This window comes from Vicia villosa, linkage group LG3 (genome assembly GCF_029867415.1).
Source record: "Vicia villosa cultivar HV-30 ecotype Madison, WI linkage group LG3, Vvil1.0, whole genome shotgun sequence".
NCBI lineage: Eukaryota > Viridiplantae > Streptophyta > Magnoliopsida > Fabales > Fabaceae > Vicia > Vicia villosa.
This window is the reverse complement of record NC_081182.1, coordinates 201,971,491-202,115,669: the sequence shown is the minus strand read 5'-3', so window position 1 is coordinate 202,115,669 and position 144,179 is coordinate 201,971,491. Positions and strand designations below refer to the sequence as shown.

The window sequence follows — 144,179 nt, the reverse complement described above, 5'->3', positions numbered from 1 at the left end:
AGTAGCTGAATTAGATCTTGGAAAGTTGAAGATTTCGTTCATTTGTCGGTACCTGTATTCTGAAAAAGGTAAGGTTAATCTTTATGCAATGTCATGATGCATGGGTTATGTAATGAATCCCTCAAAATAAATGAGAGCTTTTGCATGTTATGTATGAGTTCATTATGAAGTAATGTATGCAAAGTATGAATATGTTTATGACATATGATATGTGAATATGATTTATGTAGATCTTTTTGTCCTTGTAATTGTACTGTCTGATCTTGTCTTGAAGATGCTCAGCTGGGAATTTATGATTTCTGCTTGGAGATGATCAGTGACTTGATGTTCCCTGATTGGTGATAAAGATATTGATAAATCGTGTTGGAGGAGAGCGACAGTGTTGAAGATGTAAACTCTGTTGGGCAGCCATGTCTTTATCGGGAGCGTTTGAAGATATCTTCTTAATGATTACTCTTGTGGGGATATGATCTTGTGAACCCGGATTTGTGGGGAGACATGGGTGAAAGTTGCCCCCAGTATTATAGTAACTACTACTTGATTTAGGACACGTCACTTAAAATGTCAAACGGGACTTGTATAGATTTGCCCCAGTTAGCAGGAACTTTAGAAAGATTCGCCTCGCGAGGACTTTGTGAGATGTACACTATGGGCGATATGCCCCTAGTAATCATAGGCTCAAGACAATGCCCCATGTTGGTTGGAAATAGATTCAGATTTACTTGGATGCATGCCCCTGATTACTTTTGGCATCCTTGAGAGATTCTCGGAATCTTGACTGGATTGCCCCAGATTGATAGGGAAATAGTTTGAAACCCATTTGAGATGCCTGCCTTTGATTTTTTTTTTCTTTTTTTTTGAGAGATTCTTTGAATCTTGACTGGATTGCCCCAGATTGATTGAGCAAAACGTGTCATGCCCCTTGGATTCTTGGAGTAATATTGTCTGTCGGGATAACTTTCAGTCATTAGTTGTACCCTGTGCAAGTTCTTTATGATGCTAACATTTGAAATTATGTAGCAGAATATGTTTAATAATGAATTCATGAGATGCAATGCATACGTCTGTCTTGAGTTTTTGAAAAAACATTAAAGCAAGAGATGTAAAAGTGTGTTATTTGTAAAACATGATATTTGTAACAACGTGATGTTTGTAAAAATGAAATATCGACTCAGCATTTGTGATAAACCTTAAGGAGTCAGGATACCTTTGTTGTGACAGTATGCTTTCGAACTAACCATGCTTCAGTTAGGACTTTCAAGGGTTGTAACGTGGCTTGGTTCACGGTTTAAGAAACAAAGGATAAAGGCTCAAAATTTTATTATACCCACCCCTCTTCGTGATGTTCTTCAATCCTAAGCTCAGTTAATTCAACTCATGCATTCGGGTTCCAAGAGACTTTTGCACCTTTTGATAATGATGATGGTTCACAAGCAAAGAGCACTTTTTGAGACAGCAGTCACTTCTTCCTTTTGGTAGTTACAACATTGTGTTGTTCAGGAATTTACTGACTTCTCTTTTTCATCTTTTTGATATCCCTAACTTTTGCCTGAACTGTCTATCTTGAGCTTACAGTCAGCGGGATGCCTTGATTTTTGCCTAAGTCACCTTTTTGATTTTTGACTTAGCAGGCTTTTCTTTGTATATGTTTTTTCCATCATTTTTTTTTGAAAGATATTGACTGCCTTGCTTAATGTTTGATGAACCATTATTGGTTTTGATTAACATCTCCAACACTTCTTTGATGTGTGCGGATGAACGCTTGTGATTAAAATCTTTGTTGAAAGGTGTATTGAGTGATTCTCTTGAAATAGAATGCACCGCCAAATTAACTGAGGACTACCCTGCCCCAGGTTATGATCAAGGGTTTTAATTTAGTACAAGAAAGAAACTTCTACTTCTTAGGCTCAAAAGGGTTAACGAGGGATTAACATCCTTATATCTCCACTGTTTAGGAATTGAAACAATGCCTGTACATCGTCAGCATAGTCCGCTCAAAAGCATACTGTATGAGGTTGCGGTATCGTTTTCGTCATCCTCCCTCAAAAGGTTTACAGCTTAGCGGGAGTTGAATATCACAAAACATATGCAAAGTAAAGATGCAGTTTAGAATGAGTGATAGCGAAATAATTTGTTCAAGACAAACATATGCAATGCACTGATGATGATTATTAAAACAGATAATGTCTATCATGATTTGAATGTTTAAACAAACAGGAAAGAAACATGCAAACGCAAGTAGATCTAATGATCCAGAAGTTCGTCCGTCTAGACCTCAACTAGTCTTGTCATGACTAGGCATAGGAGCGGTGATCACCACAGGAGTTTCAGGAGAGTTGGATTTGATTTCTCCATCATTGATCAGCTCTTGGATCTTATTCTTCAACGTCCAGCAGTTGTCAGTGTCATGTCCAGGAATGTTGGAATGGTACGCGCACCTTGCATTGAGTTTAAAGCCAGAGGTGTTAGAATTCTTAAGAGCATCTCTCAGAGTAATCAATCTGATCTTCAACAGATGTTGTAATGCTTGGGCCAACGTCTCATTAATCTTGGTGAATTGACGCTTGGGTGCGTCTGGCTTTCTTCGTTGTTGTGGAACTGGTGTAGAGATTCATAGTATCCGGGGTTCGAGCTTCCGGAATGTATCAGCGTAGGACATCAGAACGAGTTATTCATTAAACCATATCTGAAAAGGAAGGCCAGAACGAGTCGTACATTAGACCATATCTGTTGGAATGTCAGAACGAGCCATCTATTAGACCATATCTGAAAAGGAAGGCCAGAACGAGTCGTACATTAGACCATATCTGGAAGTAGAACATCAGAACGAGTTATTCATTAAACCATATCTGAAAAGGAAGGCCAGAACGGGTCGTACTTTAGACCATATCTGGAAGTAGAACATCAGAACGAGTTATTCATTAAACCATATCTGAAAAGGAAGGCCAGAACGAGTCGTACATTAGACCATATCTGACTGAAGATACCGGAACGGGTCATACATTAGACCATATCTGATAGAAGATACCGGAACGGGTCATACATTAGACCATATCTGATAGAGAATGCTTATTTGACGAAGTTTTGGAATGTAAAAGGGCTTGTCAGAATGAATCTCCAGCTCGATTATATCTGAGAGGAATGATTGTCGAGGCGGAACCTGAAAAAAAGTTAGAAATATGCGATGTCGTGGATGCAAATGAAATGTTTTCAAGGATCTATAGGAAATTTAGTTAGCAACATTTAGAAGATGATTTGGTTGCGTCTTTGTCTGAAGAATTATGAGCTTCGTCTTTGAACGTCCTTCTTTGAGAATCAAGCTCACCATATCTAGTGGGTCATCGCCTCCGATTCGGGATACTTCTGAATTTGAAGATACATGGTCAGAGGAAAATAAATCCTCTTGCCCCTTGTTAGGTGCTAAACCTTTGAATCGGAAGGTATGTGGCTAGAGGAAAATAAATCCTCTTGCCCTTTGATAGGAATTTAGTCCTTGATAAGAGTACCTGAAATTATGCGCCCTAAATCCCTAAGATCCTTGGAAGGGTTAGTTAAATCATGTTATGCTTATGATGCCATGATATCATGATGTTATGCGAATGAAGTTCATTTGGCATAGTATGAGATAGTAAGGACAAACGAGTCCTTTTAGCAAAACCTGCAAGGGAGCGAAGGTTAGTAGCAAACACAAGCAAGTCACGCAAGTCACACAATTTTTGGCTTAAGGCTTGCATGGGGTCTGATCAGGTGTCCTTCCCAAGGGTAATTCTATGGATAAGGAGATTTCAGCAGGGGGTTCTACCAAGTGACTCAGAATTGTCAGCCCTCCTAAAGCACCCTCGAACATGATACATACATACCATGCAATTATACTTTGAGGAAGAACCTATCTGAGTTGTAGTATCGGGTAGCGACTATGCTCTCAACATACATCAAGAGTAGTCCCCCCACTACGTTCCTAAAAGTCAGGATGGGTTAAAGGTAACTAAAGGTCCTTAAGCTCCGACTCACCCACAGGTATCCACACGAACCTCCCTCATACAAGAGAAGCATGTAAACACCTATAGAGGCCTAACTCAAGCGTGAACTCTCATATTGACCAATCCTCCACATACATGAAGGAGGTCGCCATGACTATGCCACTTCCTATCTTAGATGTACTTGAATCCGGGAATAGGATTCGTCCTTCAGTTAATTCCCAAAACGCCCCTGAAAAATAAAACAAACAAAGCAAACAATAGAAAACATTTAAAGTGAATCCTAAACTTTTAAGGTAACCCCTCTTTTATTCGAAAAGTCCCCAGCAGAGTCGCCAGTTCTGTAACACGGTGAACTGACTTTTTATCGATCGAAATGTCGCGGTTGAGCATGAGTCGCCACAGACTTTTATTTTATCCAAACTAAATCAGAAAGGCAAAAAGAAACAGAAAAAAACCTTTTTAAAGAAATCTAAGTTCGGGGGGTAATTTATGCAAAGGGAAGGTGTAAGGCACCCTTTGCATCCATGGTTTTCCATGGGCTCTTAATTGCTTTGCTTGCTCGTTTGTTTAGAAAATGTAGATGAAAGAGATAGGGACTTTAGCTCGTAAATGAGCGTAGCCCTTTTGAAAAATTATGAGAAAGAATATAATGAAAGTTTGAGCATTGCAAGGCAATTAGGGGCAATTACCTTAAACTCAGATGATAGGTCTCTTTTTAGCCTTTCAGAATGAAAAGGTCTATCCTTGCCATAAGAGGGCAGGAAGCCTTTCGTTTGGAGGTAGAAGGGTCGTCGAGTTATCGTTCACCCAAAGACTGACCCATGCCATAGAGAGGCAGGTAGTCTAGGAGGAAAGATCAGAATAGCCTTTGTTTGTAGGCAACCAGAAGATACCTCAGCCTTATTCGTGGGCAACTTCCGAGGGTCGAGGTCATGTTAGTGTATCGAAGGCAGCATCATTTTAGGGTCTCATGACCTTTTATCGAGGCAACATGGCTGAGGTATCTCGTATTCGAGGGACTGGCTATTCTGCACAAAATACAAGGCAACAAGGCAACAGGCAACAGGCAACAGGCAACAGAGAGGGTTACCCAAAAGCGTGCGTGTGTGCACCAATCATGTGATTCAATTCGAAATATATTATCTTGTAATTAAATGACTCTAATTCAGTTCAAGATTGCACTCCCTAAATTACTAACCACGCAATTTGAACAATATAATCAACAAATACGGGGGAGGGAAATTGTAACCAGCGGATCCCTTAATAGGGTTTGACATAAGTAATAATAAAGCATAAAATATTAAGGTTAAGGTTTAGGGTTACCAACACTCGTAGCCTTGGCGGTCAACAAACCCTGAAAATTGAAAAGGAAAGAATAAACAGAAGAGAGTGAGGTGTATCATTTGTTCAGAGGCAACTAGGGTTAACCCTAAAAATAAACATAACAATACAGAAAAAGGGTAAAAGAAACTTAGCTTCGATTGATGAAGGTTGAGAATCGGAGGTAACTTGAAGCATTGACTCTGACCATCTGATAATTGAATAGAGAAATAAGAGGAAGTGAGTGTAGAGGGATTTCATTGACGAGAAAATTAAACCCTAATCACATAAAAAACTAATAACAATAATAATAAAGGAAGGGTTTAGAACTTAGCTTCGTTCTTTTGATGTGGCGCGTAGTCGGAAGATATCTGATAATTAATAACCCTGAAAAGAAAATATAAAGAAATATTTTTCAGTGTAGGGAATGATTTTCGTAAACCCTGATCAGGGCACAAGTTAACCCCGGTTAATAGAATAAATAAAAAAAACAAATTAATTGTTGGTTTTCAACCCAATTAATTAAATCGGCGAAAATCAGGTTTCGATTGAATTACTTAATCCCAATATGTATTTTTAATCAGTTAACAAAATATCTATAATTAAATAAATGATTAAACAATTAATTTAACTATTTTAAATCAAATAAAATCATTAATAAATATTTTTATTTATTACTATCTTTTTATGAAAAAAAAAAAGTTAAGAATAATTTTTGTTAAAAAAAGGATATATTAAAAAAGAATTTTAAAAAAGAAGGGATAAACGAAATAAAACAAAAAAACTAAATTATATATAAAAAAAAAGAAATCTTAGCTTTTTTGGTTCAGTGTGGTATGGTCCCTGGAGTGTATGGTGGATCCTCAATCCTGGTGCGTTGGATTTGCTGGATGATGGATCCGATGGTGGCTGCGTGAGGATGTACTCTAATCCTTTGCTGCGAGCGCATATGGGATCTGCAATGTCATAAGTAAAAAAAAAACAAATAACACGCATGACCTGGATATCGAACACAGGTCTATTTGATTACCAACAGCGTGTTCAGCCATCTCTGCCAATGTTCTACACTGATAATCTAATGCACAAAACCTTACAAGTACAAAACATAGCTTTATTTAAGATTCGAATTGGAAGCGCGCGCTAAGCCTATCGTCTTCCCCAATTGCATTTGTTATCAGACTTTTACCAACGGAGCCAATAGTGACGGTTCAGCCTGTCACTATAACACCTGCAAATTTCCAAAATCAAGAATATGCGGTATAAATTCCAAGGAAGTTCATGGTTCGATTGGAATTCGTGTTCCGGTTTCAATGGTTCTGTCCATTAAGTCCAATTTTGCCTATATCCATGGTTCCTAATTTGAAGATTTTGAAAACCTAGCAATGGCAAATCTTTGTACCGTGATGTGTATGCGGCGGTTCTGAGCTTATTGGACGTTTGGGAAGAATGAATCAGGTTCCAGAAACACCAAGGATACGTGTTAGACCTTCAGAAAGCTTGAACTCTTGCTGCCAATCAAAAAACGATTTCGCCTTCTATGAGGATTTTAAGAACCTGACTCGGTTTTTTAGCTTCAAATTCCGTCCCCTCAAATTCTCCCTTTTGCTTCAGCATCCTCTGGTCTTATATGGCAACAAATTAGGTTAAGAATTCTGGATCCAATCTTTTCAAATTGTGAAGATTGAGATGTGATATATTCTTGATTAGAGTTTGATTGAAAATTTGCTGGATTAGTATCAAATCTTTCCAACCACACCTTAAACGAAATCCAGAATATTTGCCTTGATTTATGATGAGATATTGGACCAAGTTTTTAGAATAAAATAATCTTTGATTATTTCTAGTATTTTATTTAATTTAATTTGAATTTAAATGATTAGCTCCAAATTAAAAATAAATAATAAACACTAAAAATAAATGAAATGGCCTATGGATCATGGATGGTCCATTAATCAAGTTTGGGATCAATTATTTGGGCCCATTTAGTCAAAAGAATTTAAATTCACCACTTTGGTCTTCATGCATTTTCTCGAAATTTGTTCGACTTTGACAAGTCGTAACTCCTTCAATATTTACTGTATGGAGGTGTTCTAGGACTTTTTGGAAACCTCAACATGTCCTCTATAAGCCACTTTAGAAGCTTTTCCCCATTTGAGGATTTTATCTTGACGATATAGCTCCTAACACAAAACAACTTTTTTACGAGCTTCTAGAAGGACATGTAATGTTTTGATCCATATCTCTCAAATGAAGCGTTTTTAGACTTGGCATGTGAGAGACAAAGTTGTAGAGAATTCAATTTCCTTCAAAATGAGATTTGGATAAGAAATTTCTGATGTCCCATGTGAAAGTTATGGCTGGTCAAAGTTGGGTTGACTTTCTCCTAGAAAACCCTAATTTGGAAACTTTTGAAATTGTTGATTTCTAATATTTCCTTGATGAACCATGATCAATTCTTGATCAAATGGTGAATGATACTTCACTATGAGGATCTTGACAAAAAAATCAGGGGTTTTGACTTTACTTTGACCACAGTTGACTTTTAGGTTAACCTAATCGACTGTTGACTTTCTGAACAATTGAGTGACCAATTCTTTGAGATGAGACTTGATACTTGTCATGGAGATGATGTGAGATATATTGAGCCATATGAGATGCCTTGGAGCCATTGATTTACTGATTTTCCTTTGAATAAGCCAAACCCTAATTCTCTGATCTTTGCTTAGGAGAATGTTTCTTGAAGCTTTGTGTTTTGATTTGAATTTGAATAGGAGAAAATGTGTGGGCAAATTTTAGGGTATGACAAGTGCCAAAGGAAAAGCTTCTTCAAAAGGTTATATTCACCTGGATGGAAGGGCGGAGTAGTGTTAACACGGTTGAAAGTTGTGTAGATCATTCTCAGATTCAATATAGTTCTTGTCATTTAGCCCATCAGACTGAAAAAATAAAACAATGAATCTCAAGCCAAAGAAATTCTTGTTGTCTAGTAAAGCTGAAAGTGCTCTTCTTAAAGCAACTGATTTTGGTCTGTCTGTTTTTATTGAAGAAGTTATTCGACGCAAATGCGGAAAGGAAATAGATATATGGAGTGTTGGAGTAATATTATATCTCTTACTTAGTGGTGTTTCCCCATTTTGGGTTGAGACTGTAAAGGGAATATGTGATACAATATTGAAGCAATTCAGAGGTATGAATAAACTAGAGAAACTTGCATTGAAGGATTTCTTTCCAATTCTGAAGTTTGTGTTGCAAATAATAAGTGACAATTTGTTATTCAAGCATTGGGATCCAGGAACAATATCTCTATTCTCATATTGATTTTAGAACCTTGAGGACAAGGTTCAAAGTGAACCCCGCGGCAATGATAGAAGGGTATTATAGGACTTATATTATTAGTATTGTTATTTGGGCTTTTGTGTATTTGGGCTTTTAATAGAAAATCCATTATGGAAACTATATATGTAGTGTCTTTGACACAACTAAGGGTATCAATCAATGAAATCAAGTTTAATTTTATATTTTATTTTAAGTCCCTTTTATTGTTCTTCCCCTTTCCTAGTTTAAACCCTAGTTTAGAACCTTGGTAGGAATTGCTCCCTATCACACAGTAAATTAAAATACACACTGAACTTTTTTGAAAGGCCTAAAGAAGTAAGTATATTAATCAAGTGGCATAAGGGATGCCAAAATAACAAAAAGTTCCTGCTAAATTACAGCAGTCCAACACACCAATATCAGAGAAAGCATAGTTTCTTATATCTATAGAAAATCAATACTGAAAGAGTTTATTATAAATAAATTAGATAGATTAAATAGCAAAATAAATACAGATCTGCTTCCTGCTGCAACGAATACAGATCCTACTACAAATCTAAAGAGAGTCATGATATAAATTATTAGATCAATGCCACTACAACACATATATTTCATACATTAATATTGCATAAGATATTGAATCAAATAGTTTCACTCATCATTTTCCTTGTAGATAGCCCTGTTCCATTCGACTCCACCTACAAACAAAATTGAAATAAATAATAAAACTTATGACATAACAGCTAGGATCAATCAAATATAGAAAATTAAAAGGTGTCTTTTATGGGAGTAAAGCACAACCCACATCCTCCCATTTGCTTGCTTAACATACATCATAAAACAAAGTTATAACAGACTGCAGAACATACATAAACACAGCATTAACGTCAAACTTAAACAAATCACCAACACGAGACACCAACGGTATATACGTCATACTATCATAAAAAAATGCAGCGATAGCAGATCACAAAAAATAGCAATTTATAAAAATTCCACTACGCCATAACACCGTTATTGCTGCAAAAAATAGTTGTTTAGTGAAGGTGTTATAAAAATGTAGGAAACTTACAAGTTACAACTGTCTCGACCATCAGCCTGACAACACCAATATACCAACATCTCCAACACCTGCATAAAACCATAAAACAAAAACAAAAATTCATTTGGAGAAGTTTGATCTTATTGACATAACTATCGTCATTTGTATTTCAGCTCTGACCACCATCACCCCACGAAAATACAGATATGCCATCGCCGCTAAGAAAGTTCAAAGGAAAACCCAGATCTACTTATACGATATGCGAAAATCATCTACTTGGTTCTCAATAGCTCTAGTTACGTGGCCAACTCTTATAGAAAAAAATAGTAGGATATATTTGTTGGAACTAATCAAAACTACATTATTATATTGACACAACAACCATCACAAATATTCAACAACCATCACGAACGTGCTCCAAGAATCCAAACTGTAACCGTAATTATGCACCTGCAATCGATGTTCGAACACATAGTCATTTAATATTTGACATGATTCAAGCTATTTGAAACAACAGTAGGACAACACACAACTTCCATCAGCTCGTAACAACAAACAACTCCCCCTTCTTCAATCCTTCAAAGGAGTGTGAAAATTCACGAAAGCTAAAACCAAAAAGTAAGGAGCATAAAACAGATACCTTTCATGTTCATATTTTTCCATTTTTAGTGTTGGTGGCGGCGGTAGCTCCACCTATAGATTAAGACTGTTGAGAAGATCTGATACATAAATTATATCCAAATTAGGTTTTTCATAACAATATTGCATATACAAAAATGAAAATCTAATTTCAAATCTCATTAAAATTAATCACACCCTATTTACATATACACCCAAATATCCCAAATTTAAATCCTTTACATCATACCCACATTGCAAAACCTACCCAATAATGTATAAACATGTACAAATCTTTGTCTGTCATAACTCTTCAACGGCGTTGACGCAAATTTGCAAGAAAGAGTTTAGAGAGAGATAAATTTACTTCTGAATCTGGGGAGAGAGAGAGAGAGAGAAGAAAAAAGATAGAAAAATTGAGGGATGAACATGAGACAGAGAATTTCAAATGTTTACAAAGTAGAAAGAGATGAGTTTTAGAGGGAAGCGAGAAGAGGGATGGGACTGTTTCTTTTTGGCACAATAACGTACTCGTAGGCAAGGAGTCAGTCATTGCAGTAACATAGGGAAGAGGGATGGGGAAAGCATAAGTCTGGTTGCAGTGTAAAGGCAATAGGTTGGGAAAATTTGGCATTTGAAGAAGATTTGAGGAAACTGTATAGTTGGGAAGTAGAGAAAAAGTTAGATAGTTAAGGAAGGTAGGAAAAAGACCACCTTTTGTGTAAAAGTGGGTACGTGGAGGAAGCAGGGGAAGGGGTAGGAAAGCAATATCCAGATACCCAAATCTTCTTATATATATATATATATATATATATATATATATATGGGAACATGTGCGTCCGCACGGGTTCTGGTGTGGACTGCGGATATGTCACCAATTTATCATGAGAATTCAAACAAATTAGAAAATATCAAAATATTATTGAAAAAAATAGACTGCAAGATAATTGTATAAGTTTTTAAAAACTTCTATTGTTAAGAAAAACTATTAAACACATAATTTGTAAAAGAAAAACAATTGTGAAAAATAAAAAAAAATGTTTTTTTATGATTGATAGAGTTGTAATAATAAAATTTATTAAATGAGACAAATAAATATCCAAAATTAAAATTACTTGAAAATCAGTAGAAACATAATTTTACATAATAGTCCAAAAAGAAAATGATATAAAAGAATTAAGTTAATGTTATATTTATTAAATTTTGGACCATGGTTTAAAATATTAAAAAATTGAAAAGTCAGTAGTATAACTCATAAGTTTTACTTTCATTTTTCTTTAATTGTACAAAAAATATTAAAACTCGTGCGCTCACACAAATATTGGTATAATAACCCGTGCGTTGACATGTACTATTGTGGTACGCACACTCTTGTTTTTAAAATATAATTAAAATATTAATAAGAAAGACAAAATATTTTGACCAAAGAAATTTATTATTTTTAAGAGAAAGACATGTCCTTTAAAATAAATAAAAATGATATTAATTTTTTAGTTTTTAAAAGAAAGACATCAATAAGATATATTTAAATCATTCATACAAAATATTAAAAAAAAATTGTAATTTAAATAATAAATAATTTTAAAATAAAAATATTAGATACATAAATAATTAAAAAATAATACATTTTTCTCGTGTTTGAATCCATATTTTAAATATATTTACTTTTAATTTCTTTAATTGTACACAAAATGTAATAACCCGTAAGTTCACACGAATTTTGTCATAGTTATTCGTACGTACACACGGTACTAGTGTGTTATCCGTGCGTTCACACGAATTTTGCCCCGGTTACATGTGCACTCACATAGATTTTAGTCTGATTATCCGTCGTTCACACGGTACTGGTGTGTTACCCATGTGTTCGCACTGATTTAGACTCCATTCACACGGTACTGGTGTGTTATCCATGTGTTTGCACTGATTTAGGCTTGGTTACATGTGCGTTGACACGTTAGGGAAAAAAAAAGAGATTAAAAATATACTTTAGAGGAAAGTCTTATAGATAAATTTGGTGAATGAGATATTTTCAGTAGGAATAAAAAAAGGCATATATTAGAAAAAGTTTTGCTTCCTCCATTTTATTAAAATTAGTTGAATAAAGAATGAAACATAAGTAACATATTTTTTCACATAGTTCACCTGTGTTTTGTTTCTAGTTAAAGTACTAATGTTGTCTCTATAATTTCTATAACCCAATATTCCAATGCCAAGATCTAGGACTTTTTCTTTTACTGAAATTCAACTAAATATTTAGTAAAACTGGAACAGCAAGGATGCAACTTCTAATCAGACTTTGTCATAGAAAGTTTAAATTTGGACAATATGTCTAAAATCTTCTACATTCTTAAAAGCTTAAGTTATAATGTAAACGCTATAACTCCCTACATCTCCAAAATAAAAGATGGAAAGAAGATATCTCCTTTGTCATTGTTGAGAGAACATCACACCAGAGGGAGCAATATGATCACATGAGTTTCCTGTTTGGGTGAGTCACAAACATACTTCTTTTTTTGTTTCTTTCTTCAATAAATAGAATATTATAACACAAACACTAACTCATTTTTATCTTTTGCTTCTCTGCCAGTTAAATACTTAGGTGTTGTTCGAATCTCTTTCCAAATTCAAGATAAACATCACTTCCCACTTATTCCATTTCCCTAACCTAATTCTAATAAAATAATGCTAATCTACAAAAATCATTTGGAGTTTGATTAACCAGTCTCAGTTAAGCGACCGAACTTTAACGGATCAACTTGAGATTATATATTATAAATAGATAAATAGATGTTACAGTGGCAGATTCAGAAAAAAGAGGTTTAAATATGTCTTCTCTTTTTTTTTATTTTAAATATGTGTGATTTTGGCATGTCTTATATGGTTGTTGTTTTTAACTTGTTTTCTTACAGCTCTGAAGTAGATAAAGTGATAGATTCATGCCCTGCTTGTGGTTATACGTGAAAACTCTTTTCAACTTGATATAAGAGATGACTCCACAGCATTTCAAAAAGTAGTTTCTTCCTTGGTATTTTCTCTTTATGCTCTCTCCATAGCATCACCAAAAGGAATTTGCAGAGGTTAGTTGTATCAAGCAACGTGGTTAAGATTGAGCTGTTAATCAGGAAATAATCAAACACATTTATTGTGAATAAATTTACATTCATAGAATAGGAAATTAGCGATTATAAGTTGTAATTAGTTATTATGAGTTGTAATTAGTCATTATGAGTTGTAATTACCGACACTATTATATATAGTATCAAATGCAATGAGAAAGGCATTAAGCCAGAATTCATGACATGGTATCAGAAGGGTTCGATCTAACCTGTAACTCCTTGCTCTCTTGGCTGAATAGCGACACCCCACTGGGTCGCTCTTGAAATCGTGTTTCTTGTTTGTATTTCTCGAAATCGCGTTTCTCAATTGAAATCTTTCGATTGCCGTTTCGTGATTTCTTCATTGTTGTTGCTTCGTGATCTTGATTCCGTGTTTACCGCATCAGTGATAGTTAATCATTTGGTGCTGCTAACATATTGTGCTTTGCGATTCCGTTTCGTATTCTCGGCGATTCCGTTCGGTGATTGTGGTTTCATTGTCGAATTGTTGGCGATTACTAGATCGTGGGTGTTTCTTCACCGTTCGTTAGCTACTGCGTGGTTTCCTGGTTTAGCTACTGCGTGGTTTTCTGGTTTTCTTACCATTGTTTTACTATTTATTTAATTGTTATTATTAAATAAATTGGTTGCACGTGCACAGGATTTGGATTTATCCTGTTTATTTATCAATACAAAGGGGTTATATCTAATGGCAATGGAAAATGAAAAGAATTTTTGTGTCCGTTTTACCGGCAAGAATTATTCTTCATGGGAATTTCAGTTCAAGATGTATGTTAAAGGAAAGGGATTATGGAGTCATTTAGATGATGTTTCTAAGGCACTGACGGAGAAAACTGATTTAGATGCGTGGGAAACTAAAGATGCTCAAATAATCACTTGGATTCTCAACAGTATTGATCCTCACATGATCAATAACTTACGCTCTTTTTCAAATGCTCAAGAAATGTGGAATTATCTAAAGCGCATTTACAACCAGGACAATTCGGCAAAACGTTTTCAGTTGGAGTTAGAAATAGCCAACTACAAACAAGGTGATTTGTCTATTCAAGAATACTATTCTGGTTTTTTAAATCTCTGGGCAGAACACTATGCTATTATACATGCTAGTGTTCCCAAGACCTCTCTTGCGGCTGTTCAAGAGGCTTACAACACAAGTGGTCGAGATCAATTTCTCATGAAATTACGTCCAGAATTTGAGGTTGTCAGAGGTGCCTTGCTGAATAGGAATCCTGTTCCTTCTTTAGATACATGTGTTGGAGAACTTCTAAGGGAGGAACAACATCTTATTACTCAAGGAGCCATGTCTCATGATGCTACCATTTCCGAGCCCGTGACGGTTGCATATGCTGCTCACAATAAAGGTAAAAATCGTGATATGAAACAGGTTCAGTGCTCCTCTTGCAAACAATTTGGTCATATTGCTCGTAGCTGTAATAAGAAGTTTTGTAATTACTGCAAGCAACAGGGTCATATTATCTCTGAGTGTCCCACACGTCCTCCACGACCAACACAACGTTCAGTACAGGCATTCCATGCAACTACAAATCATGCGGTTGGTCCTTCCACTAATGGGGCATCAAACAATGGTGCTATACAACCTGAATTGATTCAACAAATGGTACTTTCCGCTCTCTCGACCTTGGGAATTCAGGGTACGTCTTCTAATGTTTCTCGCCCATGGTTTCTTGATTCGGGTGCATCCAATCACATGACAGGTTCTTCAGAGTATTTGAACAATTTACACTCTTATCATGGTAATTAGAAAATTCAAATAGCTGATGGTAATACTTTATCTATTACGGATATTGGCAACATAAACTCTGATTTTCGGGACGTGCTTGTATCACCTGGACTTGCGTCTAATTTATTATCTGTTGGTCAATTGGTAGATAAAAATTATGATGTTAACTTTTCTCGTGATGGTTGTCTTGTGCAGGAACAGGTGTCTGGGAAAGTGATCGCGAAGGGGCCTAAAGTGGGAAGATTGTTTCCACTTCAGTTTATTTCTAATCATATATCTCTTACTTGTAATAATGTTTTGAACTCTTATGAGGATTGGCATAGAAAATTAGGTCATCCAAACTCTGTTGTTTTGTCCCATTTATTTAAAAATGGTTTGTTGGAAATAAAAATGTTTCTAATGCCTCTATTTCATGTTCTATTTGCAAATTGGCTAAGAGTAAAACACTTCCTTTTCTGTCTGGTGCTTATCGTGCTTCCACTTGTCTTGAAATGATTCATAGTGATGTATGGGGTATGTCTCCTGTAGTTTCTCATTCTCACTATAAATATTTTGTCACATTTATTGATGATTATAGTCGTTTTGTTTGGTTATATTTCCTTCGGTATAAATCTGAAGTGTTTTCTGTGTTTAAGAAATTTTTAACATATGTTGAAACTCAATTTCAAGCAAGTGTTAAAATTTTTCGCTCTGACTCTGATGGTGAGTACATGTCTCATAAGTTTCAGGAATACCTTCAACAAAAAGGCATTTTGTCGCAACGATCTTGTCCCAATACCCCTCAACAAAATGGTATTGCAGAACGTAAGAATCGTCATTTGCTTGATGTTACACGCACATTGCTTCTCCAAGCTTCAGTACCATCCCGATTTTGGGTAGAAGCTCTTTCCACAGCTGTCTTCTTGATCAATCGTCTTCCTTCTACGGTTATTGAACTTGATTCTCCTTTCTTTCGTCTTTTTAAAATTCATCCTGATTATAGTTCTTTACATACTTTTGGGTGTGTGTGTTTTGTTCACTTACCTGCTTTTGAAAGGCATAAGCTTGGAGCACAATCAGTTCAATGTGCATTTATGGGATATAGTCACTCTCATAAGGGATTTGTGTGTTATGATGTCACTAACCATCGTTTTCGCATTTCTAGAAATGTGACATTTTTTGATAATCAGTTTATGTTTCCCTGTGTTTCTCCTGCCATTAATGATATTGTTGAAGGATAGAAAAACACTTAGAAAGGGGGGGATTGAATAAGTGTGACTTTAAATCTTGGACGATAAAAATAAATTGCACAATTATTTTTATCCTGGTTCGCTGTTAACGAAGCTACTCCAGTCCACCCCCGCAGAGATGATTTACCTCAACTGAGGATTTAATCCACTAATCGCACGGATTACAATGGTTTTCCACTTAGTCCGCAACTAAGTCTTCCAGAGTCTTCTGATCACACACTGATCACTCCAGGAACAACTGCTTAGATACCCTCTAAGACTTTTCTAGAGTCTACTGATCAACACGATCACTCTAGGCTTAGTTCACTCCTAAGACTTCCTCTAGAGTATACTGATCAACCTGATCACTCTAGTTACAAACTGCTCAGCCAACTGCCAAGACTTCCTAGAGTATACTGATCACACGATCACTCTAGTTCCTTACAACTTAATGTAATCTATTCAAGAGTTTACAAATGCTTCTTAAAAGCTATAATCACAACTGTGATATTTCTCTTACAGTTTAAGCTTAATCTCACTAAGATATTACAACAGCAATGTAGTGAGCTTTGATGAAGATGAAGATTCTGAGTTGTGATTTGAACAGAGTTTCAGCAAGTTAATTTGAATTGTATTGGTGCGAAATCATTAACCTTGCTTCTCATCAGAACTTCATATTTATAGGCGTTGAGAAGATGACCGTTGAGTGCATTTAATGCTTTGCGTGTTCCGTACAGCATTGCATTTAATGTTATACGCTTTTGTCAACTACCTCGAGCCTTGTTCACGCTGTGTCTACTGACGTTGCCTTTAGTAGCTTTAACGTTCCTTTTGTCAGTCAGCGTAGTCTGCCACGTGTACTTCCTTCTGATCTGATGTTTGTGAATACGACGTTTGAATATCATCAGAGTCAAACAGCTTGGTGCATAGCATCTTCTGATCTTCTGATCTTGAAGTGCTTCTGAGCGTGATACCATCTTCTGATCTTCAGTGCTTCTGATCTCATGTTCTTCTGATGCTTCCATAGACCCATGTTCTGATTCTGCTTCGACCATCTTCTGATGTCTTGCCAGACCATGTTCTGATGTTGCATGCTGAACCATTTGAGACACATCTTCTGAGCGCTGAATTATGCGTACTCTTTATATATTTCCTGAAAGGGAAATTGCATTGGATTAGAGTACCATATTATCTTAAGCAAAATTCATATTATTGTTATCATCAAAACTAAGATAATTGATAAGAACAAATCTTGTTCTAACAATCTCCCCCTTTTTGATGATGACAAAAACATATATAAATGATATGAATTTGCGATCAGAAAGAGTAGACGGCAAAAGACAAATTACACAGCTATAGCATAAGCATATGAATATGTCTCCCCCTGAGATTAACAATCTCCCCCTGAGATAAATAATCTCCCCCTGAAATAAATACTCGAAGAACTTTGATAAAAGACTTCCCTGATTATTTCGGTAGAGACGATCATATAAGCTTCTGCCTTTAGAGAATTCATAGCTTCTGACTTCTGCTTCCATTGGACAGCTTCAGAACTTGAATTCCTTTAGATCCTTAGAACACTCACAGCTTCTGATTCCTGCTTCCATCGTGGACAGCTTCAGAACTTGAATTTCTTTGATCTTCAGAACATTCACAGCTTCTGACTTCTGCTTCCATTCAGGACAGCTTCAGAACTTGAATTTCTTTGATCTTCAGAACATTCACAGCTTCTGATTTCTGCTTCCATTCAGGACAGCTTCAGAACTTGAGTTTTCTGGATCTTTTAGAACATTCACATCTTCTGATTTCTGCTTCCCTCGGATAGCTTCAGAACTTTGAATGTCTACCAACATCACTTCATGCTAGATTTGTATCAGAACATTGTTGAATGTACCAGAGCATCATCAGAGCATCTCTACATCCTGAAATGTTACAGAACAAAAACTAAACGACAAAAGTCAGCATGAGCGAGTTAGAACATAAAATGTATGTTTGATCACATTATATGTATCAGAGCCATATAGGCTGAAATAATGTATCAGAGCAAATAATGTATCAGAGCCATAACATTATATGTATCAGAGCAAATAGAATTTTGTCAGAACAGGATAGACAATGATATTCAAATTCTATTATCAGTGCTTCTGATTCATTCTTCTTTCTTGCTTCTGATCTCTGAAGCTTGACAGCACTCAGCTTGCTTCAGTTTCCAAGAGCTTATTCCTTTTACAGAATAACGCTTCTTATGGTTTTGCTTCTGGTGTTTGCTTCTGAAGATTCACTTCACTTCTGTACCTGCAAAACACTTAAACCATGTAGAACTTGCAGTTCTTGTTAGTGAATGTGTGGGAGCCTTTACCCAGCAACTGATAGATTTAATCAAATCATTTATCATTTATCTTCTCCCCCTTTTTGTCATAACATCAAAAAGATTATTAAAAAAAAAAAAACAAATTCAGATGCATAAGACAAATAGAGACACTGGAATGTAGAACAAAGAAAGTTTTTCATTGATAAGCAAAAGAGGATTACAAGAAGATGTGCAACAAAGAAAAATAAAACTACTAAGACCAAATCCTAGGACCCTAGCTAAGACAACGTCTGTGCCAGCATGCCATGAAGGAGTGAAATGCCTCATTGACTGCTTCTAGGGCTTTCAGGCGAGAAGATAATAAAGACAAATGAGGTGACTAGCACAGTTACCTATGGTCGGCGTCCCTTCAACTGCACGCGCGCTTATCTATGAATAGTAACGACAGGTTTACCATCCCGAGATAAAACGTAACAGCTGTTTTGCTTTAAAAGAGGTTCTGAATCAACTTAGACAATGAAACGTTAGTAATAACCGAATCATAATTTCTAAAAGAATTCAGTCAGAACTTCTGATTAAAAGAAATGTTCCACATTCATTTCAGAAGATACTCATACATGAGAACTTCTCATCTTCTCATTCTGGGCATAAATCCATACTGATGTTCTTCAGAATGAACTTAAACCTATCTTCAGCTAGGGGTTTTGTAAAGATATCAGCCCATTGATGGTCTGTATCAACAAAGTTTAAAGATATAACACCCTTCTGAACATAGTCCCTTATGAAATGATGTTTTATCTCAATATGTTTAGCTTTTGAATGAAGCATAGGATTCTTAGATAAACATATAGCAGAAGTATTATCACAGAATATAGGAATGTTACTCTCAAATATCTGATAATCTTCTAACTGACTCTTCATCCAGAGCATCTGTGTACTACAACCAGCAGCTGCGACATATTCTGCTTCTGTGGTTGATAGAGCAATGGTTGCTTGCTTCTTGCTGTACCAGGAGATTAAGTGACTTCCAAGAAATTGGCAACTTCCTGAAGTACTTTTTCTTTCAATTCTGTCTCCAGCATAATCAGCATCGCAGAATCCTACTAAGTTGTATTCTTTAGATTTTCTGTAAACTAAGCCAACATTAGTAGTACCTTTCAGATACCTTAGAATTCTCTTAACAGCAGTTAAATGAGATTCTCTAGGATCAGATTGGAATCTAGCACACAAACAAACACTGAACAGAATGTCAGGTCTAGAAGCAGTCAGATATAGAAGAGATCCAATCATACCTCTGTATAACTTCTGATCTACCTTCTTACTTACCTCATCCTTACCTAGGATGCATGTTGGATGCATAGGAGTTTTGGCTTCCTTGCAGTCTAGAAGATTAAACTTCTTCAGAAGTTCCTTCACATACTTGGTTTGGTGAACGTACGTTCCTTCTGATGTTTGATTTATTTGTATTCCAAGGAAGTACTTGAGTTCTCCCATCATGCTCATTTCAAACTCAGCCTGCATAGACTTAGCAAACTCCTTTCCAAGTGTAGCATTAGATGTTCCAAAAATAATATCATCTACATATATTTGACAAATTAAAATATCCTTTTTAAAGGTTTTACAAAAGAGAGTAGTGTCCACTTTTCCTCTAGTGAAACCATTATCCAGAAGGAAAGAACTTAAGCGTTCATACCAAGCTCTGGGAGCCTGTTTCAATCCATACAATGATTTCTTAAGTTTAAAAACATGATTAGGAGACATAGAGTCTTCAAAACCAGGAGGTTGATGGACATAAACTTCTTCATCTATATAACCATTTAAGAAGGCACTCTTAACATCCATCTGATAGAGAGTGATGTTATGTTGAGTGGCAAAAGAAATTAATAGACGAATAGATTCTAACCTGGCCACTGGTGCAAAGGTTTCTGTATAATCAATCCCTTCTTGCTGACTATAACCCTGAGCCACCAGTCTGGCTTTGTTCCTTACCACTTCACCTTTCTCACTGAGCTTGTTTCTGAAGACCCATTTTGTACCAATTATATTGAATCCATCTGGTCTAGGAACAAGATCCCAAACATCATTCCTTGTAAACTGATTCAGTTCTTCTTGCATAGCAATTATCCAGTCTGGATCTTCTAGAGCATGATCAACAGAAGTTGGCTCGATCAAAGATACAAGACCTAATTGACAGTCTGCATTGTTCTTAAGGAATGCTCTTGTTCTGATTAGATCATCCTTCTTTCCAAGAATGACATCTTCTGAGTGACCAGAGATGAGTCTGGATGATCTTCTGACAGATGGTTCTTCAGATATGCTTAGATCCTCCAGAGAAGCTGATACTTGATCTTCAGATTCTTTGCTTCTGAGAAGCTCTGCTTCTGATGCGTTGCTTCTTGGCTCAACAACTTCTGATATGTCAATATCACAATCTGCAAAATTATCAAACTGCTTTGGTTTTTCAGAACCAAGCTTATCATCAAACCTGATATTGATTGATTCTTCTACAACCAATGTTTCAGTATTGTATACTCTGTAGCCTTTTGAGCGTTCAGAATATCCAAGAAGGAAACATTTTTGTGCTTTGGAATCAAACTTACCAAGATGATCTTTAGTATTCAGAATAAAGCATACACATCCAAAAGGATGGAAATATGAAATGTTGGGCTTTCTGTTCTTCCACAATTCATAGGGAGTCTTATTTAGAATAGGTCTGATAGAGATTCTATTCTGAATATAGCATGCAGTGTTTATTGCTTCTGCCCAGAAATGCTTAGCCATATTGGTTTCATTGATCATGGTTCTGGCCATTTCTTGCAGAGTCCTATTCTTTCGTTCTACAACCCCATTTTGCTGTGGAGTTCTAGGACAAGAGAAATCATGGGCAATACCATTTTCTTTGAAGAATTCTTCAAAGGATTTGTTCTCAAATTCACCACCATGATCACTTCTGACCTTTATGATTTTACACTCCTTTTCAGATTGAATCTGAATGCAGAAATCAAAGAACACTGAATGAGTCTCATCCTTGTGTTTCAAGAATTTTACCCATGTCCAGCGGCTATAATCATCTACGATGACTAATCCATATTTCTTTCCTCTGACAGATGCTGTTTTGACTGGTCCAAACAGATCAATGTGCAAGAGTTCTAATGGCCTTGAGGTAGAAACAACATTCTTAGACTTGAATGCAGGTTTGGAGAACTTGCCCTTCTGACATGCTTCACAAAGAGCATCTGATTGAAATTTCAGATTAGGGAGTCCTCTGACAAGATTCAGTTTGTTAATCTGAGAGATCTTTCTCAAACTAGCATGACCTAATCTCCTGTGCCAGACCCACTGCTCTTCAGAAACAGACATAAGACAAGTCACCTTCTGACTCATAAGATCTTGCAGATCTGTCTTATAAATGTTGTTCTTCCTCTTGCCTGTAAATAGGATTGAGCCATCCTTCTGATTTACAGCCTTGCAAGACTCTTGATTAAAGATTATATCATAACCGTTGTCACTTAATTGACTGATAGATAAGAGGTTATGAGTTAAATCTTCTACAAGAAGTACATTAGAAATGGAAGGAGAGTTACCAGACTTTATAGTTCCAGAGCCAATTATCTTGCCCTTCTGATCTCCTCCAAACTTGACTTCTCCTCCAGACTTAAGCACCAGGTCTTGGAACATAGACCTTCTTCCTGTCATGTGTCGCGAGCATCCAGAGTCCAGGTACCATGACATGTTGTGCTTTGTCCTTCTTGCAGCCAAGGATATCTGCAATAGGAATAATCTTATCCTTAGGTACCCACATTTTCTTGGGTCCTTTCTTGTTAGATTTTCTCAAGTTCTGATTGAACTTGGATTTAACATTGTAAGCAATAGGAGGAACAGCATGATAATTCTTAATGTGAGTTTCATGATATTTCCTAGGTTGTGTCACATGCTTCTTAGTGTGTGTAATGTGAAAACTTTGTGCATGTGAAGTGTGCCTAATATCATGAGAGTGGCCATACTTGAACTGATCATACAATGGCTTGTATGTGAGTTTCATTTCATCAACAGGTTCAAGTTTGTATGGGGTTTCACCCTCATAACCAATGCCAACTCTTTTGTTTCCAGATACCGCATATATCATAGAAGCTAGCTGACTTCTGCCAATACTTCTAGATAAGAACTTCCTGAAACTTAAATCATATTCTTTCAGAATATGGTTTAGACTGGGAGTGGATTTTTCTGAATCAGAAGGAGATCCAACATTATTGGATAATTTTAAAAGTTTTTCTTTTAATTCAGAATTCTCCAACTCAAGCTTCTTTGTTTCAAATTCAAATTGCTTTTTCAGCTTTTTGTATTTGAGACTAATCTGAGACTTGAGTTCCAGAAGTTCAGTTAGACCGGAAACTAACTCATCTCTAGTAAGTTCAGAAAAAACCTCTTCAGAATCTGATTCTGATGTAGATTCTGATCCGTCATCTTCTGTCGCCATCAGCGCACAGTTGGCCTGCTCATCTTCTGAATCATCTTCTGACTCATCCCAGGTTGCCATAAGACCTTTCTTCTTATGAAACTTTTTCTTGGGACTTTCCTTCTGAAGATTTGGACATTCATTCTTGTAGTGTCCAGGCTCATTGCATTCATAGCACATGACCTTCTTCTTGTCAAATCTTCTTTCATCAGAAGATTCTCCACGTTCAAATTTCCTTGAACTTCTGAGGCCTCTGAACTTTCTTTGCTTGGTCTTCCAGAGTTGATTTAGCCTTCTGGAAATCATGGACAGTTCATCTTCTTCTTCAGATTCTGATTCTTCAGGATCTTCTTCTTTAGCCTGAAAAGCGTTAGTGCATTTCTTGATATTTGATTTTAATGCAATAGACTTACCTTTCTTTTGAGGCTCATTTGCATCCAGCTCAATCTCATGGCTTCTCAAGGCACTGATCAGCTCTTCCAGAGAAACTTCATTCAGATTCTTTGCAATCTTGAATGCAGTCACCATCGGACCCCATCTTCTGGGTAAGCTTCTGATGATTTTCTTTACATGATCAGCCTTGGTGTATCCTTTGTCAAGAACTCTCAATCCAGCAGTCAGAGTTTGAAATCTCGAAAACATCTTTTCAATGTCTTCATCATCCTCCATCTTGAAGGCTTCATACTTCTGGATTAAGGCTAGAGCTTTGGTCTCCTTGACTTGAGCGTTTCCTTCATGAGTCATTTTCAAGGACTCATATATATCATAGGCCGTTTCCCTGTTAGATATCTTCTCATACTCAGCATGAGAGATAGCATTCAGCAAAACAGTTCTGCATTTATGATGATTCCTGAAAAGCTTCTTTTGATCATCATTCATTTCTTGCCTTGACAGCTTTGCGCCACTGGCATTTACTGGATGTTTGTAACCATCCATCAGAAGATCCCATAGATCACCATCTAGACCCAGAAAGTAACTTTCCAGTTTATCTTTCCAGTATTCAAAGTTTTCACCATCAAATACCGGCGGTCTAGTATAACCATTGTTACCGTTGTATTGCTCAGCAGAGCCAGATGTAGATGCAGGTGTAGGTGTAGTCTTTTCACTTTCATCAACCATCTTTTAAATGAAGCGTTTTTCTCTTCCTGAATCTTTTCTAAACACGGTTAAGTGCTTGCACCTTAGAACCGGCGTTCTGATACCAATTGAAGGATAGAAAAACACTTAGAAAAGGGGGGATTGAATAAGTGTGACTTTAAATCTTGGACGATAAAAATAAATTGCACAATTATTTTTATCCTAGTTCGCTGTTAACGAAGCTACTCCAGTCCACCCCCGCAGAGATGATTTACCTCAACTGAGGATTTAATCCACTAATCGCACGGATTACAATGGTTTTCCACTTAGTCTGCAACTAAGTCTTCCAGAGTCTTCTGATCACACACTGATCACTCCAGGAACAACTGCTTAGATACCCTCTAAGACTTTTCTAGAGTCTACTGATCAACACGATCACTCTAGGCTTAGTTCACTCCTAAGACTTCCTCTAGAGTATACTGATCAACCTGATCACTCTAGTTACAAACTGCTCAGCCAACTGCCAAGACTTCCTAGAGTATACTGATCACACGATCACTCTAGTTCCTTACAACTTAATGTAATCTATTCAAGAGTTTACAAATGCTTCTTAAAAGCTATAATCACAACTGTGATATTTCTCTTACAGTTTAAGCTTAATCTCACTAAGATATTACAACAGCAATGTAGTGAGCTTTGATGAAGATGAAGATTCTGAGTTGTGATTTGAACAGAGTTTCAGCAAGTTAATTTGAATTGTATTGGTGCGAAATCATTAACCTTGCTTCTCATCAGAACTTCATATTTATAGGCGTTGAGAAGATGACCGTTGAGTGCATTTAATGCTTTGCGTGTTCCGTACAGCATTGCATTTAATGTTATACGCTTTTGTCAACTACCTCGAGCCTTGTTCACGCTGTGTCTACTGACGTTGCCTTTAGTAGCATTAACGTTCCTTTTGTCAGTCAGCGTAGTCTGCCACGTGTACTTCCTTCTGATCTGATGTTTGTGAATACGACGTTTGAATATCATCAGAGTCAAACAGCTTGGTGCATAGCATCTTCTGATCTTCTGATCTTGAAGTGCTTCTGAGCGTGATACCATCTTCTGATCTTCAGTGCTTCTGATCTCATGTTCTTCTGATGCTTCCATAGACCCATGTTCTGATTCTGCTTCGACCATCTTCTGATGTCTTGCCAGACCATGTTCTGATGTTGCATGCTGAACCATTTGAGACACATCTTCTGAGCGCTGAATTATGCGTACTCTTTATATATTTCCTGAAAGGGAAATTGCATTGGATTAGAGTACCATATTATCTTAAGCAAAATTCATATTATTGTTATCATCAAAACTAAGATAATTGATAAGAACAAATCTTGTTCTAACAATTGTTACTCTTCCTAAGTTTTCTATTATGCCTCAATCTATAGAACGTTATAAACTAGGTCATGTATATGTCAGAAAACACAGACAGCAGGTTCCCACGGCCCTTCCCGATGCTGAACCGCCACCTGATCCTGTACCGGTTGAACCACGACGTTCTGGTCGAATATCTCGTGCACCAGATAGATATTCACCAGACAGGTATGATTCCTCACATACTTCTCTGACTGCCACACTCTCTAGCATATCTATTCCTACTTGTTACTCACAGGCTGTTAAGGATGTGCGATGGATAAAAGCAATGAATGAAGAGCTTCAAGCTCTTCAAGAGAATTTCACATGGGATATTGTCTCTTGCCCTCCCGATGTAAAACCTATAGGTTGCAAATGGGTGTATTCTGTGAAATTAAATTCTGATGGTTCCCTCAATCGTTACAAGGCTCGTTTGGTTGCATTAGGAAACAAGCAGGAATATGGAATTGATTATGATGAGACATTTGCACCGGTTACCAAAATGACAACTGTCCGCACGATCATCTCTATAGCTGCTTCTAGTGGTTGGACTCTTCATCAAATGGATGTGAAGAATGCTTTTCTTCATGGTGACCTGAGAGAAGATATTTATATGACTCCACCTCAAGGCTTATTCTCGTCATCTAAAGGCGTGTGTAAGCTCAAACGCTCCTTATATGGTTTGAAACAGGCACCTAGAGCATGGTACGAGAAATTCCGCTCCACTCTACTTGGATTCTCCTTTATTCAGAGTCAGTATGATTCATCTTTATTGATTCATAGCACATCTACGGGTATTGTTCTGCTTCTTTTGTATGTTGATGATATGATTATTACTGGTTCGGATCATGCTTCCATTCAGCGACTTAAGCAATAGTTACAAGCCTCATTTCACATGAAAGACTTGGGTAATCTACATTATTTTCTTGGTCTTGAGGTTCATTCTACATCCAAGGGCATCTTTCTCCATCAACACAAGTATGCTACAGATTTGATTTCTATGGCCGGTCTCGAATCGGCTAATCCGGTAGATACTCCTCTTGAGGTTAATGTTAAATATCATCGTGATGATGGTGATCTTTTGCCTGATCCCTTATTGTATCGACAACTTGTGGGCAGCCTCAACTACTTGACTATTACTCGCCCTGACATATCTTTTGTTGTTCAACAAGTAAGTCAATTCATGCATTCTCCTTGTCATATTCACTTGGCTGCGGTTCGTCGTATAATTCGCTACTTAAAGGGAACCTCTCACCGCGGATTATTCTTTTCCATTGGAATTTCTCTTCAGTTGAGTGCTTATAGTGATGCTGATTGGGCAGGGTGTCCCGATACTCGTCGATCTGTTACTGGTTGGTGCATGTTTCTTGGTTCTTCATTGATCTCTTGGAAAAGTAAGAAGCAAGCAAGAGTTTCTAAGTCTTCTACTGAATCCGAGTATCGTGCCATGTCTGCTGCTTGTTCAGAAATACTTTGGCTTCGTGGTCTTTTGGCTGAACTTGGATTTCCCTAAACAGAGGCAACTTCACTTTATGCTGACAATACAAGTGCCATTCAAATTGTTGCAAATCCTGTTTTTCATGAGCGCACCAAACATATCGAAGTTGATTGTCATTCAATACGTGACGCCTACGATAATCAAATAATATCACTTCCTCATGTCAGTACTCAGTTGCAACTTGCAGATATTCTTACCAAGGCTGTTCCACGCCCACGACATCAGTTTCTTGTTAGCAAATTGATGCTCCTTGACCAGCCGCATCAATTTGAGGGGGGATGTTAATCAGGAAATAATCAAACACATTTATTGTGAATAATTTACATTCATAGAATAGGTAATTAGCGATTATAAGTTGTAATTAGTTATTATGAGTTGTAATTAGTCATTATGAGTTGTAATTACCGACACTATTATATATAGTATCAAATGCAATGAGAAAGGCATTAAGCCAGAATTCATGACACGAGCGCTTGGTTGTATGATCATACGGTCCTATGTGTGTCGGCTGCCAAGCATGCTACGATCGAAGTAAGACCATTTTCTGTTGACGGCGTGGTCAGGATTAAGATCTCTTAGCAGGGTCATAACTTAGCAGGATACTATCAAGTGTATGTATATTTTCTTTTTTACTTACATCTTACATGTATGGTCTTAACTCTCATTTTCACTCACCATTAAGTGTATGTACGATTTCATTTTTACGCCTATATTTGCATCATGTTATTTGGTTGTATCATGTAATTTTTGCTCACATTTCTTTTTGGTCTTTATCATGTTACTTTTTGCAGCTAGGCATTGGTGTCGATCAGGATACGTTCAATGCAACTGACCAGGCTTGACATGTAGTTTTTCTTGTTGGAAGTTAGTTAGGCTTTACCATGTACTATATTTGTGCACCTTTATAAATACCGGAATAGTAATTTTTGTAATTTAGAATGTTTGTTTTATTTTCCTAGAATCCTATATATGTTGTTAATTGATTGTAATCTCTTAACAAACAGTGCCCAACTCCATCATCATTAGTGCCTAATATACTGTCCATGCCTAATATTGTTTATTTCTAGTTATGGCTGTGTTCGATTATAAATTGAACACCATCAAACATGACATGTTATTTTTATGTCAGGTTTGTATTTGTTAACCTGGAGGTAGAATCGTCAAATGGTTTTCTCCACAAATCCGAATGATGTCGGGGGAATATGCAGACTTTCGTTGAGAGGTCCTCGACAAAAGCCATGGCACATTCATCCTATATTCCACACATTCAGAAATGGAGCATCCAGACCATGAGGAGTAGAGAGCCATGTAGGAAAGAGTTTAGCTGAGCATATCAACAATATATCCAGTTCTGTTACAGATATTGCAGAACCATTTTCTTGACCTCTAAAGAAAACATTTCCACATATGAATTAAATTTCTATTTTTCCACCTAAATTTGATTTTGAAATAATAGTAAATCTAAAAAAAATTTTGCTCCATCTTGAACCCATGTCAACAATTCATCTGGCGAAGTAAATTTTTTATCGTTCTTGACTGTAGCCGAGAACCAATGCTGTACATGATTGGAGGTGTACGGTCAACTTTCACATTGAAAACTTGAGGTACATTGTCAAGTTTCACTTCGATAACTTTCTCATTAGTGAGAGTCATGAAGAGCATCCGTATTTAGAGCGATGCAATGATTTTTGTTACTAATTAAACTCATGTCACCTTTACAAATCAAGAAAAGGGGTTAAACTTCAAAACTCGGTAGAAACTAAATGACAAATTATTTGAACAGTAACCCTTAAGAGTCAAGACCTATAAACATTGTCATTTAGGCCACTGCTTATATTACCTTGCTGAGCTTAATGGTATTATAGTGAAAATAAACAAATGAAGTAAGCTAATAAAGTGGCAGAAAATAAACTGGTTCATTTATAAAAGAGATGCCACTGCTATGCAAAGCTTGCTAAAACATGTCCAATATCAAAGTTGTCATGATGATCACTATGATATACAAAGTCACATCAATGTTATTTACAACTAACTTATAAGTCATGTCTCTCAAATCCAAATATGCACATACAATACAACTCATGAGTCATGAACAAGAAGTTGTAAAAATTAAAACATGATTATTCAAACGAATCCTCCTCATAAGCTTGAAAAAGTGTTTTAGGCACAAAAGTCACCCAAAGCTGCTTAGTTTAAATGAATAGGAATAGTATTAGAAATCACCAACAAAATGCAGCCTATAAGAAAACATTGCTCCTCTTTTTATTCTCATGAGTATGGATCCTCTCTACTGCATCCAGAATTCTATGGCAAAGCAGTCGCTGCAAAATCAAATCTGACAGATCATTGCTGCTCGCCGTAGTTACTCCAGCTGTCATCTCCTTTCTGTATCAAAGAGGAAATTCAAACCTGAGATGCCATTACTTCCATCTTGGTTCCAATCACACAATAGGCCCCTGGTTGATCTGCAATAAAAATATCTCAAAAAATGTTCCACAAAACACAAAGACTAAGCCAACAAATTTGATGAATGTAGTAGTAAACATATAGGCCCAAAACACAATTAATTGATGATGTAAATAATAAAAAACATCAACTTGATGTGGTGTTGTTGTATGCCGATGCAAATATTGAAATCAACAAAGTTTATTGATGACATAATGCGAAAATTGAAATAACAAAAGAGTATTCCTGTGAGTCACCCAGAGACAGGAAATTTTATGATCAATCTTATGCAAACTAGCTTACAATAATGGTCAGTATTTAAACTTCTAGGAAAACCATCTTTGGCAATAGATTGCAGATTTGGAAGATTTTAAATTTCATTTCTTGAAGGCAAAAGTTTATCAGTTCTGCTAGTGCAAAAGTTTCTTACTTTTTTGCACTGCAAAATAGTTCATCAGTCACCACAATGATCCCCAGCTACTAACTTTCTAACAATTACTAACAACTAACTTTTACTTTAGAACTGTAAGGTAACAATTACAGTTTATTATTAATACCGGTGCTTTATCAACTTTAGAACTGTAAGGTAACTAGGAATTATAACCAAATATAAGAAACCAATTGAAGATACTCAAGTGGCCACAAACTTATTTGGAATTCATGTGCCAAAAGAGAAAACTCACTAAATTATTTTTGATAGTCCATAAGCATTAATATAGCAATTTGAGCAGCAGCTTTAATAGACGCCTTCCCAACGCAATTGATGTCAAAAATGGAAGATTTTGATACTAGAAGAGACACTAGAGTAAACAATAATGACATATAAATCTATAGAAGAGACCACTCATGAACAAGAACTTGTGAAAATAATTTAGTTACATTGTATGCTGATGTGAACGTTAAAAACCAGATTTATTGATGGCAAAACAACAAACAAGAGAGAGGCTCAAAAAAAGGTATAATATTATTGATGGAAAGAAAAATGAACATTCGAACATGCATGTAGGTAAAGGAGTAGTATTAAAATCTATCAAAGAGGAAACTTATACCTTAGATTACAGTGCTGCCATCTTGTTGCAAGTCATCAATCCCACAGAAGCCCTTGGTCGATCTGCAAACTGGAGAGAGGAAAATTAAATTGAAAATAAAGAATAAGCAATAAAATCTGTTTGATGAACTGATAAACAACAAAACATAAAGTCTCAAAAATCAAAACATAATTTAGAACCAAGTAACTTTCTTAAGCATTTTTATCTGCCATACATGACAAGCAAGGGTAGAAGGCTAATCACAAGGAAAGAGTTCTAATATAGGTCAAGATAGTTTGATAGATAGAATAGGTGGAAATGCATAAATGATATTCATTAGACTAATATAGTAAAGATGAATTTAACAGTGTTACAAAACCTTGATAAAATCAATGCATTAAAACCAACTCATTCAAATATATATAAATTCAGAGACAAATAAGAGTACCTAGCATATTTGTGGTCAATGGCTGTTTCTCCTTTCCATCTGCTCCTTATCAGTAAAACATTTACTGGATTTGGTTGCTGTTAGTGCATGTGAATTTGGCTTCTAACAACAGCAAGATTGGGCAGAAGCAAGAGTGACATAGAATTTAATGCAATGATTAAAAAATGAGTTAGCATTATGATATTGTATTTCAAGGTTATTACTTAAATTGATAATATTAAATGATGAGTACATAATAAGAAAGCAAAAAAAAGGAAGTACTTTAGAGACTCACCTAGAGATGAAACTTATGTGATCAATTCGTCGTCGATAATTATGGCAGGAATGTAAGCAATCTTACGCCACTCTTTCCCTCGCTTCCTCCGCAATGTTGCAACCAGTAATGGACAGCGAGTGATACTTAGTATTGAAAGAGAGGAAGGCAATCCTTTGGGCAAAGATTTGAGTTTGGGAGCGTGATAAGACCAATTCAGTATCTAACTATAGTAATACAGTAAATGCTCAGAGTAAGATGAAAATGACTGATTATTAGAAAAGAAAGGCTAGAGTTCATATGGGATCTAGCAATACAATCAGTCAGAGAAAGCTACAGAAAATGCAGAAAGAAGGAAAAATAAAGGAGGCACTTTGAGAGGCCTTATCTCTCCTATGAGTCAGTCTCCACTGAAATTCTGCGTACCCTAAAAGAGTGAGTGCTCAATCATTTATTGACTCACTCCTAGATTCTATGACCATACAGCTGCTGCCAGCTGTACAACCCATGTGCTATTACTAACAATCATTTATTGACTCATTCCTAGATTCCATGACCAAACAGCTGCTGCCAGCTGTACAACCCATGTGCTATTACTATCAAACTTTGTCCTATTCTCCCCCTTTTTTATTTTTTCTCTCATAGACTTTTCCATACCTACCAACTCCTCCCCCTTCAAAACTATCCTTGACCTCAAGGATAAAGGCTGGAAATTCTGCTTGCATTTTTTTCACTGACTCCCATGAATTCTCAAATTCAGGTAGATTTCTCCATTTCACTAAAATCTCCAGCTCTCCTTGTTCATTCTTCCTATTACTGATTACCCTCTCAGGCATTGGTTCCAATTGCCATTCTTCATTCATGCAACTAGGCAAAGGTTGAGTTTCCACAGTAGGTGTTACAGCTTTCTTGAGCAAGGATACATGAAAAACAGGGTGCACTTTAGTGTCTTCAGGCAATTTGAGTTTATAGGCCACAGCTCCAATTCTTTGTATCACTTCATAGGGCCCATAATACCTTGGACTTAATTTCTGATTCAACCTTTTTGCCAGCTTTTTCATCTTATAAGGCTGAATTTTTAAGAACACCATATCTCCCACCTCATATTCTACTGCTCTCCTATGCTTATTAGCCTGATTCCTCATAACATCCTGAGCCCTCAGCAGTTGTTCTTGTAACTCCTTGATCATTAGATTTCTGTCAGCTGTCATTTGATTCACTTCATCCACTGCTGAATTGTCTCCTTTTATTATCACAGGGGGGGTCTCCCATAAAGAGCTTCAAAAGGAGTAGTCTTTAGGGAAGCATGATAATTGGTATTATACCAATACTCTGCCCAGGCTAGCCATTTAGGCCACTGCTTGGGTTTCAACCCAGTGACACATCTAAGATAAGTCTCCAAACACCTATTTACCACCTCAGTTTGCCCATCAGACTGAGGGTGGTAGGCACTACTGTATTTCAGTTTAGTGCCAACTTGCTTAAACAGTTCTGACCAGAAATTACTCAGGAACACCTTATCTCTGTCAGAAACTATGGAACTAGGGAATCCATGCAACTTCACCACATTCTGAATAAATAGCTCAGCAATATCCTTAGCTGTGTATGGATGACTAACAGGGAGGAAATGAGCATATTTGGTCAGTCTGTCCACAATCACCATAACTGTGTCAATTCCATGGGCTCTTGGTAAACCTCCTATAAAATCCATTGAGATGTCTGTCCAAATCTGTGTGGGGATGGGCAAAGGTTGAAGTAATCCCCCAGGTGTCAAAGTTTGATACTTGTTTCTTTGACACACATCACAAGCGTTCACATACTCCTGAATTTTTTTTTCTCATTCCTTCCCAATAAACCACACTTGCAATCCTCTTGTAAGTTCTCAAATGGCCAGAATGTCCACTTGCTGCTGTATCATGAAATTCATGTAAAATCCAAGCCACTCTAGGTGAATTTTTTGGAATAACAACCCTCCCTTCATGATATAACCTGCCCCCTTTAAGTTGAAACCCTTGATGGCTAGAAGGGTCTGAAATTAAGTCTAATACCACTGCCTTCAGCTTATCATCATTCTGCACTTCTTCTTCTAAACCCTCCTAGGCTTCACACTAAACTGTGATGATATTAGCATACTGCATTTGTCTTGATAGAGAATCAGCAGCACTATTCTCTTTCCCTGGCTTGTACTTAACTTCAAAATCAAAGCCTAAAAGTTTAGACAACCACTTCTGCTGTTCCTCTCCCATGATCCTCTGCTCAGTAATGAATTTCAAACTTTTCTGGTCAGTGTGAATGGTGAAATGTCTGCCCAACAGATAGGGTCTCCATTTCTGAATGGCCACAACAATAGCTATCAATTCTCTTTCATACACAGATTTCTGTTGAGCCCTGTCAGATAATGTTTGACTCATATAACAAATAGGTCTCCCTCCTTGCATGAGAACAGCCCCTATCCCTTTCCCTGATGCATCAGTCTCAACCACAAATTCTTTACTGAAATCAGGCATGGCCAACACAGGGATCGTAGTCATAACTGCCTTTAGCTCCTCAAAAGCCACTTCAGCTTCATTGCTCCATTTAAACCCCTCTTTTTTTAGAAGTTGTGTTAAAGGCCAAGCAATTTTTCCATAATTTCTCACAAATTTTCGATAATAACCAGTGAGACCTAAAAATCCTCTTAATCCTTTCACATCTTTAGGTCTAGGCCACTTGGTCATATCTTCTATTTTCTTAGGGTCTGCAGAAACTCCTTGCCCAGATATAATGTGCCCTAAATATTCCACCTCTTGTTGGCCAAAAGAACACTTTTTTTTGTTGACATACAACTGCTGATTTTGCAGAACCTTTAAGACCCTAGTTAAATGTTCCTTGTGTTCATCTCTACTTTTACTGTAAATCAATATGTCATCAAAGAACACCAAGCAAAACTTCCTAAGGAAAGGTCTCAATACCTCATTCATCAAGGCTTGAAATGTGGAAGGAGCATTAGTCAAGCCAAAGGGCATCACTAGGTATTCATAGTGCCCTTCATGTGTTCTAAAAGCTGTCTTTTCAATATCTTCCTCTTTCATTCTAATCTGGTGGTATCCAGATTTCAGATCTAACTTTGAAAATATCACAGCCCCCTCCAATTCATCCAGCAGTTCTTCAATAACAGGAATAGGGAATTTGTTTGGAATCGTTACTTTGTTCAAAGCTCTATAGTCTGTGCAAAACCTCCAACCTCCATCTTTTTTTTTCACCAACAATACAGGACTTGAGAAGGGACTGGTGCTGTGCCTAATAATCCCAGCCTGTAACATATCCTTGACTATCTTTTCTATCTCATTCTTTTGAAAAAATGGATACCTATAGGGTCTGAGGTTAGGTATAACAGCCTCATTCTTTAGTCTTATAGCATGATCCTGGTCCCGGACAGGTGGTAAACCAGAGGGCAATTGAAAAACTTCTTCAAAATGTTTTAGCACCATCTCCCAATCCCTCATGCCTTGAGGCTCCACAGTAGTGTCAGTATTCAAATTCTGCAAATAGAATCCAACCCCTTCATCATTAAGAGCTTTGACTATAGACTTCCATGAAGCTTGTCTATTACACAAAGAAGGATCCCCTTGTATCTCATGAACTTGGCCATTTGATTTCCACCTTAAACATAGCTTCCCAAAATTAGCTTCAATATTCCCCAAGCTAGCTAACCAGTCCATGCCTAACACCATATCTGATCCGCCCAAATTCATCAAGAAAAAGTGTTGCTCACAGTCCACTCCTTGCAACTGGAAGGTTAATTCTTCACATATCCCTTGGTTTGTCACCCTCTCTCCATTTCCTACTTCTATCACATAAGTAGGTGTCTCCCTCACTTTCAATCCTAGCTCTTCCACCACCCTAGAGTCAATGAAATTGCTTGTTGCACCTGAATCAATCAAGGTCAGCAACTCCTTATTTTTCACAGTCACCCATACCTTGAAAGATTTGTTAGAGGTAAACCCTTCTTTGCTCTGCAGGGACAGTTGCAGAGTTCTAAATTCCTCAACTACTTCCTCCAATTCCTCCGTTTGAATGCCTACCCCCCTGTTCCCTCTTCTTCATCACTACTATTTTCACACAATTTCAAGCTCATATGCTTGAACTTGCAGACATGTTCTCTACTCCACTTGTCACCACACTTGAAACATAATCCCTTCTTGCTCCTCTCTTCCAGCTCTGCAGGGTTTAATCTCCTCCCCTTGTATTTTTCATTCGCTCCCCCACTGACCTTCTCACCCTCCTTCTTAGAGCCTCCAATTTCTGCAGGATCTCTAATCCTCAGAAGTCCTCCTCTATCCCTCCAAGAACTACCCTTCTTATGGAGTACTTCATTCTTCTCCTCAATTAACAAAGCCCTATCCATGAGGTCAGACAAACTTTGACTCTCATAAAGCTTCAGTTCTGCCTGGATTTCTTCTTTCAATCCATTCATAAAAATGGAGTCCAACATTATTCTTTCCTCTCTTCTAAATGGAGCTACCAGCATCTCAAATTTCTCCATATACTCCACAACTGACCCCTTTTGTTTCAAACTCAGCAACGGTCCCATCGGGTTTTGAAGCATACCAGGCTGAAATCGTCTCATCACAGCAATCTTAAATTCTTCCCAAGTCCTTAATGGTGCTTGCTCTTCCCACCATTGATACCAGTTCAAAGCTCTATCCTCCATAGCAAGCACTACCGCATCTAACTTGTCGCGTACTCGTATCCCATTAAGATGGAAATATCTCTCCACGCGAACAAGCCATCCAAAAGCGTCATCCCCCTTAAAAATCGGAATCTCCAACCTTCGTCTGTTTCCCCTAAACTGAGACCCATTTCCGCCACTGTGACGGCGATTTCTGTGTCGAGATTCACGCGAAAGAGTGCTTCGACCACTTCCTTCCTCTTCGTCGTACTCGTCTTCATTTTCAGTCCTCCCCTGATTCCGATATGGTCGTTCTTGAATCAGTTGACGTATTTGCTCCACCGTAACTTGAGGTCTTGCTTGTTGTTCCAACACCAGCTGCCTGATTTGATCTATCGTCCCTTCGAATTGATTCATCCTCTGCTCCATTGTGTCTACTCTGTTTTCCATGTTTTTTCGCGTACAGACCATTCACCAACAGTCGAAACCAAGGCTCTAGATACCAAATTGATAAGACCAATTCAGTATCTAACTATAGTAATACAGTAAATGCTCAGAGTAAGATGAAAATGACTGATTATTAGAAAAGAAAGGCTAGAGTTCATATGGGATCTAGCAATACAATCAGTCAGAGAAAGCTACAGAAAATGCAGAAAGAAGGAAAAATAAAGGAGGCACTTTGAGAGGCCTTATCTCTCCTATGAGTCAGTCTCCACTGAAATTCTGCGTACCCTAAAAGAGTGAGTGCTCAATCATTTATTGACTCACTCCTAGATTCTATGACCATACAGCTGCTGCCAGCTGTACAACCCATGTGCTATTACTAACAATCATTTATTGACTCATTCCTAGATTCCATGACCAAACAGCTGCTGCCAGCTGTACAACCCATGTGCTATTACTATCAAACTTTGTCCTATTCTCCCCCTTTCTTATTTTTTCTCTCATAGACTTTTCCATACCTACCAGAGCGTTCACAATTTCAAGGTTTTTGAGAGATATGAGATGTTGAAGCCACATCCCATCAATGCTTTTATCATTAAGACCACAAATGCATAATTTCACAAGCGATGCAGGTAGCAGTGGCCCCATCACCGTTTTTCCCGTACCATCGCCATTAATTCGCAACACCGAAAGACAAGTGAGATGTTCCCAAGTTGGCTCAGTATTCCACATAATCCCTCCAACATAGCCAATAGTCAATTCCTGTAAACTTCTAGGCAAATCATCTATGACAAAAGATTGAAGACTTGGTAGATTATCAATTTCCATTTCCCGAAGGTCGGTTAGATTGTACATTGCTTCAGGTAAAGAAAGAAGCTTCTCACACTTCCACACTGCAAAATAAATGAGGTTTGGAGTGGCCAATCCACCCGGGGGAAATGATTCCAGCTCATTACAGTCCCATATTTTGATGCTTCTAAGAATTGAGAGACTCTTTTTAGACGCGTCTTCAGCAATTAGTATCGATTTCAGATTTTTACAACCCTCAATAAATAGACTCTTAAGGACAGGGAGAGCGCCTAAGGTAAATGATATCAATGAATTACAGCTATAAGATATTTTCAATTCCTTAAGCGATGTGAAAGTGTGCAAGTACTCATGAGGAAGGAACTCTAGATTCTCACAGTTATTGATTATGAGAATTTTCAAGGTTTTGGACAGACTATCTGTTGGGAAAGACATCAGAGACGGAAATCCATCTATAGTCAGTTGTTGAAGAGAATTTAGAGGGAGCATTAGTTGACTTATTACATGATTTGATGATGGAATTGATTGCACCACTAGAGCACATTCTCTTAACTCAAGTTCAATTAAGGAAGGGAATTTTTCGAGTATTTTTCCTATTCTCAGTTTTGGGCACTTACTTAGTGATAGAGTTTTAAGACTAGGAAACTTTGACATACCTCCAGTTAAGTTCCATTCATCCCACTCTTGCATATCCTCAAAGTGTAGAGTCTCCAAGGAGGGAAATGGCTGAAATGAAGAGTTATCACTTCCATAGAACTCAGTGCCAATTGTCTGTAAAGATTGCATCCCTTCAATAAAGAGTTCTTTCAGATTTTCAAGCTGTCCAAGGGGTGGAAGCCATAAACAGTCACCACAATTCGAGATCTCCAAATACACCATGTTGCTAAATGAAAAATCACCTAACCAATTTGGAAAGTTGATTCCACCATAGCCTTTGATAGTGAGACTTTTCAAACTTGTTGCAGGTTGCAAATGTTCAAATATAACTCTTTTAGTTTGTGAATCTGGAAATGTACCGCCACAATCCCAATCCAAAGCTAACTCGTCTATTTGTTTTTTCATCTTTATATTGGATTGATCTGCTTCAGAGGGGTCATTGATATTTTGTAGTTGTGATATGGAAAGTTTTCCTTGTAGGTGAGGAAATTTTCCGAGCTCTTCAACCTTCAATCCATCATTATGCTTGCTGACAACAAAGTTAGACAAAGTTTGGAGATTTTTTAGCTTGGCTATTTGTGCAGGAATCTCCGTCAATGCAGTGTTACTAATGTCAAGGTGATGCAGATTAACCAATTCTCCCATGTCCTCGGGCAACTCAGTGAGCCTTTTACAGCCTGCCAACAACAAGAACTGTAGATTGTAAAGCTTGCATGTTTCAGAAGGAAGTCTTTCAATATTTGTGTGAGAAAGATTTAAGTACTGCAGGTATAACAAATTTCCAATAGAGTTGGGAACCTCCGTGATACTTTTGTAGTTTGACAAAGACAACACCTGTAGTTGTTTCATTGTTGGCAACAAGTCATGTAGTACCTTGTTCGATAGCAAACAACTAGGAAATTGTTCTTGTAATGGTAATGCTAAAAAGGTACGTAGACTTTTTATTCCATGCAATTTATCAAATGAGTCATATAGCCCTCTATTGTATGACAACTTATGTACACTTTCATCTAGGTTATGTTTGTCCAACCTGATACATTTTGGAGATGAAACCATTGTAGTCAAATCATGGATGAGGTTATGCATTTCAAAGTTTGCTTGTCACCGATAAATCGACGTTGTATCAACGACCTTGACACTAGTACATCAAAGTACTCTTCACCGACTGTTTCCCAACTTTCTTGATCTGTGGACAATTCTACCAAATCTTCTCCAATCCACAATTGAACTACCATTTTTTTTTCTAAAATGGTCTTCTTTGGAAAAAGAGAGCAATATGCAAAGCATCTTTTTAAAAGAGTCGAAAGATAACGATAGCTCGATTCTAGAGCAGCGAGCACCTCATGATTTGTTGAGTCCCAAATGTTACTTTCTAGCACATAATTCCAGTCACCTGGAGACAACTTACCGTAAAGAAGAGCCCCAAATTCCATTGCAGCTAATGGTAATCCATCACACTTTTTTGCGATTTCCCTACCAATTTCTTCTAGAGAGGATGGTTGTTGATTGTTACATGCTCCAAATGCATATCTGGAAAATAAAGACCAGCAATCTCCACTTTCCAAAGGTCTCAAATGGTAGACAAAAAGAAAGGTTCGTAAGGATCTTGCAACTCTTTCATCCCGTGTTGTAAGGATGATCCTACTTCTCGTATCCCCAGCATTAAAGATGTCCATAGAATATATCCAATCAACAAATTTTGTATCCCACACATCATCCAGTACTAGCAAGAAATTTGAAGTGCTTAAAATTTGCTGCAGTGATTCTAATAGAAGATTCGGGTATATGGTAGTCACGTCACTAGTGTGATTTCCTTTTGTTTTGGAAGATTTAAGAATTTGAGAATTAAGGTTATCATTATTGATAGATTGTGAAGTGAAAGATTGAAGAATAGTTTCATAAACACTCAAATGATCAACATCCTTTGAGATATCTACCCACAGTTTTAACTCAAATTTGTCCCTAACTTGTGGAAGATTGTAAAGGTGTTTAGCAAGGGCTATTTTACCAATCCCTCCCATACCAACAATAGAAATCACTCTTGTTTTACTATCACCATCACTACTACTAGACAACAAAAGATTTTTAAGCTTCTCAATATCAGTGTCTCTTCCATAAATAGAAACTTGATGATCCAATATAGAACTAGTAGAAGATTCATCATGCAAAACAGTGCTAGAATTGGAAACACTTAATTCATCAATTCCTTCTCCTGAACTCAGGCCTTGTAATTTTTCAATCAATTTTTGTATATTAGAATTAATCAATCCACTATAGCGTTTAAAAAGGAAGCAAAAGTTTTTCAGAACCTGAGTAGTAGCGGTTTGGGTTTGATACTGAAACAAATTGATCTGATCAAACAAATTATCTGCTTCAAAAACAGCATCTCGGAGTAAATCCAGCCTCACCAGTGTTGTCTTGAGCTTTTCCAAGAGGGAAAAGTCCAGATTCGTAGTCCGGAAGTAGTCGACGAACTCGGTAGAAACAAGTTTTTCTAACAAGACTTCCACAAAAACTGAGATCAGTTTTTCTCCTACAATAGCCTCCATTGTTAGTTGCTAACTTTGCAGGAAGAAGAAGAAGAAGAAGGTTGGTGTATTATGTATAGGTATAATAAAACTACGATATACACCTTTTGACTTTAGTAATTCCCCGTTAACGTGTAGGAGTGGTCATTACTTCATCACCCTCACTCGGTCATGATTAGAAGGAAATGTTTAAAGAAATAATTTCTAATTTTTAAATTTTATTTAGGTTTAAATACACTTTGGTCCCTTCATTTTTAAGTTTTTTAAATTTTAGACTTCCATTTTAAAAACCATCTTTTGAATCCTTAAATTTTACTTTATGTGAGATCCTTGAAACACTAAAACATATATGTGCTCCTACTTATTTGATCGTCGGAGTGCCTTGTAGGTACACCCCCTCCTCATCATCATCAACACTGCACGGACGTCTCTGGCCCTTTCTGGTTCTGATCAACAGGTCAGATCAGTGACGCTGTCTGTGGGAAATATTTGTTATCCCCGTCTTCTCCTCAGCGAACAAAGACCAAAGCAATCTTCAATAATCATACCATGGCCAGTCATGATGACGACCACAGTGTCTGTTCCTCTCTCCCGAGCACAAATCCAGCATCGGCTTTGCCAACCCTTTCCTTGAGGATGCAGCCCCTCAGAAAAGGGATGGTGAGACCGCATCTCCCTCCCCGGATGATACTCACGATCTTGCCCTCCAAGATAATGAAACAGGAAAGTCCAAGAAAACGCTCCAAAATCATCATCTCAACAACTACCTGTCTCGGCCAATGCTGACCCCATCCTGGCCGTCTTGTTTGAAGCCATCAACAAGACCAATTCTCTGATCCTCCAACAAAACAAGAGTATCAGAGCGTTAGAAGAAACACACCCGTCAAGATCTCCCTCGGGGAGACACCGAAGACGTTCCAGAAGTCCTTCTCCTCGGCCCCGAGAGCGTCATTCCAACCGAGGAGAACCAGAGGTCCTCGTGGCCAAGAAACACGATCGCAATTCTCCTTGTTAGAATCAACTATCCCCGGCATCCAATAAGATTAATGAGAATCCATGGGAAGAAACTCGGCGGACACCTCCGAAATATCGATCAAGAAGCACATCTCCCCGTCGGGACCACATACGACGAGGATCCCATGCCCGCTCTCCTAGTTCTACCAACGATGACGAGCCTCAAGGCCCATTATCCGTGGAGATCTTGGCCACTCGACTACCTAAATGGCTGGAAAAGCCTCACCCTTTAGGCACATACGACGGTACCACCAACCTTGACGAGCATATAGAAAATACCAATGCTTTGCTCGATTATCGTGGCGTCAGGGGCACGATAAAGTGCAGGCTATTCCCCACCACTTTGAGGAAAGGGGCCATGGCCTGATATAAGAGTCTCCCTGACGGGTCCATCACGTCTTGGAGGCGGTTGGGGAAGACTTTCTTCCGACACTTCACAGCTTCTCGACGTCACCCCAAGTCAGAAGCGTCGCTGGAAGCCATCATGCAAGGGAAAGATGAATCCATTGGGCATTCATCGAAAGATTCAATAAAGAAGTCGTTCAGGTCTCCACGACCAACGACATGAAAAAACATCTTCTCGAACGCGGCATGCGCCCGCGCAGCGACTTTGCCAAAGTTATTGGCTGATCGGTCACGATTCTCACTATGTTTTTGTCACTTTCGTGATGATAATCCAGGTATTTTGCACTGCTTAATGTCATAATATAGTCTTTTTAAGTATGTTTAAGTATTTATGAGTGCGTTTGCAAGTTTTATCCTTTAATTAGTTTTCGAGTTTATTTTCTCATTTTATGCTTTGGTTTGGTTGTTTTATGATGCCTCAGATCTAGGAGATGGTTCACTCTACACATTGCAAGAAGTGTCGGAAGTAAGGAGCTAGAAGAAAGAAGAAGGAAAAGAATCAGTGGTGCAACACGGGCACCCGTGTTGGGAAACACGACCCGTGTTGCTGGGCAGGCAAGGAAGCAAGTTAAAGATGGAAAACAGTGGAGCAACACGGGCACCCGTGTTACCCAACACGACCCGTGTTGCTGCTACTGAGTGCTGCAAAATGATTTAAGGGATCCAAAGGACCAACATGGGTACCTGTGTTGCCTAACACGGCCCGTGTTGGCTTGTTACGCTGATTTATATGTTTTTGTGATTTTTACTCAAAAAGTAATCCAGAAGGGCATTTTGGTACTTTCCGACTTAAAAATAAGAGTTTGCAAGATATAGTGAAGGATTGAGAAGAAAGGAGGCATCTTTTACACAAGGAAGAAATTGACACTGATTGAGAGGAAGTAACGTATGATATTGTTGAAGAACGGAGATCATTCATGAGCAAGAGCAATTGACACTGATTATCTGTAATGTTTAACTTTTATATCTTTGAATTTATTTTGAACAATATGAGTAGCTAAACCCCCCAATGCTAGAGGATGTCCCTGATTTGATTTGTAATGACTTTGATATTTTGATTTGATCAATTCCATGTTCATGTTATTCAATTCAATTGTATACTGTTTTTAATGCTTTCTTTATCGGACCAATAAAGATTGTTATGTGGTTAATAATTTGCCGGACCACAATTGTTAAGGTTTATATCCAATTGGACCATAGTAGATATCACCTAGGACTAGGGATACCCTATGGCCACTAAGAAACTCTTGATAGTAAAAAGCTTGGTTTTATCTTATTTCTCTAAGGACTTAGGTTTTAATGATAAAAACTAAAGGCTTTCCCAATAAGGATTTATGGGAAAACAATCTAAAGATTTAGTAATTGAATATAATGAACTTGTTGAAGAGATCTCAAATAAGGATTCAGGGTTGTTACAGAGCAAATCATACACCTTGCCTTGGCATGTACTCATATTAGTGAAAAAGCATCAATTTACTTTCCGCTATTTTTATTTTACTCTTAGAAATTATAATTCAATCAAAAATCCCTTATGTCCTTTTATTTAATTGAATAATTATAATAACTTATATTCCAACACAGCCCTCGAGATCGATACTTGGATTTTACCCTTTTATTACTACATCGTAGAAATAGTACACTTGCTATTTTTCCGATCAAGTTTTTGGCACCGTTGCCGGGGACTGCCAAATATAAGTTAAATAATAATTCAATTGAATTTTTGTTGCTCTGCAACCAAAATTTTAAAAGCTACTTTTATATTAAAGTTGAATATAAGAGCTTTTTAAATAAAGTTAAAAGTTGTTTGGTAGATATATGTATGAACTAACGTATGTTGGAGATAGTGTTTACTTCTTGGAATTGACTTTGTTCTTTTTACAAATGGGTGGATCTTTGTAATTTTTATAGTTGGAATATCTCTTTTTTTGAGATGTAGGAGCTTTCTATTTGTTTCTTTGGGAGGAGTATCCCTTATACTCCCTTTTAATTTCATTGTTTATTAAAAAAGAAAAAAGATTATCATTTTAGTTTAACCACACTGTTTAATGGATAATGAAGAAGTTATTTATAAGAAAAATGGTTATATATATATATATATATATATATATATATATATATATATATATATATATATATATATTCTTAGAAAAATTACTACTATATTACTATGATATGTTACCTGTACTGTAAAATAAATAATATGAAAACATGTGTGAGTGAATAAATAACAAAGTAAAACAAACAATTGAGATTAGTCAAATAAATATTTTTTTTAATATATAATTTAACAAACTAAATTTATAAGTTATGTGATCTTCCATCATAGTTAAATGCTTTTGTAAAGAATATTTTTGTATTTAGTATGTTTTTATTGAAAATTGAAATCTTATCTTTTGTAAAGAATATTTTTGTATTTAGTATATTTAAAGAGTGTCTCAGTGTTTTAAAAACTGGATCGGCCCGGTCAGTTGGATCGGCCGAACTGGGAATTGGCTAGGTAACCGGTTTGGTTCAATAGTTGAATCGGAAATGTTATTAAAACGGTGTGAACTGGTCAAAACTGGTGTAAACCACTAAAACCGGTGGTTTTTGTGAATTGGTAGTTTAAATGCATTTTTTAATTTTTTTAATTTTAAAAAATTAAAACAATGTCATTTTGACTATTTTAATTAAAAAATAAAATAAAAAATAAAAAGATAATAAAATGGTTATAGATGCGGTTGATTTTGTTACAGATGATTTTGATATCGAAGAAGGAGATCCCAACATTGAAACAATTTTTTTTATTGAAATTAAAATTAGTAGACAATAAAATTATTTTGTTATAAATTATTCAATTAAATTATGTTGCGATTAAACTTTTGTTTATATTTTATAATTATGTACTATTTGATTGTGTGTGATATCTATGTGTAAAATTTGAATTTAAATTATGAACTTGTGAATTTTTTTATAATATGTTGTTTTCAAAAAATTTAAGTACTAGTTATGTTTTGTAGGGACTAAATCATGCGGTTCGACATATTTTATACCTATATAATTTTGTTATAACGACCGGTCTATTCAACCGAGTTATCTGATTTAACCCGATTTAGTCATGCAGTTCGACCAATGATCCAGTGCCCTGACCGGTTTAATGTCGGGTCTGATTTTTAAAACACTGGTGTGATCTTGGGTGCATTAGTTAAGAAGACTTTTTATAATACTACTAATACTATTCGATGCGTTTGACCGAAGAAATGAAAGACTTGCAAAGCTCGAAGAGTTTTATTATACATTTGCATTTCATTCCATTTTTTCTTCTTCTTACAAACTAAGAAACTGATGGAGGGTATTCAATTTGAGAGAGAAAAACTGCTCTCACTCTCAAATTCTGTGAAGGTGTTGTTAGAAAACCATGTTTTTACTTTGTTCGCCAATAACATCAGGAGGCCAAAGTCTGACGTTTTACTGTTGAAAAAGCTGAAGAAAGCACTTTTGGATCTTCAGGATTTACTACTTTGTCATGATCTGGAGAAACCGACCCCCAATCCAGCTCTCGACCAACCGCTGGATTTGCTCAGATACGCTGTCTTTCAACTTGCTTCTTTCTTTGATGAAATCGATTTTTCATTGAGGTATGCTACCCCAATTAATACTAAGCTGCTCAATAATCTTGTTAGTTTAAATCATGTCATTGATTCTGAAACCAAAAGATTAATTGAAATATCACAAGGCTTGAGTTTAGAAGAACAACTAGGTCAATTAACTGTTTCCAATTCTAGCACTGTTGATTCCCATGAAACTCCTCCTACTAGTTCTTCTACTATTTTGGATGCTGAATCTTCTATTTATGGAAGAGATGCTGATATTCACAAACTTAAACATCTTTTGTTGTCTACTGATAGTAGAGTGATTTCTATTGTTGGTATGGGAGGGATTGGTAAAACAACCCTTGCTAGTCACCTTTACAATGATCCACAGGTAAATGCCAAATTTGAGTTAAAACGGTGGGCACATTTCTCGAAACATGTTGATGATTTGAGTGTTTTTAAAACCATTCTTGAGTCTATTACTTCACCAAGTCCAGCAACGACTAATGATACGACTGACATGAATACCATTTACCCAAAGTTTTTGCTAGTACTGGATGATGTGTGGGACGCAAGATCTGTCAATTGGACATTACTCATGGATATCTTTAATGTTGGGGAAACAGGAAGTAAAGTCATAGTCACAACACGAGATGAAAGAATTGCAAAATCTATGCAAACCTTTCTTTCTGTTCACTATCTGAGACCTTTGGATATTGAGGATTGCTGGTCTTTACTTGCCAAACATGCATTTGGAGAACGTAGCTACCAACAACGATCCAACCTAGAAAAAATTGGTAGGGAAATTGCAAAAAGGTGTCATGGATTACCATTGGCTGCAGTAGTACATGGGGCTCTTCTTTGCACCTTATTGTTCCCAGACGACTGGAATTATGTACTACAAAGTAATGTTCGGGATACAAATTATAAGGTGCAAGCTTCTCTCAGATTGAGCTACAATTTTCTTTCTGATCCTTTAAAAAGATGCTTTGAATATTGTTCGATTTTTCCAAAAAATTCCATCTTAGAAAAAAAGATGGTAGTTCAGTTGTGGATTGCAGCAGGCTTAGTGGAATCGTCCACAGATCAAGAAAAACTTGGAGATGAATACTTTGATGTACTAGTGTCAAGATCGTTGATACATCGACGATCTATTGGTGACAAGGAAGGAAACTTTGAAATGCACAACTTCATCCATGATTTAGCTACAGAGGTTTCATTTCCTTATTGTATCAATATGGACGAACATATCCTACATGAAAATGTATATAATTTGTCATACAATAGAGGCCTATATGACTCATTTGATAAATTTGATAAATTGTATGGATTAGAAGGTCTGCGTACCTTTCTAGCTTTACCATTACAAGAACAAATGCCTCTTTGTTTGCTATCAAAAAAGGTAGTACATGACTTGCTGCCAACAATGAAACAATTACGTGTGTTGTCTCTGTCAAACTACAAGAGTATCACTCAGGTTCCCAACTCTTTTGGAGATTTGTTATACATGAGGTACTTAAATCTTTCTCACACTAATATTGAAAGGCTGCCTTCTAAAACATGCAAGCTTTACAATCTGCAGTTCTTGTTGTTGGCAGGCTGTAAAAGGTTCACTGAATTGCCAAAGGACATGGGAAAATTGGTTAATCTGTGCTACCTTGACGTAAGTAACACCGCATTGAGGGAGATGCCGAAGCACATGGGAAAATTGGTTAATCTATACTACCTTGACGTAAGTAACACCGCATTGAGGGAGCTGCCGGAGGACATGGGAAAGTTGGTTAATCTACGCTACCTTGACGTTAGTGACATTGTATTGACGGAGATGCCAATTCAAATAGCTAAACTACAAAACCTCCAAACTCTGTCCGACTTTGTTGTCAGCAAACATAATGATGGATTGAAGGTTGCAGAGTTGGGAAAATTTCCCAACCTACATGGAAAACTTTCCATCTCACAACTACAAAATGTTTATGACCCCATTGAAGCTTTTAAAGCCAATATGAAGATGAAAGAACGAATAGATGAATTAGCTTTAGAATGGGATTGTGGTACTACTTCAAATCCACAAGTTCAAAGTATTGTACTTGAACACTTGCAACCCTCAAAAAATTTGAAAAGTCTCACCATCAAAGGCTATGGCGGAGTCAACATTCCAAATTGGTTGGGTGATTCTTTATTTGATAATATGGTGTATTTAAGGATCTCCAATTGTGATAACTGTTTATGGCTTCCACCCCTTGGACAATTGGGTAATTTGAAAGAACTCAATATTGTTTGGATGCTTTCAATAAACAGTGTTGGTATAGAGTTCTATGGAAGTGATGGTTCTGCTTTATTTCAACCATTTCCGTCCTTAGAGACTCTACGCTTTGAGGATATGCCTGAGTGGGAGGAATGGAACATGATTGGAGGTCCGACTATGAATTTTCCTAGTCTCAAACATTTGTTGCTAAATAAATGTCCTAAATTGCAGGGAAACATACTTTACAAACTTCCTTCCTTAACTGAACTTGAGTTAAAAGGGTGTCCTTTACTGGTGGAGTCAAGACATTCAGATGATAATAACAATATCATCATTATAGCTCCAATGTCGGGTGTATTCAACAAATTGATGCTCCCTCTCAATTCTCTTCAACAGTTGATCATAGACGACTTTCCATGTCTAACGTCTTTCCCAACAGCCGGCCTACCAAAAACCTTGAAATTTCTCATAATCAGTAATTGTGAGAATCTAGAGTTTCTACCTCATGAATGTTTGCACAATTACACATTGCTCGAGGAATTGAAAATATCTTATAGTTGTAATTCAATGATATCATTTACCTTGGGTGCTCTCCCCGTCCTCAAGAGTCTGTTTATTGAAGGTTGTATAAATCTGAAATCAATATTAATTGCAGAAGATGTGTCACAAAAGAGTCTCTCATTTCTTAGAAGCATCAAAATATGGGATTGTAATGAACTGGAGTCATTTTCCCCAGGTGGATTGGCCACTCCAAACCTCATTTATTTTGGAATGTGGAAGTGTGAGAAGCTTCCTTCACTACCACAAGCAATGCACACTCTAACTGACCTTCGAGAAATGGAAATTGATAATCTACCAAATCTTCAATCATTTTTCATCGATGATTTGCCTAGTAGTTTACAAGAACTGACTGTTGGTTCTGTTGGAGGGATTATGCGGAATACTGTGCCAACTTGGGAACATCTCACTTGTCTTTCAGTGTTGCGAATTAACAGCGATGATTCGGTGAACATGTTGATGGGGCCTTTTCTACCTGCATCGATTTTGACACTATGCATCTATGATCTCAATGATACAGTCATTGATGGGAAGTGGTTTCAACATCTAAAGTCTCTCCAAAAACTTGAGATTGTTAATGCTCCCAAACTCAAGTCGTTGCCAAAAGAGGGATTGCCTTCCTCTCTGCATGTACTAAGTATCACTTGTTGTCCGTTATTGGAAACCAATTTGCAGAGGAAGCGAGGAAAAGAATGGCGTAAGATTGCTCGCATTCCCTTCATAATCATCAATGATAAAATGATCACATGAGTTTCCTGTTTGGGTGAGTCACTGACACACTTCGTTTTTGCTTCTTTCTTCAATAAATAGAATATTATAACACAAACACTAACTCATTTTTTAATCAGAGTTATGTTCTGTGTCACCTCTGCTTGTGCCTGATCTTGCTGCTGCAAGAAATCAAATTTGTATTCAGAACCTGCACCCAAGTATAGTAAATGTTTTACTAATCATGAACAGACGAAAAGGAGAAACAGCAACCGTTAGGAACTCAAGAATTCTATAATCCTAACGACTGACTGGAAATATGTCAGGTACACTTTCTGTCTATATGACTTCATATATATTTTAAAGAGTTGGTTTTAATGCATTGACTATATAAAACTTTTGTAACACGGGTTAAATTCGTCTCTATTATATTAGTATAATAAATATCATTTATGCATTTACATATTATTTTCTTTTTGTAAATGGCCGGACTGTTGGTCAACTAGAACTCTTCCTTAAGAAAGATTCCTAAAATCAGCATACAATTTAACATCACTATTTTGTTTTTTTCCTCCCTCACTTTAAATTTAATAAGTTTTTGTTCTTGATTTGTTTCTGGTATAGATTTAGAACAATGAGGTACAAATCTTTTGTTTTATGAAAAGGAGTGATTTTGAGATCTTTTGTCCCACTATGGCACATGACTTCCAAATACATTTTTGGCCCTCTGAGTATTTTCTTAGTTTCTCATCCATGGTTATAGTTTTTAGCCAATTATTATCTTTTAGTTGTAAATTAGATAAAGCATTGGTTCCATCAATAGCTTTTAATTGGACCAAAATCAAACATTTGCTTGTGATAAACTATTTCAATTCAAAATGAATCCTAGACCTTTCAAAATCCATTATCTTGAATTTTCCTCTTTGTGACCCTCCTCATGGCATTGCCTAAAGGAAGTGTGAAAATTGGTTTTCAGTCCAAACAGGACTTCTTATGATCATTTTATGACATGATCGATGCAATTGGCCAGGTTTGAAATGTAGTTTTCTTTGTTGGTAACTAGTTAGGCTTTGTCATGTACTCTATTTGTGTTCCTTTAAAAATACTGGAATAGTAAGTTCTAGTAATTTAGAATGTTTGTTTTATTTTCCTCGAATCCTGTATATGTTAAATCATTGCAATCTCTTAGCAAAAACTGACCAACTCCATCATCATTAGTGCCTAAAATACTGTCCATACCTAACATTGTTTGCTTCTGGTGACTGATGTGTTCTATTATAAATGAACACCATCAAATTTGACATGTTATTTTAATGTCAGGTTTGTATTTTCTCACTGGAGATAGAATGTCGTCAAATGCGTTTCTCCACCAATCCAATGATGTCTGGGGAATATGCAGGCCTTCGTTGAGAGGTCCTTGACAAAATCAATGGCACATTCGTCCAATATTTTAGAAAAGTAGCATCCAGACCATGAGGAGTAGAGAGTCAAGCAGGCAAGAGTTCAGTTGAGCATAGCAACACTATATCCAGTTCTGTTGCTGACATTGCAGCAGAATCATTAAGTGGTTCAAAATCAAGATGAAAGAGTTTTACAATATTTACATTGTAATAGGTTATTAGACTGTTATATAATTTTCACTTCTTTTTGGCCGTTACTGAGTTGGCAATTTCTTGTTTTCATCAAATAAACCTCATTCAGTTTTTACACAAGTAGAAACTAAAGTTGTTTTTCATGAGAAAATATGGGAACAATTCTTACTCTTAAATTTGTGACTCATTTCCATGTACCACTACTACTACTCTTGCATTCTTCATCAATTTTTACAAGTTATAAATAAATAGAACTAACAATTTTCCTAATTAAAATAGAACTCTTATTTTATCTTGGAACTATTTATCAAAAATAAATAAATATGAATTTTATATTCCTTTCTTCTTTCATTTTCTTAAACTCATCTTCAATTTGATTTAGAATATCTAAATGAATGAAATTGACCTCAACTTTAGTCCCTTTTAAGAAGATCTATGTTTTAAGTGTCACTTTTTATATTTTGGATCGCTAATCCTCTAATTCCATAATTTTAATATTTTTTTATAAAAGTTTTAATTGTTATTGTAATCATCTTTCACATTTTCTTCGAGGGAAAAAATAAAACATTTTTCTTCAATACCTTCAAACATAAATAAGTTATAGAATCAATGTTCATGTGCTTTGTTCTTTCATGAAAGACAAGATTGACAATAATATGCAAAGTACTTTGACTGTCAGTACAAAAGTGACTGCCTAACATGATTTTTACCCAAATCATGGAGGAGGAAAAAAATCACTACAGTTTTCTAGTTGCAACAACAATAGTATGATATTCAGCCTCATAAGATGAACAAGATACAATAGTTTTCTTCATATGACTCATCTAGTGCCAAAGACCTCCACTTCACACTTTTGCGAGAATAGAAAACCACAAACAGATGCATTCTTTAGAAATATGAGGACTATGTTTGTTATTCTGACATAGTTCGATTTGTTGAGATAACTGTTGGACGAATCTACCTCTCCAGTTGAGCAAATACAAACCTAACATAAACGTAATAGAGACACTGTCACGCCTTATTGTTTTCATATATAACAGAACAAAGCATTAACAATGGAGATAATCAATGTTTGCTAAGGGACTACAATGTTTGCTCAATGACTAAAACTCACCGTATCAGCCTAACTGACTTCCAAGAAAAAATGGCAGCAACGGTAACACACAATTCAATCTTCATAGCGAGTTAGGCCACAGTTTGATAATTTCTGCATGTTCTGAATGTGGTAGCTGCAGTGAAATCTTGTATCCTGGACTCCTAGTAACCCTGTGATGCTTAAATAAAATATTTTATCTTTATAGCAGCATAAAGTAATTTAATACATGCAGAAAGAACATGAATAGAATAGAAAGCATGTCATGAATTGCATACAACAAAAATGAGGGTCAAAAAGAAAACACATAAACTATCTAGTATGCTTGATGGGTAATATACTTTCAATTTGCATAAAAAAACAATTTTCACACTTCCTTTTGGTGATGCCATGAGGCTCAAAAAAGAAGAAACTCAAGGAATACACTGCATTTTGAAAGGCCTAGTAGGGGTCATTGAAATGAAAATAGTTTACCGAGTAAATGTATGATTTAGGTTCAATTACTAGCTAACTAGTTAGAAACTATAACCAAAGATATGAGACTAAGAAGATTTCCACGGTGGCTACAAATTTATTTGAAATTCATGTGTCAGAGAGGGAGTAAATTAAGTTTGATAGTCCACAACATTAACTGAAGCAATTTTGAGTGGCATCATTAACAAGCTCCTTCCAACACAATTGATGCCAACACTATATAAATCCACAGGAGAGACAACACCATGAACAATAACTATATAATAGTTGTGTTAGGAAGAAAAGCACTTAAGGATTCATCGAAAGTCCCTTGCATGACAGAGCTAACATTGATTAGGGACAGAAAGCGTACCTCTTTGTTTTAGCAAACATTGCTATTTCTTCTTCCCATCCGCTCCTGACAGAAAGAGATATTGTTGCTGCTATCTTTTTGCAAGCTATCAATTACACTTGAAGCCCCTACGAGATCTGCAAACGATGTAGAGATAAAGTAATTCGAAGACAAACTACGCTACCAAATCTGGTAGATAAACTGGTAAACAACAACAGCATAGGGATGACGTGAGATAAAATCCGAATTGACTAATCACCAACAAGAATAGCTGCATTACAATGACCTATGCTACTGCAACGTGTTAGGCAAGTTATTTTCTTGTAATAGACTCAAACTGATAAATAGAGTCAACATATTAACACCATATCAGAACAACATTATTCATATGATAAAATGGGACAAATTTAAGACTCAAATAATTTAGATGGTTGACGAAATTAATTATAGGAATAAGCCAACATCTTTTGAAATATCCTTCGCAACAGAAGACACGCCAAAATAAAATATATTTTAAACAAAACTGAAAGGTTACAATAAGAAGCTATGTCTTTAACTACATGACAGGGAAAAAGTTCTAATTGACTAACATAAGGAAAAAACACCAGTTAAAGACAGTTAGATAAACACAAAAAAGTGAAAATGCATAAATAAATGATATGTATTAGACAAATAGAATAGTGAAGAATTTAAACCATGGTAAAGAAGTTTGATACAAACAACACAATAACATATATATGAAGTCATATAGATATAAAGAATACCTAACATATTTGGAGTCAGTGGTGTTTTCTCCTTTTCATCTGTTCCTGGACAGAAAAGCAATTACTGGACCTGGTGGCAGGTTTTGAGGTGAATTTGGCTTCTTACAACAGCAAGATTGGGAAGAAGCAGGGGTGACACAAAACACAATTCTATGATTAAAATAAATGGGTTATTACTAAGCTATAATATTTTATTTTGATGTTACTACATAAATTCACAATAATTGATGATACCATAATATGAAAGAAACAAAAAGAGAAGTATTTCAAAGACTCACCCGAACAAGACTCATGTGATCAATTCGTCATTAATAACTATGGAGGGAATGTGAGCAATCTTACGCCACTCTTTTCCCCGCTTTTTCCGCAAACTTGCTTCTAGTAATGGACAGTGAGGAAGGAAATCCTTTCTTTGGCAATGACTTGAGTTTGGGTGCGTTAATAATCTCAAGGTTTTGAAGAGAAGTGAGATGCTGAAGCCACTTCTCATCAATGCTTGTATCATTAAGACCACAAACGCACAGTGTCACAAGTGATGCTGGTAGCAATGGCCCCATCAGTGTGTTCACCATATCATCGCCTTTAATTCGCAACTCCGAGAGACAAGTGAGATGTTCCCAAGTTGGCCCAGTATTCCACATAATCCCACCAACAAAGCCAACAGACAGTTTCCGTAAACTGCTAGGTAACTCATCTATGACAAAAGATTGAAGATTTGGTAGGTTATCAATTTCCATTTCAACAAGGCCAAATAGACTGTTCATTGCTTCTGGGAGTGAAGGAAGCTTCTCACACTTCCACAGTGCTATATAAACAAGGTTTGGAGTTTTCAGTCCACCTGAGGGAAATGAATCCAATTCATTACAATCCCATATTTTGATGCTTCTAAGAAATGAAAGACTCTTTTCCGACTCGTCTTCTGCGATTAATATTGATTTCAGATTTATACAACCCTCAATAAACAGACTCTTGAGAACACAACAGTAACCAGGAGCAAACAATATTAGACATGGACAGTATTTTAGGCACTAATGATGATGGAGTTGGACAGTGTTTAACAATGAACTAACAAATATAGGACTCGGGGAAAATAAAACAAACAATCTAAATTACTATAACTCACTATTCCGGTTTTTCTAAAGGAACACAAACGGAGTACACGATAAAGCCTAACTAATTACCAACAAGAAAAACTACATGTCAAGCCTGGCCAATTGCATCAATCATGTCATTTCTTTTTGTACTGCTAAATTCAATTATTTCACGATTCACCTCATCATTCCTGATTGTTTGTGAAGTGATAGAATCAAGAATGGCTTCCAAAACCTTGAAAACAACAAAATCTTATGAATAACCGCAAACGTTTTATATTAAATTACTGTTTTCATAAATGTGCATTAAAAGTAGAGAAAAATAAAACTCACTGTAAAAATAATGAACATATAATGTTAATATACTATTATAAATTCTAAATAAATTACATTTGAAGTTAAGTAGAATCTTTGTCATTTTAATCAATTATTAATAATATCTAACTTTTTAATGTGCCATGACATTCTAACATATAGACATTGTCAACATGGACATGGCCAGAGCAAAGATATGTTGTCGGCTATATGACAATTTAATTGTCTGTGCAATGATGTAAAGAAACTTTCATATATCCAAAAAATCATTATAGATACCGTTGTGCATTCAATATTTTTTCTAAAGGGCAATGTGCATCTGATATCTAGATTTTGAGTAAGGTATAAAGCAAACTGCACACTATCTATAATATAATCAAATGCTAAGCTAAGCTAGTGGCTTACCAGATTGTTGGTGCAGATAAAACGCCATTTGATCATCCTTATAAGCAACACTATTCACCTTATCTGTCTATAGAATCCTTTGCTTTTGTACTGATGAAGAAAGTTGGTTTTGCATGGTGAGGTGATATTAAAGCGAGTAAACTTGAATAAGGAGCTCTTGGACAACGAGTTTACATTATCGGATATTAGATCCTTAATACTGTCACCAGTGCCTTCAAATCCGTCTAAACATGTCCACAAATCAGAACTCAGGTTACTAGTTCTATTGAGTGTCAAGGAAAACATAACAGTACTGGGAATTGACTTTTGACAATGTGAACTTGTTAGTCACCCAAGTCGAGTACACACTATTTCAAATCAATTTGCCATGTAGGGCCAATTAGTGACTTTGTAAGTTTGCATGTCGTGGCCAGTATTGATGATCAGATATTGCTGAAAGCTCCTCACCCTAGTCTAGGTGCTATAATATTGTTAATGTTGTTGAGGTTACCCGCATATTGTTGGAGCAGACTAAAGTCCACCATATAAACATGCGACTGCAGCCTATGGTGCCACTATGGCAGACATCCCTTCGCACATTGCCTATGACGGTTGTCAAAAATTTGTCATGCCATTTCACCATGGCCGTCATTGAACAACAATGTTTTAGATGCAATAGGAAAATAAGATGCATACCGACGGTAGAAAAACTTTTGCAGCAGCCATGAAATCTTCTGTTTTTCCATCCGTACAAGATCCTATGTATACTCTGTTAATATTCACATCCTTGCACTCCCTTAAGCACGATTATCCGGTGAATGAGGCTGCAACAATTAGGTATTACATTAGCTAAGGAAGATAGTGATGGCATCAAATTAAAATATTGTTATTCAAATATAATGTATTTGAATAAATAAATATAGTACACAGATTTATCCTGGACTCCTAGTAACCTTGTGATGCTAAAATAAAATACTTTATCTTTATAGCAGCATAAGTTAATTTATTGAATGCAAAAAGAACATGAAAAGAATAGAAATCGTGCCAGGAATTGCATAAAACATACACTAGTTAAGACCATACATGTAAAAAATGAGCAAAAATAAAAATGTATCAACTATCTAGCATGCTTGATGGATAATATACTTTCAATTTGCATTAAAAAAAAAACAATTTTCACACTTCCTTTTGGTGATGCCATGAGGGTCAAAAAGAAGAAACTCAAGAAATACACTGCATTTTGAAAGGCCTGGTAGGAGCCATTTTAAATTAAAATAGTTCACCAAGAGTAAATATAGGTTCATTACAAGCCATTGATGAAACTAGTGATTTATCTACATTAGTAACTATAACCAAAGATACGAATTTAAGGCGACTTCCAAGGTCGCTACAAATTTATTTGAAATTCATGTGCCAAAATCACTAGTTTTCCTAAAACAGCAGATTTCTAAATCCCGCATGATACTTGAAAAGAGACAAGAGTAAACAATAACTGCATATAAATCTACAGGAGAGACAACTCATGAACAAAAACTATGTAAAATTAAACTGAGGGAGGGAGAAAAACACTATCGTTGTGTTACGAAGAAAGGCACTTTAGGCTTCAACAAAAGTCCTTTGCTTGACAGAGCTAATGTAGATTAAGGACAGAAAGAGTAACTCACTGTTTTAGCCAATATTGTTATTTCTCCATCTCATCCGCTCCTGACAGAAAGAGATGTCGCTGCTGCCATCTTCGTGCAAGCCGTCAATTAGACTTGAAGCCCTTGGTAGATCTGCAAACAATGTAGAGATGAAATAATTTAAAGACAAAGACTAAGCCACGAAATCTGGTAGATAAACTGCTAAAATACTACACATATAGTTTCCGAAAACAAAATTTAGGATAAATGACCTCCGTAGAGTTCCTGTGTCAAACTTGATGGTGTTCAATTATTATAGGACAAAGCAAGTAACCAGAAGCAATAGAGTTAGGCTTGGATGAGATTTAACACACTGTCAAGTGCTTTGGGGGCAAATAATTAGAACACACTGCATGATGATATTTTTCTATAGGTGCATAGGGATGACGTGCGATAAAATCCTAATTGACTGACCACCAACAAGAATAGCTGCATTACAATGATCTATGCTACGGCAGCGTGTCAGACGGGCTATTTTCTTGTAAATAGAGTAAACATACACACACCACATAACAACACTATTATTCATGTGACAAAATGGGACAAACTTAATACTCAAACAATTTTGATGGTCCACGGCATTAACTACAGGTATAAGCTAACATCTTTTGAAATATCCTTCCCAACACAAAAAATGCCAAAATCACATATTTTTTTAAAAACTAAAAAAAGGTTAAAATAAGAAGTTATGTCTTTAACTGTTATACATGACAGAGAAAAAGTTCTAATTCACTAACATAAGTCAAGACAGTTGGATAAACACAAAAATATGGAAATGCATAAAGAAATGATATGTATTAGACTAATAGAATACCCAACATATTTGGAGTCAGTGGTGTCTTCTCCTTTTCATATATTCCCGAACAGAAAAACAATTACTGGATTTGGTGGCAGGTTTTGAGGTGAATTTGCTTTCTTACAATATCAAGAAAGCAAATGCTATGATTAAAATAAATGAGTTGGTATGTGCTATAGTATTGTATTTTGATTTTACTATTGAAATTCACAATAATAGATGATAAAATAATATAAAAGAAAAAAAAAAAGAGAAGTATTTGAAAGACTCACCCGAACAAGACTCATGTGATCAATTCTTCATCAATAACTACGGAGGGAACGTGAGCAATCTTACGCCATTTTTTCCACCGCTTTTTCCGCAAACTTGTTTCCAGTAATGGACAGCGAGTCACACTAAGTACTGAAAGAGAGGAAGGAAATCCTTTCTTTGGCAACGACTTGAGTTTGGGAGCGTTAATAATCTCAAGGTGTTCGAGATAAGCGAGATGCTGAAGCCACTTCTCATCAATGCTTGTATCATTAAGACCACAAATGCACAATTTCACAAGCTTTTTAGGTAGCAATGGCCCCATCAGCGTGTTCAACATATCATCGCCATTAATTCGCAACTCCGAGAGACAAGTGAGATGTTTCCAAGTTGGCCCAGTATTCCACCTAATCCCACCAACAAAGCCAACAGACAGTTTCCGTAAACTGCTAGGTAACTCATCTATGACAAAAGATTGAAGATTTGGTAAGTTATCAATTTCCATTTCATGAAGGCCAGATAGACTGTTCATTGCTTCTGGCAGTGAAGGAAGCTTCTCACACTTCCACAGTGCTATATAAACAAGGTTTGGAGTTTTCAATCCACCTGAGGGAAATGAATCCAATTCATTACAATCCCATATTTTGATGCTTCTAAGAAATGAAAGACTCTTTTCCGACCCGTCTTCTGCAATTAATATCGATTTCAGATTTTTACAACCTTCAATAAACAGACTTTTGAGGACAGGGAGAGTGCCTAAGGGAAATGATATCATTGAATTACAGCTATGAGATATTTTCAATTCCTCAAGCGATGTATAATTATGCAAGTTATCATGAGGAAGGAATTCTAGATTCTCACAGTTACTGATTATGAGAAGTTTCAAGGTTTTTGGTAGACCGTCTGTTGGGAACGACATCAGGGATGGAAAATCGTCTATGGTCAGCTGTTGAAGAGAATACAGAGGGAACATCAGTTGCCCAAATACATGATCAGATAATGAAATTGATTGCACCAATAAAGGACATTCTCTTAACTCAAGTTCAGTTAAGAATGAAAAAATTTCAGTTATATTTCCGACTATCAGTTTTGGGCACTTTCTTAGTGATAAAGTTTTTAGATTAGGAAACGTTGTAGTCGTGCCTCCAATCAAGTCCCATTCCTTCCACTCTTGCATATTCAAAAAGTGTAGAATCTGCAAAGAGGGAAATGGTTGAAATGAAGAGCCAACACTTCCATAGAACTCAATACCAATTGTCTCCACTGATTGCATCCCTTCAATAATGAGTTCTTTCAAATTATCCAATTGTCCAAGAGGTGGAAGCCATAAACAATCATTACAATTCGAGATCCTTAAACACACCATGTTGCTAAATAAAAAATCACCTAACCAATTTGGAAAGTTGATTCCACCATAGCCTTTGATGGTGAGACTTTTCAAATTTGTTGAGGGTCGCAACTTTTCAAGTACAACACTTTGAATCTGTGAATCTAAATAAGTACTACCACAATCCCATTCCATAGCTAACTCATTTATTTGTTCTTTCATCTTTATATTGGCTTGATCTACTTCAAAGGAGTCATTAACATTTTGTAGCTGTGAGATTGAAAGTTTTCCACGTAGGTGGGGAAGTTTTCCTAGATCTGCGATATTTAATCCACCATTGTGTTTGCTGACAACAAAGTCAGACAAAGTGTGGAGATTTTCTAGTTTGGCTATTTGTACAGGCATCTCCCACAATGCGGTGTTACTAACGTCAAGGTGGCGCAAATTAATCAATTTTCCCATGTCCTCTGGCAATTCAGTGAGCCTTTTACAGCCTGCTAACAACAAGAACTGCAGATGGTAAAGCTTGCATGTTTCAGAAGGCAGCCTTTCAATACTAGTGTGAGAAAGATTTAAGTATCGCAGGTCTAACAAATTTCCAATAGACTTGGGAACCTTGGTGATATTCTTGTAGCTTGACAGAGACAACATGCGTAATTGTTTCATTGTTGGCAGCAAGTCATGCACTACCTTGTTTGATAGCAAACAAAGAGGCAATTGTGCTTGTAATGGGAATGCTAGAAAGGTACGCAAACCTTTTACTCTGTATAATTTATCAAATTTGTGATATGAATCATATGTCCCTCTATTGTATGAGAAATTTTGCATCCTGTCATCTAGGTTATGTTTGTCCAGATCGATACAGTATGAAGAAGAAACCTGTGGAGATGAAACCTCCGTAGCTAAATCATGGATGAAGTTGTGCATTCCAAAGTTTCTTTCCTCATCACCAATAGACCGCCGATGTATCAATGACCTTGAAACTAGTTCATCAAAGTATTCTTCTCCAACTTTTTCTTGATTTATGGACAATGATTCTAGTAACCCTGCTGCAATCCATAACTGAACTACCATCTTTTTTTCTAAAATGGACTTCTTCGGAAAACTTGAACAATATTGAAAACACAGTTTTAAAGGATCAGAAAGGCAATAGTAGCTCAACTTGAGAGAGGCTAGCACATTGTAAGGTGTTTTCTGAAGATGACTGTCTAGCACATAATACCATTCATATGGTTTCAATGATGAAGTGGGAAGAAGAGCCCCGTGTTCTACAGCAGCTAATGGTAAACCATCACACTTTTTTGCAATTTTCCTGCCAATTATTTCTCGCACTTCTCTTTCATATGCAACAGTTTCGTTTAGATAGTGTTGTCGATGGTAGTCATTTTCTCCAAATGCATGTTTGGCAAGTAAAGTCCAACAATCTTCATCTTTCAAGGGTCTCAAATAGTGGAGAGAAAGAAAGGTTTTCATGGATATTGCAACTCTTTCATCTCGTGTTGTGACAATGATTCTACTCTGTGTTTCCCCAACATTCAAGATATCCATGAGTAATGTCCAATTGACAAATCTTTCATCCCACACACCATCCAATACCAGCAAAAAATTTGGGTAAACGGTATTCATATCGTTAATGGTTGTTTGTGAAGTAATAGATTGAAGAATGTTTTCAAAAACACTAAAATCATCAACATCACTTGAGAAATCTGCCCATAGTTTTAACTGAAATTTGTCATTAACTAGAGGAAGATTGTAAAGGTGTTTAGCAAGGGCTGTTTTACCAATCCCTCCCATACCGACAATAGAAATCACTCTAATTTTACTATCACCATCACTATCACTAGAAAACAAAAGATGTATAAGTTTCTGAATATCAGCGTCTCTTCCATAAATAGAAGATTCATCATCATCACCAAGTTGTTCTCCTGAACTTGAACCTTTTAATATTTGAATTAAATATTCAGTTTTAAATTGAATCAGTGTAATGAGAAAAGGTAAACGACAATGAATTTTGAGCTGCAAATCAGTACATACAAAAGGGACTGGGTCAAGCAAATAGGCAACTTCAAAAACAGCATGTCTCAAGAAATTGAGCGATGTGTTGTTACCTTGACACGGGATGAGTTTGTTGCTAGCATGATAAAGTAGATCTTCAAGATCCACCAGTGTTTTCTGCACCTTTTTCAAGAGTGAAACGTCAAAATTCATCGTCTCAAAGTTTTCGACGAGCTCCGTAGAAACAATCTTTTGTAACGAAAGCTTCACAGAATTTGAGAGTGACAAAAGAGTTTCTTTCTGAATAACATCCATTATTTGCTTTGTTTGTAAGAAGAAGAAGAAGAATAGCTTTGGAAAGAAATGTGAACAAAACTCTTTGATTTTTTTTGTAAGTCTACGTTGACATGTGAAACAAGAGACGGTTAAGTATGTTATCAAGTGGATCATAAAAATCTCCGGAAGGGAAGGGATTTAAAGACAATAGGGGTATTTAATAATATGAATTAATTAATTTCGATAAGGAAAAGGTAAAAGTATTTAAATTGTAAACCAAATTGAGAACGTATATCCACGTGCATGGTTTGTTGGAATTTGCTCTTGGATGGGTTGGTAAAAGTACCTTTTTACGGTTTAAGTCTTGTGGTAACAAATGGAAAAGTGGTGATTGAATAATTGTTTTGACAAAATTATACTCACTATTTTAAAAACCGGACCGAACCAGCCGGTCGAACCGGTCTGATCGGGAACCGGATAGGTCACCGGTCTGGTCTGATTGTTGGACCAGATATGCTATTGAACCGGTGAGAATCAGCTAAAATTAGAAAAAACCGGTGAACCGGCGGTTTTATAAAACTTGTGGTTCAAATGCATATGCTATTTTTCTGCACAAAACGACTGTTTACATAATTTTTTTTATAAAAAATATAATTAGACTTTATTCAAATCTTATTCGGAACAACTTTTCCACTGTTTACAATTAGACTTGATTTAAAATTTATTTAAATTTATATTTTGTTTTATTTTGTTGTGAGTGAAGATTATATTTAGAATTTAAATGTAAAAAATAAATATTTGACATTATGATATTTTAAAATTATAAAATTTTGTAGGTGTTGTGATATTTTTTAGAGACTAAGTCATCCGGTTCGTCCAATTTAATAAATATATAGTATTGCAATAGAGACCAGTTTATTCAACTGAGTTATTCAGTTTAATTCGATTTAGTCATGTGGTTCGACCAGTGACCCAGTGGTTCAACCAATGAACCAGTAATCTCACCGGTTTGATGACTGGTCTGATTTTTAAAACACTGATTATGCTACCTCTGATCCTTCCTTAATATAAGAAGAAATCTACTTTTTAGGTTCATTAAAGAATTAATGTATTTGAATTATGCAGGGCCTGTAAATACAAGGTCACATTCACAAAGAAGTTTTTGATCCATGGCAAACTCCACAAGCAAACAAACAACAAGGCTTAAGCAAAAGAACTCAAGGAAATGCTAGGTTGGCTATTCAAGACAAATCAGGTCGACCTGCAATATATCTAGGTCGACTCAAAACTAAGAAAACAAGAAAGTTTCAGAAATACCACAAGTAGGTCGACCTAACCACACTCCCAGGTCGACCTAAACTGAAGAGTTTTTGTCATATCACTGTTAGGTCGACCCACTCACATCCACAGGTCGACCTAATCTGAAGAATTCTTCAAAAAGCTGAATTAACTGATTCTAGGTCGACCTAACCTAGCAATAGGTCGACTCAACTGGCAACAAATTCATTCTGACTCATTCTTACCTCTGTTAGGTCGACCTAAGCACCAAGGTAGGTCGACCTATCTGCTAAAAACTTCCCAAATCATGTGTTCACTCTGCTCCAACATACCAGCAACTCACATATATTATCCAAGGTTCAATTATTGCACATAACACCAACGACTGAAAGATACACAAAGGCTTCTCATCTTCGTTCTTCGTCATCTCCAACACAATTACACATAATCATTCTTGCGTTGAGGGTTAGTGATCGAGTTCGATAACGTCCATGGAACGGAATTGAAGATTCCTAGTGGGTGAAGATTTGTGGGGTTTTTTGGTGAATAAAATCCGAGGGTTTTGTCCTCCAAGATAGGTGTTTCTTGGGGGTTTTTATCAAGAGGTTTCATCGAGGATCCATCTGAGTGTGAAGATTGAAGAACAAGGGTTCAAGGCAATTCAAGACACTGCAGAAAAGGGATCAAGTGAAGCTCTTGGATCACCTTGATCTGACTCAAGATTAAGGGGGAAGAAGATTCAAAGGATCGACAAATTCGGTTTATTGTTTATCGCTTTGTTTTCTTCTTTGTATATACTACTTTCAACATTAATGGAAGATTTCCCAATTTCAATTTGGAATTGGGGGCAGACGTAGTCGTAGCGAGGACGATCGACGAACTGCCTGAACAAATATCGTATTCTTGTCGCTTTTATCTTTTCATTTACGTTCTGTTCATAGTTGGTCATAATTGCAAAATTGATTAACGATTCAAGTGTTAAAATTGTGAATTAAGGTTCTGCATAAACATCACAATTCACCACATCTTGAATCATCATCAATTTGAACATTATCACCAAGTGTTTGTCTTTTTGCTTATTCCATTATTACTGCATTGCAAACCAAAGTTTGTCAATTTAGAAGTTAATTGATTTTCAGCTGTGAAACGTATTGATTCGATAACATATCACTTCATCGTTAATCTCAATTATCTTATGGTTTTGTCACATATACGACCCTTGCAATAACGGTCCGGAATAGACGCAAGTCGATTCAGAACCGCTTTCGCTTTAGTTCGAAATAATTCCGAAAAACTCTGTGAGATCTATTCACCCCCTCTAGATCCTCAGGCCAGCGTCTAACAAGTGGCATCAAGAGCTCTGGTTTATTCCGTGCTACGTGAAACACTTATTGGAAAGATGGCTTCCGGACCTAAAGGGGCTCACAATAGAGCTCCAGTTTTCAACGGTGAAAACTATGGCTATTGGAAGGATTGTATGTGTGTCCACATCAATGCAATTGATAGGAACATCTGGACAGCTATTGTCAATGGTCCCTTTCAGATCACCATGACAAATGCAGCTGGTGCAGTTGTTCCAAAACCAGAAAATACTTGGGATGCTGAAGATGAAAAGAGATATGCATACGATTGGAAAGCGAGAAACATTCTAATCTCAGCTCTAGGAGTTGATGAATACTATCGCGTTTCCCATTGTAGATCCGCTAAAGCTATGTGGGACACATTGCAAGTTGCCCACGAGGGAACGGATGATGTCAAACTAGCTAGGATCAATACGTTAACTCAAGAGTTCGAACTCTTCCACATGGAAGATGGTGAATCCATCGAAAACATGCAGAAGAGATTCGTTCACCTGAAAAATCGGTTAAATTCTCTTGATAGACCTGTTTCCAATGCAGTTGCTACTAACAAAATCTTAAGATGCTTGAACAGGGAATGGCAACCCAAGGTTACAGCAATAAAGGAAGCAAATGATCTAAACACCTTAGACATTACCACTCTCTTTGGTAAACTAGAGGAACATGAACAACACCTTAAATGCCTTGACATGCATGAGAAAAGGGCAAAGAAAGAAAAGAACATGGAGAAAGAGGTAGAGAAGAAGTCAATAGCTCTAAAAGCTTCAAGCTCCAAGACCTCAAGACAAGAGCTAGAGGATAGTGATACAAGTGATGACGAAGACTCCGATGATGAGGAAATGGGACTGTTTGTGCGAAGATACAACAAATATCTAAAGAAAAATGGAGCAAAACATTCTGACAAAGGCTTGATCAACTATAGAAAGCAATCAAACAAGTTCAAACAAGATGACGACAACAAAGGAAAAATCAAAGGTCCTTGCTTTAATTGTGGGAAAGCCGGTCACTACAAACCGGATTGTCCATACCTTAAGAAGGAAAAAGAGAAAAACCAAAGCAAAGGTCATAACAAATCTAAGAGAGCCTACATAGCATGGGAAAGTGATTCATCTAGTGAAAGCTCATCAAGCGATGAAGAAAAATCAGCAAACCTATGTTTTATGGCTCATCAACACAAGAAAAAGAAAGCTGTAAGTCATCTTAAACCTGAACTCGTAGATAAGGTATCTCATTCTCAACTAAAACTTGCTTTTGAAGAATTACATAGAGATGCAATTAAAGCTTTCAAACTTTTGGCCTCAAATAAGAAAATCTTTTCATATCTTGAATCAAAAGTTGAGAAAACCGAAAAGGATATGGAAGCTTTAAAACAATCTATGCTAGACATTCAAAAGGATAAAGTTGAAATAAATCCTACATCATGGTTTGGTTGTGAGACATGTCACATTTGGCAAAAAGAAGTAAGAGATCTAAAAGCCAAGTTAGACAAGGCTCTACAACCAAAAGTGACTTTTGCGGTTGATCCAAATAAGTTCAAAAGATCGTATACTCCTTTATATAGTAAATACACTTTTGTACCAAAAGTATCAACTAGCAAAACAGCATATTCTCATCATATTACCTGTCATTATTGTTGCAAAAAGGGACATACCATTGAAAAATGCAAATTTAGGAGAATTTTAGTTCCTAAAGGAGTATTTCAATGGTTGCCTAAGTGCAACAACTTCTATACTCACCACCTAGGACCCAATGAAGATTGGGGACCTTCTATTCTAAATTAATTTTGCAGGAAAAGTGTCTTGACATCGCCGAAAGGTGGTGGTTCCTTGATAGCTGATGCTCAAGACACATAAAGGGAGACATATCACTTTTTGGTATGTCATCTATGAAGAACTATTCTTGGCAAAGGAAATGTAGGTGACCTGGCCACCACTAATGTATAAGATACATCACAAATACAAGTTAACCCAAAAAACACAAAGGACGCATTACTTGATGTGCAATTGGCAAGTTGCATTGCAAGGAAATTTAAACCTATTCTAAGCAGAATAATGTTTGGGACCATGTCCCGCATCCGGGAGAACATCAAGTAATCGATACTAGATGAGTTTTTCGCAAAATCAAGCAATCAAGTTGTGAAACATTCTATCAAGACAATTCATCATCAAATCTAGGAGTATGGCACACTGACAAGAGGATTCCACACAATGATGACAAAACACCTACATATTGAGAAAGCGGTAACATGTTTATTGTTCACTTCCAAAAATTTTATTCATACTATAATATGCTATCAATTAACATGCTTATAGTGACTTCATATATGTTTATCTATATATCTCAATTACATATATGTGTCTATCATCTCCATTTATAACATATCATGTTTTGGGCATACAAGCAAGTAACTAAGCATAAATGCATCATATAGTAACATCCCTAAGGCATTTTAAACATTTGAAGCAACTTAGGTCGACCTAACCTGCATCTGAGTCGACCTACAGAAGAAAACTTTCAGCAGAAACCAAAAATGCCAAGTTACGTCGACCTACCCTCTTTTTAGGTCGACCTAATCTGCAATTTTTTAAAGGCTTCTCTGTTAGGTCGACCCAGCCTTCATTTAGGTCGACCTACTGCTTCAAAAATTCCCAAATTTGGGTCTGTTGGTCGACCCGACCCATCCCCATCATTCATAACCCTTCCTCTTTTCATTCCCACTCATTCTCATATCGTTGTGTACGGCCAACCCTAATTCCTCAAGTTCAAAGAGTGTCAAAAATCATCCCTCTCACACAAATCATCAACAACCATGCCTCCAAAATCAAGAAAGGGAAAGGAAATTGCCTCTGGTTCATCATCTCAACCGGGCTTTCTATGCAGGATTTACAAAAGGGGATGGTTGTAATTTCCGATTCAAAATGGGCTCTAGGTCGCATGTTGTTGACAAACGGGCTTGGATTAGTATCTTTGGTCTCAAAATTGTAGGTGATGAATTCTGTATGGAAGACGGGGATGTACCGGGAAACTATGACCATGTGGCCTACATGAAGTTTATACTCAAAGACCATTCCATATTTGACAGACCTAATGAAACAATAACAGCCGGTCACCTGAAGCAAGATCCTAGGCTCCTAAATTGGGTCATCTCAAGAATCATTCGACCAAGAGCAGGAGGGTACTCAATAATTGAAAGGAATGAAGTTGTGCTCATGTATCTGCTGCAAAACAGAACGCGTATACATTGGCCTTACTTCCTAGCTGCTAAGTTTCATGAGGTCCAACAGAAAACTACAGCCCTGTGTTATGGATCAATCATTCAAACAATTGTCAATCACTTCGGCATGCGGCTTGACCACTTACACTACATCAGCATACACCAATCTCAAGAATTCTCACAAACCACCTTGAATCTTATGGGATACCATTGGAATCCAGTTAGGAAAACCTACTATCTCATTCAAAAGGGAACAGGGAAGGTTATTTACAATTATGATGATCCCACGGAGTTTGGAAACAATGCAGGAAATGAAGAAGAAGGACTTGATCAAGATAATGCAAATGATGATGATCACCACATGGAAGATGTTGCACAAGATACAGATGCAAATTGGAGATATGTTCCTTCACAATAAGAGGATATCCCTTGGGGATACACTGCTCCACCTCCGCCGGATCAGTCCAACATCATCTCCATGCTTGAAAATATGCAACTCCTACAGCAACAACACTTCGACACACAGCAGCTTCAGTTCCAGAACATGCAACAACTTCAACAAGATCGATATGACGAACAACAACGTCAATATCAATCACTATACAGCCTGGTTCAAGACCACAAAAGCGATTTTGAGACTTTTGCCTCCAACTTGACTCTAAGACAGAATCAGTTTGAGGAAACGGCATTGCATCGTCATGCCAACATAAGTCAAAGCTTCAATACTCTAAACCACTCCGTGCTTGATCTGTTGGAACAAGTTGAAGAAGACCGTCCTCAAACATTTCAAAGAGGAAGAGGAAGACGGGGAAGGCGTTAGGATGCATATCTTTTCATTCCATCATATCATTACATCTCATTCCATCATTGTCATGAATATTTACTAAAGATTTCTAAGTACTTAGTTTAGTTTTCTTTTAAATTTGTCTGAGTATTATGTGTGCTTGGTTGTAACATTAAAAGTTTTTTTTTTTGGATATTATGTCACCTCTACTTGCTTCTGTTAACGATTATGTGTGCTACGTTCCTGCCTTATCTATTTTATACTGTCTCTTGTTTCTATTACTCGTGCATTTCTTTTTTTTTTATGTTGTCAAAGGGGGAGATAGATGCTGAGAGTACGGGGAATAGATGCTGAGAGTATGGGGGAGCAATCACTACTTGTTCTGCTAGAGATGTCACTGATTGTTTGCCATCATGAGATGTCATTGAGTGTTTGCCATCATCAAAAAGGGGGAGAATGTAAATACAAGGTCACATTCACAAAGAAGTTTTTGATCCATGGCAAACTCCACAAGCAAACAAACAACAAGGCTTAAGCAAAAGAACTCAAGGAAATGCTAGGTTGGCTATTCAAGACAAATCAGGTCGACCTGCAATATATCTAGGTCGACTCAAAACTAAGAAAATAAGAAAGTTTCAGAAATACCACAAGTAGGTCGACCTAACCACACTCCCAGGTCGACCTAAACTGAAGAGTTTTTATCATATCACTGTTAGGTCGACCCACTCACATCCACAGGTCGACCTAATCTGAAGAATTCTTCAAAAAGCTGAATTAACTGATTCTAGGTCGACCTAACCTAGCAATAGGTCGACTCAACTGGCAACAAATTCATTCTGACTCATTCTTACCTCTGTTAGGTCGACCTAAGCACCAAGGTAGGTCGACCTATCTGCTAAAAACTTCCCAAATCATGTGTTCACTCTGCTCCAACATACCAGCAACTCACATATATTATCTAAGGTTCAATTATTGCACATAACACCAACGACTGAAAGATACACAAAGGCTTCTCATCTTCGTTCTTCGTCATCTCCAACACAATTACACATAATCATTCTTGCGTTGAGGGTTAGTGATCGAGTTCGATAACGTCCATGGAACGGAATTGAAGATTCCTAGTGGGTGAAGATTTGTGGGGTTTTTTGGTGAATAAAATCCGAGGGTTTTGTCCTCCAAGATAGGTGTTTCTTGGGGGTTTTTATCAAGAGGTTTCATCGAGGATCCATCTGAGTGTGAAGATTGAAGAACAAGGGTTCAAGGCAATTCAAGACACTGCAGAAAAGGGATCAAGTGAAGCTCTTGGATCACCTTGATCTGACTCAAGATTAAGGGGGAAGAAGATTCAAAGGATCGACAAATTCGGTTTATTGTTTATCGCTTTGTTTTCTTCTTTGTATATACTACTTTCAACATTAATGGAAGATTTCCCAATTTCAATTTGGAATTGGGGGCAGACGTAGTCGTAGCGAGGACGATCGACGAACTGCCTGAACAAATATCGTGTTCTTGTCGCTTTTATCTTTTCATTTACGTTCTGTTCATAGTTGGTCATAATTGCAAAATTGATTAACGATTCAAGTGTTAAAATTGTGAATTAAGGTTCTGCATAAACATCACAATTCACCACATCTTGAATCATCATCAATTTGAACATTATCACCAAGTGTTTGTCTTTTTGCTTATTCCATTATTACTGCATTGCAAACCAAAGTTTGTCAATTTAGAAGTTAATTGATTTTCAGCTGTGAAACGTATTGATTCGATAACATATCACTTCATCGTTAATCTCAATTATCTTGTGGTTTTGTCACATATACGACCCTTGCAATAACGGTCCGGAATAGACGCAAGTCGATTCAGAACCGCTTTCGCTTTAGTTCGAAATAATTCCGAAAAACTCTGTGAGATCTATTCACCCCCCCTCTAGATCCTTAGGCCAGCGTCTAACAGGGCCGGCCCTGGACCAGGACAAGCAGGCCCATAGCCCAGGGCCTCACTAAAAATAGGGCCTCAAAATTTTAGTTTTGGGCCTTTGAAAACTTAAGTGTTATATAATAAATAGAATATATTTAGAAACTGCAAAACAGCTAACATGGCTAATTTTATTCTTTAAACTAATGGTAAGGGATTTTTAATCTATAGTTAAAATACTTAGTTATTTATTTATTAAAATTGATCTAATAATATTATTTTTTAAATTTTAAAATATCACAAATATAATATTATTTTTAATTTTCTTTTGGATATATCGTTTTAAAAAACTATATGATTTTAATCTTTAATGATAAAGACCTAACTAATTAGATGTCAAAATTATTTTCTTAATTTATAAAAAATAATTTTTAATAATTTTTTTAAAAACAATTCTCATAAAATCATGTAATATTTTTATATATGTTAAAACTTTTGTGTCTGGAATCATAAACTTAATCTAAAAATTTAATCTAATCCTTAAGATGAAATCGAACTCGTGCTATTAAAAAATAAGTTCTACAATGATCAACCAAGTTAATCAAATTCTTTGCTCGGTTGCGTTTTTATATTTATATATAATCATTAACCTTTAATTTAAAAATAAAATAAAAAAAATTAAAATTTAAAATTAATTGCTCAGTTATTTTATTAGGGGCCCACTTTTATTATTTGCCCCGGACCTCTTAAAAGTCATGACCGACCCTGGAATTATGTGTAGTCTTGATATATTAATTCTTCAATGAACCTAAAAATAAACTTTTTTTTTAAGGTCTTGCTAACTTGTGTACTCAGGGCAATGGTTAAGCATTCTAAAAAAAGAAAATATTTTATAAAAAATTTAATATTTCAATTTTCGAGACATTAAATACGTAGATTACCGAGATAAATTTACTATTTTGGAATGTTTAACCATTGTCCTGAGGGCAATAGTTAGCATTTCTCTTTTTCTACTCGCTTGGGATTTTCGCGGTAAGCAGTTCATTATAGGAATGTGAAGAATAGAAGAAATCCTTTCTAGATCGGGATAGGGAAGCGTTAGCTTGACTTGACTCCGCTCGCCTGCTCAAGCTAAGTAGGCTTTTCAAAGTGGTGAAGTGGGGGCGGAAAAAGTATCGTAACGACTAAGTATTAGCTTATAAAAATTGTTTTGGTTAGACAATCTAAAGCTTGACAGTTGCTGCTTTGTGCCACAGCTGGTGCTGTTTTGGGTCTTTTAAGAACTAGAGGTAGTAATAATTTCTAATGTAATTAACCTTATATGAAGTCATTATGTACATTCTATATTGGTTAATATGTGGACATTATTTTATGTCAACTAAAAATAGCTCAATTACCTTCCATTGAATCTATTATGCAGAAGGTTAAAGCACAAGTCTTATAGGAGATAGGTATTAGAAATGTAAAATAATAATTACAAATAGTGATATAAATGAAAATAGAGGCAACTAATGTCGTCAAGAATTCAATCAAAAACCAATAGTTAGTTGGTTCAGTGGTGATTGATGCTGGACTTGGTAGGGAGAACCACGGTTCGATCCCCCAATTGTAATCGGGAGGGGGATAGACCCATTTAATGCCAGAACTGACCGCTAAGGAGAACCCCGAACCGGACTATACCAATGGTGATAAGTCAAAAAAGAAAATATAATCAAGCAGAAATGAAGAGAACATAAAGGAAAAGTCAGAAATAAACATAAAGGAAAAAACAGTACTATCCCAATTGGTGCTGTTAGTGTGAAAAATGTAGACATAAGTGCTGCGGACCTAGATTCAAATGTAGCCTGCATAAATTTTGTTCCAATTAGCAGTAATTTGCTTTCCAAACTGCTTTGGAAACATCCACACACAACTCACAAACAGAATGTATTAGTTTAAACTTAAAATACCTGAGATAAGGAACCACCAAGCCCTATTCCTTCAAAAAGTTGATGGAAAGACAAAGCCACAAGGAGAGGCTTTATGGTATCAATTGCTTTGTGAGGTACCTAAAGACATTCCAATGATAACTGAGTGTACCATAACTCCTAGCTCCAACACCTTACACACATTGATAGTAAAATAAGTAATAAAATTTATATAGTTTATACACTTGATAGTAAAAAAATGCATAAATTTGATTTCAAGTTTAGACCATTACATATGGCTTTTAGCAACAATTTAGTAATCTTACTTGAGATACTAAAGATCCTCTTCAATTCTTTGAAGAAATGGAGAGGATCTCAACTCTTGAAATGTGTGACATATATTTTAAATTCTTTAATTTATATACAATGAAAACATTGGTAATTGTGTTCTCCATTTTTTCCGAATTTTTCAATCTCACCGATGGACATCGGGCCGTTGGCATCAATTGGGACATCTATAGTATAAAAAATTTGGCTTATTTATCTATTTACTCAAACATAATTTATTTGTTGGTTTTTAAATTATTAAAAAAAAAATTTACATAATGTTGATTTTATTTGTATAAATATTTTTAAAAATATTTTACTTCGTACACTTATTTTCAAAATAAAATTTGACTATTTAAATAAATAATATAGAAATATGGTTATTGGAAGGATTTAATTGAATATTGGAAAATAAAAATCTATTCAAATAACCAATTTTAAAAAATTGATCAGTTAATGGAACTGTATTTTAAATTCACATACATATCTTTATTATATTAAGTAATGTAAGATTTTTTTCACGAGGATTTAGTCAGGTACCCAAAAATATACTTGGCACCCTCATTTTCAATAATAATAATAATAATTAAAAAAAAAAAAAGAAGAAAAGAGGTAGAATAATATAAAATTCAGAGGTTCCTGTGAATGGAATGAATACGAGAATCCATTGTATTCCATTTCAATTCTGAAAATATGGTTGCGGAGGCAGACGTTTCCGGCAAAGAAGCCGCCGCCTTGATATTCACGTACGGAACATTAAAAAGAAACTTCTCGAACCACCCCCTTCTCCAAGACCTAATCCTGAAGGGCGACGCCTCTTTCATCGGAACCTACCGCACGGTCCAAAATTACCCTCTTGTATGTGGCCCCTACCGAGTCCCCTTCCTTCTCAACATTCCCGGGTCGGGTCAATCTGTCCACGGAGAACTCTACTCCGTCTCTGCAGACGGGCTATCCAGAATGGACGAACTGGAAGGAACCTCGCGCGGTCACTACGAGCGTCTCCCTATCAAGGTGGTTCCTGTTCCTTCCGGTGAGGAGGAGATGGAGGCAAAGATAACATGCGCCGAGGCGTATTACGCCCACGGGAGCTACGCGATGGAGATGTGGAACAAGAATGGTAAACAAGGGTTCAAGTGTTATACGGAGAAAGAAACTATTGGGTATGTTAAGCGTAATGATAGACCTCAACATTTGACTTTCCTTGATCATATTCGATTCTTCCTTTCTGATTCAAATTCAAACTAAATAGTTTTTAGGGTTCTTCTGTAGCCCCCTCCCTTTATTATTATTATTATCTATTGTATTTCGGAATCATCTTGTGTTTCTATTGCAATACTTGACTTGTGTGTGTCTTTCAATCTATAAAATGCTTAATAAAACCTATACAATGTTTATTGTAAAAATTGCCAACTCAGTAATGTAAATATTGTAACATTCCTTCATCCTGATTTTGAGCCACTTAGCAATGAAAAGATGATTCTACGATATGAGTAACTAAACTCTTGACAGCATGGCTCTCTACTCCTCGTGGTCTGGATGCTCCTTTTCTGAATGCGTGGAATATAGGATGAATGTGCCATGGCTTTTGTCGATGACATCTCAACGAAGGTCAAGTTTAGCAAACCATTTGACAATTCTACCTTCAGTTTAGCAAATACAAATCTGACATAAAATAACATGTCAAGTTTGATGGTGTTCAATTTATAATCGAACACAGCCGTAACCAGAAACAAACAATATTAAGCATGGACAGTATTTTAGGAACTAATGATGATGGAGTTAGACAGTGTTTGTTAAGAGATTACAATGAATTAACATATATAGGATTCGAGGAAAATAAAACAAGCATTCTAAATTACTATAACTTACTATTCCAGTATTTCAAAAGGTGCACAAATACAGTACATGGTAAAGCCTAACTAACTACCAACAAGAAAAACTACATGTCAAGTTTGGCCTGTTGCATTGACTGTATCATGATCGACACCGATGCCTAGCAGAAAAATGTTTCTTAAGGTGATTAGCCTTCTACCCTTGCTTGTCATGTATGAGATAAAAATGCTTAAGAAAGTTATTTGGTTCTTAATTATGTTTTGATTTTTGAGACTTTATGTTTTGTTGTGTATTATTTATTTTCAATTTAATTCGCCTCTCTCCTGTTTGCAGATTGACCAAGGGCTTCATGTGGGATTGATGACTTGCAACAAGATGGCAGTACTGGAATCTAAGGTATAAGTTTCCTCTTTGATAGATTTTAATACTACTCCTTTACCTGCATGCATGTTTGAATGCTCAAAATCTCTGTTTTGTGAAAAAAGTGTTTTTGACATCAATTGTGTTTGGAAGGCGTTTGTTAAAGATGCTGCTCAAATTGCTTAGTTATTGTTGTGGGCTTTTAAAATTAATTTAGTGAGTTTTTCTTGTCCTTCTTTGGCACAAGAATTTCAAATAAATTTTGGTTATAGTTTCTAACCGGTTATCTTACTACAGTTCAAAAGTAGATAAAACACTGGTTTCATCAATAAATTGTAACTGAACCTGAATCAAACATTTTCTTGTGATGAACATATATATATTTTTAAACAGCCAAAGTTAATAATGATTAGAAAGCTAGTAGCTGGAGATCATTGTGGTGACTGGTGAACCATTTTATGGTGCAAAGCAAAAGTGTAAGAACTAAGAAGCTTTTGCACTTCTAGCAAGCCTTAAGAAAATGGAAATTCAAAATCTTCCAAAACTTCAATCTATTGCCGAAGATGGTTTTCTTACAAGTTTACAACAACACCACAATATCAAGTTGATGTTTTTTATTTTTTACAACATCAATTAATTGTGTAACATTTTTGAGATATTTTTATTCTTTAGCCTGTTTGCAGATCAACCAGGGGCCTGTAATTGTGTGATTGGAACCAAGATGGAAGCAATGGCTCTCAGTCTCAGGTATAAATTTCCTCTTTGATAACTTTTAAACATTACTCATTTAGCTTCACATTTCTCTGTGACTATTATTTACTCCCATATCTCTCCTGGTTTTCTTACAGGTTTCAGAAAGGAGATGATTGCTGGAGTAACTACGACGAGCAGCAATTATCTGTCAGAGTTAATTTTGCAGCAACTGCTTAGCTGTGGAGTGCTGGATGCAGTTGTGGATCCGTACTCATAATAATCAAAGAGGAGCAGTGTTTTCTTACAGGCTGCATTTTTTGTGTGCATATTTTGATTTGAGAGACATGATCTTTAAGTTAGTTGTAAATAACATTGATGTGACTTATATATCATAGTGATCCTCATGACAAATTTGATATTGGACATGTTTTAGCAAGCTTTGCATAGCAGTGGCATCTCTTTTATAAATGAACCAGTTTATTTTCCATCACTTTATTAGCTTACTTCATTTGTTTATTTTCACTATAATACCATTAAGCTAAGCAAGGTAATATAAGCAGTGGCCTAAAACACAACTAGTTTTCTATACATGTAGGTCTGAAAATAGTTGGTTAATGATTTGTTTGTAAATAAACTTTTAAGAGAGTGAACGATAAAGGTTAATGACAATGTTTATAGGTCTTGACACTTAAGGGTTACTGTTCAAATAATTTGTCATTTAGTTTCAACACAGTTTTGAAGTTTGACCCCTTTACTTCAATTGTTAAGGTGACATGAGTTTAATAAGTAACAACAAATCATTGCTAAGTGGCTCAAAAACAGGATGAAGAAATGACAGGCATATGTGACCTGAGTACCCTGACAGGCTCAAAAATCATTCCTACACTATAAAGATCGAAATTGCAAAGAGTCTTTTGCACATTATTGTTGATAATTAATTGAAATAGAAAATTGAAACAAGTTATGATTAGCAAATGTATCATTTTCACTTGCCTTACTTTTAGCCTACAATATTTGTGCCATAGCTTCTTTTTCCATCAATTAAATCTCTTTAAATCCACTAGTTTTCACAAAAATGATCTTTAGATTCTAGAATCTAGGATGTGTTTTCAAAATTGTCAGATTCTAAAATCTGAACAATATCAATATATTTCATGTGAAGAAATAGAAATTCATACACACCATATTCTTTCCATTTTTTTTAAACCCTACCCAAAACTCTTCAAAAATACAAAATCTATATTTCAAATGACAACCAAATCATCAAGTTGTCGATGTGAAAGTTGACAGTATACCTCCAATCATATATTGTATTGGTTGTCGGCTACAGTTAAAGACCGATAAAAAGTTTACTTTACAAGATGAACTGTTGATATGGGTTCTAGATAGAGCAAAAAAAGTTAAAGATTTACTACTGTTATTTCAAAATCAAATCTAGGTGGGAAAATAGAAATTTATTTCATGTATTGAAATGTCTTCTTTTCAGGTCAAGAAAATGGTTCTGCAATATCTGTAACAGAACTGCATATATTGTTGATATGCTTAACTAAACTCTTGCCAGCATAGCTCTCTACTCCTCATGGTCTGGATGCTCCTTCTCTTAATGCATGGAATATAGAATGAGTGTGCCATGGCTTTTGTCGAGACCTCTCAACGAAGGTCTGCATATTTCCCCAGACATCATTTAGATTTGTGGAGAAAACCATTTGACGAATCTACCTCCAGTTTAGCAAATACAAACCTGACATAAAATAACATGTCAAGTTTGATGGTGTTCAATTTATAACCGAACACAGCCGTAACCAGAAACAAACAATATTAGGCATGGACAATATTTTAGGAACTAATGATGATGGAGTTGGACAGTGTTTGCTAAGAGATTACAATCAATTAACATATATAGGATTCTAGGAAAATAAAACAGACATTATAACTTACTATTCCAGTATTTCTAAAGGAGCTCAAATACAGTACATGATAAAGCCTAACTAACTACCAACAAGAAAAACTACATGTCAAGCCTGGCCATTTGCATTGCCCGCATCGTGATTGACAACAATGCCTAGCAGGAATAAGTAATTTTGCATATGCAAAAATACCATGATACAAACTAAAACGAAATGAGAGCAAAAATTACATGATACAACCAAATAACATGATGTAAAAATAGGAGTAAAACGAAAATGTACATTGGTGAGTAAAAATAAGAGTTAAGACCATACATGGAAGATATGAGTAAAAAAGAAAATGTACACACACTTTATAGTATCCTGCTAAGTTATGATCCAGCTTCAATATCTCGATCCTGACCACGCCAGCAACAGAAAACAGTCTTGCTCTGAACGTAGTATGCTCCGGAAGCCATGGCACGTAGCATCGTATGATCCTACGACCGAGCACTCGTTCTTGATTATGTTGCTTGTTGATCCTACGACCGAGCACTCAATCTTGATTATGTTCCTTGATACAACAAACCTTGTAAATTCCTTTTGGTGATGCCACAGAAAGAACATAAAGAGAAAATCCCAAGGAAGATACTAGTTTTTGAAAAGCCTTGGAGTCATCTCTTGTATCAAGTTTAAAATAGTTTTCACAGGTAATCACAAGCAGTGCATGAATCTATCACTTTATCTACTTTAGAGCTGTAAGAAAACAAGTTCAAAACAACAACAGTAGATAAGAAACTAACAAGATTCCCAATGTGGCTACAAACTTATTTGAGATTCATCTATATGATTTTGCTTGTCCACAATATTACCTATATGATTTTGTGCAGCATCTATGACATGCATCTTTCCAATACAAGACAAGCCAAAACACACATTTTTGGAAAACAGAAGACTTGTTTATACCTCCTTTTCTGAATCTGCAATAAACCACAAGAGTGACCGAAGTAAACAAATGTAGATGGAAAGAAAGATGAGCATTAGAACATGCATGCAGTAAAATGAGTAATGTTAAAGCCTATCAAAGAGGAATTCATACCTGAGATGCCACTGCCGCTATCTCGGAGCAAGCCATCAATCACAGTTGAAGCCCTTGTAGATCTGCAAACAAGATAAAGATCAAAGACCGGTAAACAACTAAACATAGAGTCTCAAAAGAACATAATTCAGGATAAAATATAACTTCATTAAGCATAGGACCAAAGTTTAGGCTTTGGATAATACAAAAACATATGTAGTATAATCGGATATTTATAAAAGAAGTTAGTGACTCACCTAGACAGGAAATTCATGTGATCATTTTGTCATTGATGATTATGAAAGGGATTTGAGCAATCTTACGCCATTCTCTCCCTCGCTTCCTTCTCAAACTTGCTTCCAGTAATGGACAGCAAGTGATACTTAGTAGAGAAAGAGAGGAAGGCAATCCCTTTTTTGGCAAGGACTTGAGTTTGGGAGCATTAACAATTTCAAGTTTTTGGAGAGAGTTCAGATGTTGAAACCATCTCCCATTAATGACTTTATCCTTAAGATCATAGATGCATAGTGTCACAAGTGATGCAGGTAGAAAATGTCCCATAAACATGTTATCACCGCCGTTAATTCGCAACACTGAAAGACAAGTCAAATGTTTCCAAGCTGGCCCATAATTCTGCATAATCCCTCCAATAGAACCAATAGTCAGTTCTTGTAAGCTGCTAGGAAAATCATCTATGACAAATGCTTGAAAATTTGGTAGATTATCAATTGCCATTTCTTGAAGACCAGTTAGAGCGTGCATTCTTTCTGGTAGTAAAGGAAGCTTCTCACACTTCCACACGGAAAAATGAACGAGGTCTGGAGTGGCCAATCCACCAGGGGGAAATACCTCAAGTTCATTACAATCCCATATTTTGATGCTTCTAAAAAATGAGAGACTCTTTTGCGACACATCTTCTGCAATTAATATTGGTTTCAGATTTATACAACCCTCAATAAACAAACTCTTGAGGACAGGGAAAGCACCCAAGCTAAATGATATCATTGAATTACAGCTATAATATTGTATTTTGGTGTTACTGCAGAAATTCACAATAATTGATGATAACATAATATGAAAGAAACAAAAAGAGAAGTATTCCAAGACTCACTAGAACAAGACTCATGTGATCAATTCTTCATCAATAACTATGGAGTGAATTTGAGCAATCTTACGCCACTCTTTCCCCCGCTTTTTCCGCAAACTTGTTTCCAGTAATGGATAGCGAGTCACACTAAGTACTGAAAGAGAGGAAGGAAATCCTTTCTTTGGTAACGACTTGAGTTTTGGAGCGTTAATAATCTCAAGGTTTTGGAGAGAAGTGAGATGTTGAAGCCACCTCTCATTAATGCTTGTATCATTAAGACCACAAATGCATAGTTTCACAAGCGTTTTAGGTAGCAATGGCCCCATCAGCGTGTTCACCATATCAACGCCGTTAACTCGCAACTCCGAGAGACAAGTGAGATGTTCCCAAGTTGGCTCATTGTTCCACATAATCCCACCAACAAAGCCAACAGACAGTTTCTGTAAACGGCTAGGTAATTCATCTATGACAAAAGATTGAAGATTTGGTAGATTATCAATTTCCATTTCTTGAAGTCCAGCTAGATTGTTCATTGTTTCTGGCAATGAAAGAAGTTTCTCACACTTTCACAGTGCAATATAAACGAGGTTTGGAGTTGCCAATTCACCTGGGGAAATGACTCCAGTTCATTACAATCCCATATTTTGACGCTTCTAAGAAATGAGAGACTCTTTTCCGACTCGTCTTCTGCACTTAATATTGATTTCAAATTTATACAACCTTCAATAAATAGACTCTTGAGGACAGGGAGAGTGCCTAAGGTAAATGATATCAATGAATTACAGCTATAAGATATTTTCAATTCCTCAAGCGATGTATAATTATGCAAGTTATCGTGAGGAAGGAATTCTAGATTCTCACAATTACTGATAATGAGAAGTTTCAAGGTTTTTGGTAGACCGTTTGTTGGGAACGACATCAGAGATGGAAAACTATCTATAGTCAGCTGTTGAAGAGAATTCAGAGGGAACATCAGTTGCCCAAATACATGATCAGATAATGGAATTGAATGCACCAATAAAGGACATTCTCTTAACTCAAGCTCAATTAAGAAAGGAAATTTTTTAGTTATGTTTCCGGCTATCAGTTTCGGGCACTTTCTTAGAGATAAAGTTTTTAGATTAGGAAACGTTGTAGTCGTATCTCCAATTAAGTCCCATTCCTTCCACTCTTCCATATTCTCAAAGTGTAGACTCTCCAAAGAGGGAAATGGTTGAAATGAAGAACCACCACTTCCATAGAACTCAATACCAATTGTCTCCACTGATTGCATTCCTTCAATAATGAGTTCTTTCAAATTATCCAATTTTCCAAAGGGTAGCCATAAACAATCATTACAAGAATTTTCAAATCACCAATTTCGGGTCTTGAACATCCGGCTCGTGCAATGGAAATTCAACTTCCTTGTGGCTTGTTTGACTTGTAGAGATTAAGGAAACAGTTTGATTCTCATTTGTTGATTTACTAACAAATACCTCAACACCAATAATACAAGTATCCTTTACAACAAATCTCTTTTCTGGATCACACAGCTCAACCAAAGGCATGAAAGGAGAGTAACCCCAGTTGAGGTGATGTTCATTGAATTCGTGGAGAATTGATTCTAGCAAATATATGTATGAAGAATCAATTTAGAATATGAATTACTAAGAAACGAATTATGTACAATGTGTAACCGGAAAAAAAAAACCTCACCTCTTGTGTCAGTGATTGTCATGTTGGAATCCAATTGATTGAAAACAGAAAACTTATATTTGACATGTCTGCTCCATCCCTCACACATATTAGTAGTTTCCACAGCCCTCAAAGAAATTGATACGAAGTCTTCTTCACTGTTCCGATGTGGACTTTTCCGATGTGGATACAGATTAATTCTCCTAAAGTAAAACAATGTCGGATCAGAAAAAAAAAACAAAAAAACGTAAAAGTATACATTGGTAAATCATTTAACATACCATGGATAACCGCCTAGAACAAAAGGCTCTGAGTATATCTTCTTAAGTACTTTCAACTGAGAGAAGTTCTTAGGATGTGTTTGGTTCGAGGTAGAGCGAGGGGAGGGGAGGGGAGGGGAGGGAATATTTAAAATGAAATGTGTTTGGTTCAATTTTTTGGAGGGGAGAGGAGGGGAGGGGAGGGGAGCAAAATCCCTCCAAATGTCTGTTTTTGCGTTCCCCCGAATCGGGGGGATTCGGAGGGGAGGGGAGGGGATCTGAGTTTTAATATTAATTAAATTAATATATTTACTAAAATATCCTCAATTTTATTTTATTATTATAAAAATATTATTTTCTTTCATGTTTTTACTTTTCTTTTTGTGATTTTTTATCTATTGCTTCCAAGTCTTCCATCAACTTATTATAATTATTCTTCAACTTCAAATTATTTTTTATTTTCTATTTAATAAAAATTATAACTACTATATTTTTGTGTTTTATTATAATTTATTTTATGGATTCAAAATTTGTTATCAACACATAATTTATTGTGTCGAGAGTTATAATACGAATCAAGTGTACTCAATTTTTTTAATATTATGCTATAAGTTATGATTTTTTAGTCACTCAGTTATACAAATATTATTTCCAAGAAAATATATATGAAATTTTTACAATGGAATATCATATCACTTATATAAAATTACAAGGATAAAATTGTAAATTATTATTAAAATCCCTCCCCTCCCCTCGTGAACCAAACATATTTTCTAAGTAGTTAACAAAATCCCTCCAAAAGGCTCTGAGTATATCTTCTTAAGTAGTTAACAAATATTTATCTTAAGAACTCTGTAATCATTAAGGGTCTGTTTAGTTCAAATGAGGGGGAGGGGAGGGGAGGGATTTTAATGGAGGGATTTTGCTCCCCTCCCCTCCTCTCCTCTCCCCTCCTAAAAATTGAACCAAACACAATTTATTATAAACATTCCCTCCCCTCCCCTCCCCTCCATTTACCTCGAACCAAACACACCCTGAAAGAACTCATTAATGAGTTGAATGAAAAAAAGTTAAACGAGAATGAAATTTGAGGTGCTTGGCAGTAAGTAGGGTAGCATACCGTAAAAAATCAGTTTGGTAAAGCAAACTGGAAATTTGAAAAACAGCACGTCTCAGCATATCCAGCGATTTGTTGTTAGCTTGACTGGGGATGAGTCTGTTGTTAGCGTAATAAAGTAGATCTTGAAGATCCACCAGTGTGTGCTTCACCTTTTCCAAGAGTGAAGCGCTACCATTCGTGATCCGGAACCTGTAGATAGAAACAATCTTTTCTAACAACAGCTTCACAGAGTTTGACAGTGAGACGAGTGTTTCTCTTTGAATGGCCTCCATTACTTTGTTTAGGAAAGAAATGACAACAGAATGAAGAAAATATTTCTTTCATTTAAGTACCTTTTACCTTTAGCAGGTCAAACTGGGGTAGTTGGTAATAGGTACTAGTATGGCAACATAATCCATATCCGCAAAAAATATGAATGGTTTAACTTTAATTTTTTAAATAAAGAATGAGCAACAAATGATTTAAAATTACCCTATTTTCCATTTTATATCTTTTTAAAGAAAATTTAAATACCATTTTGAAATAAAGCAGTTAAGTTTTTAAGTTTAAATATATACTCCCTTCCCTTCGTTTTTTATTATAAGTCGTTTTAGACTTTTCACACAGATTAAGAAAAATAATAATTGTTGAATGAAAATGAAAAATTACGAAGGTTTTTACAAAATTATCCTTCATTAATGACATGTGGAAGATAAATTTATATAACTGAAAGGAGAGAGAATAATAAATATTTAAGGATATAATAAAAAAATAGCATTAATTATTCATTGAAATTGTAAAGCGACTTATATTTAAATACAATTTTTTTCCAAAACGACTTATAATAAAAAATGGAGGGAGTAATAGTTAGTGCAAATTTTAATTTCTGAATTTTTTTAAAATTCTGTATCATAGTGACTTCCAGAATGAGGTTCAATTAAGTCTCTCACGAGTAGGAGTGGCAATAAAATCCATTAACACAATATCCATCCGATCCATCCTATAATTTATCCATCCAATCCATCCACTAAACAAAAAAATAATTTAATGGATTTATCCAATCCATCCATTAAATCATATGGATGGATTCAATCCATCCATCTTATTTTATAAATCCAATGGATATTATTTTATCATTTATTAAATTAAACTTTTTAATATAAAAATATATTACATTTAATTTCTTTTGTTAAACGTTAAAACAAAATAAGAAAAAAAAAACATTTCAGATTCAGTTTTCAAATTTCACGAATCACGTTCTTTCCAAAAAGAACCCTAATTTCGTTTTCCCCCAATTTCTTCTTCCCTCAATTTCTTGATGAAACCATTTAGCTAGCAATTCAACTCAACGTTTTGGTGCTACAATCGCAATTCAACTCAACGTTTCGGGGCTACAATCGCAATTCATCTCAGCATCGCAAATTCAAATCAGCATCGCAACTCAACGTTTCGTATTCTCGTAATCGTTGGCTTCTTACTCGATATCATTGGTATTTCCCGAATTTTTCTTCGATCTGTATGCATTGTTTGATTTTTCGTTTCGAAATTCATATGTTTGATTTTCGTTTCGAACGCAAAAACTATGTATTTAAGATAATTTATATGCTGAAACCCATTATTATTTTTCATGTTAAAGGATTTGTGGTTATGGTTATGTTATAAGTTTCAGGGTTGCTTCATTCAAAGGTTTGTGTTTCTGTGTTTTCAGGGTTGTTTATAGCTATCGCTTGACATTGCTTTGATTTCCAAGTTCTACAAAGCTAAAAAGGTAAATATTTGTTAAGGGTTGCTTCATTCAAAGTGTTGTTTCTGTTGATCTGTTTTTGAAGGTTTGAAAGTTTGAATTACTTGTATTACATTAAGATCTGCTACTGCTTAGTTTCTCTGATGTCTCTGATTACTTTAGGATCTGTTTATATCAATATGTGTGAGTGTATGTGTTGATTAATCCCTAAACAAAATCAATTAAGGGCCAAGTTAAAACATTCATATTAAGGTTGACACGAGTAATAGAAAATCAAAGGAACCAAGAATCGGTGTTTACATGCTGGTGCATACACGAGTAATAGAAAATGTGCAGTTGTTGTCGCCGCCATTGCTTCCCTAAATTGCGTTTAGTTTCGCGCTTGGAACTCAGTGGCAAGAACAGATAGCAAAAGTTTAGGTGAAACATCTAAAAGTGGCCTTAGTTGTAATGCTTTAATTGATAATTTGACTTATAATAGAACCCAATAGTATCAATTATCCATGCACTTGACTCTGACTAGCAAGATATTGCTTGGTATAGGTTCATTTTGAAATGATTAATTCAACTTTTTAGGAGAGAACACGATAGTAGCAAACTGACTCTTCATCAAGTGTCACTAAACATGGAGCAACCCAATAAATATAATACTGAAATCTTTAGTGGCATCAAGAGCTATATAGCAAAATTCAATCCATAATAAAAGTATATCTCAGCATGATAGGAAGGTGTTAATTATGTGGTCATTTTGTGTTGATTTGTAGAATAAGTCGTGAAATAATGCATCTGCCTATGATTCAACTACCTTGTAGTGTGGCTGCTTTCCTGTAAGTGTTTTAAACAATGACAAAAGAGAAGATATGAGTCCAACAATGCTAAAATGAAGGTGTCATGAACCAACTTCTTCTGCCAACACCTTGGCTAGCGACTTCGTAGTTTCTGAGTTGCAAGAAGAAAAAATTATTGAAGTAAACAACATTTTTTGCATTATTAAGTAAAATTCAGATCCCATGAACACAGTATAAAAATTTTCGTTCAGCAAATTATCAAGTAAAATTCAGAATTATGCGAATGTAAATTTTATGCTTGTCTAGTAGTAAGTTTTTTGAATGCTGGAAAATAGTGAGATTCTGCACTTGCTGAATTTCATGATGCATAGCTCATGTTCACGTGCTAGATTCCAAGTAACTTCACTTTGAATTATATTCAGCTATATCTTAACAATAGGAAAATAGATTTAAGTAACAGCCCGATGTTCAGTTCCAAGTCGCCCACACTTTCTCCTTCCAACTCTGATTATGCTAGCTCCTTCACACTTTCGCCGGCGTCTACACATTGGTCTGATTTGTCATTCATGTCCTCTCGGCAACCATCACCTTCTTCTGGACTCGAATCAACCGAACAACCCTTTTATGTCAATAAAGACGCGCCTTTCTTAGAAAGATCTTCTTCGCTTCGCAAAGATGCCACTGTCTCTCTATCTTCAGAGACACTTTTGGCTAACCACACCATGCTAAGGACAAAGTCCTACAAAAGGTCTAACTCTAACCGCTCCATTGCAGAGCGCAGAGGGAGTAAACCACCACCTCAAATGTTGGTACCTTCTTTCCGGGAATCATCGCGTGCAGTCTGATTAAAACATAGTGGGAAATGGCTAACATGATTGTTATTCATGAAGTAGGAGACTCTTAAAAAAAATTAACTCATGACAATGATTCAATTTCTTTTTGTATAGCAATTGTCGAGCCTATAATAATATACTACTATTTTTTTTAAGTAAATCTGCACTTTTGTATGAACATTGGAGTAAGTCTGCAAGGTTTAGCTCAGGCTGAACAATAATAACAGCATGTACGATTTGATTAATAAAGCCAGCTTGTTTTTCTCTTCTTTTTCTTCATTTTTCTTGTTATGGTATGAAAGATGTTGTGACTTTAGTCCCACCTGTGTATTCACCAAAGAACCTGCAATAAAAGGTATGGCAATGTGTGATACTCAGTTGTTCATGGTTGCTGCTATCAAATGGAAACCATTGATCTAAGGGGAGTACGGGTTTCAAAAGAACTAGCAGCATCTCAAATGGTGCAACCATTTGAATGATTGAGTTGAAAAATGATTTTCTGACATTGTTCCTTACTTCATCATATAAAGAACCATCCTTAAACTTCAGGAACATAAATGGTAATTTCCAATCAGAAATGGTTCCTTAAGATTGCAAAATTAGATGCTGCTGTTTTATGCCTTATGCCATTCACATTGTTAAAAAAGTGTGGATTTCAAGAAAAATAATCTGTTTATATAACCATGCATCAATATATTTGTTAAATCTTATGAATAGTTACTATTATTAGATATGCTAGATGAAACATGTGACAGAAAACCATTAAATATTTTTAAAAAACTCAAGTTTATAATGCTTGATTTTGATTCAATTGCAAAATGACTTGTTTTACAATCTTTGTGAAAATGTATTTCTGAGATTGCAAAATTTCAATTTGTTCCATTTATATATTAATTGTAACATAAGGAATGTAGTTATTGATTACTATCATGATTCATTATTTTTGTGTTATTTCATTTTATAGGAAAATTAAACATATATGTATTTTGCTAATTTGAGATATTCTAATGTGATTTTGTTTTAATCTGACATTTTAAATAAACTGATACGATAGTTATACTGTATATGTGCCACGAAACCAAATTAAGAGACCATAAATCTGTTAGTAATCAAAAGATTAAAGAGATGGAGATTCATTTTACATAAAAAATTATTTGATTTTACTTTGAACTTATTCTTTTGTCTTCTCAAACACATTTCTCAATAAAGCTGATACCAACCATTTAGGTAGTATTGTGTGAGTGTGAGCCAATGATTTCATAATTATAACTCTATCATTTCTTATTTAGAAGTCACCATCTTTTCCAATCATAAATTTCATCATTACTGTCTTCATTTCAATTTAATGGATTATTTTAATCATTTTACTTTATGGCAGGTTCTTTAACTTGAAGATGAGCAATGATGAGAATGGCATGCAAAGAAGAGGTCGAAAGGTGAAGAAATTGAGTGGCTCAAATCAGTTGAAATTCTCTTGTAGCTTAAGGACTTTGATTTTATGCAACTCGAATTCAACTTGTTTCAACTTGGGATATGTAGCTAGTAGTCTAGTACTGTATGTAATCTTGAATTTGAATCTTGTTTCACTTAGAAATTCTCTTTTGTAATTCAAGAACTTGATGTAATTGGAATCGAAAGATTTGTACTAATTTTGTATCACTTTTTCTAAACTTATTAACATTAATTATGTCATCTCAGACTAGTGTATGTCTAGTTTACTTCTTAGAATAATGGATTTTTCCACTTACTTAAAAGATTTATATATATATATATATATATATATATATATATATATATATATATATATATATATATATATATATATATATATATATATATATATATATATATATATATATATATATAAAGAGAGAGAGAGAGAGAAAGTGTGGTTTTTTACAATTAAGAATATTTAAATTTTTTATTGTGAAATTTAAATTTTTTTATGAAATTTAAAAAATAATTAACAATATTTTTTTTGTGAAATTTAATTTTTTAATGAAATTTAAAAAATAATTAACAATATTTTTTTTGTGAAATTTAATTTTTTTTATGAAATTTAAAAAATAATTAACAATATTTTTTTTTGTGAAATATAATTTTTTTATGAAATTTAAAAAATAATTAACAATATTTTTTTGTGAAATTTAAAAAATAATTAACAATATTTTTTTTTGTGAAATTTAATTTTTTTTATGAAATTTAAAAAATAATTAACAATATTTTTTTTTGTGAAATATAATTTCTTTATGAAATTTAAAAAATAATTAACAATATTTTTTTTGTGAAATTTAATTTTTTAATGAAATTTAAAAAACAATTAAGAATTTTTATAATTATTTGCTTGGATGGATGGATATCCATCCATTTGAAATATGTTAATGGATGGATTGGATGGATTTTATTTCTTAATGGATGGATTGGATTGGATTTTTATTAAGAGATTTTAGTGGATTGTAATGGATTAATGGATTGGTTTGATCCATCCATTAACAATCCAATCCATATCCATCCAATCCATCCATTTTGCCACCCCTACTCACGAGTGATATTCATGGATTTAATTTCATATCTTTTTGTAAATTTTCAGTTTTCTCAAGTTTATCCACATTTGGCATATGCAAATAGCAAGTTCTTGACAATGGCAATCGTTACCGAAATCATACTGATATGTCAATGTATGATATTTTTATTTTGTAAAAGTACAGTTTAACATGTTCTTGATTTTTAAAATAGTTTTGTTTCGAGTTGTATATATTGAATTTTGTCACAATGGTTTGTCATTGATGAATAAATCTATTTATAATAGAGGCCAAGTATTGTATGAAATATGAGTATACGTTAAAATTTTAATCTTGTAAACTTTAGAGAAACAATTTTGTCGGTTGATGTCATGGATATTTAGCTACATGCTCTTACAGAACCAAATTTGGATTATGGTTGACTTATCAGCGGAGAAGTCTCCAGAACCAAATTTGGATTATGGTTGACTTATCAGCGGAGAAGTCTCCTATTGGATGTAGATGGGTTTTTAAAATTAAATACAAGGTAGATAGTTCCATTGAAAAGTATAAAGCTAGGTTGGTAGCAAAGGGATATACTCAAATGGAAGACAATTAATATTTCGCTTAAATGCACTTTTGACCTCCTTAGTTTTATTTTTCTAAATTTTTTATTTCCCATTTACGAAATTCAACATTTTGATCCCCAAACATTCTTGTTTTTTGCAATTTTGAAGTCCCTCTCCAAAAATGCATATGTGACACTAGGAATTGTTGACATGTCTAAAATAACTTATGTCACGTCATTTAATTGATTTTGATTGATAATTTTAAAATTAAGAAATATTTTATGAAAATGTTAAATAATTATTATCTTCTTTTAAAAAACATAAAGCCAAATCCCTTTTGCCCTAATCCTCTAATCATTTCTTTCTCTATCCTTCGAAACCCAGAACGGTTAAGATCTTCATCGCCCTCCTTCGTCCAAGCATCAAGGAAGATGAGCAATATTCCACCCATTCGACCATCCTCGACATGCAAAGAAGATGTTCGTTTCTGTATGAGGTATGCTTTCTTAACTTGTAATTTTTCATCATATTGTTTTCTGTTATACAATATTCTGAATGTAAGTTTTTTATTTGGCCATACCATCTCAAAGTCACTGCATTAAGATAAGGTTTCATCATAGGGGAAAGTTAGTAGAGAGTCCTGTTAAATGGTATGTTAATTGTTTAGTGTCTGAATTGGATTGGAAATGGGATACGGACTACATGTCGTATATGGATTTAGAAAATTTGATAAAGGATGAGGGATATAGGAATATCAAATGTATATGGTACTGTAACCCTAAGTTTTGCTTTAGTCGTGGCCTTAGACCCATAAACTGTGATAATGATGTTCTTAAGTTTTATAAGGATATTAAGGGTTTTGAATTAGTGGATGTGTATGTTGAGCACTCAATAGAAGTGACTCATGTTGTTAAGGATGATGTTGATGGTTGTCCAAACTATGGTGATGATGAAGCTGATTCTGATGTTGAAGTTATAAGTAATCTTATTGAGGTTGAGGCTGAAGTTGAAAAGGACAATGTTAAGGCTGAAGTTGAAAAGAATCATGTTGAGGCTGAAGTTGAAAAGGATCATGAACCTATTGGAATGGATGATTCTGATGATGATGATGATGAAGACTATATTGTAAGTGAGAGTGAGATAAGTAGTTATAGTCATGAGTTGAATGAGTGTGATGTTGTAAGTGAGAATGTTGGACAACATATGGATTTGGACTGGACAACTATCATTTAATGTGATGAGACTAGTGATAAGGCTATATATTTTGAGAAGGATTATGATTCAGATATGTTGCATACACCTAATGAGAGTGACAATGATGAGGAACAAGAAAAGTTTCCTTCTTTTAAGAGTGATTCCTCAAAGTTTGAGCTAGGTATGGTGTTTAGTAACAAGGAAAAGATTCATGAGGTTGTGGCAAACTATGATTTGAAGATGAACAAAAATGTCATATCAAGAAAAATGATGGACAGAAGATGGTGATGAAATGTATGGAAGGCTGCACTTTTCACACGAGGATTAGTAAAAGGGTTGGCAATCAATTTTGGCAAGTTGTTAGTTTAGTTGATGAACACAATTGTTATAGAACTCCAAATAATAGGCAAGCAAAGACTACATATTTGGCTAAGCAGTTTGGTCACATTCTTAGACACAACCCTGATATGAAGCCAGCAGGATTGATTGCTCAAGCTATTGATAGATGGGGAGTGAATTTGTCACGTGATCAGGCATATAGATTTAAAAGAAAGGCTATTGATTTGTTACAAGGTGCTTCGATGGACCAATTTAACCATCTGAGAAGCTATGCCCAAGAGTTACTGAAATCTAACCCTAATAGTAGTTTTGTGATTAGATGTTCTCCTTCAAATGAAGGCCATGTATTTGAAAGGATTTATGTATCTCTAGAGGCTTGCAAGTATGGTTTTGCAATGTACTTTAGGCCATTGATTGGGTTGGATTCCTTTTTCTTGAAAGGTAATTTTGGAGGGCAATTGATAGCTGTTGTTTGGGAGAGATGGGAACAATAGGATTTTTCCTATTGCTTATGTTGTTCTGGAAGCAGAGAAAAGATTCTTGGTATTGGTTTATCAAACTTCTATTGGAAGACTTGGAAGCTATAAACAAAAGAGCTTATGCTTTTATTTCTTACCAACAAAAGGTAAGGCTCTTGATATTTTTTCATGACTTGCAAATATTCATTGATCTTGGTTGTAACATAGTAATTGTCTTGTTTGTATATTAGGGATTGGTACCAGCAATTCAAACGGTGAGTGCTCGTGTGGAGCAACGCCTTTGTGCAAAGCACCTATATGGAAATTGGAAGAAGAAAAGTCCAGATCTTGAATTCAAAGAGGTTATGTGAAGTGCAACAAGAGCAACAACTGTGCTAGAATGGGAAAGGGCAATGGCAAAGATGAAGAGCGTGAAATCGTCAACATGGAAGGAAATGATGGATATCCCTGCACATTATTGGAGTCTATCTCACTTTAAAACCTATTCCAAATGTGATCTTCAGGTAAACAACATGTGTGAGACTTTCAATAGGGAAATTTTGGAATATAGGGATAAGCCAATCATCACTTTATTGGAAGGGACTAAACACTACCTTACAAAGAGGCTAACTAAGAAAAAAGAGTAATGTTATACCCCAAAATTTGCCCACCATATTCTATACTCAAGCTCACTTGAAAACCAAAAGCTTAAGGGCTTGGCTGAATGCACACTTTCCTAAGCAGGGACTTCTTGAGTTAGGGTTTTGCATTCTCTGGAGAAAATTAATGAATCAAGGCCTCCAAAGGGTTTCATGTGACTTAAGATGTTTCAAAATATCCCTGTGACAAAATGCAAGCTTCAAGATCACTCAGTCAATTGCTCAGGTAGTCAACAGTCGACTAGTTTGACCTAAAAGTCAATTGTGGTCAAAGTACACTCAAAATTCCTAATTTTTGGTCAACATCCTCATTTTGAAGTATCATTCATCATTTGATCAAGGATTGATTATAATTCATCAAGAAAAGTTCAGAAATCAACAAAACTCAAAATTGCAAAATTAGGGTTTTTAACCTAATAGTCAACTGAACTTTGACCAGCCATAAGAGATATAAGCCAAAACATTACAGGTCATTTTGAAAGTCAACAAAAAGCAGTTTTTTGTCAAAGCCCATATCATTAAGATAACTTCTCCAAACACAAAAAATCTTCCAAAGTGGCTTGTAAAGGACATCTTGGGCTTTCCAAAAAGTACAAGAACACTTTCATAGGATCAAAATTGAGGGAGATATGCCTTGATGAAGTTGACCTTTTTTGGAAGAATGCATGAAATAATTAATGACCAAAATTTGATTCTTTTTCAAAAAAGGCCAATTCTTTTGTGATTCAATCTTGGTTCTCATATGTTCAAGGGCATTCACAAAATATCCATGATTCATGACATTTTTATTTCATTTTTAATTGAATTTTATTCATTTAAAGTTTAATTAAAGTGAGATAATTCAAGAATAATGCAAGGAAGCTTCATGTGATGCAAGCAATGACCATTCAAGATGCTTAAAGATCAGATTTTCCAAAGGGAATGAATGCACTTGAGTGATTAAACCATGGTTAAGTTTTTAACCTAGCATAAAAGAATATTTCATTCTTTTTCCACAAAATCAATCATGGTCTTTTCCATTTGCTTGGCCTCCAAGATCAAACTCTTTGCCTATAAATAGAGCTCAATTTTCTCATTCAAAGAAAGGAGAAGAACAACAACAACAACAAAGTCATAGCTTAAGAATTTTATATTTTCCAAAAGTTTCAATAAATTTGTAAAAATCAAGGCTCATTCAAATAGCCACTTTCAATCAATTTCAATCACTCTATTCCACTCTTGGAATATCATAGAGTAAGCATCATGTAGCTTGTAACATGTAGTAGTGTTAGGAGTTCATGAATCAAAAACTCCATATTTATGCATATTTCAATTTTTATCAAAAAAAATAAAAGAGCACAACAACAACCACAAAGCCCTAGCTCAAGGCATCACTCCATATTTTCCAAAAATTCAAAGAAACTTACAATTTTCGAATTCATACTTGCAACCCTTATTAATCAAATCCAAGCACTCTAATCATCTCCTAGGACCTCAAAAGGTAAGTTTGGATCAATCACCATGGCCATACACACCCAGAACATGCATACATAAACTTCCATATTCCTTCATATTTTCAATTTTCGTAAATTGCATTTATGTGATGTTTTAATCAAAACTAATGATGTATTTGAGTTCCATATGAAATTTAGAAAAGGTCTAACATAATACGTGTGAAGCTAAAGCCTTGGATCATGTTATGCCATTCTTGAGGTTCAAAGATGGTGATGCTTCGTATCCATAGTTACAACCATTTTTAGACCAAACCAAGGACACCATCGTGTTTAGAAGGCCCTAATTAGGTTATCTGGGTCATTGTTGTTCTTGTTCATCTTCGTTTTGCAGGTGGTTCAAAAGCATGGAAATCTGAAGAAAAATTCGCAGGAAAATCCGTAGGTAAATCTGCAGCTAAATCCGCAGGTAACATAAAGAAGAAGATGAATAGTGCACGTTGAAAATTTGACCGCTTACACGGCAGCTTCCCTCTTTTTCATTCGCCAGTCTGAGTCCACGTGGGTTCCCACTTAAATGAACTAAACCTTAGATCTAGTGCTAAGTGGACCACGCTCATGCCATGTGCCATCATTCCACAGCTATCAGATCAATCATCAGCCACATCCAACGCTCTTGAGCCTGCATCTTCACCATAGACCCTCAGGGTCTACCACACAGGATCCTTTTATTTAATTTTCTTTAATATCTTTTAATTAATTTATTTTCTTTGCATAAATAATTAAAAATACTTTAAAAAACCAAAAAAATATTTTAATTTCAGTTTTAGGTGGATAAAATGTTTAATTAATTTTTGACTAAAAAATATTTTATCTTTATTCATAATTAATTTATTTTTCTTAATTTATTAGTAATTATGTAAATATTGCTTTTTAATTATTTTCAACCAATCAAAAAACTCCAAAAAATATTTTCCTTTTATATTTAGGTTTATATTTTTATAATCTAATTTTTGACATAAAAAAAGAATATTTTTCTTGTTAGGTTAATTATTTATATAATTATTTATTTAATTAACTTAAAATCAATTCCAAAAAATCACAAAAAAGTTAGTTTAGTTTAAAATTAATTGACAACTATTTTAGACATAATTTAGACTTGTTTATTTAGGTTTATATTTTATTTCTATCATTTGGACTTTTAATTAGATTAATTAGACTTTTAATTTAATTAAAAAACATGAAAAAAAACAAAAAAATGGATTAGGTTAAATATCATTTGCCCTCACTTCATTGAAGTCGTCATAAGATTCTGTCCCTCGAAGTTGCCTTGTAAAGGATGATTGTCCCAATTGTTAAGGTATCCTCGCCTGTTGCCTAAAAGATTAATGACTATTATATCCTTCCCTAAAGACTATCTACGCTCTACATGGTAGGGACAGTTTTATGGTGAGCGATAATTTCTCAATGACCCTTCAACATCCAATGAAAGGACTTCATACCCTCTTATGATATGGATAGCCTTTTCAAACTGAAAAGCTAAAAGAACATTTTTTCTAACTTAGGATAGGTAATCTTAAATGCTTGCTCATATTCAAATCAAACTTTCAAATTGCTTTTCACACCCCTTTTTCAAATCAATTCAAAAAGGCTACGCTTATTTACAAGCTAAAGTCCTTATTCAAATCTTTTTCAATCACACACTACACTCTTTCAAGCAATTCAAACAAAGCGAGCTAACCAATTAATAGCCCAGGAATAACCATGGATACAAAGGGTGCTTACACCTTCCCTTTGTATAACCTACCCCCCGAACTCAAAATCTTTCAAAGGTCTTTCTTGTTCTTTTTGCCTTTCCAATTTGATAAAATAAAAGTCGGTGACGACTCTTGCTATCCGCAACACTTCTAAAAGGTCAGTTCTCCCACCGTGTTACAAGTAACTACAGTGGTAACATATGCACTTGATACTTTTTCTCCTGTAGCCAAACTTACTACAGTTAGATTGCAACAATAAAAGGGTGGCATTTGGAGCAATAAGATGTCAACAATGAATTTCTTCATGGTGATTTACATGAAGAGGTCTATATGACTCTTCCTCTTGGCTTGTCTGGTTTCAATGCATCAAAGGTCTGCAAACTACAAAAGCCCCTGTATGGCATAAAACAAGCCAGTAGACAGTGGTATTCCAAGTTATCTTTTCTTTTCATTTACCTTGGTTATCAACAATCCAAAGATGATTATTCCTTGTATGTTAAAGCTGATCAAAATTGTTTCACAGCATTGTTAGTCTATGTAGATGATATTGATTTGGCAGTTGATTCCGCTAGTGAAATTAAGAATGTTAAACATCTCTTGGATCGGCGATTCAAGATTAAAGATCTTGGCCAGTTAAGGTTCTTCTTAGGTTTTGAGATAGCAAGTTCCAAAACAGACATTTTCCTCAATGAAAGGAATTACACCCTTGAGCTTCTAGCTGTTAAACCATCATCTGCCCCATTTGATCAAAATACCAAGCTTTTAAGGATTTGTTTTCTTTTTATATATAATCAAATATTTGACTTTTGCATGTGTTTTGGGTTAAGAAAGTTTTATTTATGATATCTATTGGTAAGATTAAATTTGAGGAATTTTAATTTGTTCAAGATTTATTCAATCAAAGTTTCTTAATCAACATTATTAAGATTGAGTTCTTGTGCTTCTGAGAAGTCCAGTTACATTTAAGATCTAAACCTTAATGGGCTTTGAAGTTGGACCTTTGTTACTATTTAAGAAATCATTATCAATTGTGAAGACACATACTCTACATTATTATGTTATGCGTGTTATTTTGTTTTGAGTCTTGTGTTTGTTTTTGTGTAATACTTTATTCACGTGTCTTATTTTGAAAGTTAGGAGAATAGAGTATTTAAGTTGTAATATTGTTCCATCATTTATATAATTTTGTAACTATCCAAACACTTGGTAGAATGTTTGAGTGAAAGTGAGAGAGATCTCATATTCAGGGATTCTTAAGACGTAGGTTGTTTTGCAACAAACTAGGTTACCAATTTTTATGTTGTTTATAGTATGCCTTTATTCTTCCCACATTGTTACGACATTATGTTTACCAATTTTTGTGTTATTTATAGTATGCCTTTATTCTTCCCACATTGTTACGACATTATATTTGACATCTTGTTATCCAGATAACATAATTTCACTCATTATGAGAGTGTCGATTGGCTCAAACCCGTCGAAACGCATCATATGGGTGCAAGGTAAAGAGATAAAAATGTCGTTAAAGTGTTTCTAATATTAATGTCAATGATCACGTGTATAACTGAGGTGTTTACTACTGGATTGATATATCCACATTTAATGGTGTATTTCAGTTTGAGGTTGAAACACTTATGCCCCAGTCCAATAGTGAGGAGATAGGGTACTATAAACACTCCGACGTTAAAATCAATGAGAATAGAAAGTGAGAGGCATTCTAGATTAGAAAAAAAAGTTGTATCTTGATTTGACGAGTCTTACCTTCCTTTTATAGTCAAGTTTTATAAGGATTTAGAGACCTAAAAGCTTATATGCATAATCAATGCCCAAAGTGACAGTTGTCACAATATCATTCGTTTTGTGACGTGAATGTCATCCTTCAATCATTTGCTTTGATCAGATGTTTTGTTAGCACATGTTCATGCATGTTCCCGCAACCTTATACCTTCTTTTTAAAAAGATTTGTCCTACGACGGTTAATATTCGTTGATATCTTAGTCTTGATCCAACGGTTCTTAACCTTGAGACTTTCAAAGATCAAATCATACTTTCTTCATTATAAATATACTCATTGACCCAAACGAGAATTTTTCTTCTGAATTTTTCATGTAAATATACTAAATAATTTTAAAACACGCGAAACATTTTTTTTATAATGTTTTTTACTTTTAGTTATGGTGTTTAAATATGAGCATATTTTAAAAATACAAATATAATTTTTTTTCTTATAAATATGCAAAAATTCAATTTCTTTTTATAAGAAAATACAAATTGTTTTACATTTCTAACATTGGTTCAAATATGATTATGTGATAAAGTCAAATATTTCGTAGTACCTCAGTTAAGTCTCGTGCACGTGACAATTAAAGTACAAAAAACATCAACACAAACGTAAAAGCCAACCAAACACGATCTTACGAGTTTGCGGTGTACGATGTAGAGACACAAACTCGCCTCAAACTTCATGAACATGACGGTAATGGAAAACCACCAACATCAACAACAAGATAATAAGGAACAGTTGAAAAAGTGTCAAAGGAAAAAAACCTCTCTTTGTTCTTCTCGTATCAATAATCTCGATGATGGTTGTCTTATGCACATCTTCAGTTTCCTATCCCCTATTCCAGGTATAACCCTTTTCTTTTTTTTGCTTAAAGTTTTAATCTTTATGTGAAATTCAACAATACCCAGATTTTTATTTTGATGAATTGTTTTGGGATTTGTGATGGTTGACATTCATTAACGTTGGTAATTTATAACATATGTACTAGGTTTTGAAATTAGGTTTTTTTTCCTCCTCACTCAATTAACTTTGTTTTATAAGAAAATCAAACATGATGTGGAGTGACATATATGTTAATTGAGTTAAATGAGTGTAATTTGCTGATCCAGTGTTCGATCTCTGGCGGAAATATTTATTTATATTTATGTATTAATGTAAACAAGTAGTTGATATATTGATATTTATGAATCGAACAAATTTTTATTCATAAATATGATGTGGATGTGGAGTGTTTTTTTATCATAAAGCTGCTATTGAGTTTGCAGATCGGTTTAACACCGCCCTCGTTTGCCACAGATGGAATTACTTGGCGTGTCATCCTCGTCTCTGGCTTCGGGTAGATCGATCGGTTAAAGACTTATCTGAGCCTGGTGTTTTCCCAAATATTGAAACGGCTGTTTCTGCTTCAAGGTATGTCAAGTTGAAGTTATTTTGGTGGTGCTGTAAGTTTTTTTGTAGGCCGTTGATTCTAATTACCGGTTTCTTTCTTTCAGGCCGGGTGATACTATTTTAATAGCGGCTGGTGGAACTCATCGCGTGGCGAACATTCAGATAAATAAACCTCTATGCTTGGTCAGTTATCCAACTCTTATTGTATATGGTGGTGGGGGAATCTAATAAAATATATTTAGTTGATTTGTGAATTTGACAAATAAAGGGGCACCGTCACCTCTGAAAAAATGTGTGTCCGTGTCCGAAACTGACACAGACACCTCTGAAAAATGTCAGAAACCGACATCAACACTTGTTATTACGTTTAATTTATTCATTTTTTAAAATATTTACTGGTGTCGACGTGTCAGTGTCATGAAAGCAGTTTCATCTATGTGTTTTTGGTAGTAAAATGAATGTTTAGAGGGACGGTCGCTGGCTTCGGTAAGTACTTACAATGGTTGTCATAGATTACCAACCAATGAAAGTTTAGTATCAAACACAAGACCTTTTGTCCATGTTCTTTAGTCCTACTATAGCCACTGTTGCCAGTCACGGATCAGCAATTTGTTCAAATTCTGCTATGCTATAGTGAGATAGTACGACTATAGCCAATATTTGACAGCACTTAGCTTTCGGGTGTCCCTGCATAGCTACCAACTAAACTGATTTGACGGGACTTTCAGTGTATTTTATCTTGTTATTTTGTGGTTTTAATTAATGATATTTTGTCATATTTTTCACATTTGAAATCTTTCACTCTTTTTATTGAAATTTATATATGATATAAAATACAAAATGTTACGATAAAGGAGAACGTGAGACATGGATTTCAAACAAATTTGTAATTGACATACGCCAATTGTTGTAGCTACAATACAAATAAACTAGAATAACAGATTTATATACATTATGGATTGAATTTAATAATTTGTATACGTTAGGAGTAGCTTTAGTTAGAATAAGACCACAAATTGGTGAAATTATGAACCTTAGAAATGGATATCAGAAGATAAACACGACAAGAACTTCTCAGATATCCAACCAATGTCATGCAGGAAGAACTTCGCTCAAACTCCCACAGAAATGGAGAGTAGAATGCGCCGCTCCTTCTGCAACTAATCGTTTTATCTCCGAAGTTATTTTGAGGCTGCAAACATGTTCGAAAATGTTCCTTCCATGATGATTATTCTTGAAGCAAAAAAAGGGTGTCAAAACAAGTTTTTCCAAAAAGTTTTCATTTTTTTTAGAGTACTATAAACAGAAAAATAAAGTGAACAGACTGTTTTTTTGTTTCATTTTATGTCTCTGCCAAATGCGGGCACACAAAATCTTTACTTGGTGTTTGTCCTTTAATTCGGAGAAAACCGTAAGTGTCAGTGCTAGAATTTTTTGCCATATTCGCTTTTCCAGAACCAACATTCTTTGTTCAGATTGGTGCAGGTGATATTCCAGATGACACGATGATCACTTGTTCGCGAGGCTCAGACAGGTTTGCATATCTAAAATTTAAATTATGCCGTCCATGTTTGAAATCTTAGCATCATGTTGGTATGCACTGTTTTTGTTTTGTCTGAGCAGTGCACTCGAGTTTCTCTCCACCTGCAAATTAGCAAACTTAACCGTGAAGGCCGAGCTCGGTTGCTGCTTGCTTCATCGAAGCGGAAGGCTGATTATAGACGGATGCTTACTACAGTGCGAGTCCAATCCTCTCGATTTTCTCTCATGTCCCATCGTAAGTACTGCCTGTAGCAGCGAGGTACTTCCGTCACAAACCAAGTGCAACAACGGTGTATTTGTTTCTCAAACTCGCATTGAAGGAGGCGCGAAAGCCGTTTTGACTAGTGGAGATTTGGCGCTGCAACGAGTCAGAGTGGTCTATGCAAGAACTTCTCTTCTATTCTGGTTTGATGTAGAGCAGATGTTATCAAATTGACCATAACTGGTCCATGTGTTGTTATTTAATTTAGTTTAGTGGATTGATGATTGTTTTTCTGCTCTTGTTGTGTATTATTCTCATTTGTAACAATAATTTAGTTTACTATGATGTTTATGCTGTGTCGCGTCGTCTAACTTCGATGTAATAAATTAGTTGTGTCCGAAAGGTTATTCGGTATGTTAGGTAAAAGGTTAAATGTATTGAGTTGCATGGCCACACAGTTCTTGTTGTAATGTTTGTGAAGATTATCCAGATCAAAGAACCTAATGTGTTCTTCTAGTAGATTGGAAGTATTGCAGAAAAGGTTTACTGTTAGACGCTGGCCTGAGGATCTAGAGGGGGGGTGAATAGATCTCACGCAGTTTTTCCGGAATTATTACGAACTAGAGCGAAAGCGGTTCTGAATCGACTTGCGTCTATTCCGGACCGCTATTGCAAGGGTCGTATATGTTACAAAACCACAAGATAATTGAGATTAACGATGAAGTGATATGTTATCGAATCAATACGTTTCACAACTGAAAAACAATTAACTTCTAGATTGACAAACTTTGATTTGCAATGCAGTAATAATGGAATAAGCAAAAAGACAAACACTTGGTGATAATGTTCAAATTGATGATGATTCAAGATATGGTGAATTGTAATGTTTATGCAGAACTTTAATTCACAATTTTAACACTTGAATCGTTAATCAATTTTGCAATTATAACCAATTATGAACAGAATGTAAATAAAAAGGTAAAAGCGACAAGAACACGATATTTGTTTAGGCAGTTCGTCGATCGTCCTCGCTACGACTACGTCTGCCCCCAATTCCAAATTGAAATTGGGAAATCTTTCATTAATGTTGAAAGCAGTTTATACAAAGAAGATAACAAAGCGATAAACGATAAACCACTTATGTCGATCCTTTGAATCTTCTTCCCCCTTAATCTTGAGCAAGATCAAGGTGATCCAAGAGTTTCACTTTGATTCCTTTCTGCAGTGTCTTGATTACTTGAACCCTTGTTCCTCAATCGTCACACTCAGCCGAATCCTCAATGAAAACCTCTTGATAAAAACCCCCAAGAACCACCTGTCGTGGAGGACAAAACCCGCAGATTTTATTCACCAAAAACCCCACAAATCTTCACCCACTAGGAATCTTCAATTCCGTTCCATGGACGTTATCGAACTCATCACTAACCCTCAACGCAAGAATGATTATGTGTAATTGTGTTGGAGATGATGAAGAACGAAGATGAGAAGCCTTTGTGTATCTTTCAGTCGTTGGTGTTGTATGCAATGAATGAACACTTGATAATATATATGAGTGCCTGTCAGTTGGAGCCAAGAATAACAGACATTTTGGCATTTTTGATCAGTTAGGTCGACCTCTTGTAGAGCTTAGGTCGACCTAGCAGAAGTGCATTAACTTGAAATGATTTTGCTCCCAGTTAGGTCGACCTGATTTGGAAGTAGGTCGACCAGAATCCACTTCAGATGCGTTTTGGAGACATTTCCTCAGATTAGGTCGACCTAGTTGTTGTGTAGGTCGACCTAGCAGAATGATATGTAATTTTCTTCATTTTAGGTCGACCTGTGTTGGGCGTAGGTCGACCTAACTGCTGCTTTTCTGCATGTTTCTTATTTGGCTTGTGTTGGGTCGACCTATATGCATAGTAGGTCGACCTGCTCTGTTTCAAATGACCAATGCTTGCTTTTCCTTGAGTTCTTCTGCTTGTGCCTTGTTGCTTGTATGCTTATTGAGTTTGCCATGAATCAAAAACATCTTTGTGATTGTGATCTTGTATTCACATACTCCCCCTTTTTGATGATGGCAAACCGATAGTAGAAGCTTTGGCAGTAAGTGATGAAGGCTCAACAAGGCTCCCCCGTACACTCAGCATCTATAACAAAGCTCCCCCGTACACTCAGCTGATCTCCCCCGTACACTCAGCTTCTATCTCCCCCTTTGACAACATCAAAAGAGAAACACAGAAACAGAAGAGGAGAGTAACAAGAGAAACATAAAGAAAATACCGGCATTCATAGTAATAGTTAACATGTAGATAGTGAAACCATAAGAACCAAACATGTTTTAAAGGAACACCACAACATACATAATAATCCAAGAGATTAACAAAAAAAACAGTACGACAACATATAGGATTTTAACATAATGATAATGAAATGAAATGCAATGATATGATGATATGATGGAGAATGCATCCTAACGCCTGCCTCTTCTTCCTCTTCCTCTTTGAAATGTATGAGGTCGATCTTCTTCAACTTGTTCCAACAGATCCAGCACATACATGTTGAGAGTGTTGAAGCTTTGACTTATGTTGGCATGACGATGCAATGCCGTTTCCTCAAACTGATTCTGTCTTAGCGTAGAGTTGGAGGCAAAAGTCTCAAAATCGCTTTTGTGGTCTTGAACTAAGTTGTACAACGATTGATATTGTTGTTGTTGTGCGTCATAGCGATCTTGTTGGAGTTGTTGCATTTGTTGGAATTGGAGCTGTTGTGTGTCGAAGTGTTGTTGTTGTAGGAATTGCATATTCTCTAACATGGAAATGATGTTGGTTTGATCCGGCGGAGGCGGAGCCGTGTATCCCCAAGGGATATCCTCTTGTTGTGGTGGAACATATCTCCAATTTGCATCCGTATCTTGCGCAACATCTTCCATGTGGTGATCATCATTTGCATTGTCTTGATCAAGTCCTTCTTCTTCATTTCCTGCATTGTTTCCAAACTCCGTGGGATCATCATAATTGTAAATAACCTTCCAGGTTCCCTTTTGAATGAGATAGTAGGTTTTCCTTACTGGATTCCAATGGTATCCCATAAGAGTCAAGGTGGTTTGTGAGAATTCTTGAGATTGGTGTATGCTGATGTAGTGTAAGTGATCAAGCCGCATGCCGAAGTGATTGACAATTGTTTGAATAATTGATCCATAACACAGGGCTGAAGTTTTCTGTTGGACCTCATGAAACTTTGCAGCTAGAAAGTAAGGCCAATGTATACGGGTTCTGTTTTGCAGCAGATACATGAGTATGACTTCATTCCTTTCAATTCTTGAGTACCCTCCTGCTCTTGGTCGAATAATTCTTGAGATGACCCAATTTAGGAGCCTAGGATCTCTCTTTAGGTGACCGGCTGTTATTGTTTCATTAGGTTTGTCAAAGACGGAAGGGTCTTTGAGGATAGACTTCATGTAGGCCACATGGTCATAGATTCCCGGTACGTCCCCGTCCTCCATACATAATTCATCACCTACAATTTTGAGGCCAAAAATACTAATCCAAGCCCGTTTGTAAACAACATGCAACCTAGAGCCCATTTTGAAACGGAAATTACAACCATCCCCTTTTGTAAATCCTGCATAGAAAGCCCTGACGGTATTTTCACAGTACGGAGTATCACATTGCACTAAGGGATGAATATTTTGATGTTCAATCAAAGCAGCGACATCAGGGATATGCATGTTTTTGACTAGATTTGGGTCATAGGTATATTGCTTAACTATTTTTCTTTTCATCTGCCATTTCTCAAAATTTTCCCTATAATCAGGATGAATAAGAGCACTTACCGGTTGAGATGATGAACTAGAAGCAATTTCCTTTCCCTTTCTCGATTTTGGAGGCATGGTTGTTGAGTAGTAGAGTTAAAGAGATGATCTTTGACACTCTTTGAACTTGAGGAATTAGGGTTGGCCGTACACAATGATATGAGAATGAGAGGGAATGAAAAGATGGATGATTATGAATGAGTGGGGATGGCTCGGGTCGACCAACAGACCCAAATATGGAAATATATCAGCAGTAGGTCGACCTAAATGGAGACTGGGTCGACCTGACAGAAGTAATGTGAAAAATGATCAATTTAGGTCGACCTAAAATGTGGGTAGGTCGACGTAACTGAGCATTTTTGATTTCTGCTGAAAGTTTTCTTCTGTAGGTCGACTCAGATGCAGGGTAGGTCGACCTAAGTTGCTTTAACTGTTTGAAATGCCTTAGAAATGTTACTATATGATGTATTTTTGCTTGGTTACTTGCTTGTATGCCCAAGACATGATATGTTATGAATGGAGATGATAAGCACATATATGTAATTGAGATATATGGATAAACATACATGAAGTCACTATAAGCATGTTAATTGATAGCATATTATAGTATCAATAAATTTTTTGGAAGTGAACAATAAGCATGTTACCGCTTTCTCAATATGTAGGTGTTTTGTCATCATTATGTTGTATCTTCTTGTCAGTGTGCCACAATCCTATACTTGATGATGAATTTGTCTTGTTAGAGTGTTTCATGTCTTGGTTTCTTGATTTTGCGAAAAACTCATCTGGAGTTGATTACTTGATGTTCTCCCGGATGTGAGACAGGGTCCCAAACATTTTTCTTCTTAGAATAGGTTTAAATTTCCTTACAATGCAACTTGCCAATTGCACATCAAGTAATGCGTCCTTTGTGTTTTTCGGGTTAACTTGTATTTGTGATGTATCTTATACATTAGTGGTGGCCAGGTCACCTACACTCTCTTTGCCAAGTATAGTTCTTCAATCTGCTGTCTTCATAGATGACATACCAAGAGTGATATGTCTTCTTTTATGTGTCTTGAGCATCAGCTATCAAGGGACCACCACCTTTCGGCGATGTCAAGACATTTTTCCTGCAAAAATTAATTTAGAGTGGAAGGTCCCCAATCTTCATTGGGTCCTAGATGGTGAGTACAGACATTGTTGCACTTAGGCAACCATTGAAATACGCCTTTAGGAACTAAGATTCTCCTAAACTTGCATTTTTCAATGGTATGTCCCTTTTTGCAACAATAGTGACATGTAATATGAGGAGAATATATCGTTTTACCGGTTGGTGCTTTAGGTACGAAGGTGTATTTGCTATATGGCGGAGTATAAGATCTCTTGAATTTGTTTGGATCAATCGCAAAGGTCACTTTTGGTTGTAGAGCCTTGTCTAATTTGGCTTTTAGATTTCTCACTTCTTTTTGCCAAATGTGACATGTCTCACAACCAAACCATGATGTAGGATCGATATCAACTTTATCCTTTTGAATGTCTAGCATAGATTGTTTTAAAGCTTCCATGTCCTTTTCGGTCTTCTCAACTTTTGATTCAAGGTATGAAAAATTTTTCTTATTTGAGGCCAAAAGTTTGAAAGCTTCAATTGCATCTCTATGTAGTTTTTCAAAAGCTAATTTCAATTGAGCATGAGATACCTTACCTACAAGTTCAGGTTTAAGATGACTTACAGCTTTCTTTCTCTTGTATTGATGAGCCATAAAGCATAAGTTTGCTAATTCTTCTTCATCGCTTGATGAGCTTTCACTAGATGAATCACTTTCCCATGCTATGTAGGCTCTTTTAGATTTGTTATGACCTTTGCTTTGGTTCTTCTCTTTTTCCTTCTTAAGGTATGGACAATCCGGTTTGTAGTGACCGGCTTTCCCACAGTTAAAGCAAGGCCCTTTGATTTTTCCCTTGTTGTTGTCATCTTGTTTGAATTTGTTTGATTGCTTTCTATAGTTGATCAAGCCTTTGTCAGAATGTTTTGCTCCATTTTTCTTTAGATATTTGTTGTATCTTCGCACAAACAGTCCCATTTCCTCTTCATCGGAGTCTTCGTCATCACTTGTATCACTATCCTCTAGCTCTTGTCTTGAGGTCTTGGAGCTTGAAGCTTTTAGAGCTATTGACTTCTTCTCTACCTCTTTCTCCATGTTCTTTTCTTTCTTTGCCCTTTTCTCATGCATGTCAAGGCATTTAAGGTGTTGTTCATGTTCTTCTAGTTTACCAAAGAGAGTGGTAATGTCTAAAGTGTTTAGATCATTTGCTTCCTTTATTGCTGTAACTTTGGGTTGCCATTCCCTGTTCAAACATCTTAAGATTTTGTTAGTAGCAACTGCATTGGAAACAGGTCTATCAAGAGAATTTAACCGATTTTTCAGGTGAACGAATCTCTTCTGCATGTTTTCGATGGATTCACCATCTTCCATGTGGAACAGTTCGAACTCTTGAGTTGACGTATTGATCCTAGCTAGTTTGACATCATCCGTTCCCTCGTGGGCAACTTGCAATGTGTCCCACATAGCTTTAGCGGATCTACAATGGGAAACGCGATAGTATTCATCAACTCCTAGAGCTGAGATTAGAATGTTTCTCGCTTTCCAATCGTATGCATATCTCTTTTCATCTTCAGCATCCCAAGTATTTTCTGGTTTTGGAACAACTGCACCAGCTGCGTTTGTCATGGTGATCTGAAATGGACCATTGACAATAGCTGTCCAGATGTTCCTATCAATTGCATTGATATGGACACACATACAATCCTTCCAATAGCCGTAGTTTTCACCGTTGAAAACTGGAGCTCTATTATGAGCCCCTTTAGGTCCGGAAGCCATCTTTCCAATAAGTGTTTCACGTAGCAAGGAATTAACCAAGCTCTTGATGCCACTTGTTAGACGCTGGCCTGAGGATCTAGAGGGGGGGTGAATAGATCTCACGCAGTTTTTCCGGAATTATTACGAACTAGAGCGAAAGCGGTTCTGAATCGACTTGCGTCTATTCCGGACCGCTATTGCAAGGGTCGTATATGTTACAAAACCACAAGATAATTGAGATTAACGATGAAGTGATATGTTATCGAATCAATACGTTTCACAACTGAAAAACAATTAACTTCTAGATTGACAAACTTTGATTTGCAATGCAGTAATAATGGAATAAGCAAAAAGACAAACACTTGGTGATAATGTTCAAATTGATGATGATTCAAGATATGGTGAATTGTGATGTTTATGCAGAACTTTAATTCACAATTTTAACACTTGAATCGTTAATCAATTTTGCAATTATAACCAATTATGAACAGAATGTAAATAAAAAGGTAAAAGCGACAAGAACACGATATTTGTTTAGGCAGTTCGTCGATCGTCCTCGCTACGACTACGTCTGCCCCCAATTCCAAATTGAAATTGGGAAATCTTTCATTAATGTTGAAAGCAGTTTATACAAAGAAGATAACAAAGCGATAAACGATAAACCACTTATGTCGATCCTTTGAATCTTCTTCCCCCTTAATCTTGAGCAAGATCAAGGTGATCCAAGAGTTTCACTTTGATTCCTTTCTGCAGTGTCTTGATTACTTGAACCCTTGTTCCTCAATCGTCACACTCAGCCGAATCCTCAATGAAAACCTCTTGATAAAAACCCCCAAGAACCACCTGTCGTGGAGGACAAAACCCGCAGATTTTATTCACCAAAAACCCCACAAATCTTCACCCACTAGGAATCTTCAATTCCGTTCCATGGACGTTATCGAACTCATCACTAACCCTCAACACAAGAATGATTATGTGTAATTGTGTTGGAGATAATGAAGAACGAAGATGAGAAGCCTTTGTGTATCTTTCAGTCGTTGGTGTTGTATGCAATGAATGAACACTTGATAATATATATGAGTGCCTGTCAGTTGGAGCCAAGAATAACAGACATTTTGGCATTTTTGATCAGTTAGGTCGACCTCTTGTAGAGCTTAGGTCGACCTAGCAGAAGTGCATTAACTTGAAATGATTTTGCTCCCAGTTAGGTCGACCTGATTTGGAAGTAGGTCGACCAGAATCCACTTCAGATGCGTTTTGGAGACATTTCCTCAGATTAGGTCGACCTAGTTGTTGTGTAGGTCGACCTAGCAGAATGATATGTAATTTTCTTCATTTTAGGTCGACCTGTGTTGGGCGTAGGTCGAACTAACTGCTGCTTTTCTGCATGTTTCTTATTTGGCTTGTGTTGGGTCGACCTATATGCATAGTAGGTCGACCTGCTCTGTTCCAAATGACCAATGCTTGCTTTTCCTTGAGTTCTTCTGCTTGTGCCTTGTTGCTTGTATGCTTATTGAGTTTGCCATGAATCAAAAACATCTTTGTGATTGTGATCTTGTATTCACATTTACCACATTAAAAAGAAAACAATGCTAATATAAAGAGTGCTCTGATATGCTCTTCAAAAAATGTATATCCTTTCTTAGCTACACCCTATACAAATTCTTCTTTCTACTTAAGAAAACAATGATCTGAAATCTTATGTATGTAGCTTCTTCTTTATATTTGAACTTTTCAGTATATTTTAATTATGTTATGTTTTATGAATTCTTTAACTTAGCTTATGCATGTACAATTTATGACCAGTTTCAATAACTAATTACTATCTTCATTTTTTCCAATTAAATTTTTTTGTTGTTACAAAGTTAAAATAAAAGTAGATGAGAAAAACTATAATCTTAAAAAAAAAAAACTCCTACAAGCAGTGTTTTAAAAACCGGACCGGACATCAAACCGGCGAGGGTACTGGGTCACTGGTTTATTGGTCGAACCATTGGGTCATTGGTCGAACCGCATGACTAAACCGGATTAAACCGGATAACTCGGTTGAACAAACCGGTCGTTATAACCAAATTATATAGGTATAAAACATGTCGAACATGATGTTTCAGTCTCTACAAAATATAACCGACACTTAAATTTTTTAAAAATATCATATCCTAAATAAATTCACAAGTTCTTAATTTAAATTCAAATTTTAAATATAAGTATCACACATAATAAAATAATAAATAATTATAAAATATATACTTGCAAACAAAATTTAATCACAAAATAATTTAATTGAATAAATTATAATAAAGTAACTTAATTGTCTACTAAATTTAATTTTAAAGAAAAAAAGTTATTTTAATGTTGGTATTTCCTTCTTCAATATCAAAATCATGTGCAACAAAATTAACCGCATTCGAAAATCTTTATTTTTAATTTTTTTTCTTTTTTCTTTTTTATTTTATATTTTTATTTTTATTTATTTTTATTTTTCATTAAAATAATTAAAATGATGTTGTTTTAAGTTTTAAAATAAATTAAAAATTACAAATGCATTTAAACCACCGGTTCTTGAAAACCGCCGGTTTTTCCGGTTTTACCGGTTTACACCGGTTTTGACCGGTTCACACCGGTTCAATGACATATCCAATCCAACAATCGAACCAAACCGATTACCTGGCCGGTTCCCGATTCAACCGGTCCAGTTTTTAAAACATTGCCTACAAGAACTGTTACGAGGATGTTACTCAATTTGGGAGGGAGGATGTTACTCAATTTCGGAGGAAGAAAGTTGTAAATCAGAATATCAACATTAGTAGCTACGTCGAACTTTGTCATGGAATCAACATTTTATTTGCCTTCACTAAAGGTTTGAAATTTTTTTAACATAGTGTTTTCAAGCAAAATATCTTCAATACTTTTGATCAATACCACATGTTTCTTATTCAAGGGAGTCTAGAGGGAAGAGTTTGTGTAGCATGTCAAGTAAGCCTTTGTGAATAACGCACAGTTCTCCACGAAAGATATTTGAAGAGTTTTGGATGAATAAAAAAAGTATTGTCTTGTCTCAGATTAAGTGCAAAAGGGACCATCAAATCCAGTACGAGTTGACGTGTCATTATAACTTCCATCTACATTAATAATAGTGTAGGAGTAGTTGATTGAGTTGCAATTGATGAACAATTGTCGTGTGACTGTTTGAGTTTATTAAAGCAAATATGAAATTAGTCTACCATGGAGTGAGTAGCCAAAGAGAGTTTATGCACGGGGATATTTTCATATGATATGCATGAAGGATTACAATTTCTCCAAGTCCACCAAATTTATGGTGCAAAGAGGTTATGACACGTACCATGAATTTTTGTTTTTGATCCATACATTTCATCTCGAGTCAAGAAAAAAAATTAAATGATTAAACTCAAGGTACAACCAAAGATTTCTATAATCTCTATGGGCATGAACAAAAAAGAGGAACAATTCCTCTTCTAGGCCACATTTAGAGTACATAGCTAAGATGACCATTTTATGATGGCGAAGTAGAGAGAGTATAGGTACAAGTATGTGAGAAGTAAGGCAAAAGAGAAACTTGATCTTTTTTGGAAGGCCGAGTTTCCAAATCCATTTTCATGGTTGAGGTTTTGTGTTAGGATAACGTCAATCTTCTTTACTGTAAATGGTCCAATAGTAGTCATTCTTAGCAGTGTAAGTACCACTTATGTGATCTGACCAACTGAAGACATTTTCTGTATTAGGGTAGAAGCTAATACTTTTGGTGGTGAGCTCAGTGATGATGTTATGAAGGATATGAGTATACAAGTGGTGGATGTGGAGTTGTGTTATAGAGAAAAAATTTAACTGTAAGATTAAGGTCATTGATGTGTACATACTCTACAAGATCAATCATTCGAACAAGAAAAATTTAATGATTGTACTAGTAAGAATAGGAGTTTGGCCCATGTCTTAGTCAAACCCTTTTTTTTACACATTCTTCGTTATGACAATAAAACTTCAGGTGGATAAACCTGTAGCAGTAGAAATTGAGAGTAAACAGACACTCGACAAATATTTTTGAGAGACGAGACGAATACAAAGTCTCTTGGTATTTTGAAGCACGTCCCAAACTAGGTTGTTAAGGAAGGTTGTGTTGACATCTCTAATTAATCAAACCTCAAGTCATCTAACTTTTTTAGGTATGTGGTTTTTTCTTGCCAACTAAATGAATACACGTTGTGTTCCTACTCTTTTAAAAAAGTTGAGTCATATAATGTATAAAATTGTGTGGTTTGTATGTAATAAGAGAGAATGTAGGTGAGAACCGATGCAAGGACTAATCTAGCTTGTTTAGAAGCTTGTGATTTCAAGAAGCCATATGAGTTTGCATTTTTTCACGATAAAATTAAAATCATATATTTTAACTTATCTCTTAAAATAGAAAAACTAAAATATTTATCTAAAGAAGTAGTATTATAGATGTTTGACATTGTAGTCAGTTGATTGATTTTTGTTTGAAGAATGTCGGATGAGTGGTAAAAAAATAAAATAAATTAGGCTAAATTACAGTTTTGGTCCCCTTATTTTGGGCAACTCATGAAATCCCCTATTTATTTTTTAAACAGTTTTGGTCCCTCATTTCCATTTTTCGTCCAAAAAATGTTGATTTTTCAGTTTTTTGTATTCCAAGGATACTTTCTGAACGAGGGAGAACGTAGAGAGCGTTTTTTGGAGAATGAAAGAGATGAACGATCAAGTTGGGAGAAAAAGACGACGATCAGAGAAGAGGATTAAAGGAATAAAACATCGTCAATAATTAATATTTCTTATTCCAAGTCAATAAAAGTATGCTACGTACTTAAAAAATCGTACACAACAGTGTTTTTTGAATGAAAAATGGACATGAGGACCAAAACTATTTAAAAAATAAATAAGAGGATTGATTTCATGAGTTGACCAAAATAGGGGGACCAAAACTATAATTTAGCCAATAAATTACTATTAAATAATGATTTTTTTTTCTATAACACTCTTAGCCGTTTATTATTTTATTTCATATATTTTCTCTCTAATTAATAACTAAATTTTTTTAATAAAAGTTTATTGATATTATCTACTTTTAAAAAGAATGGATAAAAATATAAAAGAAATAATTACTTAGGTTAGACTTTTCAAAAGATTAGGTTATACCTTAAAAATGGATTTTTTCTTTACCCACCTCTCTATGGGGGTCACCCCAGCGAAATTCCCAATTTACCCCTGCTTCGGAGATTCATCTCCGAAGTTTTTTTTGTTTTTAAATTTTTTTATATTTCGGAAATGCATTTCCGAAAAAATTACAAAAATTGGGATTTTGATTAATTCGGAGATGCATCTCCGAAAAAACAAAAAAAATCTAAAAATTCCAAAAATTAATTTTAGGATATGAATTAATTTATATATTATAAATTTGATATAATTTATGAGTAATAAATAATAATAATTATATATTTTGATATAATTTATTAGTTATGAATAATAATTATTATATATTTTTATTCTGATTCATATTTTAAAATTTAAAATAATTTTAATTAAAAAAATTAAAATAATTTCACTTACAAAATGAGTTATAATTTTTTATTTATATATTTATAATAATTATTATGTATTTACAAAAAAAATTAAAAAAATGAGTGTTTTAATTTATATATTTATATAATAATTATAATAATTATTATATATTTATAAAAATTATTATATATTTATATATTTATATAATAATTATTATATATTAATTATAAATATATTTATATATTTATATAATAATTATAAAAATTAAAAAAATGAGTGTTTTAATTTATAATAATTATTATATATTTATATATTTCTATATTAATTATTATATATTTATATATTATATATTTATATATTTCACTTACAAAATTAATAATTATTATTATATATTTATATATTTCTATTCTGATTCATAATTAAAAATGTGATAATTTTTTATTTAGTTTAAAAAAATTAAAAAAAGATTTTGTCTTAATTTTATCTAATGAATAAATTTTATATTTAATTCTATATAATTCAAAAATTACTTATGGAATTAAAATGTTTTTGATTTATATAAGTTAGTAAAATAATTTTTAACTTTCAAATAGTTTAGAATGTTTTGATTCACCTTGATTTTATTGATTCACCTTCATTTTATTGATTCACCTTGATTTTATACCTATTAATTGTATTGATTCACCTTGATTTTAATTTTTTTAATAATTATTAATTATTTCGGAAGTGTATATCCGAAACATTCCAAGACCAATTTGGTCTTGGAATATTTCGGAAGTTCATTTCCGAATTCTTCCAAGGGGGTGCGTTCGGAGATGAACTTCCGAAACACCACATTTTCTGAAAATGTAACTTTATTTCGGAGATGCATCTCCGAAATCAATATTTTATATTAAAAAAAACACGTTTTCGGAAGTTCATTTCCGAAATCACCTTTTTTCCAAAAAAAAGTACCGTTTCGGAAATGAACTTCCGAAACAAGGGATAATGTTGTAAATTCACCAGGGGTGGGCAAGAAGGTTAGGAGGTGGGTGAAGAAATTCTCTAAAAATGCTTATATACAAAAATAAACATAAACTATATCTTTTAACTTATTTACCCCAAATAAACCTATAAGTAGGTTAACAAGCAGGACCACATTTTCAAAAGGTTTGTCAAAAGGTCAAGTCAGGACAAATAGCATATTAGGTTTGAAATCAAATTTCGTTTAAAAAAGTTAGACCAATTTAAATAAAGTCTTGTTGTGCAATCTACTTTCATCCTATATGAACTCTAATATTATTTCAAATTGAGTTAGAAGTAAATTTAAAAAATGATATCATCGACCATTGCTTTCACAAATTCAAATCTTTCACCATGCTCCTGAATTGTGCTTTTTCTTTAACTATTTGAAAAATAAAATAACACTAGCACCACACAATGAAAAAAAAAAATTTAAAAGGGAAAAAATGAAATATTATTATTTTAATTGAAAGAGAGACATTTCTAATCACAGATACAAACTATCTAATACTAAAAATTTCTGGTAATATATATAAGCATAAATATTATTTTTAGAAGTGTTTGCGAGTCAGTTTAATTCGATTTTTAGAAAATTTAATATCTAAACATAAAAATTATATAGATTATTTATGTTAAATTTGTTAACTTTTGCGATAAAGTTCAAATCAAATTGAACAAAAAAAACAACAGATTGATTTGGATAAGATTGATTGGGTAAATTAAAAAAATAACTTATTTATAAAAATTAATTTTTGATAATAAAAAATAATAATTTTAATAGTATTTTATAATTTTTCATAATACTTTCAAAAGTGTATAAAAAAACATCTAACATCTATGTTTGGTTAGCTAATAATTTTCTAATAAATTAAAATAACATAACTTTTCTATCTATAGTATTTCACTTTTTTTCTTTCTTGAAGTTAAATGCTAGGTAGTCATTTTCATGACAATTAATTTTATACGATTCGTTTGGGTAAATGTATTTGCAGATAGAAAATTGAAAATTCGATACGCAGATCAATTGTCATCAAATTTTATTGGTTTGATTTGATTTTTGCCCGAACTGAAAAATGTTGGAGAAATTTTTCACTAGTGAACATTGATACGTATAATGTAGGATTATACATATTTGTGAGAGACTCATCACTTGTCCACCTAAAACCTTGAGGTAATAGGTTAGTGAGTTCTTCCACTTATAAATGTTCAAGTCACCACATTTCTATCTAACGTGAAACTATTTTTCTACTTACTCACACATGCGTTATTATTTTAACAAAAAAAAGTTCAACTCACACTATAGTTTGATTCAGATTTCAGTTTAGTTCGGATTTGTCCAAACCAATAAACACAGCTAATAAATGTGTTAATTCATATTTTAAAATTATAGAAGTTAGATCGTTATTTTAACCTATTTCATATTTCAGAGAAATCGGTGATAATTTTTCCTAAGAAATATAATACTACCTCCGGTCTCATTTATAAGATGAGATTCTTTTTTTAGATACATTGAATAAATAATGTATTTAGACAGTATTTTGTCCAGATACATTATTTATTCAACGTATCTAAAAAGATAATATTTTCTTATAAATAGAACCAGAGGGAGTATTATCTAACAAGAATTAAATAAAAATAAAATATATAATTTGATATTTTTTAGGGGTATGCTTAGTAAAAGAATTTATTATACTCCCTAGGAAGGGGTTAAAAAATTGAATCCGTTTTTTTTTTCCTTCTGATGACGATGGATCAAAACAATACTGCATGTTTTCATCATTGTCTGACATGTTAAGTGTTTCCATTTTGATATAATAAGGCAGTGATTGCACGAAAAAATAATTGTCGCATACTAAAGAAGCAAATAACTCAACCTACATGCAGTGTTCTTCAGCATATAACCTGGAAAAAAGCACAGAAACCCCGTGACCAAACATTAATGCCACCCTTTTCAACATCATTCTACTTTTTTTCTCTCTCTTTAGAATTTTCAAGACCAAGTTGGTCATGTTTTAATGCATGGTAGGTTTGTAAGATTGTGTACGATAAATGATGTCCCTCATTCGATATCTTAGTCAATAAATTAAATTTTCTGATAATTGCTTCGTTGGTTTGTCTGTTTTTTAATAAAAGACTGTTTCTGACATATGGTATTTACGTTTTGATCCAACAATTTTTTAAGTTTTTTTTCCTAGTCTTTGTCACCTCTTTTATAGGTCTTCTTTTCGGGTAAGAGTTTGTCGTTTAAGAGCTCTTTTTTCTTCCTTTCAGTAGGTTGCAATAGAGTTTCAATGAAGGGAATTTTGTTTTGCACTGTGTTACTTTCTCTCAAGTCTATGGTAAAATGTCAAAAATGTTTTTAATTTTTAGAGATCCATTTTCGAAAGCACTATTTTTTTATTTGATCTAAATTAAATTTGGAGATGTATCTGCGAAGGTGTTTTAGAGTATGTTCGCAGATACATCTTCGAATAAACCTTTTTTTAAAATTCAAAAATTCATTCGGAGATGCATCTCCGAACTAGGTAAATGTATTTAAACTTCGCGTTAGACTCTTTCACTTCTTCTTATTCATTTTCAGAAAGCTTTTCTTTCCCATTGGAACTCGTGAGCAACTTTGTACGAGTCTTCTTTTCAATCAACATAAGAATCTCTATTTCTATTTTATCGATCTCAACTCACTCTACCTACTACATTCAACATTTTGCATCCTGATCAACACTTTTTCGAATAAGTTTCTCATTTAACTTAATTTGAGTTTTGATTTAAGTATTAGGTAAAATACTTTTAATGCATTAGGTAGTATTAGCATTCAAAATAGGCAATGTGTAGGAGGATCTGAATGATTTTTGGATGGTTAGGGCAAGTGTAAGAGATGTTTCTGTCATTTAAATATATTTTTGATCCCTATTAAATATCAAATTTTATTTTTGGTCCATATAAAAAATGGCATGTTTTGCTCCATACAAAATTATTAAGCAGATAGTTTTAGTCCCTACTGTTAATCTAATGTGTATTTTTGAATGATTATTTTGCAGACATGTTTCGAACGTTTTAAAAAGTCCATTGAAAAAAACTCAAAATTTAATTTCTAAGTTGAGATTTTAATTACTTTTATCATTATCTTTTGAAATTTAAAAAATTCATATTTAAATCTTCTCATTTAAAAAAAATTCTAAAGTTTGGTAAATAAATATTTTACAGTATTCTAAACTTGTATGAAAAAAATTATTAAAAAATTTAAAAATTAAATGGTTATTAAACAGTTTTTAAATTTTAGAAAATAGCAGGGACTAAAACTGCATGCATAAAAACTCTATAGGAACTAAAACATGTCATTTTTTTAATAAGGACTAAAAATAAAATTTAAGATATTTATAAGGACCAAAAACATATTTAACCCAATAAAAAATGAAGCTTTTTTAGAGATGTATCTCCGAAATGGGTATGTTCTGGTGTTTGGAGATACATCTCTGATTTTTTTCCTTCCTGATGCACTAATGTCTTTTTTTGATGTTTTTTCCAAGGATAGTGGGTGCACGAAGGGGCCAGAGGTATGGGGGAGTCGTGCTAGAAAGATTCACAGATTTCCTCGGCCGCAATAAAAGTGGTTCCTAAGTATGCTTCAGTACTTCGGTCTTACCGGTTTGTGTTCTTCCGGGTACAACATCATCAATCATAGAATATATGGGATATTTACTGAGACATGACATAAAGAAACGTTATCTTTCCACTTCCCTATTGACAAGATGACGATTGCATTAGATGATGTCGCTTACCTCCCACACCTTCCCATCACAGGGAAGTTACTTGATCGTTCTAAGATCAAGCGCGATGAGGCAGTGGATATAATAATAATTTATTTTGGAGCTAACCCAATGGAAGCCCTGATGCATTGTGAGAACATCATGGATGCATATTGTAACACCCCTTTCTATAACCCAAAAAATATAACATATAATCAGAGTAAATTAGCATGCATACATAACAAGGGTGTCACATCGACGTTCCCAAAAACTAACAACTTTCGAGAACCATCAAAACAAATCTCAAATAACAGATACACCTGGTCATAAATACATAACACATATTAAACATTTCGTTTCTCAATGCATACAATAGCGGAAATAACATATACTCATGTATTAATAAAATGATCATATCCCATACTATAATCATATCTCAATAATATTCATCAGGATCATCACCAAATACCAAATCCAGAATATTAGGCACTAAGGCCGCTCAACAACAAACATTATCTCAAAGATACATAATCCATAAGAAAATATCACGATACATCTCAACAAATAAAACATGAGTTCGACACTAAAACCCCCAAGTGTTACATGACCAGAGTATCGACTCACTACCTAATCAAATGGAAAAGAAGACCAACTAGGCTTCTTCGCTATCCTCGTGCAAAGAACCACTATCTTTGATACCTGAGGGATGTCGCATAGAACATCATTCCAACAAAAGGGCGGGACTTCACATCATCATATAAATATGTAAAAATAAGCAATGCATAACATGTATATATAAGAATTCATCACACCTTACATAATCATGTAAATAGCATTTCACAAATCTATTTCACATAGTCAAATATGCAACAAGCTCAAAATAGCATCCAACACAACAATCACCAATCACATTATCATATGGCATCCACAATCATAATGTATGTGACTCGACGACAACAAATGCAACTCATGCATGTGGTACCAACTCTGTTATCCTTTCCGGGCCTACCGGGTCCATCTCCCAGACAGATAACCTACAAAAGCCCGTTCTCTAAGCTTTCAAGCCCCCTCTCTGAGCTTGGGACAAGTCGCTAGTCTCCGTGGGAACTAACACCCATCGCCTCTTGACACAAATGATGTATGTGCAACTTAACAACAACATATGCAAATTAAAACCATCTCTCAATCTTAATAATATATGCATACCACAATAATCCAACTCATATGAATTATCCACCAAAGTTGCACAACATGCATCAAATTAACATCCTCAACAAAGTGCATTCAAAAAACATATACTCATTAGCACACATCACGAATAACATACCACAAGTTATACCAAACACATGTTATTCATATTCATCAAGCCATGGCACACATATACATAATTACATGGTATTCACACATCAACATCATAATTTATTCATCACGTGCCAACTATTCTACTTCTATCATAAAGATAATTACATTAGCTTCCTAATACTTCGAACGACACATAAAACTGAGTTACAGATCAAAAGTTATGACCTTTAGGCTATGTTTGCGAGTTTGGAGGGTGGGGAGGGGATGGGAAGGCTTCCGAAAACGAAATTTTAAAAAAATATAGAAAAGTATTAGACATTTTTTGAAAAAATGATTTTGTTTAGAATGATAAAAGTTATTATCATTACTAAATTTTTAATTTTCCGAATAGTATAACAACCTAAAAGATATTTGAAAAATTTATGTAAGCCCTCCAAAACCCTCCTTCAATACAATTTTTGAGTTTCCCCATTTTATGGGATTTTTTGTGTTATGAATAAAATCAAACCCTCCAAAATCCTTCTTACCCAAAATCTTTTTATTCTTTTCACCCAATTCTTCCTATTTTCCAAAGCCCTCCCCTCCCTTCCCCTCCAAACTCGCAAACAAAGCCTTAGAAAATTCACAAAACTTACAATACTTTCGCCCGACGAACCATTACAGAAACTTGGTCACAATTTTGGTCCTCTCGCCCTCTGGTCTTGCCCGACGAAGCAAAACGCTCGTCCGACGAACCACACCAGAAACAGAAAAATACTGTGCGTTTCAACAATATTCCAACTCAACCCAAATACGATTTTTCACATGTTATAGATTCAAAAACTCCAAATTAACACCAGATTTCATTATACAATATCAACCTAATGTATTACTCTTTATGGGTACAAATCTAACACATAATTTCTCCCATTTCATCATCAAATCCAAGAGTTTATGTCAAAACCCTAACTATCCACAATCTCACAAATTGAAACTCAATCCTAAACATACATCCTACTCATTGTATTAAATCACATAGAACTATAATAATGGAAAGTCAAACCCTTACCTTAGGTTAGATCTCCTTCTTCTTCTAGTTCCAAACTTCCTCTTTCCTCCTCTTTTTCATCTCTTCTCTAGAGCTTTCTCTTTTCTCTTCTTTTACCAAATGAAGGTTATGTCTCTAAAACCCTATTTTCCTTACTATCTTTCTCTCAAGTTAATGCGCTTAGTCACACTCACTCATGTTATTTCTATTCTCACTAATTACGCCCAATAGCTATTATATTATTATTCTACTAATAATCCTAATAACTCAAATAGCCAAATTAACACAACCACACACAATTAAATAATTAAATAATTATTATACTACCAAATAATAAAATAAAAATAAATAGTTAATCAAACACCAAATAAAATAATTAAATAAATAACTAATAAAATCGGGAAGTTACACATATGCCAATTTTTATTTGTTGGAGACACTATTTAAAAAGAACTTAGAGTTGACCAACGATCCCGACGATAATGATCTATAGGTTGAATACCACAGGGAGTGTGTATTAAGGTGCTACTTCCTATTCTTGGTTGGCACGTCCATGTTTGTGGACAAAAATACAACCTACATGAATGTGACATACCTAAAGTATTTTATCGACTTGACGGCCATTCACGAGTGGAACTGGAGGGTCGCATGCTTGGTATACATGTATTGCAAGCTGAGAGAAGGTTCTCTTTAGCGGGCAAAGAAAATGAAAGGCTCCTGGGTACTGACGGTAATTTCCATAGCCACTATTAATTTAAAAACAAATTTCCTTACACTTGTTACTAATGTTTTTTTCTTATTCATTTTCAGGGATGAATCCTCGCCCACTTTCACCGTATACACGGGATTGAGCATGTGCGAATGTATAATGAGGATTACCCACATGCTTGTCTGTATCACCCATGCAGAGAGAATAATGTTATGGTACTGTTTCGTGTGTATATTTACCGGACTCGACATGATGACGTTGACTGGATGTCATACACTTCTTACTGGGACAAAACTATGTTTGACCATATTTCATTATACTCTAGATGGTTGGCATGTAGGAGTAGGATCATGTGCAGATATAGTGGTACATGTGACAATTTGTGTACATGTAGATTATTCTCATATCTCCTTTTGGGGCTGCTTCTGAGAGCATTGTCCGTAAACATCTAGATGACATTCTTGTGGATTTTGAGATTCATCTGGTACCAAATGGGTATCGGAGGGTGTAAGCCATATCTCAGTGGAATTCTCTTGAGGGTTACATGACTTGGTTCTATTTTGTATCACACTCTGCCATGATACCATACGCTCATGGACGTCCACCTAGGCCTGTTCATGAGGAGATCCTAGAGAATAAGCAGGCCATAGGTGACCATCCCATTGATGTCTTTCCAATCTGTCCAAATATTATACAGATTACACATAAGGGCATGGAGTCTAGATTGTTCGAGAGAGGTGGCGATGATGCGATTGACGTAGCATGCTCCATTCTTACCGAGGCACATAATGCCTAGGGTTATCGTCAGTAGTGGAGGATCCATAGGGATAAGATTAGGCATACTTAGTAGATTATGCATTTGATTGTATTTTGGGATGTTTTGGTATTTTTCCATACTTTGAGAATAATTTTTGTACTATGTGTTAGATTTTGGTTAGATTGGTTGTATTTTGGTAAAACAATATGTTCAGCAAGATGTTGGACAAGATGTCGTAACATGTTTTTATTTCTGGAAGATATGTTTCTATTGTTCGGGAAGAATTATTTTTTTATATGTGGATCAAGTAGCGCATTAAAGATTGGATTTTCTGAAGACTTGTTTCAAAGCTAAAGAGATAACCGAATATTTGATTTCCTTAATTAGATGTCAAAACCTTTTGCCTTGCGTTTGAAGATTTGATTAGATTTGATTTGGTCTGATTTGATTTGCAGAAGGTTATAGCCAGATTTAATATCCAAGCCCAAGGGTTGCACTGGCTTATAAAAGGAGGAGTCTAAAGCTAAAAAGATTACGAAGTTGAGCATATGAATTAATATATCTTAGGTTTTCGTCTGCTATTTGTTTTTGTATGTCACTCATTTATCATGTTGATACATAGAGTTTGACTAATTATTCATTGTGATTCACTCATGAGATTTTAAGTAAGAGTGTAATCTGTTTAATTGGAAGTGTGTTCTTCTGTCAATTTTTATTATCACTGAGGTAATTGGAAGTGAGGGGGGTTATCATATCTAGGAGTGGCCAAGGTGGAAGTTGCATAAGGTAATGATTAGGTGATAAGTTGTAAACTAGGGTTGTTTAGATTTGAACTAATATTATCATAGTGTATTTCCTCCCTGGCTTGGATGCCTCTAGAGTATGTGAGTTTCACCGAACTGCATTAACAAGTAATTGTGTCTTTTACCTTATGCGTTATACTTCTGCATAATTTATTGGTTTGGTAAAAATTTCCAGTCAACAGATGATGTCTTAACATCTGACTTGACATTGTGTTTTGGTGTTGGGACATCAGTCTTAACATCTATTGTAAAGTTCCAGAATTTCAATTGGCCTCACTGCAGACACCCTGTTCTATTTTGGGTGAGCTCTTAGGAAGATAATTTCTGGTACCATGGATAAAGAAGGAGGCTTAAACAACAAACCTTCACTCGTAGATGGCACCAATTATGACTATTGGAAGGCACGTATGATAGCACTCCTAAAATTAATGGATAGAAAAACTTGGAAAGTTATCTTAAAAGGTTAAAACCATCTTGTTGTGAAGGACAGAGAAGGGAATGAAACTTTGAAACTAGATGAGGATTGGTCTAAAGAAGAGGATGATATTGCTCTTGGGAACTCCAAAGCTTTGAATGCCCTGTTCAATGGTGTTGACAAAAACATGTTCAAGTTGATAAATACTTGTACTGAGGCTAAAGATGCATGGAAAATTCTCAAAACCACACATAAAGGAACTTAAAAAGTTTAAATGTCAAGACTCCAACTTCTCACCAATCAATTTGAGAATCTCAGGATGAAGGGTGATGAATACATTCATGACATCCACATGAGCATTCTTGATATTGCCAACTCTACATGTGCCTTGGAATAGAAAATGTCAGAAGAAAAGTTGGTTAGAAAAATTCTGAGGTCTCTATCCAAGAGATTTGACAAGAAGGTGAAAACCATATAGTAAGCCCAAGATATTAGCAACATGCAAGTAGATGAACTTGTTGGGTCTCTTCAAACATTTGAATTAGCTATTAGTGACAAATTTGAAAAGAAAAACAAGAGCATAGCTTTGTCTCCAACACTGAAGATGAAAAGGATCAATATGACCTTGAAACTGAGGAAGATATTTCTAATTCCATTGTGTTACTTGGGAGGCAATTTAACAAGGTGGTGTACAGAATAAACAGAAGGGCAAGTCCTGATGTCAAGAACATTTCACCTAACATCAGCAAGAACTATGATTTTTAGGAAAGAAACAAAACTGAAGATAAGTCATATCAAGATAAAGGTATTAAATGTTTTGAATGTGAAGGCTTTGTTCAAATTAAGTCTGAATGTCCCACCTTCCTCAAGAAACAAAAGAAGGAATTTTCTGTGTCTTCGTATAATAGTGATGAATCAGAATATGAAACAAAGGGTGAGACTACTAAACATGTGATTGCTCTCAGTGGCATATGGGATTCAGATAAAGACTTCCATGTTGAAGAAATGTCGTATGATGAATTGAATACTGCTTACAAAGAATTATGCATTAAAAATAAAGAACTGTGTCAACTAAGAGAAAAACAACAAGAGATCATAACCCAATTGCAAGCTGAAAAAGAGGATCGTCTAGCTGATAATTTTGTTCTTCATGATGAAGTGACTTTTCTAACATCTAAACTTGAGAATATGACCAAGTCCATAAGAATGTTGAACAATGGATCTGATGTGCTGGATGAAATACTTCAAGATGTGGAAGGATCTAGAAGATCTATTGGTATAAGGTTTAATTATCAAACCTTGAATAATAAAAAGAACTCTGTGATGAAATTTGTTTGTGCTGAAGTAAAAGATAAGAGCAAAATGTGTGACCAAATGTTACAACATCTTGCTAAATGTCAGGAAACTCATATCAGAACCAAGCATCAGTCTTGGAAATGTCATCATTGTAGGAAAAAATGGTCACATAAAGTCATTATGTTATGAACTGTATGTCTATCTAAAACATTTACCTCAACCTAGGGTTAATCATGTAAGGACTAAAACTAGAAAGGAGTGGAGAGTGAAGAATGTGGTCACTAGTCTCATAGATCATACCTCTATTAGGGTATCATCTAAAGAATATTGGTGTTTTGTCAGTGGTTTCTCTAGGCATATGATAAGAGTGAAGAACTTCTTATTGGACTTCAAAAATCACACCACAAGTTATGTTACTTTTGGAGATGGTGCAAAAGGAGAAACCAAAGGAGTTGAAAGATTGGCTTGTGAGGTATCTCCTAAGCTTGATAATTTCATTTTTTGTGAAAGGCCTTACTGTTAATCTGATAAGTATCAGTCAATTATGTAATCAAGGTTTCAAAGTTAATTTCACTAAGTCTAAATGTGTGGTGATTAATGAGAAAAATGAAATTCCGATGAAAGAAGAGAGGTCTAAAGATAATTGCTACTTGTGGAAAATTCAGGAAATTATCTGCTCATCCACATGTATAATGTCCAAGGAAGATGAAGTTAAGTCGTGGCACCAAAAACTTAGTCACTTACACTTGAAAGGTATGAAGAAAATTATGTCTAGAGAAGCTATCAGAGGTATTCCTAAGCTCAAAACTGAAGAAGGAAGAATATGTGGTCAGTGTCAAATTGGAAAGCAAACCAAGATGTCTCACCAGAAAATTTAACATCACATGGACTTAATGGGGCCTATACAAGTTGAAATGGAAAAAAGGTATGCTTACGTTGTTGTTGATGATTTTTCAAGATTCACTTGGGTGAGTTTTATCGAAGAAAAGTCACATGTTTTTGAAGTCTTCAAAGGTTTATGTAAAAAACTTCAAAGAGAAAAGGATGGTGTTATTATAAGGATTAGAAGTGATCGTGGTAAGGAATTTGAAAACAAAAAATTTGCTGAATTTTGCTCCTCTGAAGGTATTAGCCATGAATTCTCTTCTCACATCACCCCTCAGCAAAATGGAGTTGTTAAGCGCAAGAATAGGACTCTACAAAAATTAGCTAGAGTCATGCTTCATGCTAAGCATCTGCCATATCATTTTTGGGCTGAAGCTATGAATACTGGCTGTTATATTCATAATAGAGTAACCTTAAGGACTGGTACTTCAGCTACACTTAGTGGTGGAAATATGCTAGGCTAGGCTTTAGAAGGCCCTACGATAAACTTAAATGGCCTGAGCCTGGCCTATAGCGTATTATAAGCTCTCTTTTTTGTCTTGGCCTTTTTAAAAGTTTGGCCTAGCCTGAAAGCCTATTTAAAAATTTGTTTCTTATTAAAGTTTTCAATTAATTCATATTACTTAAGAAGCTTTATAGGCCTACCTATATAGGCATATATACTTCGACCTATTTAGCCTTTGTTCTAATAGATATACATATATAGGTCAACCTATTTATCCTTTTTTTCTAATATATATGCAAATATAGGCCAACCTATTTAGCCTATTTTTAATACATATGAAAATATAGGTCGGCCTATAAGGCTTCCTAGACTTTTTTTAATAGCCTAAGCCTGGTCTATTTAATTAAATAGGCTTTTAAAAAATCCTAAGCCTGAAATTTTTATTAAATAGGTATGGCCTGATATGGCCTTAAGTAGGCTAGGTTATAGTCCCCTGTTTACCAGTCTGGTCTATTCCCACCCCTAGCTACACTCTATGAGTTATGGAAAGAAAGAAAGCCTATTATCAAATACTTTCATGTCTTTGAAGTAAGTGTTACATCTTGGCTGATCGTGAGCAAAGAAGAAAAATGGATCCCAAGATTAATGAAGGGATATTTCTGGTTTACTCTACAAACATCAGAGCTGATAGAGTTTTTAGTTCAAGAACCAAAGTCATGATGGAATCTATAAATGTTGTGGTTGAAGACTCAATCATAAAGAGTGGACATGATGTCGGAGCATATGTTGGAACATCATTCCAAATGGATGATGAGTCAAAAAAAGTGGTGAATAATGATACTGATGCTAACACTACAGATATTGAGTTTGACGAAAATCAAGTCAACAAAGGCCCCTCAATCATAATTCAGAAAGATCATCCTAAAGAACTCATTATAGGAAATCCTCATGAAGGAATTACTACTAGATCAAGAGATGTAATTTTAAATTCTTGTTTTATCTCTAAGATTGAACTCAAGAATGTGAAGGAAGCCTTAACTGATGAATTCTGGATCAATGCCACGCAAGAAGAACTGAGTCATTTTAAGAGGAATGAAGTTTGGGAATGGGTCCCTAGGCCTAATGGAACAAATGCCATTGGAACTAAATGGGTGTACAAGAAAAAATATAATGAAAATGGAGAAGTCACCAGAAACATGGCTAGACTTGTGACTCAAGGATACATTCAAATTAAAGGACTAGATTTTGATCAGACTTTTGCACCAGTTGCTAGAATTTAATATATCAGACTACTATTAGGTGTAGCATGCCTACTAAAGTTCAAGTTGTTCATATGGATGTGAAAAGTGTCTTTTTAAATGGGTACTTACATGAAGAAGTGTATGTTGAACAACCAAAAGGATTTATTGATCCCACTTTTCCAGATCATGTATTCAAACTGGAGAATGCTCTTTATGGACTAAAGAAAGCCCCTAGGGCTTGGTATGAAAGGCTGGAAAAATATCTTATCAATAATGGGTACAGAAAAAGAGGAATAGACAAGACTTTGTTTGTTAAATAGAAGGATGAAAAACTCATGATTGCTCAGATATATGTGAATGACATTATGTTTGGAGGGATGTCAGACTAGATGGTTCAACACTTTGTCAAGCAAATGCAATATGAATTTGGAATGAGTCTTGTTGAAGAATTAACATACTTTATAGGACTTCAAGTAAAACAGATGGATGACTCTATATTCATCTCTCAAAGCAAGTATGTCAAGAACATTGTGAACTATTTTGGCATGGAAAATGCTAGTCACAAAAGGACACTGGCACCTACTTATTTGAAATTATCTTAAGATGAAAAAGGTGTTAATTTGGATCAAAGTATGTACAAACGCATGATTGGTAGCTTGTTTTACCTTATAGCCAAAAGACCTGACATCACATTTGTTGTGGGTGTTTGTTCAAGATATCAAGTTGAGTCAAAGACAAGTCACATCAATCAAGTGAAGAGGATTCTGAAGTACATCTATGGTACTACTTGAAATTCTAGTATCAGATATGTGATATCGAATGAGATGTTACGACACAAATATCTGTTGATGAAACTAACGGAGCAAGATGGCAACAATAAAGAAAAATAGTGCACAAAGGTAAAGAACACACAGATTTGTTTACCCAGTTCGGAACAACCTTCCTACTCTAGGGGCTAAACTACCTCATTTACAACTCCTCACTTAATCACTACCCTTCCTATGACTTCTACCTAAGACTCACCTAGGTATGAGGCCCTCCTCAAATCCCCACTGTCACAACCCCTGACGAATAACACAAATAAAAAACCGTAGAAGACACTCTTCCAAAACACACAATTCTCAATGCTTAAAAGCTTATGAGAATCACACTACTCTCCTTACTTAACAGCTTCGAAGATTAAACCAGCATTCAACACCTACAGGTTTGTGAATGCACACATATAAAAGGACTTGATAACCTAATACTAGGTAAGCATAAAACACAGAGTCCTTCACAAAAGGCACACCTTAAAATTAGGATTAGCTGGTCTTTTATAGAACAGCAGCAGCGTGCAGACGTGGGCTTGGGCCATTCTTCAAATAGGGTTCTAGAACTACCCATAAAAAACTACAAGAAATCAGGTCATAATTACTCAAATATTGTTGGAGTAGTGTTAAAAGGATAAGTATTTCCTTTATCGTTTCCACAGAGATTGGTGCGATACTACCGACGTTCTATAGTTTAGTGTGTTTTGAGCTAAGATTTGGTAAGAGTTCGGTAAAATGAAATGTAGATTGCATAAAAAGTAAGCAAAGATAGTAAACTGGGGTTTAAAAACGATTTGGGAGAACTGTGCCAAGATTAGTTTTTGTTAGCTTGCTTCATATATACTCGATCAACCATGCATATGAACTTATTAATGATTAATACAATCACATATACTCTCGATACCGTTTATCTCTAAAACAATATCATGAATATTATCATATTAACCATTAGATGATCTCTCATGCCAACAATCAACATGATTATCTTAAAAGCTTGATACAAGTGATTATCAACTCACAAATCTATCTCTAGAGTTTGTTTATTGATAGATGAATATCTTTTAGGTTAAGGTTTGAAACATATCTCTCAATAGTGATTCAAAACAACAAATAAAACATGAATAACAAGATATTCACCATATATTAATCATCAACCACGTTCATACACAAAAGATTAAAAGAAGTACATATTTACAAACTAACTACCTCTAATCTTGACACAAGAAGATGTTTAGCTCTCCATAGCCATGGAAGCTTCAACAACAAGCAACAAAACAAGATTTACTAGCATCAAACTCAAAGAATATGAAGATGGATGCTTGGAAATCTTGAGGTTATCTTGAAAATATGGTTTTTTTCTTTTCTTCTCTCTTGCCCTAAGTCCTCTTCCAAAAGTATGTGGTTGGAAAGAAATAAGATCATCAAAATATATACCCCAAGTGCCTAAATTACAAGTGGTTAAAAAGTAGCTCCCCTAAGCGTAGGTCTGCTAAGCGGACGTCTCAAAATATCTGAAAAGTGATCATCGTCCGCTTAGCGAGATTGGTCTGCTAAGCGGACAAAAAATTTGAGTTCGCCTCTATTTTACGTTGTACAAAGTGCGCTTGAAGCCGGCTTGTGAATTAGAAATCTTCAATAAGCGCGCTGGTGCTCCGCTTAGCGGACTTGCTGATACAAAACTTCTTCCTTTTGCTTCCAAGCCTCCTACTAAGCTCATTCCATACACACCTTCCGTACTACTCTTGCTAAAAGATTAAATACCTACAAAATGCAAAGAAAAGTCATAAATCTTACTATTTACAATCAAAACAAAATCTTATTTATTTACCATAGTATCATGCCAAAATGAATCAAAACTTGGGAAAAGAAGTTGAGAAATACCACAAAATCTATGAACAAAATAGGTACAAAATGGATTCTAATAAGTAGCTCGAGTAAATTCATCTTGAGATTACGCAAACAAAACGCGCAAACAAACACCTCAACAATACAACCCTACAATAGAAACTGACACTCAGTTCAGTTTCAGAAAACAATATTAAGACATCTGCTTTGACATCTCGCAGGACATCCTAACATTATGTTTTACCAAAATTGCTGCCAACATAGAACCAACACTACAAACTATAGAATATTATACTTTCATGGTTCATATTCCATGCTGGTGGGGTATTGTGATGAAGATTGGGCAGATAGTGTTGATGACGGAATAAACACCTCTGGTGGATGCTTCTTCTTAGGAAACACTCTAATCTCCTAGTTTAGTAAGAAACATAACTGTGTTTTCTTATCTATTGTTGAAGTTGAGTATATTGCAATTGGAAGTAGTTGTTCATAACTGATGTGGATGAAACAAATGTTGAACAAATATAATGTCAAGTAGGATGTCATGACATTATTCTGTGATAATATGAGTGCTATCAACATTTCAAAGAATCCCATTCAACATAGTAGGACCAAGAATATCGACATTTGCCATCATGTTATCAGAGATCTTATTAAAGACAAGGTGATTACTCTGGAGCATGTAGCCACTAAGAAACAAATGTCTGATATTTTCACCAAAGATTTGGATGCAAATAAGTTTGAAAAGCTTAGGGGTGATCTGGACATCTTCCTTTTGAGGAACCATAGGTTCCATGTGCTTATGTGCTTCCATTTGATATTACATGTTTTCATAAACGTGCTCGTGCTTCCAACTTTATTTGTACATTTACTCTAATTTTTGTCAATTTTTTTGGCTAAAAATGAGGAGTAAAGTGTTAGTGCTTGTGTTAATGTTTTAAGAGTAAAAAGTGTTGTCATGTCAAATGTCTTAACATGTTGATGAACATTGTGATAGGACTGTACTACTGCTTAGGAAGAATAGTCTTTAGTTGTTGTCTTGATAGGGGGAGTATGATTGTCTGTCATGCTTGATCTGAACTGCTTATGTTGCTACTACTAATATGTGTGAACTTGGACAGATCATAATTATTTGGATGTTCCCTTGAGAAAGGGGGATCATAGTACTTGTGTACTGTGATGTTGGTTATGTAATGTCAGACAGAATGTCGTGGCATATGGTCTCTGGAAATTTATGGAGTTTGAAGAAGAGTGTTAATTCTCTATATATGTGTGAGGTTGGGTTCTCTGTAAGGGTTTAGTGCGTATAATTCTGATTATTTTGTTTATGCATTATTATGAAGATGAACATTTGAAATAATGTTGATTGGAGCATCTTTGCTTTTTTTTTTATTTTCCATTATCAATTGTGTGAATTGATTTAGCGTACTCTCTAACATTGATGTAGTGTTCTACTGAGGAGGATTCTAGTATGGCTATTGTGTGTCGACTAGTTTTGCATATCGCCCATAATTTGAGTTGAAAATATAAAAGCAATAACAACTCAAATTATGGGCGATATGCAAAACTAGTCGACACACAATAGCCATACTAGAATCCTCCTCAGTAGAACACTACATCAATGTTAGAGAGTACGCTAAATCAATTCACACAATTGATAATGGAAAATAAAAAAAAGCAAAGATGCTCCAATCAAAGATCTTGAGACGTAAATTGGTCATTTAATCAAGCACCTAATTGATTAACAAACCAATGCCAATACTTAAACTATCTAAAATGAACATTGCAAAGTAGGTGGAAATGATGAATAAAATGACAAAAAAAAATAAAAGAAAGTGGGAAAGAAGTTGGAGAAATACGTAAGTGAAGAGGCACAAACAAATGTTCAAGGATCAAAGGAGGAAAAATTGAAAAATTCCACCTATTCAGAATCTTCCTAACAGATTGACTCCAACTAAGAAAAACCCATATTCAAGATTTTCATACACTCTCAAAATAATATTGATGAGCACACTATTCTTCAAAGAGTTGAAGCAACTTCTTACCTATCTCAATATTATGAGAGAGAATAAGAAGAAAATAAGATATATTAAAGAATCTTAACACATGTATCAAGCTAATGACTTTAAACAAGAACTTATTGGGAGGAAACCCAATTTTATAGGTTTAGATTTTCTTTTATGAAATTTATATTTCTCTGAGCTAAAACAGGTAAAAACACATGTTTTTGATAGTTTGCAGGAATTTTATTGGGCTAGCACATCTACTTGCCACGCGAAAACTTCAATAACACAAGTGATAACTGTTATTTTGGATTCAAAGTTGTAATTGAAGAACACGTACTTGCATTGAAGAATTGGTACTTGAAAGTATAGAAGAGTTACTCCAAATTTTAACCATTGATTTTCATTAATCTAATGGCTTTAATTAATTATTTATAAAAAAAATTCCAAAAATAATTAGATTAAATGATCAATTAAAGCTGTTAGATTAATGAAAATCAATGGTTAAAATTTGAAGTAACTCTTATACACTTACTCTTGAAGTAAGAATATCTCTCCTCATATATATATATATATATATATATATATATATATATATATATATATATATATATATATATATATATATATATATATATATATATATATATTCTTCAATTTCCTATCTAATAATGAATAAATATCAACAAAATTGATGAATTTTCTCATATTTGTTTTGAGCCTTATCCGTTTACGAGCTGCTAAAAATAACGCGTTTGAAGTCGTGTCTTCGACACTTTATTTCTCATGCTCCAAATACGCGTCAATACCTACAAAAAGACACAAAAACTAGTAAACGATATAAAAGTATATGAAAATACAACTATTCACAAGCGTACGGATTTACAAATAAAACGGGGAATTATCCAAACGGTATTAACAAAAAGTATCGATAAGTGCAACAAATTATATACACAAAATAATGATATTTTTGCACTTATCAATACTATCAAGGTATAATTTCTTGATTGTGTAGAAAACTAGGCCAAATAAAGCCTATCTTTTGAGAGTGTGATCCTTTGACAACCTCTTTGAGGTGAAACTATTGAGATTGGTTGAAAATATACATATTAGTACTCTCTATGATGGAGTATGATTGTCGATAAAGACAATAAAAGCTAATGTATTATTTTCAATCAAGGTGGAGATTGTTGGGGTTTATTGAAAATATACATGTTGAAGAAGTCTCACGTCGCTTAGTTTTGTGAAGAAGTAGGGAGTCCAAGGCTATATATAGGATTCAAGTTTCTCCTTACAAGATGCACCAATCAAAATCACTTTAAGCTTGTATTTGACTTTCTTTGTTCTCTTATGCTCTTGTATTAGAGTTTTGTGAGATGTAGTTAAATATTTGTTTTAGAGGGCCTGTGTTAGTTAAAGGTATATTATGTGTTGTAATAATTTTCACATAATGTTATTCTCTGGTTTTCTATTGACAACGACCATGGTTTTTCTTTTGTTTTGGAGTTTCCATAGTATGTTCTTGTGTTATGATTGTGTTCCTTTTTTTTCTCTATATTTGTTATTTTCCCAACAAGTGGTATCAAGAGCCTTGGTTTGGTGGGATATAAACTTTTTAGTATGCTTTTTGGTTGGAGTTTAGTCTGATCTTCCACGTCAGAAAAGAAATTTTATACTCTGTGTTGGTTGGGAAAATTTTATTTTGCAGTAGGAAAGAGTTGTTAAGCTGCAATCACAAGGTTTAATGTGCAGTTTGGGCTAGAGAAAATTGATGGAAATTTTTTTTTTGGCTTGTGGAAAGTTCAAGTCAAATATGTGTTAATACAATCAAGATTACACAAGGTACAATATTATGTCGGTGGTTGAAGAGCTTCCTGCCAACAAGGAAGTTACACCATAAGTTTTCAACCTAATTTTTGACATGTGATATTCTTGGAGTGGTTTAGCTTTGAGTGAAATTTATTCATCATGATAAAGTATACGATTGTTGATGATGATAATGTGAAATTCTTGAAGTGGTTTATCTCAACTGAAATATATTCTTTATGAGATAGCATGATAGTTTTAAAACTATGATTGTCAGTGAAGACAATGTGAAAATTCTTGGAGTGGTGTAGCTTCAACTGACTATACTCTTTATGTTGAAGTATGATTGTCGATGAAGACAATGAAAATTGATGTATTATTTTCAATCAAGGTGGAGATTGTTGGGGTTGATTGAAAATATACATGTTAAAAAAGTCCCACACCGCTTAGTTTTGTGAGGAAATAGGGAGTCCAAGGCTATATATAGAATTCAAGTTTTTCTTTACAAGAAGCACAAGTCAAAAATACTTTAAACTTGTATTTGACTTTCTTTGTGTTCTTATGCTCTTGTATTGAGTGTTGTAAGATGTGGTTAAATATTTGTTTTGGAGGGTGCGAGTGTATTAGGGGCCTGGGTTAGTTGAGGGTATATTATGTATTGTAACAATTTTCACATATTGTTATTCTCGGGTTGTATGTTGACAAGGACCGTGGTTTTTCTCCAATTTTGGAATTTCCACATTATGTTCTTGTGTTGTGATTGTATTCCTCTTTTTTTCCTATGTTTGTTATTTTTTCCATCAAAAACATAAAAAAAATTGTTTTGTAAAAGTTACAACCTTTAGCCATTTCAAAGAAAAATAATGTTCATTCTTTGTCTTAAAGATATGAAAACATAACATTTTCAAGAGTGTCATAGAAAGTAAGCTGGGGAGAGAAGGATTTTTGAAAGAAAATAAAAATCAAAGAGTTGTTATTAAGTGATCAAAAGAAAAAGAAAAAAAATGAGTATTTTGACAAAAAGAATGAAAAGCAAAATCAAAAGAAAAAAGAAATATTTAAATGTCAAAAAAATATGTTGGGGAGAGAATGATTTTTGAAAGAAAAGGAAAACCAAATTGTTGCTATTAGGTGATAAAAAGAAAAGGAAAAATAATGTACTTTGACAAAAAGGAAATAAAAATCAAAAGAAAAGAAAGAAAATATCCAAATGTCAAAGATAATTATTCAAAAGAAAAATCACCAAGAATAAAAGTTGTTAAGTGTAAAGTGGAGTATTTTGTGGAAAACTTGTTAAAAATAAATATGTTCTCTTATTTGCTAGGTACATCTTGAATCTAAAGAAAAACCAAGGTTTTTTATAGCCTGACCACGTTACAAACTGAATAAAAGACCTTAGTGGTCTATGACTGATAATGTATTTTGTGATATTGCTTAGATGAAGTGCAAAATTGATTTGTAGTTTATACATTGTGCGAAAAATGAGGGAAACACTAACAATTTGAGTGACACTAAATGAGATCATGATTGTGATGATAAAGTTATTTTTTATACACACATTTTGAAATCATACTTTCTTTAATTATATTTTTCATCTTCATGCTATAATTTATGGATGATTATTATATTGATTTTGAATTTGCATTTAAAGAAATCATGCCAAGTTCAATGATTTTTCAAAAGTTTCTAATTTAGTCATAGACGTCATATGAAGTATGCATAAACCTGAGAGAGTTGGCTCAGCGGAAGGGAGCTCGGGTCCCAAGGGTTTGCTCCTCTTGGGGTCTCGAGTTCGATGGTGCCCGGGACCAAAAAATAATCCCAAACACTCAAGGGTTACGCGAGGTGAAAACCCTCTATGTGGTGATGTTAAAAGCTCGCTAAACGCAATTAAATACCCCTAGGAGAAATTATGCTCGCTTGGCGAGAACAAAAACGATTCAAATAACTTGTGGACTAAGCAACTTTATTGTGAAGGTAAAATTTTCTCGCCAAACCTTGTTAAGTGAGAATTTAGCGGCAACATCTACTTAGATGAACTGACATGACTTAATGAGAAGAAAGTAGGTGCTCAAAATGAGCTACAAAACTCACTTAGCGAAAATGAAATATCATAATCTTATAAATAAAATTTTGTCATTTCATTTAGCTCTTTATGGTCAGGGAAAAATTTTAATATAATTCTTTTCAACTTTTTTTATAAATAAATATTGCTACAACATTTTAATTTCAAAGATATAAATAAGTAAAAGGAACAAAATTCAACAAGATAATCCTTAATTATAAATTTTTTAAAGAAATTTGTTTATTCTTTTGGTATAATGATATATACAAAATTTGAAATATATTTATTACTCCCTCTGTTTTTTATTATAAGTCGTTTTGGAAAAAAAAATTGTATTTAAATATAAGTCGCTTTACAATTCCAATGAATAATTAATGCTACTTTTCCTATTATATCCTTAAATATTTATTATTCTCTCTCCTTTCAATTATATAAATTTATCTTCCCTATGTCATTAATGAAAGATAATTTTGTAAAAACCTTCATAATTTCTCATTTTCATACAACAATTATTATTTTTCTTAAACTGTGTGAAAAGTCTAAAACGACTTATAATAAAAAACGGAGGGAGTATAGTTTAATAAAAATGCACTAATAATATAAATTTTTTTACATTATCATTTAATTAAAATATATTATCATACAAGGGAAAAGCTAACATATGCCCCAAGGGCACAATTTAATAAGATATTTATAGAAACATTTTCTTGAAACGTGTGCATTCAATGTATTGAAATTTTAAATATGACTCTATTGCATTTAATTACATTTAACTTTTTCTAATTATAATATCCTTAACATGTGCCTTTAGGGCACACGTTAGCATGACCCATCATACAAATACATCACTCATTTTTTCTATTTATTAATGAATTTAATTGCATTGCACTTTTGTTGTTTTTTGTTGTAAAAGTTTTCACATTCAATGGATTTTTTTATAATTGTTGCATAAAATCCTTTATTAATTTTCTTAAAATTATACTATCTTTATAAGTAGATAGATACAATTAACTTGTCTTAAAACTCTCAAGATCCTAAGTTTGAATCTTGCTAGATGCTATCGATGTTTGCGTTGGTTCAATCTATACAAAATTTTGTTCGGACTTTAAATAAACGCCTCGCTGGTAGACGGTAAAATTGATACCTTTTGATTAGTCGCCGGATACCAAGATTTAAAAAAAAAATTGTCTAAAAACACTATAAAAAAAGTCAAATTGAATATATTTATAAAAATATGAGCATGGACCCTACTTTTCGAACCCTTTCTCATTGTATTTTCTCGAGAAAAATCTCTCTCTCTCTCTCTCTCTCTTCTTTGATACTCTCTCTCTAGTTTGAATTCTTTGTTTCCACCCGCAGACGCGCACTCAGTGATTGTCTCAACTCTCTTATTTATTGTTAACAACAGTAATAATCATCATCATCATATCTATCTCACATTACACGCCCTCACTCACCCACCAGAAATTCTCATCATTTCATCACCTTCACTCAACATTCTCTCTCAAATCCACTTTTCATCTTACCATCATCACATTACAGGTTTTTTTTGTCTTTTCTTTCCATTCAACTCTTTCTCTTGTTTATTTCCTTGTTTTAGTTGTTTTTTGTTTCTGGGTTTTTATTTTTTTAGTTCCTCATGAAAGTTTTCGTTGATGGGTTGTTTAAAGTTTCAATTTTTTATCTGTGTTGGGGTTTGTGTTTGGTTTCTGTGTGTTGTCGGTAGATCTGTTTGATGTTTTTAAGGTTAGGGTTTTTGAATGTGTAGAATAGTTTGTTGTTAACCCTTTTGCTTGTTCTGCTTTATAACCAATAAGGGCATGCAAGTTTGTGAAATGTGAAGAATGGGTGTTTTGGATTATCATGTTAATGTGGTTTGTACATTGGTCTTGTTCATGTGTTTGTTTATACTTTATTTTGTACTTGATGTTTAAAAAAGTGATTTTGGCATGATTTGTATGAGTAGCCATACAACATTTTCAGGCTGTGAGACTTTTGTATGGCAATTTTGACAATGTTTTACTCAATGTTATATAAACTGGGTTGAACCGGGAACAAGCTAGTTTTGTCGGTTGGTTTGATCGTGGCCGTGGGACTTGCCAAATTGTATGAGACTTTTGACGATGTTTTAGTCAATGTTGTAAAATACCGGGTTGAACTGAATCATTTGGCACAACTGGTTGAATCGGGAACAAGATAGTTTTGTTGGTTGGTTTTATCGCGGTTGTGGGACTTGCCAAGTTGTATGAGAATTTTGACAATGTTTTACTCAATGCTTTAAGAAACGGATTGAACTGAATCGGCCGGCACAACTGGTAACCGGGAACAAGCTAGTTCGTTGGTTGGTTTGATATTGGTTGTGGCCCAGTTTGTTGAACTCGGTTGAACCACATTGGTGATTCAGTTTATATTTTTTGTCCTTTTGCTTTTTTACTATTTATTTTGTAATCAAGTTAACAAAGTGAAACAATCGAACCATTATTCGGAGGTCTCATTTGTTCGGTCTTTGATTTTGTTTTTGAAATATTGGTTTTACTTACTTTCATGTCTTATTAATTTATGGTTGTTGGGTGTCTAGTCCTTCATTCATTTGTCTGATTAAAGAGATTATATGGTGTTGATTCCTTAGAGGTAGTTTGTTTAGGTTACCTGCTCTCATTAGGGAAGGCTAACACAATAATTGTTATGATCATGACTCATGACTTGTTTGAAATAAAGATTGCTGTCTTTCTCAGTGTTGAAAATGTGAATCATATGTTAGGTAGAGCATTAATTTGTATTTGAAAAAGGGTTATCTTATTATGGCAAAACACTACTTTTTTTTCTTGTGTTTAGGGTGGTTACATTTCGAGGAATATGCATAGCTAGGTGATAATTGTTTTGGCAATAAATAGTGCTATAAAAATGGACCGTGGAAATTAACCGAATGAATGTTATTTTGAGTGATGATTGTTGTTGACTTTCATTGGATTTTGTCTGTTTGCTAGCGCAACTTTTGTCATTTCACAGATCATTATGGTGTAGTTTGATCCATGTAGCTGACCCCACATAGTGGGATATGACTTGGTTGTTGTTGCTTGCGTAACTTTTGTCTGATGAAAGTTATAGATTACAACTTGTTAAACTGATAAATGTGCTCCAAAACCAAATTTGGCCCGGAAGACTGAGAAATATGTTTTTTATCGAATTTTGCTTCTGATTGTTTGTAATATGCTAATGCAATCCTTTTCTTTTCATTTACGAAGGGTCTGTTGGTGTTTGGACGTGCAAGTATGGCATCTAGTAATCCATTCTTTGATGATATACGGAGCAGATCAGGAGTTGATCCTCCTCAAACCGAAGAGTCAACAGAAATTCCTGAACTCATAAATGATCCTATACAGACCGTTGTTAAACCTAATGGAACTGTTTCAAGCAGTGTTCGTGAGCTTTTAGAGTGCCCTGTGTGCTTGAATGCTATGTACCCTCCAATCCACCAGGTTGTTTTTCTATTTTGATAGTTTATTGATGATAAAGTAGGTTTACACAATGAATTTCCAAGAAACTCGAGAGTGTCGGGTCTCTCCCTTCAAATAACCGATTACCTAACATATTGTTGATCTTTATTGCAGTGCTCAAATGGTCACACTTTATGCTCTGGTTGCAAACCAAGAGTCCATGACCGGTGTCCTACTTGTCGGCACGAGCTTGGAAATATTCGATGTTTGGCATTGGAGAAGGTGGCTGCATCGTTAGAACTTCCTTGTAAATATCAAGGTTTTGGGTGCATAGGCATATACCCTTATTACAGCAAGCTAAAACACGAGTCTCAATGTGCATTTAGACCTTATAACTGTCCATATGCTGGTTCAGAATGTGCTGTCGTGGGCGATATACGGTTCTTGGTGGCACACCTCAAAGATGATCACAAAGTGGATATGCATAGTGGTTGTACTTTTAATCATCGCTATGTGAAATCAAATCCGCAAGAAGTTGAAAACGCCACTTGGATGTTAACGGTATTGTTTTGCTTAACTTTGTTCTCCCCACATTTCATTGATTTTGTACATGCGTATGACTTCATTTGCCATATAGCACTGACACTTTATATTGAAGGCATGTCTGGTCTGTGACGCGTGAGTGTCCAACACAACACCAATACACGTGTTTACGATCACTTCTTAATTTTCCTCAAATTTTTGCCAGTGCCATCGTGTTAATGTCGTGTTCAGTGTCTGTGTCAGTGCTTCATATTAGTTGATCTTAATAGAATAATTGAAGTAAACTAATATCTCTCGAGACGTTTTTGGCTTTTCCTACTAAGCTTAATCAAGAAAAAAAATCACTTTTCCGTAGTGGAACATTTCAAAATTGAGTATTTACATTATAAAGTACTCTATAACTTATAGCCTTGTCTTTGTAGTGTAGATTTCTCGTTTAAACCATCTATGCGAGTTATCTGATTTCTGATATCTGGGTCTCACCTTTGTTTCTAGGTTTTTAGTTGCTTCGGTCAGTATTTTTGTCTACATTTCGAAGCTTTTCAACTGGGAATGGCTCCAGTCTACATAGCATTTTTGCGGTTTATGGGCGACGACAATGACGCAAAGAACTATACCTACAGTCTCGAGGTAGGTGGAAACGGAAGGAAGATGACATGGCAAGGGGTCCCTAGAACAATCCGAGATAGTCACCGCAAGGTTCGTGACAGTTTTGACGGTCTCATCATTCAGAGGAACATGGCTCTGTTCTTCTCCGGCGGCGACAGGAAGGAATTGAAACTTCGAGTAACGGGAAGGATTTGGAAAGAACAATGAATGTAGTTTTGCTTGATTCATGTTTATGTAGCAATTATATATGGAGTGCACCTATCACTTGTAGTAGTACGAATTTTCTGGTCATGTATTGTGTTTTGTAATTTAGAAGGCAACATCTCTTTGCTTACTTTAGCATCCAATACATGGATAGAAAGGTGTAGTGTGACATTATGATATATTTATTAATATAGATGTAGAACCTTAGTGTGCTTGTTAAATTTTGTCTTCTTTTTTTTTCTTCAGAATCTATGAAACAATTACTTCACAAACACTTCATGCTAGCAATTGGTACTTGGGATATGGTTTTATCTTATCCTTCAACAACAAAATCAATGTGATGATGTTTTTTTTTTAATTACTAAAATCAAAGTGATGTTACTTGTAAAGCATAGTGGCTAGAAACTTCAACAACACAACTCATCATACATGTTTGTGACATGATTATCCAAAAAAAAAAAAAAACTAGTTTGTGACATCTTGTAACCTTATCTCTTTTTCTATCCTTTATATAAAGCAGTGAAATCACTCTTTGATAGAAAAACAGACATTTTCACTATTTTTCATTTTTAAAAGGGCACACATGGTAATGGATTGACATGGGGAGCATATTAGTGGATTCAGTTACACTTTTTTTTTTTTTATTACAGTTCAGTTACACTTTAATCATGGAGAATGAGCCTAGCTCAACTCCGACGTGTTTATCTAATTTTTTCCATTCATCGTGCCTAGCTGAACTTGATCATTCAAGTCAGGGGAGCTACATCGTGATCAACTATACGAAGCTCTTCCTCAAAGTTGTGGTCCTCTTGAAGAGTGTTTCATGGTATGTCGTGAGTCCTAGAGAAATGAGCGACACAAACCTCTTGAAGAGTGCTTCATGGTATGTCATGAGTCCTAGAGAAATGATTGACGCAAACCGGGCGCTCTTCCTCAAAGTTGTGGTCCTCCTAAAGAGTGTTTCATGGTATGTCATGAGTCCTATAGGAACGAGTGACACAAGCCATGTGTGCTCAACTCCGTTCAAGAATCTCTACTCTTGCACGGACAAGTGACCTAAATCTTGCATGCTTAAACTCCACACACCTGATAAGTGACATAAGTTGTGTCACATAAGTTGCAGTACATTCTCAACTTCACACTCCTGACAAGTGACATAAGTTTACGTGCTCTTGTAAGGACAAGTTGTGTGAAGCGTTAGGTCAACATGGTGAGGACTAAAAGAAATAATACTAAGAAAAGGAAGACCAGATTTATCTAAGGCAAATAATGTATTTTATTTTTAGTCATTTTCTACATACTCTTGAAATTCTTTTGAGAGTACTCTTTAATTCCTTTCAGAGATTCTAGGGAACAATTCATATATATTGTGTTTACATACATCAGCAGCTACACAATGAATACCTACATAATGAATACAAGAGTGTTTGGATTGGCAGTAGAATTGTGTTTGATAGAATTGATTTTAACATAATTGAATTTAACAAAACTAATTCATGTTTAAATACATCTAATTAAAAGTGAATTAAACAATAAATTTCAGTGTAAAAATCACCCAGAATCAATTCTGAAAACGTAAGCTATAAATTCTAGCTTAGAGTAGAATCAATTCTGAAGACAAATTCAGTTATACTTTTGAAATATCAAATACCTTAAAATCAATCAAAAATCAATTCTACATCTCTAGAATTGATTATGGATTTTGTAGAAGTAGAACCAAACATACACTTAGTATTTCACTATTTATATACAAATCTTTACTATATTTCTTTTAATAAAAATAAGTACTTTTGCAATTTAAAGTAAAAGCAAAAATTTAAACAATTTAAATAAAGGAAACCAAACATGATGCACTAAAGTTCATCACACTCACATTTTTGTTCCTTTATTTTGTATTTTGAAATTTGAATAGCTTTTATGATAGTTTTCTTTGGTAAAACAGTTTTTATGATAGTCAGCAAAGCCTTTAGAAACAGAACTTCATTTAACATGTTTGGAATCCAAAAAAGAGAGAAACTATCCACACACCCCAAACATCACTTTGAAAGTACACATGCAAACAAAGAAAGCTCCACAAAGAAAGCTTGCATTTGTTACAAAGCCCCTTTCATCAACTTTAAGATGGAACAAAAACTGATGAACTACAGTGAAAAATAACCAACACAAAAATGCCACTTAAATATAAGTTACTAACTGACGAAAATCTTGCAACATTTTAATTACCCAAGGCCTTCCTCTGGGTTACAGTGAAATTAGATTAATTGTCAGACAAAATCATAATTTCAACTCATCTTTTTATTCTAAAAAATGCAGATCTCAAGCAGATTTGGCCAAATATGCTTTCCATCCTTGTAGACGGTATTCATGAGCTGCCTCGGCAGGATTTGCTGCCTTGATGATGCCACGTCCCACGATTATAATGTCACTTCCCCTATCATGAACGACCTGGAAAAAAACGTTTAGTCAAGTTCGGTATACTCAAACTTACATAATGGCAACATGAAAAAGATGAATGGTAACATGAAAAAGAACTTACAGAATGTGGAGTGTTATATTGCTGCCCTAAACCATCACCACCAGTCACCATTTGAACCCCAGGAGTTGCCTGAATGAATGAAGGATTTATGGGTGCCCCTGGCCATGATGCTGGGTTGACAGAGATGAAGCCAATTACAAAGTCGGAATGCTCCTCAGCAATTTTCACTGCAGCTGCGGTATAATCTCCCTTGGCAAGGTTACCAGCTGAGCTCATTTCAGCAAGCAGCAATAGTCCCCTGCCACGAGGCAAACCCTGATATGGTTCAAGAAACATGTTAAACGATCAATTAGGCTCTTGCTATAAAAAATATTATATCTTATTAGTAAAGCAAGTTTTTAGTCCTATAAAATTACCGATCTTTCCAGTTTTGTCCCTATAAATATTTTGACCAGTTTTAGTCCATACGTTTTATAAAAAATGAGGGACTAAAAGCACCCGTTTTAAAAAAGGAAGAAACTACATATACATTATAAAGGAAATGACTATATACAGACCTTCAATTTTAGTCCATCCACGATTCCAGGACCAGAGATTATGTGAGCATTTACTATGTGAGCCCAATCCAATATGTGAAAGATTCCTCTGTAGAAATTTTTGAAGAACAAAGCCTTATTGAATTTAGATACAGATGAGGAACCCATAAACAAAAGGAATTTGAGATAGTTGAGCAAATTTTTACCCTTCATATTGCATGGTAACTGTGTTACCAATGTCAGCAAACTTACGATCCTCAAAGATTAAGAAGTTGTGTTTTTCTGCAATCTTCAGTAGGATAAAATAAAGCATACGTTAAACACCACAAAACCAGAAACATAGGAGATTACTTAAAACTTGATGCAAACTTATACGCACATATAGAACTCTTATCATAGATTAAAGACATGAAATCATCCTTCTGCTTTAATAACTACTTAGAAATCTTCTAGTGGACTAGTTGTCAATAGTAATAGGAAGGAAAAGTTTTTAACATAATACTGAAAGGCAAAAAAACGACATGAACGAAATAGGTTTCTTTAAGAAATATACCGAGAGAAGCTTAGAGCCAAAATCAGGAGTAAAATCAGGCAAAATATCCACATGAGTCTTCAGCAAGCATATCTCAGGTCCAACCTATAAGAAAAAAACAAGACAAATTAGTTAAAAAAGACATAACTGTTATGGCCAAGAACATACGAGAGAATACAAAATTCCATAAACTGATTAAGAATAAGTAAAAGTATATTCCTCTTTATTATGAAAGGTTTTACCAAAAGAACAATCACTTACCTTCTCAGCAATTGCAAGCAATTCAGCGGCAGTTCCAACATCTGCAGCCAAACACAGGTTACTCTCCTTCTGAGCCATTATCTCAAACAACTTCTTTCCTGTTGGATTCTTGGACAGACTAGCCCTCTCTCCAAACGATAAGGACTTGACCTTAGTTATTGGTTTTTCAACCTTTGCCAAAGCTGCAACCTTCCGATTCTCATCTAAGAATTTTGTAACAACCCCTACCATCTCGTCATCAAGTCTTCCATGATTCCTCAAAATTTTCACCATTTCAGTCAATTTGATAATGGCATGCAGCTTGATGCCATTCTCCTCCAAATTTTCCCTCCCACCTTGTTCTCTATCGATCAAGACAACAGCATCAGTGACCTTCAACCCTACAGATTGTAGCGGCCTAGCTGTTTCCAAAACTGATGTTCCACTGGTAACCAAATCCTCAATGATTAAGCAACTCTGCCCAGGCTTGAAATCACCTTCAATGGCTTTAGCAGTGCCATAGTCTTTGACTTCCTTACGACGCATGACCATGGGGATGTTCTGAGCAAGAGAGACACATGTGGCGATGGGCAAGGCAGTGTAAGGAACACCACATACAACTTCAAAGGAAGTGGATGAGACAGAGGAAATTAGGGTCTCAGAGATTTGCCGGAGGAGAGAAGGATAAGATATAATGAGACGGAGGTCGATGTAGATTGGTGAAGAGATGCCAGATTTGAGCTTGAAGTTGCCGAATTTGACAGCCGATATCTCATGGAGTTGAAGAACAAGAGATTCTATCAATGATGCTGACGCCATTTCCTCACAAATAACAATTCCCTTTTGTGTGTATTACAGGGATTGTAAAAGTAACCTGTGTCATTCAGTCAGCCTCAAACTCGTCAATTGAATATTTTGAAGAAACATAGATGTAAAAATGCAAAGGATATTCCAGTATTTGTCGCACTTAAGGGATGTGATAACAAAGACTTCATCATAGCATTCCCATTTCATTGATGATATCATAGATTAAAATAATTCCTATAACATGATTTTAACTTACACCCGGGGATGGACGCAGCGCCGTCTTTGAGGGCGTGCAAGGCGGGCTACTGTCCAAAATTTGAGACGTTTAAATCGTGGGTAAAGAAAGCCTCAAAACATTTGTCACCGTTGAACCATGACAAAATAGGGCCCATAATTAATTTTCCACACTTAAACTGCCTTTATCCTACCCAGGACCTTGAAAAACTTAAGACAAACCCTGCATGGACGCATTCATACTCAATTTTTCGCAACTTCACTTCAGTCATCCCAACCAACACAATTGCAATTTTAAAACCTTGCCTACACCATTTCTAAAGAATAATAACAAACTATCAGTCTCCCTAAACTATCATTGTCTCTCCAATTAGGTCTCTGAACCAATAAAAACATAACAAACAGTCTTAAACTATTTTGAATCCATCAAATCAATCCCCAAACTATCCTTCTCTCATTTTTAAAAAACAACTGAGGAACTAACTTAATAGATCAACAATAATTTTGAGACAACTAGTTATATTTCTATAGTTTAGAGCATTGTAGCGCCGACATCTCTGAAAAAGTGTGTCAGTGTCGGTATCCGAAACCAACACTTTTGATTACTTTTAATTTATTAATTTTTCAAATTATTATCGGTATCGACATGTGAGTGACGTGTTTCTGGTGCCGTGCTTCATAGGTTCAGAGCCTAAAATGAATAACTACCTTGTAAGCAAGACATTAATAATTTTTTTACGAACTCTGTAATATAAACTCGATCTCTTTTCAATACAAGATGGTAGCGTAACTTTTCAGCAATATTTGTCAAATAGTGAAATAGGAACAACATGCATCTTTATTACTATTCAGCATTTCTTCTTCAGTTATCCGCGATTAGTTTTTGAAATGCGGAAATCGTAGAAGCGAGGCGGAGATATTATTGTTACAGAGAGAGAAAGAGTACCTCGGTTGAAGCAAAACGGAGCGGCAGAGAAGGCGGCGGCGCGAAGAAGTGGCGAGGAGATGGCTGGGTAGTGAGGTAGAGTGGTGAGTGAGTGAGTGACTTTATGAATGTGAATTATTATTCCTTTGGTAATGGT

At 35.0% G+C, this 144,179-nt stretch overlaps 8 protein-coding genes, 1 long non-coding RNA gene and 1 pseudogene across 29 annotated transcripts in view; 6 read left to right on the top strand and 4 right to left on the bottom strand.

Moving 5' to 3' along the window:
• Positions 1-27,815: 27,815 nt before the first annotated feature.
• On the bottom strand, positions 27,816-40,431 carry LOC131593308 (putative disease resistance protein At3g14460; annotated as a pseudogene).
• Positions 40,432-44,995: 4,564 nt separating this feature from the next.
• LOC131593306 (putative disease resistance protein At3g14460) lies at positions 44,996-50,635 on the top strand. Of its 3 annotated transcripts, XM_058865757.1 has the most exons (4): positions 45,244-45,377; positions 45,874-48,898; positions 48,984-49,169; positions 50,164-50,635. In XM_058865757.1, the coding sequence occupies exon 2, from the start codon at positions 45,931-45,933 to the stop codon at positions 48,883-48,885; it is 2,955 nt and encodes a 984-aa protein (XP_058721740.1). In that variant the 5' UTR covers positions 45,244-45,377; positions 45,874-45,930; the 3' UTR covers positions 48,886-48,898; positions 48,984-49,169; positions 50,164-50,635. The 3 variants fall into 3 exon arrangements, with proteins under 3 accessions (XP_058721739.1, XP_058721738.1, XP_058721740.1); XM_058865756.1 differs by having other exon boundaries at positions 44,996-48,898; positions 49,096-49,169; XM_058865755.1 differs by having other exon boundaries at positions 44,996-48,898.
• Positions 50,636-50,751: 116 nt separating this feature from the next.
• Positions 50,752-61,389, bottom strand: LOC131593307 (putative disease resistance protein At3g14460). Of its 8 annotated transcripts, none has more exons than XM_058865764.1 (9): positions 57,638-61,389; positions 56,552-56,662; positions 54,909-55,711; positions 54,370-54,423; positions 53,376-53,935; positions 53,098-53,247; positions 52,355-52,470; positions 51,550-51,701; positions 50,752-51,420 (listed from the first exon to the last, which is right to left on the bottom strand). In XM_058865764.1, exon 1 carries the CDS (start codon positions 61,384-61,386, stop codon positions 57,649-57,651), a length of 3,738 nt encoding a protein of 1,245 aa, XP_058721747.1. In that variant the 5' UTR covers positions 61,387-61,389; the 3' UTR covers positions 50,752-51,420; positions 51,550-51,701; positions 52,355-52,470; positions 53,098-53,247; positions 53,376-53,935; positions 54,370-54,423; positions 54,909-55,711; positions 56,552-56,662; positions 57,638-57,648. The 8 variants fall into 8 exon arrangements, with proteins under 8 accessions (XP_058721747.1, XP_058721743.1, XP_058721749.1 ...); XM_058865760.1 differs by having other exon boundaries at positions 53,376-54,423; positions 54,909-55,490; positions 55,584-55,711; XM_058865766.1 differs by having other exon boundaries at positions 53,376-54,423; positions 57,638-60,957; positions 61,050-61,389.
• An 11,229-nt stretch (positions 61,390-72,618) lies between these two features.
• Positions 72,619-75,398, top strand: LOC131593303 (putative gamma-glutamylcyclotransferase At3g02910). 6 transcript variants are annotated; one of them, XR_009280880.1, is made up of 5 exons: positions 72,619-73,157; positions 73,507-73,605; positions 73,875-74,013; positions 74,164-74,226; positions 74,863-74,923. XR_009280880.1 is itself a non-coding variant. In XM_058865752.1 (3 exons), exons 1-3 carry the CDS (start codon positions 72,688-72,690, stop codon positions 75,118-75,120), a joined length of 627 nt encoding a protein of 208 aa, XP_058721735.1. In that variant the 5' UTR covers positions 72,619-72,687; the 3' UTR covers positions 75,121-75,391. The 6 variants fall into 6 exon arrangements, 2 of the variants coding, with proteins under 2 accessions (XP_058721735.1, XP_058721736.1); XR_009280881.1 differs by lacking the exon at positions 73,507-73,605 and having other exon boundaries at positions 72,621-73,157; positions 74,863-74,919; XR_009280883.1 differs by lacking the exons at positions 73,507-73,605; positions 73,875-74,013 and adding an exon at positions 75,039-75,112 and having other exon boundaries at positions 72,622-73,157; positions 74,874-74,937.
• Positions 75,399-75,488: 90 nt separating this feature from the next.
• Positions 75,489-82,346, bottom strand: LOC131593304 (uncharacterized). 7 transcript variants are annotated; one of them, XR_009280886.1, is made up of 7 exons: positions 81,989-82,340; positions 80,630-80,811; positions 78,105-80,537; positions 77,869-77,930; positions 77,642-77,749; positions 77,141-77,525; positions 75,489-76,624 (listed from the first exon to the last, which is right to left on the bottom strand). XR_009280886.1 is itself a non-coding variant. In XM_058865754.1 (4 exons), exons 1-3 carry the CDS (start codon positions 82,258-82,260, stop codon positions 77,908-77,910), a joined length of 477 nt encoding a protein of 158 aa, XP_058721737.1. In that variant the 5' UTR covers positions 82,261-82,344; the 3' UTR covers positions 76,631-77,525; positions 77,869-77,907. The 7 variants fall into 7 exon arrangements, 1 of the variants encoding a protein (XP_058721737.1); XR_009280887.1 differs by lacking the exon at positions 75,489-76,624 and having other exon boundaries at positions 76,631-77,525; positions 78,105-78,764; positions 78,959-80,537; positions 81,989-82,339; XR_009280884.1 differs by lacking the exon at positions 75,489-76,624 and having other exon boundaries at positions 76,631-77,525; positions 81,989-82,339.
• An 859-nt stretch (positions 82,347-83,205) lies between these two features.
• LOC131657138 (uncharacterized) lies at positions 83,206-86,947 on the top strand. The gene is made up of 3 exons (XR_009300504.1): positions 83,206-83,457; positions 83,676-83,735; positions 86,711-86,947. It is a non-coding gene; the product is annotated as an uncharacterized LOC131657138 (long non-coding RNA).
• A 2,157-nt stretch (positions 86,948-89,104) lies between these two features.
• Positions 89,105-91,040, top strand: LOC131659733 (uncharacterized). The gene is made up of 6 exons (XM_058928885.1): positions 89,105-89,581; positions 89,675-89,880; positions 90,003-90,376; positions 90,508-90,560; positions 90,645-90,755; positions 90,918-91,040. The coding sequence occupies exons 1-6, from the start codon at positions 89,105-89,107 to the stop codon at positions 91,038-91,040; spliced, it is 1,344 nt and encodes a 447-aa protein (XP_058784868.1).
• Positions 91,041-96,620: 5,580 nt separating this feature from the next.
• On the top strand, positions 96,621-99,674 carry LOC131593302 (F-box protein SKIP5). Its single transcript, XM_058865751.1, has 5 exons — positions 96,621-96,866; positions 97,288-97,432; positions 97,516-97,594; positions 98,887-98,945; positions 99,035-99,674. Exons 1-5 carry the CDS (start codon positions 96,704-96,706, stop codon positions 99,387-99,389), a joined length of 801 nt encoding a protein of 266 aa, XP_058721734.1. The 5' UTR covers positions 96,621-96,703; the 3' UTR covers positions 99,390-99,674.
• Positions 99,675-134,754: 35,080 nt separating this feature from the next.
• Positions 134,755-138,516, top strand: LOC131593301 (E3 ubiquitin-protein ligase DIS1-like). The gene is made up of 4 exons (XM_058865750.1): positions 134,755-135,021; positions 136,725-136,958; positions 137,091-137,477; positions 137,955-138,516. The coding sequence occupies exons 2-4, from the start codon at positions 136,752-136,754 to the stop codon at positions 138,273-138,275; spliced, it is 915 nt and encodes a 304-aa protein (XP_058721733.1). The 5' UTR covers positions 134,755-135,021; positions 136,725-136,751; the 3' UTR covers positions 138,276-138,516.
• Positions 138,517-140,426: 1,910 nt separating this feature from the next.
• Positions 140,427-144,179, bottom strand: part of LOC131593300 (uridine 5'-monophosphate synthase) — a 3,770-nt gene continuing 17 nt past the window's right edge. Inside the window, exons 1-7 of the mRNA XM_058865748.1 lie at positions 144,044-144,179; positions 142,078-142,930; positions 141,838-141,921; positions 141,491-141,573; positions 141,306-141,393; positions 140,809-141,063; positions 140,427-140,717 (exon numbers count right to left, since the gene is read on the bottom strand). The exon at positions 144,044-144,179 is cut by the window's right edge and continues 17 nt beyond it. Coding sequence (XP_058721731.1) covers positions 140,589-140,717; positions 140,809-141,063; positions 141,306-141,393; positions 141,491-141,573; positions 141,838-141,921; positions 142,078-142,875 — 1,437 coding nt within the window. The 5' untranslated portion in view covers positions 142,876-142,930; positions 144,044-144,179 and the 3' untranslated portion in view covers positions 140,427-140,588. The remainder of the gene's footprint in view (positions 140,718-140,808; positions 141,064-141,305; positions 141,394-141,490; positions 141,574-141,837; positions 141,922-142,077; positions 142,931-144,043) is intronic.

Coding starts and splice junctions, on each gene's coding strand:
- LOC131593306 (XM_058865756.1), top strand. CDS start 45,085: ATGGAGGGTATTCAATTTGAGAGAGAAAAACTGCTCTCACTCTCAAAT.
- LOC131593307 (XM_058865761.1), bottom strand. CDS start 61,386: ATGATCCACTTGATAACATACTTAACCGTCTCTTGTTTCACATGTCAA.
- LOC131593303 (XM_058865752.1), top strand. CDS start 72,688: ATGGTTGCGGAGGCAGACGTTTCCGGCAAAGAAGCCGCCGCCTTGATA. Junction 73,158..74,862: donor ACGGAGAAAGAAACTATTGG/GTATGTTAAGCG, acceptor TTTATTCTTTAG/CCTGTTTGCAGATCAACCAG. Junction 74,938..75,038: donor GCAATGGCTCTCAGTCTCAG/GTATAAATTTCC, acceptor GTTTTCTTACAG/GTTTCAGAAAGGAGATGATT.
- LOC131593304 (XM_058865754.1), bottom strand. CDS start 82,260: ATGGAGGCCATTCAAAGAGAAACACTCGTCTCACTGTCAAACTCTGTG. Junction 80,812..81,988: donor TACCAAACTGATTTTTTACG/GTATGCTACCCT, acceptor GTTTTACTTTAG/GAGAATTAATCTGTATCCAC. Junction 77,931..80,629: donor GACAATCACTGACACAAGAG/GTGAGGTTTTTT, acceptor TCTTGTTTGCAG/ATCTACAAGGGCTTCAACTG.
- LOC131659733 (XM_058928885.1), top strand. CDS start 89,105: ATGTCGTATATGGATTTAGAAAATTTGATAAAGGATGAGGGATATAGG. Junction 90,561..90,644: donor TTATTTCTTACCAACAAAAG/GTAAGGCTCTTG, acceptor TTTGTATATTAG/GGATTGGTACCAGCAATTCA. Junction 90,756..90,917: donor CAGATCTTGAATTCAAAGAG/GTTATGTGAAGT, acceptor TGTGATCTTCAG/GTAAACAACATGTGTGAGAC.
- LOC131593302 (XM_058865751.1), top strand. CDS start 96,704: ATGAACATGACGGTAATGGAAAACCACCAACATCAACAACAAGATAAT. Junction 96,867..97,287: donor TTTCCTATCCCCTATTCCAG/GTATAACCCTTT, acceptor TTGAGTTTGCAG/ATCGGTTTAACACCGCCCTC. Junction 97,433..97,515: donor ACGGCTGTTTCTGCTTCAAG/GTATGTCAAGTT, acceptor TCTTTCTTTCAG/GCCGGGTGATACTATTTTAA.
- LOC131593301 (XM_058865750.1), top strand. CDS start 136,752: ATGGCATCTAGTAATCCATTCTTTGATGATATACGGAGCAGATCAGGA. Junction 136,959..137,090: donor TGTACCCTCCAATCCACCAG/GTTGTTTTTCTA, acceptor TCTTTATTGCAG/TGCTCAAATGGTCACACTTT. Junction 137,478..137,954: donor ACGCCACTTGGATGTTAACG/GTATTGTTTTGC, acceptor CTTTGTTTCTAG/GTTTTTAGTTGCTTCGGTCA.